Source organism: Tetrahymena thermophila, assembly GCF_000189635.1.
Source record: "Tetrahymena thermophila SB210 genomic scaffold scf_8254630, whole genome shotgun sequence".
Classification (NCBI taxonomy): Eukaryota; Ciliophora; class Oligohymenophorea; order Hymenostomatida; family Tetrahymenidae; genus Tetrahymena; species Tetrahymena thermophila.
This window is the reverse complement of record NW_002476399.1, coordinates 220,654-348,414: the sequence shown is the minus strand read 5'-3', so window position 1 is coordinate 348,414 and position 127,761 is coordinate 220,654. Positions and strand designations below refer to the sequence as shown.

The 127,761-nt window shown below is 21.5% G+C and overlaps 34 protein-coding genes across 34 annotated transcripts; 15 read left to right on the top strand and 19 right to left on the bottom strand. All coding sequences in view use genetic code 6, as the record gives it.

Moving 5' to 3' along the window:
• Positions 1-982: 982 nt before the first annotated feature.
• TTHERM_001141652 (kinase domain protein) lies at positions 983-3,372 on the top strand (the record flags this gene model as incomplete). Its single annotated transcript, XM_012797854.1, has 9 exons — positions 983-1,230; positions 1,477-1,566; positions 1,847-1,936; positions 2,096-2,185; positions 2,414-2,503; positions 2,662-2,751; positions 2,914-3,003; positions 3,106-3,195; positions 3,282-3,372. The coding sequence occupies 9 exons, from the start codon at positions 983-985 to the stop codon at positions 3,370-3,372; spliced, it is 969 nt and encodes a 322-aa protein (XP_012653308.1).
• A 605-nt stretch (positions 3,373-3,977) lies between these two features.
• Positions 3,978-5,612, bottom strand: TTHERM_001141651 (hypothetical protein; the record flags this gene model as incomplete). The annotated part of the gene is made up of 4 exons (XM_012797853.1): positions 3,978-4,390; positions 4,469-4,547; positions 4,620-5,213; positions 5,283-5,612. 4 exons carry the CDS (start codon positions 5,610-5,612, stop codon positions 3,978-3,980), a joined length of 1,416 nt encoding a protein of 471 aa, XP_012653307.1.
• Positions 5,613-7,535: 1,923 nt separating this feature from the next.
• On the bottom strand, positions 7,536-8,383 carry TTHERM_01141650 (hypothetical protein; the record flags this gene model as incomplete). The annotated part of the gene is made up of 2 exons (XM_001030137.3): positions 7,536-7,618; positions 7,903-8,383. The coding sequence occupies 2 exons, from the start codon at positions 8,381-8,383 to the stop codon at positions 7,536-7,538; spliced, it is 564 nt and encodes a 187-aa protein (XP_001030137.2).
• Positions 8,384-10,913: 2,530 nt separating this feature from the next.
• Positions 10,914-11,541, bottom strand: TTHERM_01141630 (ADP-ribosylation factor family protein, putative; the record flags this gene model as incomplete). Its single annotated transcript, XM_001030135.2, has 2 exons — positions 10,914-10,938; positions 11,066-11,541. 2 exons carry the CDS (start codon positions 11,539-11,541, stop codon positions 10,914-10,916), a joined length of 501 nt encoding a protein of 166 aa, XP_001030135.2.
• Positions 11,542-14,289: 2,748 nt separating this feature from the next.
• On the bottom strand, positions 14,290-15,648 carry TTHERM_01141620 (transmembrane protein, putative; the record flags this gene model as incomplete). The annotated part of the gene is made up of 1 exon (XM_001030134.1): positions 14,290-15,648. One exon carries the CDS (start codon positions 15,646-15,648, stop codon positions 14,290-14,292), a length of 1,359 nt encoding a protein of 452 aa, XP_001030134.1.
• A 2,379-nt stretch (positions 15,649-18,027) lies between these two features.
• On the top strand, positions 18,028-20,020 carry TTHERM_01141610 (serine carboxypeptidase family protein). The gene is made up of 3 exons (XM_001030133.2): positions 18,028-18,725; positions 19,041-19,504; positions 19,560-20,020. Exons 1-3 carry the CDS (start codon positions 18,048-18,050, stop codon positions 19,801-19,803), a joined length of 1,386 nt encoding a protein of 461 aa, XP_001030133.2. The 5' UTR covers positions 18,028-18,047; the 3' UTR covers positions 19,804-20,020.
• A 1,132-nt stretch (positions 20,021-21,152) lies between these two features.
• Positions 21,153-21,674, bottom strand: TTHERM_01141600 (hypothetical protein; the record flags this gene model as incomplete). Its single annotated transcript, XM_001030132.2, has 1 exon — positions 21,153-21,674. The coding sequence occupies one exon, from the start codon at positions 21,672-21,674 to the stop codon at positions 21,153-21,155; it is 522 nt and encodes a 173-aa protein (XP_001030132.2).
• Positions 21,675-22,881: 1,207 nt separating this feature from the next.
• On the top strand, positions 22,882-27,024 carry TTHERM_01141590 (transforming growth factor-beta receptor-associated protein, putative). The gene is made up of 6 exons (XM_001030131.2): positions 22,882-23,518; positions 23,577-23,734; positions 24,282-24,854; positions 25,017-25,507; positions 25,566-26,007; positions 26,196-27,024. Exons 1-6 carry the CDS (start codon positions 22,996-22,998, stop codon positions 26,862-26,864), a joined length of 2,856 nt encoding a protein of 951 aa, XP_001030131.1. The 5' UTR covers positions 22,882-22,995; the 3' UTR covers positions 26,865-27,024.
• Positions 27,025-30,643: 3,619 nt separating this feature from the next.
• On the top strand, positions 30,644-31,141 carry TTHERM_01141580 (hypothetical protein; the record flags this gene model as incomplete). Its single annotated transcript, XM_001030130.2, has 2 exons — positions 30,644-30,815; positions 31,068-31,141. 2 exons carry the CDS (start codon positions 30,644-30,646, stop codon positions 31,139-31,141), a joined length of 246 nt encoding a protein of 81 aa, XP_001030130.2.
• Positions 31,142-31,692: 551 nt separating this feature from the next.
• Positions 31,693-33,479, top strand: TTHERM_01141570 (isocitrate lyase; the record flags this gene model as incomplete). Its single annotated transcript, XM_001030129.2, has 2 exons — positions 31,693-33,098; positions 33,374-33,479. The coding sequence occupies 2 exons, from the start codon at positions 31,693-31,695 to the stop codon at positions 33,477-33,479; spliced, it is 1,512 nt and encodes a 503-aa protein (XP_001030129.2).
• Positions 33,480-35,350: 1,871 nt separating this feature from the next.
• Positions 35,351-37,590, bottom strand: TTHERM_01141560 (AMP-binding enzyme family protein; the record flags this gene model as incomplete). Its single annotated transcript, XM_001030128.2, has 4 exons — positions 35,351-35,757; positions 35,818-36,062; positions 36,115-36,745; positions 36,816-37,590. 4 exons carry the CDS (start codon positions 37,588-37,590, stop codon positions 35,351-35,353), a joined length of 2,058 nt encoding a protein of 685 aa, XP_001030128.2.
• A 1,061-nt stretch (positions 37,591-38,651) lies between these two features.
• TTHERM_01141530 (transmembrane protein, putative) lies at positions 38,652-47,071 on the bottom strand (the record flags this gene model as incomplete). The annotated part of the gene is made up of 5 exons (XM_001030125.3): positions 38,652-38,815; positions 38,867-39,111; positions 39,165-40,700; positions 41,443-41,551; positions 41,611-47,071. 5 exons carry the CDS (start codon positions 47,069-47,071, stop codon positions 38,652-38,654), a joined length of 7,515 nt encoding a protein of 2,504 aa, XP_001030125.3.
• Positions 47,072-51,341: 4,270 nt separating this feature from the next.
• On the bottom strand, positions 51,342-53,084 carry TTHERM_01141520 (hypothetical protein; the record flags this gene model as incomplete). The annotated part of the gene is made up of 3 exons (XM_001030124.3): positions 51,342-51,706; positions 51,764-52,068; positions 52,213-53,084. The coding sequence occupies 3 exons, from the start codon at positions 53,082-53,084 to the stop codon at positions 51,342-51,344; spliced, it is 1,542 nt and encodes a 513-aa protein (XP_001030124.3).
• Positions 53,085-54,923: 1,839 nt separating this feature from the next.
• On the top strand, positions 54,924-55,740 carry TTHERM_01141510 (hypothetical protein; the record flags this gene model as incomplete). Its single annotated transcript, XM_001030123.2, has 2 exons — positions 54,924-55,399; positions 55,521-55,740. 2 exons carry the CDS (start codon positions 54,924-54,926, stop codon positions 55,738-55,740), a joined length of 696 nt encoding a protein of 231 aa, XP_001030123.2.
• Positions 55,741-56,127: 387 nt separating this feature from the next.
• On the bottom strand, positions 56,128-57,901 carry TTHERM_01141500 (hypothetical protein; the record flags this gene model as incomplete). Its single annotated transcript, XM_001030122.2, has 2 exons — positions 56,128-56,492; positions 56,845-57,901. 2 exons carry the CDS (start codon positions 57,899-57,901, stop codon positions 56,128-56,130), a joined length of 1,422 nt encoding a protein of 473 aa, XP_001030122.2.
• Positions 57,902-58,906: 1,005 nt separating this feature from the next.
• Positions 58,907-61,135, bottom strand: TTHERM_01141490 (hypothetical protein; the record flags this gene model as incomplete). The annotated part of the gene is made up of 1 exon (XM_001030121.2): positions 58,907-61,135. One exon carries the CDS (start codon positions 61,133-61,135, stop codon positions 58,907-58,909), a length of 2,229 nt encoding a protein of 742 aa, XP_001030121.2.
• Positions 61,136-61,631: 496 nt separating this feature from the next.
• Positions 61,632-63,937, bottom strand: TTHERM_01141480 (AMP-binding enzyme family protein). Its single transcript, XM_001030120.2, has 3 exons — positions 62,234-63,937; positions 61,918-62,162; positions 61,632-61,863 (listed from the first exon to the last, which is right to left on the bottom strand). The coding sequence occupies exons 1-3, from the start codon at positions 63,907-63,909 to the stop codon at positions 61,700-61,702; spliced, it is 2,085 nt and encodes a 694-aa protein (XP_001030120.2). The 5' UTR covers positions 63,910-63,937; the 3' UTR covers positions 61,632-61,699.
• Positions 63,938-65,087: 1,150 nt separating this feature from the next.
• On the bottom strand, positions 65,088-67,049 carry TTHERM_01141470 (AMP-binding enzyme family protein; the record flags this gene model as incomplete). Its single annotated transcript, XM_001030119.2, has 3 exons — positions 65,088-65,113; positions 65,325-65,569; positions 65,641-67,049. 3 exons carry the CDS (start codon positions 67,047-67,049, stop codon positions 65,088-65,090), a joined length of 1,680 nt encoding a protein of 559 aa, XP_001030119.2.
• A 3,236-nt stretch (positions 67,050-70,285) lies between these two features.
• TTHERM_01141460 (MAC/perforin domain protein) lies at positions 70,286-71,971 on the top strand (the record flags this gene model as incomplete). Its single annotated transcript, XM_001030118.1, has 1 exon — positions 70,286-71,971. One exon carries the CDS (start codon positions 70,286-70,288, stop codon positions 71,969-71,971), a length of 1,686 nt encoding a protein of 561 aa, XP_001030118.1.
• Positions 71,972-73,343: 1,372 nt separating this feature from the next.
• TTHERM_01141450 (MAC/perforin domain protein) lies at positions 73,344-75,047 on the top strand (the record flags this gene model as incomplete). Its single annotated transcript, XM_001030117.2, has 1 exon — positions 73,344-75,047. One exon carries the CDS (start codon positions 73,344-73,346, stop codon positions 75,045-75,047), a length of 1,704 nt encoding a protein of 567 aa, XP_001030117.2.
• Positions 75,048-76,477: 1,430 nt separating this feature from the next.
• Positions 76,478-78,473, bottom strand: TTHERM_01141440 (AMP-binding enzyme family protein; the record flags this gene model as incomplete). Its single annotated transcript, XM_001030116.2, has 3 exons — positions 76,478-76,757; positions 76,825-77,341; positions 77,531-78,473. The coding sequence occupies 3 exons, from the start codon at positions 78,471-78,473 to the stop codon at positions 76,478-76,480; spliced, it is 1,740 nt and encodes a 579-aa protein (XP_001030116.2).
• A 1,274-nt stretch (positions 78,474-79,747) lies between these two features.
• Positions 79,748-81,451, top strand: TTHERM_01141430 (MAC/perforin domain protein; the record flags this gene model as incomplete). The annotated part of the gene is made up of 1 exon (XM_001030115.2): positions 79,748-81,451. One exon carries the CDS (start codon positions 79,748-79,750, stop codon positions 81,449-81,451), a length of 1,704 nt encoding a protein of 567 aa, XP_001030115.2.
• Positions 81,452-83,211: 1,760 nt separating this feature from the next.
• Positions 83,212-84,912, top strand: TTHERM_01141420 (MAC/perforin domain protein; the record flags this gene model as incomplete). Its single annotated transcript, XM_001030114.1, has 1 exon — positions 83,212-84,912. One exon carries the CDS (start codon positions 83,212-83,214, stop codon positions 84,910-84,912), a length of 1,701 nt encoding a protein of 566 aa, XP_001030114.1.
• Positions 84,913-86,674: 1,762 nt separating this feature from the next.
• TTHERM_000759201 (AMP-binding enzyme family protein) lies at positions 86,675-88,841 on the bottom strand (the record flags this gene model as incomplete). Its single annotated transcript, XM_012797852.1, has 3 exons — positions 86,675-86,838; positions 86,890-87,134; positions 87,202-88,841. The coding sequence occupies 3 exons, from the start codon at positions 88,839-88,841 to the stop codon at positions 86,675-86,677; spliced, it is 2,049 nt and encodes a 682-aa protein (XP_012653306.1).
• Positions 88,842-91,016: 2,175 nt separating this feature from the next.
• Positions 91,017-91,311, bottom strand: TTHERM_000759190 (hypothetical protein; the record flags this gene model as incomplete). The annotated part of the gene is made up of 2 exons (XM_012797851.1): positions 91,017-91,195; positions 91,245-91,311. The coding sequence occupies 2 exons, from the start codon at positions 91,309-91,311 to the stop codon at positions 91,017-91,019; spliced, it is 246 nt and encodes an 81-aa protein (XP_012653305.1).
• A 368-nt stretch (positions 91,312-91,679) lies between these two features.
• On the bottom strand, positions 91,680-92,163 carry TTHERM_00759180 (hypothetical protein; the record flags this gene model as incomplete). Its single annotated transcript, XM_001017001.2, has 2 exons — positions 91,680-91,887; positions 91,958-92,163. The coding sequence occupies 2 exons, from the start codon at positions 92,161-92,163 to the stop codon at positions 91,680-91,682; spliced, it is 414 nt and encodes a 137-aa protein (XP_001017001.2).
• Positions 92,164-92,798: 635 nt separating this feature from the next.
• Positions 92,799-95,073, top strand: TTHERM_00759170 (MAC/perforin domain protein). Its single transcript, XM_001017000.4, has one exon. The coding sequence runs from the start codon at positions 92,927-92,929 to the stop codon at positions 94,757-94,759; it is 1,833 nt and encodes a 610-aa protein (XP_001017000.4). The 5' UTR covers positions 92,799-92,926; the 3' UTR covers positions 94,760-95,073.
• Positions 95,074-96,168: 1,095 nt separating this feature from the next.
• TTHERM_00759160 (AMP-binding enzyme family protein) lies at positions 96,169-98,359 on the bottom strand (the record flags this gene model as incomplete). The annotated part of the gene is made up of 3 exons (XM_001016999.2): positions 96,169-96,332; positions 96,388-96,632; positions 96,681-98,359. 3 exons carry the CDS (start codon positions 98,357-98,359, stop codon positions 96,169-96,171), a joined length of 2,088 nt encoding a protein of 695 aa, XP_001016999.2.
• Positions 98,360-100,866: 2,507 nt separating this feature from the next.
• TTHERM_00759140 (MAC/perforin domain protein) lies at positions 100,867-102,528 on the top strand (the record flags this gene model as incomplete). The annotated part of the gene is made up of 1 exon (XM_001016997.1): positions 100,867-102,528. One exon carries the CDS (start codon positions 100,867-100,869, stop codon positions 102,526-102,528), a length of 1,662 nt encoding a protein of 553 aa, XP_001016997.1.
• A 3,356-nt stretch (positions 102,529-105,884) lies between these two features.
• TTHERM_000759139 (transmembrane protein, putative) lies at positions 105,885-106,478 on the top strand (the record flags this gene model as incomplete). Its single annotated transcript, XM_012797850.1, has 2 exons — positions 105,885-106,180; positions 106,241-106,478. The coding sequence occupies 2 exons, from the start codon at positions 105,885-105,887 to the stop codon at positions 106,476-106,478; spliced, it is 534 nt and encodes a 177-aa protein (XP_012653304.1).
• A 2,049-nt stretch (positions 106,479-108,527) lies between these two features.
• On the top strand, positions 108,528-110,237 carry TTHERM_00759120 (MAC/perforin domain protein; the record flags this gene model as incomplete). Its single annotated transcript, XM_001016995.1, has 1 exon — positions 108,528-110,237. One exon carries the CDS (start codon positions 108,528-108,530, stop codon positions 110,235-110,237), a length of 1,710 nt encoding a protein of 569 aa, XP_001016995.1.
• Positions 110,238-113,638: 3,401 nt separating this feature from the next.
• Positions 113,639-114,130, bottom strand: TTHERM_000759119 (hypothetical protein; the record flags this gene model as incomplete). Its single annotated transcript, XM_012797849.1, has 1 exon — positions 113,639-114,130. The coding sequence occupies one exon, from the start codon at positions 114,128-114,130 to the stop codon at positions 113,639-113,641; it is 492 nt and encodes a 163-aa protein (XP_012653303.1).
• A 1,218-nt stretch (positions 114,131-115,348) lies between these two features.
• On the top strand, positions 115,349-117,061 carry TTHERM_00759100 (MAC/perforin domain protein; the record flags this gene model as incomplete). The annotated part of the gene is made up of 1 exon (XM_001016993.3): positions 115,349-117,061. The coding sequence occupies one exon, from the start codon at positions 115,349-115,351 to the stop codon at positions 117,059-117,061; it is 1,713 nt and encodes a 570-aa protein (XP_001016993.2).
• Positions 117,062-118,689: 1,628 nt separating this feature from the next.
• TTHERM_00759090 (transmembrane protein, putative) lies at positions 118,690-127,515 on the bottom strand (the record flags this gene model as incomplete). The annotated part of the gene is made up of 17 exons (XM_001016992.2): positions 118,690-118,727; positions 118,815-118,997; positions 119,050-120,123; positions 120,179-120,614; positions 120,671-121,639; positions 121,690-121,821; positions 121,925-122,570; positions 122,680-124,061; positions 124,116-124,577; positions 124,682-125,202; positions 125,411-125,750; positions 125,818-126,104; positions 126,151-126,438; positions 126,491-126,637; positions 126,689-127,105; positions 127,182-127,343; positions 127,419-127,515. The coding sequence occupies 17 exons, from the start codon at positions 127,513-127,515 to the stop codon at positions 118,690-118,692; spliced, it is 7,581 nt and encodes a 2,526-aa protein (XP_001016992.2).
• Positions 127,516-127,761: the final 246 nt, after the last annotated feature.

Below are 127,761 nucleotides of genomic sequence, written 5' to 3'. Positions count from 1 at the left end.
CCCCAACCCCAACCCCAACCCCAACCCCGAAATTTAAATTCTTCTTTTATATTTAATTAGGTTATTGAATTATAAATATTATTTTAATAGCATAATTAATATCATACTCTTTTATATGTAAATAAAGTAATTAAAATCATTATTTATTTAAATAATCCAAATAAAATTTATTATCATAATCAAGTAAATCTTAATTTTTTATATTATTGTCTAGAAAAAGTAATGGCTTGTTTAATGGAATTAGTTTTAATTTGCTAAATTTAATTTGATTTTTTATAAATAAATGAATTCTGATAACTAAAATCATTTCTAATAATCAAAGTTAATTTATATTATGTTTTTATTTTTTTATATTTTTTTATATTTATGAATGCTTTATTTTTATTTAATTATTAACTTAAAATATAAAAATTCCTAAAATTAAAAAAAGACACTTTTATATTAATCAATAAACATAATTTTTTATATAAATAATATAAAAATTAAATTAAACTTAAAAATTTTTTCAATGATTTTATTTAGCTTTCCTTAAAAAAAAACTTAATTTAAATAAATTTAAAAATACAAAGAACTAAAAAAAGTAAAAATAAAAACTTTAAATTAATTATTATAAAATTTATTTATTTTATTTAAAAAGTTTTTAAACTCAAACTTAGAAGATCATTATAAATTATATATCAAACTTAGGTAAAAAACAAATTATCTTCATTTATTTTTTTAATTATTTTAAAGTTTATTTGATCTTTTAAATAGCTTTTATATTTCAAAAGCAAAAATTTAATATTTTCAATTTTACTATTATGCTTTTTCCAAATAATGAGATAATCTTTTTTTTGAAAGTTTGAAAAAAATTTTTTATCTTTTTAATAAAAGAGCTTAAAATATTGATGATTTAGAGTTGAAAAATTTAAGTTGTACATTTCAAAAATGCTTAAATCTGGAAAATTTAAGGATTTGCTTAAGGTAATTTGCTAATTGATTAATGAAATAATTTTATATTATTTTATTGAAAAGAGTTAAACATCAATCATTCAAACATAAATATTTTTTGACTTAGATAACTTGTTAAATTATACATGACTTTTTAATTTAAATATTTACTTAAATTAATTATCTTATTTTCATAATTTATTTTGAAAGCTAAAATTAAATAACTGACACAGGAGTTCAGTATTTAAGTAGCCATTTATCAAAATTAAGCAATCTCTCAACTTTAGCAGTAGAAATACAGTAAATTAATTTAATATATTTTGATATTTAAATTAGCTAAGAAAATATGTTTAAGAAAATTTAAATTAGCACAAAAAATATACTAAACAGCATTTAAATTACTTAAATAAATTACAGTTTAAATAATTAATTAATTAATTAATTATTTCTCCTGTATAAAGTTGTTATTATTTTTTATTTTACATTTCCTCATAATTTTGTTATTTTGTATTTTCAATTAAATGTTAAATATTTAAATTTTAATAGAGAAAATTAAATAAGCTCTAGAGGTTTATTTGTATTGGATTATGGATTAACTTAGAGCTATAGTTTAACAAGTTTAACTCTTTAATTAAGGTAAATCTGTTTTAAATTTATTTATTTTTTTAACTTTATTATTTTACTAATGTATATACTGTAAATCATCATATACACACACGCCACGACCATTAATTTTTAACCTGTTTTTGGTAGGTTCCAAAATTTATTTAAAAATGTAGTTATTTTGTATCTTTTAGGTGCTAATATATGAGGATTTACAGTTTTTGCCATTTCTCTAATTCGATAATTATATAATTTTAGGAGATAATTAATTATTATTGAGAGAATTATATTCTTAATATCTTTATCAATAAAGTTTAGATGAAAAAACAGTATAAAATAATTTAGAGTAAGATTTTGGATTTAAAAATAACTCTAGACTTGAAAGCTTAACTTTAGACATTAAGTAAATTGAATTAATTTTTATAATTGAATATTTTTTAAGTGAAGAAAATATAAAATGAATAATTTAATTTAAAATTTATATTATTTTATTAAAAAACTAATATTATTTAATATATTTTTTTTTCTATATTGATTATATTTTAATTTTATAAATTTAAAGAAACTTTTAATTAATTGATCAAAGCTCATATAACTTAGGTTCTCGATTGGCATAACATACTTAACTTATATCTTTAATCATAAATCTCAAGTATTTATCAATTTATTATTTACTCATTATTTTTTTAAAACTAGGTTAATCTAGTAACGTTTTTTTCATATTTGAAGTTCATTAACTTTTTATTATTTAAAAATTCAATTTATTTATTTAAATTTTGCTTGTTTGGACAAAATTTTTTCACAAACAAAATTATTCATTTATTTATAAAAAAATAAAATTTTACTTTTTTAATAATATTAATATAAATTAAATAATTAGTTATGCAGATTTATAGAATGATGGAGTCTCAAATTTAGGAAAAGGAATAGCTAAATGCTTAAATCTTTAAACTATCAAGTTATATTTAAGGTAAATTTTGTTTCTTCACAATACATTCTTAATATTATTTTACTAAATTTTATGTAATATTTTCATAGGATAACTATCTAACTAGTTATTTCAATTTTTTTGAACTTATTTCGTTTTTTAGCTTAAATTATATAATAACATAAATCTATTATTTAAAGAGTTAATAATATTACTCATAAAGGGATAACAGATTTAGCATAAGGATTTTCAAAGTGTCAATATCTTTCAAGTTTTTTACTAGATCTCAGGTTTTTTTCTATTTAAATATTTTAATTGATTTAATAAATAAAAAATTATATAAAAAAAGAATTAAAATTATTTGTTTTATTGCAATAAATTTAAATAAAATTTATTGATTTTATTTTAATTATTAACTTAATTTTCTTTTAAATATATTTTTATTCAAAAAGATACAATTTTATTTAAGATTAAGCAATTTCTGATTTATGCATAGGATTAGATAAATGTCAGAATATGAAAAATTTAAAAATCTATTTAAGGTGAAATTTATTTTTATTTAAAATTTATAAATTTAATTTAAAATGTATTTTTAAATAAATCTTTACTTTATATTATCTAATTAATTTCTTTCAAATTTAAAGCAATAATAAAATTTAAGAAGAAGGAGCTTTGTAACTGTGTTCACACTTATAAAAGTGTTTCAAACTAAAAACTTTATCGCTCTCTTTAAAGTAAGATTATTTTACTTGTTTCAAATTATTTGAAATACCAACTTCTAAAATTATTTTTTAATTAAAAACTTTTTCTGTTTTAAAAGCAACAATATTATTGGAAAAAATTGCATGAAAAAATTATAATACAAAACCTTAAAAGTAGTCAGATTAGTTAAGCTTAAACTAAAACTATGATTTGAGACTATTTTTTCTATGCAGAAATATATATAAAAATATATATCATTTATTAATAAGATCTAAAAATATATTCGAGTATGATAGAGAAGTTAAAATATTTATGTAATTAAAAGTGTTTATTCTAAATGACTTTTGTTTTTAATTAAAATTAAATACTTTTTTAATTTGATATTTTCATTATAATCATCTAATTTTTCAAAATTTAAAGTTTTTATTATTTATATATACCTTATATTTAAAATTAAATTAGTTTTTAATCTAAATTTTTAATATTATTGAAAACTCTGAATTAAAAAAAATACTTTTAAAGAAAAAAACTAACTTCATATTTTTTTTCAAAAATAAATTTTCGAACTTATATATATTTTTTATATTAGATTATATTCCAAAATATACTTTTAAATGTTAGATTTTTTTTAAAATTTTTTTAATATATTTTGAGAAAAAATATTTTAAACTGAATAAATAAATATTGTTTCTATTTCAGTTTATTCATATTTATATTTATATTTGAAATATTGATATAGGAATAATTAAAACAATTTTTATACTTCTACGAAAATATTTACAAAAAACAATATTCTAATTAGTTAATATTTCACTCAAATTTATTTAATTTATGGACACTGTTAAAATTATATCATATTGATTTCTTATATTCCTTGCATTTTCATGAAAAAGTAATACCTTTAATTTAAATCTATTTTTTCTAATCTTTGGTCTTCTGCAATAATAATATTCTCTCTTTTTGGTAAGTCAAGTAAAGTAAATTACTTATATTTCAAGCAGAATATGACTTCTAATTTTCTCATCTATGCACTATCAGAGATCTTTTAATCAAAGATGTGTACACCTTACTTGACTCTTGTGTTAAGTCTACCTTCAACTGCAGTATTTGAAAAAAAGTAAGATTATGCTTGTTGGAGAGAATTGTGTTATTGTTGTTATGTATTGAGTTATTTTAGTCCAATACAAAATGTATATTGAGATTCTTGATTCTAAAATGGCTTAAATTCTAATTAAATTTTATATAATTAATTAGCCTTTATGCTTTTATAGTGATAGATTTCTGAATAATTCTATTAGTTTATACATTTGATTAGTATAGTATTATTTGGAGCAACATTTATTATTTAGAAGGAATTTGGAGTAAGAGGGGTAAATTAGTATACCTTATTATAATCAAAAACTAAGTTGTTTGAAATGTGAAATTTATTCGATATATCAAAACTGTATTAATTTACTATATGATAAAGATTTTTGTTAAATACTTGAATATTTTCTTAAATTTATTTTATTTTTTATTCATTCACATGTTCTTTTTGGCTTTCATTTAGTTTTATTTCTTAAATATAAATAGTTTTGGTTAACTTTAGCAATTCATAAGAGATATCTTTTTTATTTTAGTGTATGAATTAATGAATTGTTTCCTTTTTTAAATCATCTTCACCTTTAATTTAGTTGGAAGGTAAAAAAAGTTATTTGAATGTTTCAAGTTGGTTGTTAATGGTTTACAGATTATTTTCTACTTGCTAATAAAAACAATCTTTCTTATTATCAAAAGTTAATATTTTTCCAATGATGTCAATAATACTCGATGTGATATCTTAAAATCTTAGCTAAAATGATTATTATTACTTTATAAACCCTTGAGTTTTTTGGAAGCTTTCTAATTTAGATTATAAGAATTGAGTATTTTCTTGTTTCTTTTGATATAACTCTAACAAAAATTATGATAACTCTAAACCTTAATTCGTAGAGTCAGACATATAATCTTTAAAGAGAGATAAAAATTTACCCTTTTAAGAAATTTGATTATAGGATTTTAGAAGGTCGATCTTGTCAAAAAAATGTTATTAGGAATTTTATTGAATATATTTTTCAATACTTTGAATAGAATTTATAACCTTATTCTTTAATTCTTCCAAAAATGTTTTTGCTTGTTATAATGGATTATTATATTACTATGAAATGTACTCATTATATAAATTACTGAGAAGCTTTTTATCTTTTAAAATAGGATACTTCTTTGAAATAGGGTTATCTATAGATTACATATTTAAAATATCGCTAATCAGTATCAAATTTTCACCTGACAAATCATTAGATACGATACATTTTTAGCAAGCTCCAATTTAACGCTGCTTTTGTGAGCCTATTTGCAAATATTCAATATCTTTATCATTATGATAAGAGCACTTCTTTTAATACATTTAAGGTTGTATGAGGTTTTACATTTTAAGATTTTCTTTTAAGTATTTAATTATTTTTTAATTAATAATTTATACTTTATTCACTCTTCCTTTTATACCTCACAGAATTAAATCAAATATTTTCTCATGATTTATTTGATTAATGACTTTTTTATTAATAAAAAATAAAAGTCTTTTATCTCAATTAAATATTTTCTTCTAATTAATTAATTATTAAATAAATAAATAGGGCAAAGAGAAAATTAATTAAAATTGTCTATTATAATCATAGGTTTCTATTGTTAAAAAATATGAAAAAAGATTTTACTCTGATTTTTCTTTAAAATAAATTATATTAAATAATATTTAATATTACTATTTGATAATATTTCAATAATTATAAAATATCATGTTTTGTCAGTTCTTCAATGCACTATTATTTGCTTAATTCAATTAAAAAAAAATTATATTAAAACATTTATAAATTTACTTTTAAAGATGAATTATAGGAAAAATATTCATCTATATGTTTAATTAACAGAATTTAAAACAAATATAAACAAATATACAATATTTTATTACTAAAACAAATTCTATTTTGATAAAACTTAAATGCTCTAAACAAAATAAAATAAAAAAATCAATTAATTTAATTACAATATTTTTCTAAATTTACTGTTATTATACCGTAAAACCTATTTATTATGGCGAGGGGAATGGGCGAGGAATATCTTTTTTAGAAAATAATAAAAAATTAATTTTTCTTAAAAAATTAAAAGGCATTTTTTTTAAAAATAAAATCTCAGGTATATCTGATAAATTCTGACAAAAAAAAATAAAAATAAAAAACAAGAAGGCTACTTAGTATTCAATTTTTAAATAAAAACTTATTGAAATTCAGCTGACTTTGTGTATCCAGTCAGCGGAATTTCAATACCTGGATTGGCAATATTATTGAGAAGTCTTAACTATTATTGTTAATTTTAACTGTAAAATAAACAAGTTAGAAAGAAAGATTATTTTAAAAAATATAAATTTAATGAAAAAAGATTAATAAATATTAGATATTCAAAGAACTTATTTGTAAAATGAAATATTATTATTAAATTTAATAAAATTTAAATAAAAGAATATTTACCTTTAAAATTAAAATAATTAAAAAAGTTTTCATAAAAAAACAAAAAACCAATATAAAATATTCATCATCTACTATTTTAACTACATCAACGAATTTGTTTTAATTATTTAAATTCTATGATATTTATTTCATCAACTTGTTGGGTATTTATAAAGAAATAAAACTCTTTGGTTAAATCAATGCTTTCTAGTTTATTATCTATGACATATTATCTGTTTGGAAGATCACTTAGAGTGAATTGTTTATTTTTAAGGCAGAATTGAATTTCTAATTTTCGCATTTATTGGCGGCAAGGTATTCCTTAATTTTATATTGTAATGCCTTAATCAAGTTATATGCTTTAAGCGTTTAAATAATGTTTGCTTGATAAAACAAACCTCTAATTTCTTTGATAATTATTAGGAAAATTTTAAATTGCAACTTCAAAAGTATATTAATTTTCAGATTGTAAAAAGGGTTTGATCTCTAACTAAACTCGATAGTGTTACTAATTATCGATTTTTAAAGTGTTAAATATTTCTATAAAGTTATTTTGATTTTAATACTTTATAATATAATTATTATTAGGATGAATTTTATTAATTAATGCTGTATTATATCTAAATTAAACAAATTTACCCAGTTAATTATAATCAATATCAAGATTATTTGAAATATAAATGTTTTTTGATAAGTCCAAAAAATAATTGTCAACAGCTCTCGTATTTTCTATATTAAATTATTCAATTAAAGTTTAGATTTGAGAGATTTTATTTTAGTTTGAATTTTATTTTAGGTTAAAATCTAGTTAATTTTTTAAACTTAGCATCTTTTGGAATAATTATATTGATTCAAACTGTTATAATTAACAGTCTTAATACATGAATTGTTAAAATGATATTTTTATTGAAGCTTGATAATTCATGACTGAATTCTGAGGTTAAAATAATGAATTATTATACTCAAATTATTAATTTATTCCTATCAAATTATTTTCAATCTACTTGTAAAATGAATCATTATTCTCATCAAATGTTATTATTTTTTTAATAAAATCTACAATATTATGACTGATTTTTTGAAGCTGTTCTTTAATTGGTTATAATTTTGATAAAAGTGTTTGAGTCTTTTCAAATTATCTTAATTTTTCTGTCAAAAATTACACATTACTTTCTGATTTCTGATTTAATTCATTTAAAAATACTTTGAATTTTTAACCTTTGTCATTTGTATCACTCATATAATCATTAAAGTTAGTTAGAAATTCACCTTTTTAAGCAACTTTGTTATATGAATTAATAAGACCAATTTTGTCAACAAAATGCGTATCTTGCTTTTACTTCAAAGCATTTTTGATAAATTATAAAGAATTAGCAAATATTTCATTATATTCTTCGATTTATTTTGATGGATCCAAGTATCCTAATGAATTGTAAGATGCTGAATATTTCTTAAGAATATCATTACCTTTAAAATGAGGGTAACTTTAAGATATTGAGTTTTCATTTTTCATATCATTAAGAATTGAATTTAATGTCATCAAATTCTATCCTTATAGTCCATTAGCTGTTATACACTCTACGCATACTCCTATTTATTTTTATTTCTAGTCACCCGTTTGTATATAGATAATATCTTAGCCTTCATGAATTTCGCATTTTTTTTCAAATTATTTGTTTTATTATACTTTTTCACTCATTTTTTTTTGTTATTTTTTATTTTTTTTAATTGTTTATAATTTTTATCTAGGTTTTTATCTGTATTTAATAAGCCATTTTTTTTATTAATCAGAATTTATCCAAAAAATTTTGTCAGAATTTATTTTATTAAATCAGAATTTATTTTATTAAATAAAAATTTTCCGATAAATTTTGTCATTTAATTAAATAACAAAATTTATCAGATTTAAAAAAAAACAACAACATAATTTATCAGTTTATTTTTATTAAAAAAAGGAGAAAGAAAACAAATTTTTTAATTAATTAATAAAAAAAAGGTTAGCTTATCAAATATTTTTTTGTGTATCATCTATCTAAATATTTGGATTAAAAACAATAACTTTGAAGAAAAAAAATGAACAAAGCTATTTATTTTGAAGTAAACTTACTTGAATAAAAATTGCTTGCTTAAACATTTTCTGTTAATTAAAGAATAATATTATGTTTGAACAAGTACATATATGTATGTATTTGAACCCTTGGGTTCAGTCATCTTGTGGCCACTTATTGGTTAATTTATTTTCAGAAATTTATCTTAGTTTAATTATATAAATTGCACCCTTCCTCCTCCTGAATTAAAAACCATGTGTATATGAGTTAAAAGCATAATAATCTGATATGTTCTTTTAATTTATTTCATTAATAACCAGAGATAATAATGTTTCAAACAAAAAATAAGCTATAAAGCTTCTCAATACAATTTTTCACAAGAAGTATCAAAACAGCCGCCTCTTCACCAACAATAATTCAGCTTTTCCATAAATCAAGGAACTAAGATTTTGGTTAGTTAGATCAAATAGTGTCTTCTAATTAAGTATATATTTTAATAAATCAAAAGTAACTTTTAAATATAAAATTCTAAAAATAATTTCATAAGGAAAAAGTTGTTTATAAAAATAATTTGATAATAACTCACAAATCAATTAATATCTTATATAAATTTTATTTTTTAATAACAGTAAATTAGATAAACATTTTCTTTGATGAGATATAATTTTAAATAGACTTTTTGATAGACTGCAAAATAAAAAATTATTATGAGATCTTTTAGGTTTAGATAAAATAAATAAATCAAAGAGAGGCATTTTCATAAACAGAATACAATTTTAATTTTTTACAGATATCTTTACTATTTGTTGAAAAAATTAAATTGATAAAAATTAATTTTGACTTATTTGTTTTAAATATTTATAGTTTTTTCATAAATCCGCCAAAAATACTTAAATTTAAAAAAAATCTTTCTTATTTATTTGGAATAAAAGTTAAAAAAAAAATTATAAAGGATAATAATTGACTTGATATTTATATTCAAAGCCAAATTCTAAAATTTATTTGTAAAATATTTTTTAACATTGAAATGTTTTTAATTTTTTATTCATAATAAATTGGTTTCTATTTCATATTATTCTATTTCTAATTTGTATATGAAAGATTGATTTAAGAATAACTAAAGCAATTTAATACTTCTATGAAAACATTTACAAATATACAATACTCTAATTAATTAATGTTTCATTCAAATTTATTAATTTTATGGACACTGTAAAAACTACATTATATTGATTTCTTATATTCCTTTAATTGCCATGAAAAAGTAATATTTTTAATTTAAATCTATTTTTTCTAATCTTTGGTCTTCTGCAATAATAATATTCTCTCTTCTTGGGAAGTCAAGTAAAGTAAATGACTTGTTTTACAAGCAGAATATGACTTCTAATTTTCTCATCTATACACTATCAGAGATATTTTAATTAAAGATGTGTACACCTTACTTGACTCTTGTGTTAAGTCTACCTTGAACTGCAGTATTAGAAAAAAAGTAAGATTGCGCTTATTGGAGAGAATTGTATTATTTTTGTTGTAAATTGTACTATTTTAGTCCAATACAGAATGTATATTGAGATTCTTAATTCTAAAATGGCTTAAATTCTAATTAAATTTTATATAATTAATTAGCCTTTATACTGTGTTAGTGAGATATTTCTGAAAAATTATATTAGTTTATACATCTGATTAGTATATCATTATTTTGAGCAAGATGTGTTATTTAGAAGGAATTTGGAGTAATACGAGTAAATTATTGATGTTTGTTATAATTATAAATTAAGTTGTTTGAAATGTGAAATTTATTCGATATTTAAAATATGTACCAACTGGTTATCTAGTAAAGATTCCTTTCAAATTTTGTAAGATTTTCTTAAATTTATTTTATTTTTTATTCATAATATACCACATGTTCTTTTTGGCTTTCATTTAGTTTTATTTCTTAATTATAAATAATTTTAGTTAACTTTAGCAATTCATAAGAGATATCTTTTTTATTTTAGTTTATGAATTAATGAATTGTTTCCTTTTTTTAGTTATCAACTATAATTTAATTGGAAGGTAAAAAAAGTTATTTGAATGTTTCAAGTTGGTTGTTAATGGTTTACAAATTATTCTCTACTTACTAGTAAAAACAATCTTTCTTATTATCAAAAGATAATATTTTTCCAATGATGTCGATAATACTCAATGTGATATCTTAAAATCTTAGCTAAAATGATTATTATTACTTTATAAACACTTGAGTTTTTTGGAAATTTTCTAATTTAGATTATAAGATTTGAGTATTTTCTTGTTAATTTTTATTTAACTCAAACAAAAATTATGATAATTATTACCCTTAATCGCCAGATTCAAGTATATAATCTTTAAAGAAATCTAAAAATTTACCCTTTTAAGAGATTTCTTAATAGGAATTGAGAAGGTCTTCTTTGTTAACAAAATATTATTAGGGATTTTATTGAATAGATTTTTCGATATTTACAATTGAATTTATAACCTTATCCTTTAATTATCCCAAAAAAGTTAGTGTCTCTTTTAACGGGTCTTTATATTCCTATGAAATGTACTCACTTAATATATTACTTACAAGTTTTTTATCCTATAAAAAAGGATATTTCTTTGAAATAGGGTTATCTTGGGATATATTTAAAATATCTTTTATTAGTATCAAATTTTCACCTGACAAATCATTAGATGTGATACATTCATAGCAAGCTCCAATTTAATTTTGCTTTTTTTAACCTATTTGCAAATATGTTAAATAATTATTCGCATGATAAGAGCACTTCTTTTAATATATTTGTGGTAGCATGAGTTTTTATATTTTAGGAATTTCTTTTAAGTATTTAATTATTTTTAATGAATAATTTACAAAAATTAAACTGTTTAGACTATTTATTTTATATCTCAAAAAATTTAATCAAATATTTTCCCATTATTTATTTGACTAATGATTATTTTATTAATAAAAAATAAAAGTATTTTTATCTCACTTTTTAATATTCTAATTAGTTATTAGATAAACTGGGTTAATTATTTATGGTCTTAATTAATTAAAAATTAGTTAAAAGTGTAAATTATAATCATAGGTTTCTATTGATTAGCAATATGATAATTATTCGCATGATAAGAGCACTTCTTTTAATATATTTGTGGTAGCATGAGTTTTTATATTTTAGGAATTTCTTTTAAGTATTTAATTATTTTTAATGAATAATTTACAAAAATTAAACTGTTTAGACTATTTATTTTATATCTCAAAAAATTTAATCAAATATTTTCCCATTATTTATTTGTCTAATGATTATTTTATTTATAAAAAATAAAAGTGTTTTTATCTCACTTTTTAATATTCTAATTAGTTATTAGATAAACTGGGTTAATTAGTTAAGGTCTTAATTAATTATAAATTAGTTAAAAGTGTCTATTATAATCATAGGTTTATATTGCTTAGTAATATGATAATTATTCGCATGATAAGAGCACATCTTTTAATACATTTGTGGTAGCTAGAGTTTATTATATTTTAGGAATTTCTTTTAAGTATTTAATTATTTTTTAATGATAAATTTACTCAAATTTATACTGTATTGACTAATATTTAATCAAATATTTTCCCATTATTTATTTGATTAATGATTATTTTATTAATAAAAAATAAAAGTGTTTTTATCTCAATTTTTAATATTCTAATTAGTTATTAGATTAACTGGGCTAATTAATTAAGGTCTTAATTAATTAAAAATTAGTTAAAAGTGTCAATTATAATCATAGGTTTCTATTGCTAAGTAATATGATAATTATTCGCATGATAAGAGCACTTCTTTTAATATATTTGTGGTAGCATGAATTTTTATATTTTAGGAATTTTTTTTAAGTATTTAATTATTTTTTAATGAATAACTTACTAAAATTTTTTCTGTATTGATTAATTATTTTATATCTTAAAAAATTTAATCAAATATTTTCCCATTATTTATTTGATTAATGATTGTTTTATTAATAAAAAATAAAAGTGTTTTATATATTCTAATTAGTTATTAGATAAACTGGGCTAATTAGTTAATGTCTTAATTAATTAAAAATTAGTTAAGAGTGTCTATTATTAATCATAGGTTTCTATTGCTAAGTAATATGAAAATAACATTTACACTCTAATTTTTCTTTAAAACAAATAACATTTAATAAGGTATTTTTATCTTATAATACATTTTAAACAAATAAATAATAAGCTATTATTACTATTTTATAATAATTTCAATAATTATAATTATTAATTATAAAATATCTAGTTTAAATTGTTTTTCAATTCACTATTTTTTGCTTAATACAATTAAAAAAAATAATGTTAAAAAATTTATAAATTTATTTTTTAATATAAATTATTTACAGAAAGCATATTCATTCATATTTTTAATTAACAGAATTTTAACAAACATATATAAATTTACAATTTTTTATTTGTAAAAAAATTCTATTTTTGGTAAATTTTTTATTAATTTTTTAAATATATTTTGAGAAAGAAAAAAAATTTTATTCACCATAAATAAATAGTTTTTCTATTTCAACTTATTTATATTTATATTAGTATGTATTTGAAAGATTGATATAAAAATAATAAAGCAATTTTTATACTTCTACAAAACATTTACAAATATAATAAATATTTCATTCAAATTTATATAATTTATGGATACTGTAAAAACTAAATTAAATTGATTTCTTATATTCCTTTTATTTTCATGAAAAAATAATATCTTTAATTTAAATATATTTTCTCTAATCTTTGATCTTATGCAATAATAATATTCTCTCTTTTTGGGAAGTGAAGTAAAGCAAATTACTTATTTTACAAACAGAATATCACTTCTAATTTTCTCATCTACACACTATTAGAAATTGTTTAATCAAAGATGTGTACACCTTACTTGACTCTCATATTAAGTCTCCTTCAACTTCAGTATTTGAAAAAAAGTAAGATTGCGCTTGTTGGAGAGAATTGTATTATGTTATTGTAAATTGAGCTATTTTAGTCCAATACAAAATGTATATTGAGATTCTTAATTCTAAAATGGCTTAAATTCTATTTAAATTTTATATAATTAATTAGCCTTTATGCTTTTTTAGTGATAGATTTCTGAAAAATTCAATTAATTTATACAATTGATTAGTATACCATTATTTGCAAAATTAATTTTAAAATATCAAATCTGTATTAACTATCTAAGTAATCAAAATTTTTATCAAATTGTTTAAATTTTTCTTAAATTTAATTACTTATATAGAAAAGTTGAATTTATTTAATAAAAGAGAGATAAAAATCTATCAATAATGTTATTTTAATATATTTAACTTTATAACAATTAATACAAAAATTAGAGGAGAACCTATTTATATTAATGATAAATTTTTTATGTAATAAGAAGATTTAATTTAAAAAACTTTTAATTTCAAACCTCTGGAAAATTGAGATTTCTTTTTAAAACATAAAAATTAATTAATAGTTAAATATATACAATTTATACGTAATTATGCTATATTGTTTAATTTTTTATTGTTTTCAATTTCCACCAGAAAAATGCTTGCTTGTAGAGTAGAAATCAATTTTTCTAAATTTAACTAAGGTTTCAAACCAGCTTCCTCTATATTTTTTCATCACTTCTATTGATTTTTTATCAAAGAAAGCAATGATAATTTGTGCAGTAAAACAAAGTAGTACAAATACTTAGGATTCAAATCCTGTCATTTTAAAAATAATACTAGTAGTTAAGGCTGTCAATATCAAAGAAAAAAAGTAAAACAAGAAACCAATAAAAATAGAACTACACCTTCCATTAGGTTCTTTATTCAAACAGCAGCAACAAGAAAAAATTTTAATTATGACTGGTGGAATTAAAGTGAAAGCCCAATATAACGCAACAACAATTATTAAACCAAGAAACATAAACTCTTTACCTTAGAATCCATCGTTATCATCTCCTCTAACATTAATTCTACTAAATAAGCTTGTAAAAAGTCTTTGCAAAATTATGAAATTAATCATAACGTGTTTAATTCTATGATACATTTTAAATTCCCTAAATGAATAATCTCCTGCCTGAGTTAGGTAATATCCATTTAAATATTCTTAGTTTCCTCCATAGCTTTCAACAACCTATTTTTACTTAACTTGCTTAATTTACTATGGGACAAATGGTTGTTATTAAAATTATGGGACAAAAATGTTGTTGTCCTGTTAGTTTGAATTCTAGTTTTAAATATATAAATTTGTTAAATCTGGTGATGGACCATTTTATTTATCCATATCATATGCGGGAACTTAAATAGGAGATTGATTGTTATTTTGGTGTTTATTTTTTGCATTTAAGTGCTAGTTGAATTTGCTGTTTTAACTTTATGTTTCAAAGTCATTGGATGCACCATTTCTTAAATGAATTTGTTAATTACCATTCTGCTAAACAAAACCTATCTATTGATTTGTAATCTATTAGTCATATTTTATTGTATTCTAGATATCATCAATAAAATTTTCTACATTTTTTCTAGAAAAGAAGTACCACCCAAAGTGGACTGAAACTATAAATATTATATTTAAAATCCCAATCACTTTTGAGTATGTATCCCCTCTATTTTCAAAGTTTTTTGAACTTTCACAAGTACCGTTACTTTGTAAGCTGTATCCACCATAGCACTCAATGCATATATTATTAAGATTATCACAGTTATTACAAATACTAAGATCACAGGGGTTTGGTGGTGGATTTTATTTTGACGGTTATCCTAAGTTTTGCGATTACCCTGCATTTTGTGGAGGATTAGCAGGTTAATTTGAGTTTTAACTTTGATCTTACTAACCCAAACATGTATTATTGGTTGAAAATATGATCAATATACAATAAACTAGTAAATTTACTTTCATACTCACAGATTTTGAAGACTTTAGATTTAATATCTACTAAAAAAATAATAAAAAAATAAATTAAAAACCTTCAGATTTTAAAAATTAACTTATGGATTATTATTATCCGGTATTTTGTTATATAATTATTTAACTAATTGAATAATTTTTATATTTTTGTATATAATTATATTATATTTCATCAGAATTATTAATATATAAGTATCCTTTTCTTTTTTGGGTTTAATTATCTCATATTTTTATATTGTGGACTGCATTACTTGGAATCATAAAAATTAACATAGTAAATGAATTAATTTTTGATTTATTATCTAGATTAATCATTCATGTTTTTTAGATAAGAATCATTCTTTTTATATTTTAATTATCTCATATCTTTAAAAATTTAAAGAGATTGTGTAATTTTTTAGAATTATTGTAATTTTATTATAATTACTTACAAAATAAACAAATATCTTATTTTATACATACTATAAATTATGGATAATAAATAATATGCTAAAAAATTTTCAAGCAAATTTAAAGAAAAATGTTAAATTATTTAAATATTAATACATATTTACATTTATTTCAAAATTATTTTATTTTATTTTATTTTGGTTTTTTATTTTAATCAAATTATGTTTGACCATATCCTATATTTACTTCTTTAATTATGTAATTATCTATTATAATATTTGGGTGAAATGGAATAGTTTTTGAGATAGAATTATTAAATTTGATTAATTTATTATAATTTTTTAATTGTATTAAATTATTAAAATTATTTAATCGTTATATTTTTAAATTTAAATATTTTGGAATTTCATTGATTGGTCAATTAAAAATAAAAAAAATTCTAAAAATATTAAATGTTTTCAAATATTTTTTAAATGGTAAATTTTATGAATAAATTTTTGGTGTGGAAGTTATAAAAAAGATGTATTCGATTAATAGTAATAAAAGTATTACTTATTGCATATACATCATATAATATGTTTGTTTATTTTTATATAAGTATACTAATAATCAAATTTTAATGATGTAGTGGTTTCAGGAACTCTTATTATTTTAGAAATTATAGGGAATTTACAAGAGTTTTAGCTAGTCTCGTGACCTGCCTATAAACCAAATTTCATTTTTTGGAAGGAAAAAAATATTTGATAAGCTAAAATTAAATAATTAATTTCTTAAATTAAGGTTCATAAGATTATATGCCATTTTTTATTACAAGTATTTATATTCATAAATTTCTAGACAATCTAATCCATTAAACTCGAGTCAAGATAAAAAATTTTCAAATATATTTTATATTGAGTAAAATTGAAAAAATATATTTTCACATAATTAAAAATCCTAAGATTGACTCTTTCTTGAAACAAAAAATAAAATTATTTAGAAAACTTTTATCTATACTACATTATTAATTGTTATTTAGCCAAAAATTAAAAAAAGTTAAACTGAGAAGAATTAATTTAATTCTTATTTAAAATAAATGTGTTAGCTACTTAAACATACAAAATCTATTAATATAATTTAAAAAAATTAATTTCTTTAATTGTTATCTAATTAACTTTTAATTTGATGTTAATTCATAAAAATCAGATTCATATACAAAGAATAATTAATTTTTATTAAAATTATTATAAAATTTATAGTAGAACTTTTTTTAAAACAGAAATATAAATACAAAATTAAAGAAATTTTTAAATAATTAAAAAATATAGTAAGATAAAATAAAATTCAATTTTTGAATTTTATTCATACTAAAATTTCAATTTCAAGAATGAACTTACTTTTTAAAAGGTTTTAAATGAATAGTACATTATTTTTTAAATCTAAAACACAGGATATAAAATTTATTTATACTATTTTAGTTAATTTAGATAAATATATGTAATTCTTTAATATTTTTCATACAATTTCCCTTAAACGAAAAGGAGAAAAATGTAAATATTTTTAAAAACAAAATAAAAAAAATATAAAATAAATGCAAAAACACAGACCATAATGATTAAAAATAATTGCATTTTCATTTAACAAAAATTTTTTATTAAACTGGCTTTTGTAAAAAAGAATATATTTTGGTTTATAAAAATAGAAATATTTAATTCAAATTACATTTCCAATTTGATATTAATATTAAATAATGAATATAATTGAAAGATGCTAATTGGTTTGGCTATTTTCTTATTAGATAAGTCAAATTTGTATTTAATATTCTTTCATTAATTAGATAAATTAATTTTTCTATTTCATAAGATTTGATAAGATCTTTATTAATATTTATAACTTTACTGCTTTGATCTAGCTTTTGATGATAAAAAAGATTTAACAGATTTCTTTTCGAAGATAATTATTAAATTTGAGAAAAAAATCCTTTATTAGTAATAAATCTTTTATAGATTTAGTAAAAGAAAATGTACATACATTAAATACTTAATTTATTAATAAATAATATTAAAATACGAAAGGGCATAAATTAATTCATTAGGAAATAATATATTAAAGATTTGATTTAATAATTACTTAAAATGAAATAAACAATACTGATTTTACTCGCTTTAAGTTGTGTTTTAGGTACATAAAATCCTTTATTTTTAAATGAAACCTATACCACTGGTCTCATTACTATCAAAAAATCAAGTGATATCTTTTACTGGCATTTTGAATCAAGAAGTAATCCCTCTGAGGATCCTATAGCTTTCTGGTTAGCTGGAGGTCCTGGTGCCTCATCTATGATCTCAGTTCTTGCTGGTAATGGTCCTTACAGATTGAATTAGTAAGATTAAACTTTAGAAACAAACATATATGCTTGGAATAATTAAGCTAATATGGTCTTTGTGGACTAGCCTGTTGGAACTGGTTTTTCAAATGCTGGAAATGGTGAATTAACTAAAAGCGAGAGTGAAGTTGAAGAAGATTTTTACTAATTCCTTTTAGGCTTTTTTGAATAAAATCCCTAGTATATTGGAAGACCACTTTACCTTACTGGTGTATCATATGCAGGCCATTTTGTTCCTGCTATAGGTGCAAGTTTAATTAAGAAGAAAGACCCAAAAATTAACTTATAAGGTCTTGCTATTGGTAATGGTTGGGTAAATATTTTTTTTATTTTAATGGTTTATCAAATTTACACTTTAATTATTTAAGCTAAAATTTACCTAAATTAGCAAAATTTAATATTTAATACAATAAAGTTTACTTTATTACCTATAATTTGGTATGATTAAAAATTTTTTTAAGTTTGATAATAATTTAATAAATTATAAAAAAATTAATAAAATTGTAAATATTAAAATAAACATTAGTATTGAGATACTACAGTAGTAAAATTAAAGAGTATTTTTTAGTTTTTATTATGATACAATTAAATTTTAAAAGGTTTTTTTAATAATATTTTTTATTAATAGGTAGATCCTTAAATTTAGTACCCTTCTTATGGTGAATTTGCTTTCAAAAATAACTTGATTAGTTCTTATGAATACAATTTAGTTGCAAAGCCTACCTTATCTAATTGTTCTAAATTAATTGCTAAAAAAGCACCTTATAAAATTTTTAAGCCTATTTGCATGAGAGGTATGTATGATATAGTAGGTAACGAAGAGAATCCTAAGTTTGATGTTTACAACGTCAAATGTACTGGACCTGATTGCGAAAGTGCTTTCAATGGCTTATCTGATTATTTTAATAGAGCAGATGTTTAGGCTGCTTTAGGAGTCTCAGGAAGAAACTGGTAAATAGAATCTGATCCAGTATATGATGCTCTTGAATATGACTATGACTTAAGCTATGCTTAAGATGTTGCTTTTGTTTTAGAAAGTGGAATTAAGGTACTAGTTTACTATGGTGACTTAGATTTTATATGCAACTATATGTAAAAAAAATTTATTTTCTAAATATTTTTTAATCTTTTTATTTAATATTTACAGCGGAGGGCTTTAATGGGCTGAAAACATGAATTGGAGTATGTAAAAAGATTTTTAAAACGCAGAATTCTAAGACTATCTTGTAGATGGAAAAGTTGGAGGTTAATTTAAAAGTGCTGGTAAGTTTTCATTCCTTACAGTAAATCAATCAGGGCACATGGTTACAGTAGATCAACCTGCTCTAGCTTTGCAAATGTTTAATTAATTTATTTCTAATTAAAACATCAGAAATAAAGATTAATATTGAGTATATATATAAATCAATAAATAAATTTGTCTTATCTTAAAAAATTATTATAAACTAATCAATAATTATTATATTTAAATCTTAAATTACCCTTTAGATTTAAATCAATTACTTATTAATAAATTACAAAAATGTTAAAATTAAATATAACCTTTCATCAAAATATTTATGAAAATAAATCTTGTTTTATTAATAACAATCAAGCATTACTTACTTGCAAATAATTAATTAATAATCTTTTTTTTCTTCATAAACATGTATTCGAGAAATATTTATTGCAATTTGATTTAAAATTTGTTTAATCGAACATTTAACTTTACTGCTTTTTACGTATATTTTGTTAAAATAAAAAATTTAAATATACATTAATTAAACTTATAATAAAGTGAATAATTTCTTTAAATATTTTACTTATTTCTATATAGATATCTTTAATTTTGCTTTTTATTTAATATGTGATAAATATTCATTAGTTAATATAATTTTTCCCTCACGATGTCCCTGCCATGCTTAAATGCAGAAAGAAATATTTTCTGCTTGTAGTTCAAAAATATTAAAAGAAAATTAGTTGAGAATGCAATAAGTATCAAATAGATATTTATATGTTCTCATATAACAATATTTATTTTTTATTTAATATAAGAAGATTTATGATCACCCCAATAGCTTAAACATATAAAAAATAATTTATGGTTGCTATAGATTGATTAAATTGGCAATTTTATCATATAAAAGTTTTTATCTGGCATAAACTATACCTCCAAATTAATTGAAAATAGCAGCAAATATCATTTTTGTTTAAATAGTTAAATATGATTGTGCTAAATTAATTGAGCTGATATTAAGTGTGTTGCTGCAGAAGATGAACATATTTTTTCAAAAAACTAAAGTAGAACATTCAAATTTCTCACTTTTTTGAAAATGAAGCTTTTTTAGAAAGTTATTTTATATCTTATCAATATTTTTTTAAATAATAATGATAATTTAAAAATATTGGATTATTAATTAGTAGGATATTCATAAATCTGCTATTTGAAAACTTTTAAAATGTTCTAAATTTATGAAATCAAGAAAAATCTGAAGAGATCATCAAAGAATTGATTAATATTTGAAAGAAAACAAATTATGTAATTAAATAAAATATTTTGATGATTGTAAAATAATTTTAAAGTTTTATCAAAAATTTTTAAAAAATAAAATAAATGGAATATTAAATCCCATTAAAAACAAAAATATATTATATTTGAAGAAAAGCTAAATATTAAAGTCTTTATTATAGCATTAAATTTAATATATTAAAGATAATTGAAATACTTTTATTTTTATAAGCTTAAATTTTAATATTTGATTCATTTACTAGGTTTTATAAATTTTGGATTTAAAGGTTCATCAGGAGTGTTTTAATTTTTATAGATATGTCTTGTTAATTGTATTTTGTTGCTTGATTTGACCATACTCTAGGGAACTAAAGTAGGAAATTATGGTATAGGCATCAGTTAAGTCTATTGCTAAAGAGAAGCTTATTAATTTTCACTAGCTTCAATTAATTAGGTTAACGCTTTTATCATTTCTGGAGGAGGTGGAGGAGGGGCAGGCATATTTTTATAATTAAAGCTCTATTTAATTGTTTATTACATTTATTGGCTCAAACCTGAATTTTGAGTTTAGTTGTTTCTATTTTCTTGGTTAATGAATACTTATTCTTTTTCTTCTTGAATTTAGTTTAATGGAATATTTATTTGAGGTTGAAATCCCATTTCGTTAGTATATTCAAATTATGTTTATTAATATGGATCAAACATGGGCATTTAAGGAGGATAAGGCATTTAAGGCTACTAATAATACATCTAATTTTGAGGAGGATAACCCATTATGTGATTGGTTTAATAAGGGTTATAATTTTGCCCTTAATTAACCCTAAAAAGCTTCGGTTTATTCGAAAAAGCTCTATCTAACTTCCCTTAATTAGAATCCATTAAATTAAATTTTCAAGTATTATTTAATTTAAATCAATCTTTCTTAGTAAAGAAAAGCAAATTGTATCTTAAAATACTGTTTTTACTAATAAATTTTGAATTTAATCAAATAATAAAGGTAAAATTTATATTTATAATGAAATCAGTTTATGCCAAACTATAAAAATAAAAAAATGAATGTAAAAATATATAATTTAAAAACCTAATTTTAATAGTAATTATTTTAAATAATAAAATGATATTTAAAATATAGATAGATAGACTAATAAATAAAGTTAAAAAATTTAATATTTAAAATAAATAGTTAATACTTTATAATATTTCAGTGAAAATATATTTAAAACGAAATTATTATTTAATGTTATCTTTCTAAGTTTGGCACTTAAAGGATCAAAAAATTTACCCAAAATATACATGGGTCAAGTATATAGATAATTTATTGATGGATTTACAATAAAAAATTTCAATTTGGGATAAAACCTTTTGTCATTTTTTAACGAATACTCAGTTTATTAAGGTGTACGTACAGTTATACAGATTTTAATAGTATAATATATAAAATATTTCTTTTATTCAAATATTAAATGAATGAATAAAGATAGAATTATATTATATCTAAGGCCTTTAAGCAAAACAATTTAATATTCTAAATATTATTAAATAAATTTATATCTGTAGTACAATCTATATGATATGATTTTAAGCAGTAATCAACTAAATATTTTTGAATAAAATATTATATGATAAAATATTATATCTGATAAATAAAATATACTATAAAGCTTTAAAGTTAAAATAGAAATCAGAAAATACTTGATTTTTTATTCATATAGAAATTAATATAATAATTGAGAAATACTTTTTAATTTGAAATAGTAAACAAACAAATACTTATTTTAGTAGGGATTGAAGGTATTCAATTATGTTAATATCAGTTTTTAACATTCTCAAGATTCTATTTTGCTTTTCAATCAAAAAATATATAATTTGCCTGATAGATTTTAGATAATTTCTTTAGTTTTGTTTGTTTCTTTGCTGAGATATTGAAAGAAAATAAATAAATAGATTGATTAACTAATCAATAATTTAATTAATTTGTGTAAAAATTATCAGCAAGCAATCTTTAATTGAATAAATAAATATAAACAAAGATTTATTTTTTAATAGCTCTAAAAACAATAATTATTATCATAAATTAGTAAATTAGTTAGGGAAAATGGCATAGATGTTAAATAAGGGGATAGAGGATGTTTATAAGTTTAAGAAAGAAATTAAAATCACAAACTTTAAAATCAATGCTATGGATGAAAGCAATAACAATCTTTATTTAGGTGATTAGAATGGAAAGCTTTACAAATACACAATTTACAGAAAATCTACAGAATTCTTATCAGAAAATCCAACTATTTCTAAATAACTTTGCAATCAAAAAATTGATTTGATAAAAGCACTTCCATTTGGTAAAGATCTGCTAGTAATTGCGAATTCATAATTATTTCACGTTGATGGAGATTCTTTGCAAACTAAGTAGTAGATTAATGTTGGAAGTATAGTGAATTTATATTTAAATGAAGCAAGCACTCACAAAAATGAGGTTCTGGTTTAATTGAAAAACAACAAATTAATCATATTAGAGTTTAATATTAACACAGGAGAATTCGTTTCAGAAAAGTAACCAATTTTATCTTTATCAGACACTCCATTAACAGTAGCTTTTCTAGCCAATATGATTTACTATGGTAGCCAAATTAATATTTTATATTTACATTCAATATATTTTAATTTAAATAAATTTAGGTACTAAAAAAGAATATTTTCGTATTGACTTAAACAAAAAAACTGCCCCTGATTCACTACCCTCGATGAATATTGCTTTTTCACCCTAAATAAAAGTCACAGATAATGATGAACTTTTGATCTTAGTCACTAACAATAACACAGGCTTATTGATTGGAGTAAAAAAAACTTAGTATTATTAAAGTGTTAAAGCTTATATATCTAAAAATATTCAAAAAGCAAAAAAAAAATCTTTGTTAAATAATTCAAAAATTATAAAAATAAAGGCAGAAACATAAAATATAAAACAATTTGATAATTCTAAATAAATATTTAAAATTTAATAGATAATATAATATTTTTTATATATCAGGATTTTAGAAAAGAAAAAAGCATTTCAGAATAAAATAGCATATTATTAAAATAGATGAATTATGTTTATTAATTATTTTGATTCAATGAAAAATTTGTTTTTTTAGCATTCATGAAATCTAAAGTACAAAGAAAATTATTATTAAAAATTAATAGAAAAAAATGAAATCGTTTATTAAGCACATTCCTATCACAAAAAATATCTCCTTACCCAAATTAAACATGAATTAGCTTATTAATTGAAATAATCTGCTTGCCAATCAACTGTTTTATTTTAAAATTTGTTAATTTATAGAAATTATTAAAGACAAATATATTGAAATACAAAATGGACTTTTTTATTAATATTAATAGAGAGATTGCAATTTAAAACCTAGAGCAACATTTGAACCTTTGGTAAGGCCTATTGTGTAGATCTAAGTATAGAAGCCATACTTGATTATATTGTATGAGAATTGCTTTTAAATATTTAATATGCAAGATTCCAAAAAAATGTAAGAAACAGAAATTTAATTAGGACCTGCTAAAAGAATCATAGCTTCTTAGGGAAATATTATTTATGCCACTCAACAAAAGTTAGTTATGTTAGAAGAAATTCCTTTTGAGACTAGAATTAATGAATGCTTTAAATCTTGTAAAATTGAAGAAGCGATGGCTATTTTCTCCCAGTCAGTAACAAAGGACAATCCTTCTTACAAAGATAAAGAGGAAGCTTTCAATATTGATGCTGCTTGGAATCTTTTGTAAGTTGGAAAGTTTAGAGAAGCCTCAGCTAGATTTGAAAATAGAGATTCTATGACCTATATCAGAGATTTTGATATTAGAGAGCTTTTAGCTTTGTTTAGAGATTTGATTCCAACTGATATGTTGGGCAAAATTACTTTTGACAACCTTAAAAACATATAAGTTATCATAGGAAGATAATAAGTAATACTTTATTCATTCACTTTTGAATTAAAAAAATAACTATGAATTAAATCATAAAGTTTTTAATTAGCTTCTGAAAACTCTGAAAAAAAATTATATTAATTAATTAATAAAAGAGTTTTTGTTTCAAAGATTGTAAACTATATTTTTATTTACATTAAGGATCAATAAGTGAAGGAATTTATGGAGAGAGAAGCTTATGAAATGCTGGTCAATATATTAGAAAGAATGAGAATAAAATATAGTAAGCCTCAATACAAATAATTTGCAAACCAGAAAATGACTTATAATATTTCATAGTATACTTTGGTTAGACAAGAAAAGGACTTAGAGCTTTCAGAGTTATAAAAATTGATAGATTTTGCTTTGATTAAAGTTTGTTTAAAGAGAAAAGAGTATTCCAAAAAGCTTTGTGATCTATTTAGAGGAAAAGAACCTATTAACTGCAAGTATTATTATGATGAAATTCATAAGGCTTTATTAGCTGATTAAATAGATTAGAAAGACCCTTAAATTATAGCCTTTTTCTATGAAAAGTTTGATAGAATCAAAGATGCTTTAGAAAGATGGAAAATTATAGGTTCTTAAATGTAATCAAAATATGAAACTCCATGTAAAGAAACAATAAGAATTCTTCTTGAATAAGAAGACAGGTAAAAAAAAACTAAAAAAATTATTTATTTACTATAATATTTGAATATATAAAAATAGCAAGAGAATTATAGAATACTTACCTTGGGTTATTAAAAAAAATTATGATTTTGCTAGATAATTCTTTAAAGATGTTAAGGAAAGTGTGATGCCTCCAGAATAAATGCTTAATTTAATCAGCGACGGAATATATTAACCTAATGAATATAGTCTAGCAGATAAACTAGCAGAAATTTATTTGGAAATTATTATCACTTAAAAAAAAGTTGCAGAAAGTCGTTTCCACAACAAATTGGCTATAATTTATATTAACAATTTGTTTAATATAATTCCTAAAGATACAAAATTCGAAGCTGCAAGGTTAACAGAAAGTGGAAAAAAAATATACGAAAAATTTAAAGCTTTTTACACTGACCCTAATTCAAACTATGAACCTTCTTTCCTTCTTGAAAAAGTACAAAACAGTTGGTTGATTTAAGAAGAAATTTACTTTTGTGGAAAGGTAATTCATTTTTTAATTAATAAAGATAAATAAATAAATAATTTTTCAGCTTTAATTTTTTCTTAAATTTAATTTCTTAAGTAATAAATATGTGTTGAATCAAAAAAAGAAAGAAAAAACAAATTAAAAAAACTATTTTCTGTAATAAAAATATTTTTTGAATTAAAATATATATTTTTATTGAATAGAGCAAGAAACATATAGAAGCTTTGAGGAAGTTGATTGTTGATTTGAATAGCCACTCAGAAGCTGAAAACTATTGCTTATAAAATAATGATATGACTTTAACAACTATGTTCCATATTTATATGGATATCTATTTATCAGCTAAAGATTTGCTATTAAACAAAGATAAGGTTGATATCACTAAGAGAGAAGAATTTACTAATTTCCATTAGACATGGCTGAACAGAATTAATATATTTTTGAAAAAGTATAGCACTCACCCATAATTAGATACTCTAGAAGTATTAAAGAGGATTCCTGATGACTGGGTGCTTTAAGAATTTACCAGCCAAAGTTCTGGTGAAAGTTTCACAGCAAATGATGGATTATACAGTTTCTTAACTTAAACTATTTCTTCTTCTCTTCACAATAGAAGATAAGTAAGCTGTGCTAAAAATTTAAGTGAAATGGATTTGTAAAATGTAAAGTATAATTTAACCAATGCAAAAAAGGCATATGTAAGAATATCAGAAGAAAAGAAATGTGCTATTTGTCATAAATCAATAGGTGATAAAACAGTATGTGTTTATCCAAATGCTGTTGTTGCAGACTAAAAATGTGTTAGCAACGGTTAATCATTAACAATTTGTCCTTTAACTAATCAAGACTTTGAAAAAACATTTAGAGGATGAAATAAACACTCTTTATCAAGCAATAAATTCTGTTTAATCTTTTATAAATTATAACAAATAATAACCAAATTAATTAATTCTATGTATTTTTATTAATTATTTGATTAAAATATGATAATATTTATTGCAAAAATCAAAATTATTTCATTCTGAGTCAAAAATTTATGATTTTATTCTTAAAAAATCTTTATCTTTTTGGCTTTCTTTTAGTTTTTAATCAAAAAATATCTTAAAAGATTTAATAAAAAATACTACTTTTATTTATTCCTTAAAAAAAATTGAAGAATACATTTTCACCATTTTTAACAAATTTATTCTTAAAATGTCAATTTTAAATAATTTATGAAATTTTTGTTTAACTTCTTAAATAAAAATCTTTGCACAAATGAATTCATTTTAAACTCTTTTGTGATAAAATTTAACATTTTGACTCTGATAAAAATTATATTATTTATTTTTTATATTGAAGAAAGCTACAATTTTTAAAGCTATTTTTTTAAAATGTGCATTTAGTTTTACTCATAATGTTCTTAGCTAATTTAATTTATTATATTGATATTATACAATTTGAGTATTCGTTAGATATTGAAATAGCTTTGGTATTTATGATTAACAGATTTACTTTTATAAAATATTTTATAAAAAATTTACATATTTTAATATTTGATTAGGTTAAAATATTTTGTAGCTATTGGTATGGTTTTCTTTTTTGCTTAGAGCCTCCCTTTTCTATAAAAACAGTAGCTTGTTTCTTTGTTTAATGCGTAAATATTAATGTATTAGATATAATAGTGATGGAATAATAAAAATAGCTACATTTAACAAAATTAGTAAGTACTTTAAAGCTAAAAAAATGTTATTTTCTTGAAAACTCATCTGATTTGAAGTATATGATATTGCTCATGAATAATTTTTATGAACTAAAAAAAGTAGCTTTTTAAGATATTTTAAAAATATTTCTTATAATACATGTCATTTAAAATTATATAGATAAAAAAGGTTATTTTTGATAAATGTTTTTAATATTTGACGCAATTTTGATAAATTAAACTATACAAGTGATATAAGAGTAAAGTAAATTTAAGAATTAAAAAAATAAGATAAAGTAGTGATACGATGATGATGATTATTTGAGTTGGTATTCAAAATTAAATGAAGATAAATAAAAGAATCTAAATTTGATGGAATACAAAAATGGCTAAATTAAATGGCGAAACTAAAATATTGACGAAAAACAGGAAACAAAATAAAAAAAATATATGTTAGAATTCAAAAGATTTAGGTGTGAGTTGAAGGTAAATTAATTTGAAATCTAAAAATAGTTTGATTTTTCCTAATAGTAATAATTTAAATTAAGTGTACAGATAACTCTCAATGATTTTAATTTAGTCATATTGCATACTAAAATCGATTAATCAAGTATCATGCTGCGTACTAAATTTGATAGTTAATTATTTGAAGATATTTTAGGGGTTTCATCAAAAATGATGTTCTCACAGATCCAAAAATCAAGCTTAGAGGTTCAGATCAATCAACAATTTATATTTTATTTTTTGCTTTGTAATAATATCCTTTGGTTTAGATATGCGTTATTTCTTTTAATATCAAAAAATGTTGAAAAAAATAGTTAACGTTTTATTTGATTGGGGATATTGTGATATTCTAAGACTATTTAATTTATTTTAAGGATTTTTGAGTGCATTCAAATTTGTTAAAAGGATGTTAAGCTTATAAATTATATTTTATATTCAATTATTAGTTTGGGTATTAATTGAGATGACGACACCTATGACTAACTAGCTTTTGTCGTAATAGATTTTAAGATATGATATAATTGTGTCATATTTTAAATTTTACTTGATATTGTTAGACTTTTTTAAAATCAATTCAGTGTTTTAAAACGAACATGAAAGTGAAAATTTCCACCATTTTAACAATGTTGGGTTTCAAAAAATAGTTTAGGATAAAGAAAATGTTGCATATTTTTTTCGAGTAAAAAAAATCTCAAGAATGTAAGAAAGCTTTTGCCAAGATGAAAAATTACATTAAAGTAGATTTTGATAAAAGCTGAATGAAAATATTAAATCGTTTTTCACTCTTAATCAAATCAAATAAGCGAAAGATTATCATGTATCTGATTCTATTTTTGGTATTAAAATAGATGATAATTATCCAAAATTCGTGATTTTGGTGCGTATTTCTTTTTATAATTCCTCTTGTAAATTACTTTTAAATTTGATCAATAGTATTAAAAATAGATTTAAAAATGAAAGTTGATCCTCATAAATATTCATATTCCATTTTTTTGCTAGCTTGTCTGCATACTTATTTATATTTAATATAGTAAGGATGTTTACTCAAGTATTGTTTTGGTTAAAAGATTCAAGATCTTACTTATAATCCCTCATTTTATTTTTGATTGTTTTAACAATTTATACTTTGTTAATAATGCTTAATATATAATTTACACAATCATTTGTAAACTCTAAATATCTAGCTGTTGCTATCAAGTAGTCAAAGGGAAACACTATTATTTTATTAGAATGAGTTTTTACAAACTAAAATGCAAGCTATAAAAGCAAATGGAGTTGAAAAGACCGAATAAATTTTCTTATTTTATATTTTTGACTTGTGTAATTATTTTGTAAATTTAGTAGAATTACAGATTTCGTATTTATAAAATGGTATTTTCTCAAATAATCTTTAAAATATTTCGAAAATACAAATTTTATTGAAAATAATAGATGAAACACAACTGTATTTTGTCATCAATTTAGGTGTTCTAGGTCTTTAAATGATCCAAGCAGTTATTTTGCATAATTTTGTATTTATTGCTAAGGAATAGAAGAAAATATATAAAATTTAACATTTTTAAACATCTTAAGATATTTTATAAACATGGAATAATAAAGTGTACTTGATCATCTTCTCTAAAATTGATATTTTTATTTTTTAATTAGAAATTTAACTTAAATTTTAAATATAAAATGTATTTATAGTGATTGCAGTATGAATTTAGTTGTTTAAACTGTTGCTGTTAGACTATTATCTAATTTCAAATATTTATTAAGTTACACATTAAGAAATAATTTTATTGCAGACATAATCTTCTTTGAAAATATTTAGTAGTTCTTTTTGCTTTATGATTTTTATAAAAATATGAATAATTTTTAAAAAGTACATGCCTGTTTCTTTCATAATTTGTTATTTTAAAACTCTTTCATCGCTATTTGGAAATTATACATGGATAGCAGCTATGCTTAATATATTTATTCATTTAGATGTATTTAGAGCAAAATGTGTTTTATCAAATTTAAGGAAACAAAAATAAATTAGATATTTCTAACCTTTTATAAAAAATTTAAAAAAGATATTGTTTATTAGCACTTTATATTATTATTGTTAACTATTAAATTTCTATCTTAGTTGACTATCAAATAATTTGCAGAGTGTTTTTTATTTATATTATTGCAGTTATTTTAAAATGAATCATAAATTAGCTTTGACTTCAATTGATGCTTTGATGATATTTAAGAAATATTTTAGTAATAAAACATATATCAAATGACAGGCAAGTTGAGGACAATATATCATCTGATTTTTTATATCTGAAATAGCATTTGAAATTTCATGCATTTCCTAATAGAATTATTCTCAATTCAAAAGATGTAATTGAAGTCCTAAATGGTTAAAGGGAAACAAAATACACTCTCAGATTTCATAAATCATCTGCATACATTTATATACTTCTTAGATAGCATAGCTAGTTGCTAATTTTAATGACAGATAAAATAAGTTGTAGCAGCATAGATATGCCAAATGAAGTAAGAAAGCTAAGAGAAGAAGAGGGGTACCCACATTTACTTAGAGCCTTTGTTTAATAGTAATTAGTTACTTACGTAAATAAGATTAAATATAAAGACGCAATCAATGGAAAGATGATTGAAAGACGTAAGATATTTACTTAATATAGGGCTTTGGTTGCTTGATCAATTTCAAATTAAATTAGATTGCTCAATTGATTGCTGATAATTTTGGTTAGCACTCAAATAAAAAAGCAGAATATTGATTCGTTTGTTAGGTTTTGAATCCCTTTTTAGGTTCATTTAATTTTAATTGCCTATCTTGCGTAATAAGCGTTGGCTTGATAAATTTTTTGTGACGCAGTATAATAATAGATATTATTAATTAATCAAACTAAAGTGAAAACTTCAAAGCCTGAAAAGCGTTTTCTAGTGATTTTTGATGATGATGACAATCAGTCATTGCAAATTTGATTTTATAATTTTATTGGAAGATAACTACCTTGTTTTATCAATTATGTATATCATACACAATTATATTTACTGAATTAAATGCCTTTCTTGTATTTTACTAATTTAATCAAGTAGAAAGAAAGCAGTGTCTAATTAATGAATGAATATTAAGCTCCTTTATCCTACTCCTTCTTAACATGAGATATTCGTCCTAGCCACTTCTAACAGATGTGAAAAGGTGCATTCTTCAACAATTAGTATCTCATATGATGAGTTGGTTAAGTATTGATGTTACAAATTTGGTAAATCATGAATTTAAAGTCATCAAAAATCTAAGAGCAAAGCTTTTTGTATTAATTTTAAATAATTGCGTATTTTATTTATTAAGTAGAATGAAGGAAAGATACGTTGATTTATATGTTTTTGGGAGCGCCCATCCTATAAACGTAATATTTAATTAAAAAACAAATAATTTAAAAAAATTAAAAAGCAAGAAAGAAAGAAGATTTTCAATCTTTTTAAAAAGAATAAGTAAACAAATTAATAACTCATAGCAAATCAAACAAACTAAAATGGACGTTGAAGGAAAGAGACTCTAAGAAATCACTGCTGAAATCCAAAAATGGTGGACTAACTCTCGTTGGGAAAATGTTGAAAGACCCTACTAAGCTTAAGATGTTGCCCGTTTAAGACCCACCATCCCCATGGACTACCCCTCCAACTACTAATCCAAGAAGATGTGGAAACTCTTGAAGGAAGCCCAAGCCAACAAGGGATTCCACCACACTTTCGGTGCCTTAGACCCCGTTCAAGTTATCAACTTATCCAAGTACTTGAGAACTGTCTACGTCTCTGGATGGTAATGCTCTGCCACTGCCTCCACTACTAATGAACCTGGTCCAGATTTTGCTGATTACCCTGCCAACACTGTCCCCAACAAAGTTGACCAACTCTTCAAGGCTTAACTTTTACAAGACAGAATCCAAAATGAACAAAGAGCTCATTTGACCCCTGAATAAAGAGCTAAGACTCCCAGAGTTGACTACCTTGCTCCTATGATTGCTGATGCTGATGCTGGTTTCGGTGGTATTACTTCAACCATGAAGTTAATTAAGTTATTCATTGAAGCTGGTGCTGCTGGTATCCATCTTGAAGATTAAAGACCTGGTACCAAGAAATGTGGTCACATGAGTGGTAAGGTCGTTGTCTCCACTCGCGAACACGTCAACAGATTAATTGCTTGCAGACTCCAAGCTGATATTATGGGAACTGATTTAATTATCCTCGCCAGAACTGATGCTTTATCTGCTAGACTTATTGACTCCAACTGTGACCCCGTTGACCACCCCTTCATCCTTGGTCTTTGCCCTGATGGTAAGGAAAGAACTTTCCCTAATGCAGGTCTTGAAGCTATCAAGGCTAAGTTCACTGGTGCTAAGGTCCAAGAAGTCACCAAGCTCTGGCTCTCTAAGTGTTACGATCTTTCCCTCACTCAAGCCCACGAATACGCTAGAACTCTCGGTTTTGACTTCCAATTCGACTGGGAAGCTCTCCGTTCATCTGAAGGTTTCTACTCCATTGACGGTTGTGTTGAATTATGTGCTGCTCGTGCTAAGTAATATTTAAGATATGCTGATATGGTTTGGATGGAAACTCCTACTCCCTCTTTGGAAGTTGCTACTAAGTTCTCTACCTTGGTAAAGAATAACCATCCCACCAAATTATTGGCTTACAACCTTTCCCCCTCTTTCAACTGGTCTGCTTTCAACATGTCCAATGCTCAAATCCAATCTTTCTGTGCTGACCTTGGTAGACTCGGATACACCTGGTAATTCATTACTTTAGCTGGTTTCCACTTGAATGCTCTCAAGTCTGAAAAGCTCTCTAAGGATCTTGCTGCCCGTGGTATGCTCGCCTACGTCGAAACTGTCCAAAGAAAGGAAGAAAAGCACAAAGTCGACCAACTCACCCACCAAAAGTAATTATAAAAACATTTTTATCTATATAAAATAAAAAAAAATGGCTCTGATAAGTAGGTATAAATAAAATATTCAAATAATAGAGATAGACAATCATATGATCTTTTAATAGCAATTTATCAATGTTTAATATATCAAAAAAAGCAATAGAACAAACAAAAGCATTCATTCGATCTATTAAAAAATAAAAAGAATATTTTATTTATACACCTCTATAATAAATTGCTAATTTTATTTACTCATTCATTTATTAAAATTAATTTGTATTAAATAGATGGTCTGGTGCTAACTACGTTGATGCTTGCCAAGCCCTTGTTCAACCCGAATCTCAAACCTTAGCCTCCTCCAAAGACTCTACTGAAAACTAATTCAAGCATTGAACTGCTAATTAAAAATTAATAACAAATACATTGAGTAGTTAACATGAAAAATCTTCTTTCTTATAAAAACTGCGCTAATGACGAAATAAATAATAAATAAATCATTTTGTTTTTAGTGATATAAATAAACTAATACTAATTTTAAACATTGTTAAATTGCTATTTGTATAACTCTTTTTATATATCCAGTATTTCCTTATTATTAACTTTTGCATTCTTGCAAAAAAACCTTCTTTATATATACCTTTCTCTCCTAAATCATCAAAAGTTGGATAAATATTAATAACTAGCCAAAAATGTTAGTTAATTCATGAAACTAAATTTTTTCTTAAACAAAATCAAAATAAAAAATTCAACAAAAAATATTGTAAAATAAAAAACGGTATTGAAAATAGCAAGCAGTTCCTTTGAAAAACAAAGATAGATTTTGTGAAATAAATATAAATTTCAGTCTATTCAATAAGTGTTAGTATAATTACTTTAGTATTAATTAAAATACATACTTTCTAATAATTCTAAATTATTAAGTCATTATTTTTGATATTTTTAAAATCTTTTTGTCACCTAAAATTTTTTAAATTACACAATTTATTTTTCTAAATGAATTAAAATTTATTTGATTTTTATTTTTTAAATTCTGGTAGAAGTCTTAAATTTAATTATTTTTTTTTTATAACAAACCCATTCTCTAACTATCAGTTGATAAATCATACAAAACAATTTTTAGTATTTATATTTTATAAAAGCTTCTACATGGTTTCTTGAAAAACTAAATACAATTCTAAAAAATAATTGAATTTTATCATAATAAAACTAATAGAGTAAGTTAAAAAACAAACATTTTATTAATAATTTATTAAATTCTTTAAAATTTTTTTATTTTTAAAATTTTATTTGTAAATACTAAAAATAGAAATTAAATAGTTATTTTCTTTCTCTTTATTCCTGTTATCTGTTTTAAAACTCTATAAATATTCTAGAATTTTATTGTTAAAACTTAAAAATTTAACACTTGTTTCCTTATTTCATAAGATCATACTATCTTTAAATATCTTTAAAACCATGAATATTTAACTCATCATTTAATTAAATTATAATACGCAATCTAGCAGGATAATTAATACTGTTATAATTCTCAAAATAAAACTAAATTTAAATACGTATCATTTAAAAACATTTATTTATAGGTAAAAATAGAATAAATAACTAAAATTATGTTATATATTAAAACAACTAAATAGAACCTTGATATTTTCTACTTTTTTTCAAGTAATATATATTAAACGAGAATATTAGTTATGCTTCAAAATTAATATATTTTAAAAACAAAATATAATAAGCAATTAATAAAAGCTTAATAAGTTTTTTGTTTTTAATTTTCAATGACGTACTGATTATAATTAATTATTCCACAATTGTTTTTGACGTGCAAAATATATTGACTCTTCCTTCCAATTGTTTATTCATCAAAAATACTAATTAAGTAATATTTAATTCTTTCATTAAAAAAATACCAAAAATAAAATCAAAAAATATTTAGTTTTTATGATAATAATGATGTATCATTTTATTGCTTTTTTATATCATATCTTTTATTAGCTAATCTTTACTACATTGACAAATAAATTCATTGTACTCTTTTAGTAGCTAAAATAGATACAAAATTTTAAAGAAAATAATTCGAAGTGGTAAAATGCAAATATCTAATCTTACTACATACATCTATTTTAAAGATTGATTGATTCAAGTAAAGCTAAAAATATTAAATATGATATTATCAATATTAATTAAGAGTTTTTAAATACTATATTAAGTAGTATTTTTTTTTATATTCAATCATTAATTTTGGATTATTTTTACTTTTATAAATTTCAACCTAAAATAATAAAAAACTAATCACTTAGAAAAATTAAAATTTTAGAGTTTATAATTTTTTACACTTTAATCTTGAATAAATATTTAAAATTATTTAAAAAAACCAGATAGTGTTTTAATGATTTAAATGACTTGGATTTTAATATTTATTTTTAATATATCATTTAATTCTAAGAATTTATATGTTTTTTGTATAATAATTACTAATAATAAAATAATACATAATATTTTGAATATATTCTCTATTTATTTAGAATTGACTAAATTATTCTTTTATCAACCTCGATCAGCTACTTCTACTCATGGACTTTTTTGAAAAATTTCTCAATGTATTGTGCTTGTAACTACTCTGATTATAATATAAGAAACTACTTTTCAAAATAGTTTAGTTAACTTTTTGCACCTACATTTATTTATATTTGTAATTAATATAAAATTGAAATTATGTAAAACAAACAATTACTCTAGTAATCAGTCTTTAATGTTTCATTGTTTAAATTAAAATTTAAAAATTTATCAGTTAGATTTACTAGCTGAATAGCTGCCAACTAATCTTTATTAAGCAACATTGAAACAGCTTTCTTCAAAAAAATAATATCCTTATAAAATTCATAAATATCCAAACTTTTTTTGACTTCTTTACTAATCTATGCTAAAGTATTTGTATCTATACTTTTATATGCATCGGAATCTTTGGTTTTGAACAATCTTTGTATAAAAAGAGATTAATATTTTTTATTTTATTAATAATTTTAGATACCTTGATTTAAAAATTAATTTCTAAGTGATATTTTTCATAGAATTACTGTAAATTGCTTGTAATTTTTATGAAATGGCTTCTCTTAAACTTCCTTAATTTTAGCTTTAGGTAAGATTATTTTTTATTTATGTTTCTACAAATAGACTATTTTTTTTGACGTTTTTTTCTGAGATTTCAACTTAATCAGTTTTTTCAAGATGATTTTAACTTTATTTTTATAGTTTAAAAGGGATCTGATTTTTTGTTTTCAGGAAAATTGGTCGTTTTATTTCCAAATATTTTTTTACTGAATTATCATTTTGCTAAAGCTTATCTATTATGCTAATTTTTGATTCGTTTTAAAAAGTTTTAGATCTATGCTAATTAGTATTTTTACAGCTTAGAGTTGATTCACTAATTACAGATATATCATCTCCTTTTTATAGGAATATTTCATGTTTCTTATGAGTGATCTAGTTTTTTTCTACATAGTCTCTAAATTTAGAATTAAAACAAGGAATATTTAAATCTAACTTATTCTATTTTTCAGAAATTTCATCTAAAAAAACTTCATTTGTTTACTAACTTGAAAGTTAAATTTCATTATTTTAGTCAATTAAAAAATTTTGCTTCAAAATCTATAAATTTTTATCTTAAAATAATAATTCTTAAGAGAAGCATAAAAAAATCCTGTTCAATTTATTTTTATGAATAGTATCTACCTATAAATTTTGAAGCCAAAATAACTAAAGCAACACTATTAACAAGAGCTAAAATTTCAGTGAAAGTTGGATATTAAATTTAAAACTGTTGTACTATTTCATCTAGATAAATAGAAACTTAGTTGTATGGTCCAAGACCTTGCTCCAGTGAGAACTACCTGTCAAAGTTTTAGCTCATTTATTCATATTAAATGGGAGAATTATAAGTCTACTTTGACTAAAATAACAAGCCTTCATTTACTTAGGTCTCTTGTTTTTATGTTTTTAAAGTAGTAATAATAAATTAACTTGACTATAAAAAGCTGAATATATTTCTGTAATTAGTCTAAATTTATTTAGAAGTTGTGTTATATTACTACACTTTCATTTTTAGTAAAAGCCCAGATGTGTTTCCATTAATAATATCATCAATTTCTTTTTGTGATGCACAATTATTTGGGATTGTTGTTTTAAAACTATCTACATCTAAGCAACCATATACATTGATAAGTATTTGAGAAAATAGTGCTACTGAGTTATCTAAGACAAGAGAATAGTTGCTTATTTTAGAAAAATCTACACAGTTGTATCCTTATAGTTAAGGATCAGTGCATTTAATTACATCAAGATTAATGTATTGAGAGAAATTACCATTTTAATAGTATAGCTAAGCATAATAAACTAAATATGTTTTATTTGACTCTTATTGGTATTAATCTATATTTGTAGATGAGTTAATATTAAACATGAATCCTAAAAGGTCTTAGCTTAGAGATACATCAATTCTATCACTCATAATGAAACTTTGGGATCTAAATTTTGGATCGATTTAATTACTTACATATAAGCTAAGTAAATATGAAAAGTATGAAATAATAATGATAACAGATAGTAAAGATAAAGTCAAGCCTTAAAATGTTCCATTTTTCTATTTTTATGCTCCTATGTTAAAATAAAACTCTGAAGAAAATAAATCAAATGAAGTTAGTTTCATAACAATTAATGAAAAATTTGTGATGCTTGCTTTTGTTCTACTTTAGATCGATTTTTAACTTATTTTTTGAAAATTTTCAAGTTATTATTTATTTAGTTTGTAAATATAAACAAAATTAATAAATTGTTTATTTTGATGAGATAAACTGTGGTATACTACTTTACAAAAATACAAAAATTAAACTACTCAAAATTACTCATTTTTCTTAAAAATGAAATGAAGCCAGTAGTTTTTTATTAAAACTTAAAAATAAATCTAAAATCAAAAAAAAAAAAAAAAATCATAAATTAAAGAAATGTAAATGACTTTATATTATGAGTTAGCATAATTCTATAAAGTTATGTGTTTATTACCAGTTAAATCTTTATCAGTTAATGGATTAAGTAAATAATATTTCAAAGATTTTATTTTTAATAGCATTATATAGCACTTTGCAATTCTAAAAAATAATAAAGATTATGTATTATTATAAAATTTATTTTTTGATATATTTTAATGAATTAAATGAAAAATAGTTAGTATATCATCAAAATATTTATAAATTTTGAGCAAAAATAAAATAATATTGATCTAAATTTTCAAAAGAAGAAGATAAAAACGAATAATTGTTCATCCCTTCATACAAAGATGCTTAATAAATGATATATCATTTAAAAATATTTGCTTTATAAAATGAATAAGGTTTATTAAATTCAATTAAATAAATGGAAAAAGAATTTATACATATTGAATTATAATAAATAAATTAAAGAAAGTAAATGTCTATTGAAAACTACTAAATTTCAAATAATGTGTATTGAATATATAAAAAAAAGCAATAAATAAAAATATTTAATTTTTAATTAATAAATTAGGTTTTTTAATCACTATTTATTAAAGATGGAAGAAATGATTCTTTAATCTACTTCATTTATTTATTCTAGTTTCTATCTTCTTTTGAAAAATTTTTCAATATATTCAGCTTGTAATTAATCTGATTGCAAAATTATAAATTACTTTTCAAAGTAATTTAGTTTTCTTTTTGAATCTAATAATAAATATTAAAAATAGTAAATAAATTGTTTAATTTAATATTTACTTTTGTATTCAGTTTTAAAATCTTTACTATTTAAGTCTAAATTCAAAAAATTATCTGTCAGATTAACAAGCTAAATTGCTGCCAATTAATCTTTGCTGAGAAGTATTGTAATAGCTTTTTTTAAGAAAATGATGTCTTTGTAAAATTCATAAATATCTAAACTCTTTTTAACTTCTTTTCCAATTTTTGCTAAGGAATTCACATATATACCCTTAGAATTAAGGTACTATTTTGTATTCAATAATCTATTTTTAAAAAATTATTTGATTTTGTTTATCCAAAATAAAATTATACTTACCTTGGCTTAAAAATAAAATTTTGAATAGTTTGCTTCACTTAATTACTATAAATTGCTTTTAATTTTTAAGAAATGTTAATTTTTATACTTCCTTAATTTTAAAAATAAGAAAGTTTCTTTTTAGCTTCTATTTCAGAAACAAAGTTATTCATTTTATCTTTTTTTTCTACACTACTTGTAAAGTTTATACTATCAAGCTCATTTATATTGAAATTTGTTTATTTTCTCAAACTTTAACTTCTTTAATCAAGAAAAACTTATCTCTAAAAATCAAAAAATTTACTTGTTTGAATTTAATTATGAATTTATTTATCAAAAATGCTAATTTTAGAATCATTTTGATAGTTTTTAAATTCGTATTAATTTTAGGGGCTTTTTGAAAAATGTGATGATTGACTAATTTAAATTGTATCATCCCCTTTTTACTCTTAAATAGTATCTTCTTAGTTTTTGAATTTTAACTCATTTATTAAATTATCTTATTAAAAATTATTGACTTGACTTTTTTCTACATAATCTCTAAACTTTGTTTCAAAGTTAGGGATTTTCAAATCAATTTTATTTTGCTGTTCTAAAAAATCATCAGTCGCTTCCTCATTAACATTTTAATTTTAAAGCTTTTATTTGTTTTACAGAGTATCCTATTGATTATGTTCAAATATTTATTGGTTTTTTTCTTAAAATAATCTTCTTAAAAAAAGCATGAAGAAGTTTTGTTAGATTTATCTTTAGGAATAATACCGTCCTAAAAATTTAGAAGCTAAGACAATAGAAGCAACACTATTAACAAGAGCAAATATTTCAGTTATTGATGGATACTAAATTTAGAATTGCTATACAATTTCATCCAAGTAGATAGAAACTTAGTTATACGGTCCTAATCCTTATTGCAATGAGAACTATCTATCATAGCTTAAATTAACTGGGTCGTACTAAATGGGAGATTAGAAATTTTATTTAGTCTAAAATATTAATCCTTCATTTACTTATGTTTCTTATTTTTAAGTTTTTAAAGTAGTAATTGTAAATTAATTGGAAAGTAAAAAATTATAAATATTTCTATAATTTGTCTAAATTTATTTTGAAGTTGTATTATATTATTATACTTTCATTTTTAGATAAAATAAGGATTAACTTCCATTTATTATATCATCTATATCTTACTGCGAAGCACAATTTTAAGGGACAGTTTTTTTGACTTGATCTATGTCCAAACAGCTATATAGGTTAATAAATAATTATGAAATTACATTAGCACTGTTATCTAAAACAAGCGTATAGTTACTTATTTTGGAGAAATCTACACAATTATACCCTTGAAGCTTAGGATCAGTACATTTTATAACATCAAGGTCAAATTTTTATGAAAAAGTACCATTTTGATAATAAAAATAGGCGTAATAAACTAAGTATGTTTTATTTTTTTCTTCTTGATATTTGTCTATACTCATTGAGGCATTGTAGTTAAACACAAACCCTACTAGATCTTAACTCAGAGGTACTTCAATTTTTTCATCAACTACAAAGCTTTGAAATCTAAATTTTGGATCAATTTAGTTGTTTAGATACAGACTAAGTAAGTAGATAAAATAAGAAAGAACTAAGATTACAGATGAAAATGACAATATCAACCCTTAGAATGTACCGCTTTTCTAATATTACTTTCCTACATTAAACTAAAATTGCGAAGAAAACAAATCTAATTATGTTATTTTCATATTTAGAATAGAAAAGATTGTATTATAAGGTTTGGTTCTACTTTGCTTTAAATTTATTAAATTAAGGTGGTTTTTTAATTAAAATAATTATCATCAAAATTAAATCAATAAATAAATAAATTAATTAAAAAAAGCAATATTAACTAATTTTTATTTTTTATATTTATAAAATTTATTGATAGTAATAGAATAATTGTTTAAAAATTTTTATTAGATGGTTTTTTAATTAAAATAGTTATCTTCAAAATAAATAAATAAATTTATTAAAAAAAGCAATATTAACTAATTTTTATTTTTTATATATTATAAATTCTATGTCAATAGCTTTTAACTATTTGAATTCTTTTTTTTTATTGCTCTTTATAAATCAAATGTTTAAAAATATAGATTTGCAATTTTTTAGCACATAAATATTAATAAAAAACTTTATTTTTAACTAAAAATATTAATAAAAAAAATAAAGTTATTTCAAGAATGTTAAGTTAAAAAATTATCAATCTATTTAGGAAAATTAATTTGAAAGCTAAAGCTATTTTTTGAAATAAACCCCACTAGAAAACCTAGATAGCTTAATATCCTAGGCTTTTGATTAGGACTCCTACAAATCGGAGGAAAAATTCAAGTAATCTTCATTTTCAAATAAAGACTTCCTTTCATTTTGAGATAAAACTATTTTTAATATAAATATTTAATTATTTAAATTTATGAAACTAAATAAAAAAAATTACTTTTTGACTTTTTTAATGATATATTTTCAGTTAATCTTGTCCTATCAAGCTACGGAATATTAATAATAATTTATTCATTCTTTTTTTTCTTAATTGAGTTTCTTAACAGCTTCCACCTCATAAATGTTTTTAGCTAATTATTTTTTGATAATTATAATTTATCTTTATATTTTTATGTAAGTAATTTGTTTATAGTAAATAATATTAATTTTCTTAAAGTGCTCTATTAATCTTTCACAATTATAATCAAAATAAAGTATGATAGTAAAAAGTAATTCATTGCAACCATTATAAAGTCAATGCTTACTTGAAATATATTCAACTCAATTAGCATTTGTATTATTATTTTAGATATTAGCATTAATAGAGAGTATATTTCACATTTGTTAATATCTTTAAATAAGAAAGGTTTTATTACACTGATTTTTTTTATATATAAAAGTATGATGACATTAATTAAATTGTATGAGAGATGTTTATATTTCTATTACAGCAAAACAAAAATTAAAACAATAGCTATTTTGATGTATATCCTGACAAACTCCCAGTAATAATACGATGGTCTAAGTTCATTATAGTAATAACCTAAAGAATATTTTATTGAACAAAAATTCAGTATTTGTGAATTTTAAAACAGTTTATAGATAATATATAAAGGGAATAAATTCCAAATTATAATAAAAGCTATTGATATTGGTTTTATGACTTCTAAAACTATTTAAGATGAGCATTGTTGAGTTAAGTCTAAACTAGAATAGTTTTATTAACCTATCTCTACGCAAGAAAGAGATTAAGCAAAAAAAAAAGTTTATTAGGTTTAAAAGTACATCAGTAAGATATTTAAAAATGACAAATAGTCATATTTCTTTACATTATATTTGAAAACTTTAGAGAAAATAAACAAGCAAATAAGTTGAAAACCTCCAAGTAAAAAAGGAATCAGAGTATAGATAAAAATTTATATTCCAATTTTACTATACTTTTTCAGAAATTATTCATCAATCAGACAGATATATTAGATCATAACTTTGTTGCAAAAAGATCCAATAAAATCTTAAACTATATTTAAATTAGGTATTGATCTAGTATCGTTAATTATGATTGAAGATAGTTAGCAATAATTGACATATATTTTTATAAAAGAACCTTATATACTCCTAAATGAGCTTTTATTGATTGGAAGAATATGTAATATTCTTAAGTAATAGCAAGTTTGTTAATAAATGAAGCTTTTCTTAAATATGTAGAAATTAAAAAAAAAATAAGCAGTTAGTACTAATATCATAAATACTTCATAAAAAACCAAACTTATAGAACTTGGACAAGTATTGCATGTTCCTTTTAATACACCCTCTGTATATCTCACATTATTTTTTTATTCCACTCCTAAAATATCACATTCTTAGCATAATGGTCCAATATGCCCATCTGTACAACCTTCATTGTAACCTCCTTAACAATATTCACTGGCTAAACTGCATTATAAAATTACATCAGATAGTTTATTAATCCTCCAGTAACCGTTTTACAGAATAATATTTTCACCTTAGCAGGTTGCAGAACCTTAGGGACAAGATTTGCAATAGTTATCCACAGATAAATAAGTATAATTTAATACATTTGGATCTATAATAGAGTAGGTTCCATTTGAGCAGTATTAGCATATAATTATATTTGAGTTGATATTTTAAATAATTTCTCCTATTTTACAATTTCTGTAATTTATATTTATTTTAATTGGAGGAATTAATCCATTTGCTATAGCTGTGTTGGCTTAAACTTAAAGTAAATCTTAAGTTTTAGGTTTAGATTAAATTTATATTTAAATATCAAATGTGTTTGAGGTTGAGTTATAATCATAATAATTAACTAAATTGTTACCTAAAATTATTATTTCTTTTGTTTTTTACTAATTTGTTATTTAAATTTAAATATTCTCTAATTCTTACTAAATATCAGGAGGATATTATTAATCTATCAAATTTTCTTTAGAAAAAGTTAGTTTTCTTCCTTCTTGATCAAGCAAAATTACTCTCAATAATAATTGTCCTCCGCTTTAAAAATCATTTATTTCATATTATTTAATTGAACTAGAATTTTCATTTTCTGATACTTTATTTCCAACATTAATATCATTTTAGATAATAATCTAACTAATTTATATATTTTTTAAGTATGATGCTACATTATCTCCATATATTTCAGCTGTATTTTTGATAATAATATAACTGTAAGGAAAGCCTTAAGGGATATATTCTTAAGGAGAAGGAGTATCTGGATAAATATAACGTAATCCACCTCCTATAAGTGCATTGTTTTTAGAAATTAAACTTTTATGATCTATCTCAAAAGTAATTTATTTAGTTACATAAATATAAAAAGCACCACCACTCTGTATTGCTTTGTTATATTAAAATAGTGAATTTTAGATCAAAATTGAATTCTAAATTTAATCTAAATACATAGCACCTCCATTTAATGATGAATTTTCTATAAATTAACTATTTTTAATTAATAATGATTTTGATTTTTAAATTATCATATTGTTATTATTTTTAATACAATTCAGCTAATTAATATTTACCAAAGTATTATCTAAACTTATCAAAAAAGAAAAAGGATTAGCACTATTTTATGTAACATTTAAGTTATTTAAATTTATTTCATTTAAAAGAAGCTAAATCAGATTGCTTTATTAGTAATAAAATGAATATGTTTATATTAAATTATAATCTTCATTATTTGTTAATTTTGAGTTTTTAATAGTTATGTTTTAGCATCCAACAAAGCAAAGAATAGTATTGTAACACAAATTATTCTCTTATATTATAAATTTATTATAGTCATTACTATTTTAAAAATTAAAACCATTTTTGTTAATGATATTACTTTGAACTTATAAATTTTCAATAATCAAAGTCTCTACATTTTAAAATTTAATCAAAGAAAAAATATTATCATTATCATTTATTTTTAATTAACTAATTATAAGAGTTTTAATATCATTAAATATAATAAAATTTTCATTTGCTGTGTTTCCTTTATTTTCAAAAATATTTAAATTTATTAATGATATTGTTTTAATAGAATCAAAAATAATAAGAGATTAATCTGATGAAGCATTGTTTTTTAATGAATTAAAAGTAATTCCTGAAATTGTTAAATTCTGAATAACAACTAAATTCTAGTTATTAAGTATGATTTACTATTCTTATATTAATTAATTAACTAAACTAATTTCCAACATTCTAATTTCAGTAAATGAAGAATTTAAGGCAAAAGTATAATTTTGAGATCCAGCTTAGTCAAACAAAAAGTTAAAGTTTGATAAGTAATATTAATCTTGATTAAAAAATTCGAAAAGTTGATTACTCAAGGTGACATTAGAATTTGTACTAAAATTTAAAAATGTTTAGATATTTATTTAATTTGATTATTAAAATAATGATTAAAGCATTTTCAAATTACTATTTTAGATATCCAAAAATATTAAAAAACTCCAATTTTATTATTAAATTAGTGTTCTACCATAAGCTCCTTAAATTGATTGCATTAATGGCTATATTGATTATAAATTCTTTTAACTATCAAATAAATTAGAATTTTCTATTTGACTCGAGCAGATAGTAATATTAGAATTATATTGATAAATATTTAAGTTGTGTTTATCTTCAAATACATTTCTTTAAGATACTCCATATACTTTCAAATAGCCTTAATCTAAATTTAAATTATAACCAAGAAGCTAAGGATATGGCAATTCTTTTTGATTTTCAAGTTAAAAATTTATAATTTATTAATTTGATGAATCTTCAAATAAAACAAAGAATTAAAACTTATCAGTAAAGAAGCAGAGCAAATATTTTTCCTCAATTATTTCAAATTCTTGCAAAATATCATACTATAAGCGAAATTAAATAGTTGAAACTAACCTATAGATATCTTATTTCTTAAAAAAGCTTAGATTAAATGTATTTTATATTATTATATAATTCTTTGTCATGATAATATAGTTTCTGAAAGTAGTAATTAAAGGTAAGTATCCTATAAGCTAATCTTTATTATAATCCCAAATATAAGCTTTCTTATCACCGCTGAAAAAAAATATGAATCTATTATATAACTCATCATATGAAAAACCTGTCAATAATGTACCTTATTCTTGATCGATATTACTTAATAAAAGTAAATTTATTTAATCTAATATCATCTATTTTTATAAATCAATAATTAATACTATTCCTAAATTTGTAGCAGCGTAAGCAATCATAGTTCTATTAACATTTTCTATTTATAAAAATAGAAATGATTGATTTATATTATTAGATAAAGAAATGCTATAATATGCTTATTGTTAGGTAGAAATGTCATACTAAATAAGAGTGCCATTACTTATTCCGAAAAGTAATAAATTTTAAATTTTTAAAAATTTTATAAGAAACAATTATGGATTAAGTACTATTTAGTTTATTAATTAGACAGTAGACAAATCATAATGATAGATTATTTTTGAGGAGGATAAAAAGATATTATCTAAAATAAATTACTGAAAAGGCATATCAATTTCAGTGCAATTTTGATTGAAATAACTAATTCTATTTTACTCGTATTAAATACATATACTTATCTTGTTTTCAAAAGCTATAACCAAAGAATCAGTTTCTTGATTATATCTAACTTCTTTTAAATTTTAATTATCGAAAAATCTTTCGAATTTTAATGATTAGTTGGAGTATCTATATAATTAGTTTTAGCTATCAACTAAAATATAAGTAGATTCATTTATTTGAGTGAATAAACTTCTTTGGTCAGAGAGAGAAGGCATAAATTATTAATTAACTTAAGTATAGTCAATTATGTATATACTTTAATCTGTATATATTATTGCATTATTTGTCCTGTAATCATAATCTAATCCTTAAACTTTTTCTTATCTATCTATTACTTCAGTTATTCTAAATAAATTTTCTAAACTAAATGAATCAAACATATCAAAAATATAATAGTTTCCTAATGTATCAATAAACTAAACATACTAAGATTAGATCTCATAAGTCAATCCTGCTACTTAACCATCTTAATTTAGATTTCCTGTAATTTAAGCTATCTATAATTTCTATTTAATGTCATATACATACAGTTAAGCAAATATTGAAGTATTTATGTAAAATATTATCAAATTTAATTCTTTACAATAAATATATCCATCAATTAAAAAACCACTAACAGTTTATATATTTGTCTCCACTAAAATATCTATTCTGTCATAAATTATTATACCTTTTTAACAAAATTAAAAAATTTATTAATACTATTATAATATTTCTGGGAATCCCAGTATTTAGCTTATATATTAAAATTAGATAACACTCATTTTTAAATTTAATATATAAATTTATTGAGAGCTAATTAAAAAGTATTTAATAGTTTATTAAATTTACTTTTAAAATATATTTTACATTTTCTAAAAAAATCAAATATCAATATAATAAAAAATAAAAATATTTAATAAATATACTAGTACTTAAATTCACAAAAATAAAATTTGTAGGTGTATTGCTTTTAAATATTTACCACTAGTCACAGTGCGCATTTATCATATATTAACTTAATTACAATGAAATTTATAAAAAAATTTTTTGTATTCTTAGTTAGAATTGTATAAAGTTTATTTATTAGGTTTATATTCAAAAATTATAAACTTGTCTAGTCAAATAATTTTATTTAAAAAAATAAATAAATTAATTTTACATATCGGAGACACAAGTATCAAAAATTAGTCTTCGAACTAAAGCTAAAGTATATACCCAACTTAAGGTTAATACATATTTAAGAATTAACCTTAAAAATTAAAGACTACAAATGATTAATCATAGACATAGATACGATTGTAGGTTTCATCTAAGGCCATTTTATAATTTTATATTTACGTTATTACTAGTTTTTAAATAATACTTTTAGATTTTTTATCAATGAAATAGATTAAATTTATTTAAAGATTACATACAAGTAAATCTCTACTATCTAAGCATTACATTACTGTATTATTTACTTCTTAACTTAATATTTAATATATTTAGTTAAGATTTTTATCAAGACAGTTGATTCCATTTCCGAAAACATAAAAATATGTTGTGAATTAATCATATATAATTCCTTTTATAGAAGTCATTTAATCGTATTTGTAAGTTTATATAGAAGTGCTAAAATGTAATAATTAAACTTCTCTTTAACTTATAAAAAGAGCAGAATTTATATCTTCTAATATAGTCATATCTTTAAAAACAAATTACTTTAAAGTTGGTGTAATTATTTGTAATAATTTATTTGTAAAGAAAGAAATTAAAATTACTTCATAATTCGTCCTTACAAATATGACACCTAGTATAACACTTTGCTTTAACTACTATATTTACCTATTGCTTTAGATTTATTATGGAAGAATCTTTTATAAATTTATTACTTCATAAATTTTTTTTTTTAGATATGTCATTGATAATGAACTTCTATTAGTTCCTACATAATCTAGGTGGTTTTCAGAAGGGATTGTTATTTTTTATTCAGTTTTTGTGATTGATTATAATATTACTTAATATAAACCATTAGTTACTTATAAATTTCTTATAGGATCAAATGTTATTTATCTTATTGTTGTAAATAAATCATTAGGTATAATTTATCTAAATTGGTAGTAAATAACTCCACAATCATTTATTATCTTCTCAGGATCTCCATAGAATATTGAATTAAAAAATATGTTTCCATCAATTTAAACTGTATTACTTTATTTATCTTTTTAAATCATTCCTAAATATATGCTCGAATTGTCTTATACAGGTACCCCAATAATAAAATAAACATTAATGTCATTAATTACTCTTCTTGCATCGTTAATATTGCTTAAAAATAAATTTGCTTCAGAGTAAATTATTCTAAGTTAAGAATTAAGAATTATAAAATTTCTTTGAGTGTCAAAAACAATCATTTCATTTACACTATAAGAATACGACTCTATATCTTTTTATGTTTAGAAGTTTATAAATCTAAAAAATTAAATTGCATTTGTAAATGATTGTTGATATATTAAAGAATAATTTCTATTTAAAAAATCTATCTGATAAAGATTTAAACTCGTTTCCTTTTAAGTATAAATATAAACATTTTAAGAAATTGCAATTTATACATTATTTAAACTCATCAAAGAATTGCATTCTTCGAATACTGTTTAGAAGGTTTCATTTAAAATATTTAAGCACTTTACTGTTTACACTGCTAACTTGTCATAATTGACACTTATCATAATAATTTATTCATTGTATGTTATTACTTTTTACACTAAATTAAGATATGGATTAATAATTAAAAGTTTTTGATTCATTTAAGCAATCAATATATTTCCTATAATTATCTAAAGCTAAAAGCATGTATCATTTTAATTTTAAAAATACCCAATAATAATTTAGTTTTAATTATTAGATATATCAAATATTACAATATCACCATTACTTAAGCATTAAGCAACTTATTGAATAGGGTAAAACTATACTATTGAATTTACATTAGCTGAGTTATACAAAAGAGGATAAGGTAAATCAAAATTTTTTATTATTTTCCTCTAAATTGGATAGATATCATAAAAAATTTAAATCTAATTTGTCACTATAACAACTTGAGAATTTGTTGAAGATTAAATTGTAGACGTAAAATTAAAATTTTCACTTGTTGGGAATAATTTTATTTAGTTATTTGGTATTAAAACTTGAATTTAATTTACTTATGTGAATGTCATTAAGTCTCTTTGATATTGAAAAATGATTAATTATTGTTGATTAGTCACTATAAATAAAATCAGTTCATCTATTTAACCTATTTAGAATATTTCAAAATCTATTATTTAGTAATTATTATCCCCAGATAAAATTAAATATCTTGATTCATCAAATACCTAATTGTTTGATAGAAATAGAATCTTATCTAATTATTTTTACTGATAATTTACTTGATAAACTCTTACTTTTTCAACATTTAGAGTTTTTAAAACTATATCTGTTTCATTTTTATCATTAATTTGTATAAACTGATCTTAGAATATTAAATTTATATATTCTTATGATTTATAAGCAAATATTAGTTTTTATGAGAGTAAAAATGAGGCAGATTGTTAAGTTGAATCAAATAATAAATTTGCAAATAATTATTAATTTATTTAATTCATTTGAATTATAAAAATTTAAAAAGATTGCTGGTTGTATGTAATTATTAGATCATTGCCGCTAATGAAAATTAATTTGTTTTCTTATTAAATTTGAAAAGAATATTACTATTACTAATTTAATTAAGAAAAAGAAAAAACAAATGTGAACTCAAATTAATTAGATTGTATATTTGCATTCAAAAGTAGTATTTATTAGAAATTTGTTAATATTAGTTAACTTTTATTATCTAATTTAATGTTCTACTACAAAGGAATTTTAAATCTACTGTTATTAACAAGGTCCCATATTTAAATAGAATTATCATTCCTCAGCATAAATATTTTTCCATTAAAAAAGTAAAGTAAAATATCTTCTGCTTCAAATTGATAATGTTAAACAAATGTACCTTCTTCAAAAGTATACATAATTAAGTAGCTTTAGTAAACAGCAACATAATAATTATCTTGATAGATTATAAATTTTTACAATTAATTCAAATCATATATGCTATTTGGTGTGGTTATTGAGGTTGTGCATTCAAATATTTACTCACAAAGATTGTTATAGGGATTCCCTTTGTAAAATTAGTTACATATTGATAAACACTCCCCATCTTCTACCTCAGATTCACTAATTTAATTTGATGTCTAATAAAATAGGTAAGGTGGACAATTTTAATAAATGCAGCCTTGATTATTTAAAGAGTACCCTTCTTTGCATTATGTACATATTTCTTTGTTTTGGTTTTAGTCAAAATAGCATAATGAGCATCCAATTATTGAGCAGTTTTAATTTTGAGAAAAAGCTTATTTAATACATAAAAAGCTTATAAATAAGTAAAGTAGAACAAATAGAGTCTTCATGTATTAACACTTTTTTAATGCTTATCTATTGTGTTTCTTTAATGTTGTATTAATTAATTAATTCAAAATAAATAAATAATTATTATTATTTTTTAAATTGTTATAGAATTTATAATCTATTTATTTATACAAAGGTTTGATAGAGAAAAAAAGTAAAAAATTAATTTTAATTTTATTGATCATTCAATCTACTATATTTTTATAACTATTTAGAAAGAAAAATAAAAGAAGTAAAAAAAATATAAAAAATAATTTTTTGAAAGGTAATAAATCTATGATTTTTTCCTTTCTACACTTTAAAATCGATAAAAATAAAGTAAATATTTTAAAAAAATTATTTAAATGGTAACAGATTTAGTTAATTTTTCATTTTTCTAAACATCTTTCTAACTGAAAACCTCTATGTTATAAATTTTGATGTATTCATATCAAAAAAAACTTGTAAAATATTTTTTTTTAAAATTAATTGCTTACTCTTTTAAATTTGGGGAATTACTTTTTTAAAAATATTTAAATAAATGAAATATTAATTAATGTCCAACTTATCAGCCTTTTTTAAAATTAAATTTTAATATCTAATTATTTTTGGGAAAATTCATATAAAATAAAATATATTTTAAAATTTTGAATTTAAGAATAAAAATAGGTTCTATTTTTTAAATAATTATTAACATCACAAAATTAGATTAATATATTTAATAACATTATTATCTTCAATTTCTTCTTAAATGGATTTAATCCTAAAAACAGTTCCACAATTCATTAGATATTCTTTTTCATCATATTCTGACAGTTCACTTAAGCATTTTGGTCTCAAAGGATACTGTTAATTACCACATTCATAGTCTACTTTAAAAATAACTCTTATTCCTTAGCCTTTCTAAGAAAATTTTAAAGCTATATTAAGATCAGTACTAAAAGAAGAAAATCCACACATACAGATATATTAATCAACCTTATAAAGCTACTCAAAACTCTCCTTTGGTATAGCTACTCCTCTATAAAGAGTAGCTGCTTTTCTTTCTTCATATTAATTATCTGAATATTTTTAAAATAATAAATCAGTTAAAATGTTATAAAAATGTAATTTTTTACTAATCATTTTAGGGGGTTAAATTTGAGAAAATTTAGAATCATCATAAACATTTAGAGCTGCTCTAAAGCATAAAATAAGATCCCAAAAAATTATTATTAAGTCTTGATTCAATACACTTAACAAAGAATTTATGAACTTGTAGAAGTTAGTTTCTTAAGTATAAAGCTTTAATATACTTTCTGCTATTTGACTATTATCTTAACTTCTAAAGCATTCAAATAGAGATTAATATATATTATTATTTAAGATATTTTAGTCAATACCAATCTTTTAATCTTCTATAATTTTAAAAGCGATTTCTAATCTTTATTTTAAACTTTTGTTTTAAAATTTGTTAATTTATAATTCAGAAAGCTTAAATTTTTATTAGATTTGATAGGGTTTATCTGGATGATAGTCAATAAGTTATATTTTAGAGTAATCCTGTTTTGCTAATAAAAGAAATTACTCCATAAGCTCTTTATCAAGAAATTCACATAGCTTGACTACTGGTAATACCCTTATGCATTTCTTTGGAAAAATTAAATTTCTTAGATTTTCAGATATGATTTTTGGATTACTAGTGACATCCAAAACCAATCCTTTTTCTGATTTTATTAAAGGCTTAAAGTACTTTTCTCCTTCATAAGAAGTAAATATATATATTCCATAAATAAACTCACTTGAAGACTTCTACTAAATTAGCTATTTGATCCATTTTAAGTTTTTTCCATCCCATTCGAAAGACTCACCAGCTGCCGACCCGCTCATAATAATATAAAGCATTTAATCTGAGTGTTCTACAACAAAATTTCTAAAATCCTCATTATTATCGAAAATATGAATTTCAATAGCACCATTGCAAATATTGATAAATTCAATTAAATATAACAAACTTTCATCATTTTCAATATTATAGTCTATCCAAACTAAATACTTTTTGTAAGGGACAAATATTTTATTTTTTAAATTTTCTAGTTCTTATTTCATATTTTTAATTCGTTCTATGACTTATTTCATTTTCTCTTTGTTTATCTTATTATCTTTATCAAATGTGTTATCGTTTATCATTTTTGAAGTTTCTGATACATCCTCTTTGAATGACTTAAATAGATTTCTAAAAGTTTTATACAGCTATTGTAATTTATCTTGGTTTACATCTTTTATAGAATCGTCTACAGTTTTTAAAAGAGGCTGAATTTCATAAAGTTAATCTAGGATTTACTTGCATTCTCTAGATCCTTTAGTTTTTTCATCATAGGTCTTTTTCAAAATTGAATCTATTGCTTCTTCAATTTTAGCCTTATTTTACAAGAAATCTTATTTCTAACTATCCTGCATTTAATCAATAGTCCTGATTTCTATTTTTATAAAAATAAACTTGTCCTTGCTAAAACCATATTTTTATCTTTCGAATAATTAAATGAATTGAAATATTCTTCATACTTTGCGGATAAATATATAGACTGATCTGATTTATAATTAAATAACTTTGTTTTAGATTTTAAGAAATTAATTAAAGATTATTAAAAATCTTCCTTTAATAAATAGGGTTTTAGCAATTAGAATATTTGGTAGATATAAAAATTTCATTATTTTCTTTAGCTTAAAACGAATTTATATTTTTTATTATTCAATTTCATTATTGAATGGTTTTTTCTTCTTTTTATTATGGTAATAAAAAAACTGTCAAAGTCAAGCAGAATGATTATTCTTAGTGTCTTTGATAAAATGGCAAAAACAAAAAATAGCTTTTTTAAATTTTTAAAAAAGATAATTTTTTTCTTATTTTAAAAATCTACTTTAGATAGGATTATTAATTAATTTTTAAAAAATAAATATTCAATAAATTTGAAAATTGCAATTAATAAAAAGAAATAAATAATTTATTGAGTTTTTATATTTTTTAAAAAAGAAATTAATAATGTTAATATTTAGTTTTTAAAAATTTTTATTTTAAATACATACATTATTTAATAAAAGAATTAAAAAATTTTCATTTTTGATTTTCTTGTTTAGTTTATCATTTTACTTTTGTTTAAAAATTTAAAAGTCTTGAATTAATTTATTTAATTTAAAATTCAATAATTTTATTAAATTTAAAAAATATTCAAATACTTTTATATTTAATATAATTATCAAATTTCATTTATTTAAAATAAACAAATACTTTTTTAATATAATTTTTTGAATTAATAATAAAGTTATTAAAAATTGCTTATTGACTTTAGAAAAAAAATGTTTTCGAAAGGTATAAATATCACAAATATAGAAGTTAAATATTTTATTTAAAATAAAAGATAAATGTATGGTTTAAATATTTGAGTGTCAACCTCATCGTTAAAAATGCTTAAAGTAATTCTTAGGCATAAAAAGATATCCCAAAGTACAATCAAAAGATCTTGATTCATAATACTAAGCAAACTATTGACAAATTAATAGAAGCAAGACTCTCTAGTATAAAGTTTTAATCTTTTTATAGCTATTACTTAATTTCTTTTCTTAGAAAAAATAGAGTCTTCATTTATTAATATTTTATTTATGCTTATATTTTATGTTTCTTTGAAGTAATTTTAATTATTCAAAATAAATAATAAAAAAAGTTTTTTTAAATTTGTTAAGAATTTATAATCTATTTATTTAAAATTTAGGTTAAATACTATATAAATAAACAGTAAAAATTTAATTTTTAATTTCAATTTATTTGATCATTCAATCTATGTTTTATAACTAGAAAGAAATAATATCATAAAATAGATAGAAATTCATTTAAAGCATGATTTTAATTTGTAGAATAAAAACATAATTTTTATGTCAAATTAAAATTATAAATACTGTGAGACCCAAAAAAAATTTCTATTTTTACAATTAGTATTTCTTTTTTTGATTAATAACTAAATTCAATATTTATAATATGATACATAGCAAGACTGATATTTAAATAATATATTTCATATATGTACAAGAAATAGAATTCGCTTGCTAATTAGAAAGAAAAATAGAAATTAGTTTTATAGCTTTATTCAAAAAAAATGCAAGATAATTTAAATTTTTTTATTTAAACGATGGTGTTAAACAATGAAAAACCATCAATAATTTATTAGTAGCTTCAAAATGCTTTGGGAGACAACTTAGAAATTGGAGAGAGAAGAGTCTATTAGCTGACTAAAGAGTATCAAGATGGGTCGTAAATTAGAAGTTAGAGCATAAGAAAACATATATATTGTGAGGTAATGTATTGAAGAAGACCTTCATTTATTTCTGAAAGCCTTAATCAAAATCACAGAAATATAACAATCAAGGATATAAACGATGTTAAATGAGGATTTAGATAAAAAGAGCATTATGACTAAATGGGTGACTTATCACTTTAATGAGAATAATATCTAAAATAAGATATAATAAACTCAAATAATTCTGAATACAATATAAGAAAATATCTTTGCAATAGACGGAAAATGGATTTATATGGATCCATTATCACCAAAATAAAATTAACAACAATCGGTTGATAAAAATAATAAGAATTTTGTCTAATAAACAATTTTTAAAAGAATTATTACAGCAAAAAAACACCTATTAATTTTGGCTATGACTTACTATGGAGAATATTTCTATTTTATTCTCGATTAGTATTTGACTATTGACTCAGAAAGGTACATTCAATTTTTAAGAGAATTTAGAGATTATTTTAAAAATTAAAACCTGATAATCATTCAGGACAATGCCCATCCACAAAAATTCTAGATAACAATCAATTTTTTTATAAAATTAAAGAATTTAATATATTCCTTAACATCCTTATTCTCCTGATATAGATAGGTTCATCTTCAGGAATCTAGAATTTGAAAGGAGAAATATTACCTTTATTGATAAAGCTCATATTTTTTAATATGTATCTGAGGTTTTAGAAGAACATAATAATGACAAATTATAAAAGGAATTGAAATTTTTTTTGGGCCGCCCTGTATAAACTAAAATGATTAAAAATCTTTGAACAGTCTATAGTAGATAAATAAAATTAATTATTTAATTGAATAGTACTTATTATTTATAAAATTGTTAAAAACTATTTGGTAAATTTTGTTATCAACGATCATTAGTTTAATGTTAGTATTACTAATTGCCATTTTTATTTATTTGATTAAGCTATCAAATCTTGATAATAAAAAATATTTTTCATGCTTGCTATTTCAAATTTGGGAATTACTTTTTATAAATTTTTTTTGATAAAATATTTTATGTCCAACCTCAGTTTATAATTAAATTTTAATATATAATTATATTTGGGAAATAATTCATATCAATTTAAATAAAATAAATTTTTAAATTTTGAATTTAAGAATAAAAATACATTTGTTTTATTTATAAATAATAATTAACATCATAAAATTAGCTCTACATATTTAATAACATCATTGTTTTCAATTTTATCATAAATGGATTTAATCTTAAAAACAGTTCCACAATTCATTAGATATTCTTCTTCATCATAATTTGAAAGTTTAATTAAGCATTTTGGTCTCAAAGGATACTGTTAATTACCACATTAGTAGTCTACTTTAAAAATAACTCTTAATCCTTTGCCATTCAAAGAAAAATTTAAAGCTATATTAATGTCAGTACTAAAGGAAGAAAATCCACACATGCAAATATATTAATCAACCTTATAAAGCTACTCAAAACTCTCCTTTGGTATAGCTACTCCTCTATAAAGAGTAGCTGCTTTTCTTTCTTCATATTAATTATCTGAATATTTTTAAAAAAATAAATAAATAAATAAGTTAGTTAGTTTGTTAGTAAGTTAAAATGTTATAAAAATGTAATTTATTTTTACTAATAATTTTAGGGGGTTAAATTTGAGAAAATTAAGAATCATCATAAACATTTAGAGCTGCTCTAAAGCATAAAATAAGATCCCAAAAAATTATTATTAAGTTTTGATTCAATACACTTAACAAAGAATTTATGAACTTGTAGAAGTTAGTTTCTTTAGTATAAAGCTTTAATATACTTGCTGCTATTTGGTTATTATCTTTACTTTTAAAGCACTCAAATATAGATTAATATATATTATTATCTAAGATATTTTAGTCAATACCTATCTTTTAATCTTTAATAATTTCAAAAGCGATTTCTAATCTTTGTTTTAAATTTTTGTTTTAAAATTTATTAATTAATAATTCAGAAAGCTTAAATTTTTATTAGATTTGATAGGGTTTATCTGGATGATAGTCAATAAGTTATATTTTAGAGTAATCCTGTTTTGCTAATAAAAGAAATTAGTCCATAAGCTCTTTATCAAGAAATTCACATAGCTTGACTACTGGTAATACCCTTATGCATTTCTTTGGAAAAATTAAATTTCTTATATTTTCAAATATGGTTCCTGGGTCACAAGTAACATTTAAGACCAATCCTTTTTCTGATTTTATTAAAGGCTTAAAGTACTTTTCTCCTTCATAAGAAGTAAATATATATATTCCATAAATAAACTCACTTGAAGACTTCTACTAAATTAGCTATTTGATCCATTTTAAGTTTTTTCCATCCCCTTCGAAAGACTCACCAGCTGCCTTCCCGCTCATAATAATATAGAGCATTTAATCTGAGTGTTCTACAACAAAATTTCTAAAATCCTGATTATTAGTGAAAGAATGAATTTCAATAGCACCATTGCAAATTTTGTTAAATTCAATTAAATAAAATTAATTTTCATCATTTTTAACACATTAATCTATCCAAACTAAATACTTTTTGTAAGGGACAAATATTTTATTTTTTAAATTTTCTAGTTCTTATTTCATATTTTTAATTCGTTCTATGACTTATTTCATTTTCTCTTTGTTTATCTTATTATCTTTATCAAATGTGTTATCGTTTATCATTTTTGAAGTTTCTGATACATCCTCTTTGAATGACTTAAATAGATTTCTAAAAGTTTTATACAGCTATTGTAATTTATCTTGGTTTACATCTTTTATAGAATCGTCTACAGTTTCTAAAAGAGGCTGAATTTCATAAAGTTAATCTAGGATTTACATGCATTCTCTAGATCCTTTAGATTTTTCATCATGGGTCTTTTTCAAAATTGAATCTATTGCTTCTTCAATTTTAGCCTTATTTTACAAGAAATCTTATTTCTAACTATCCTGCATTTAATCAATAGTCCTTATTTCTATTTTTATGAAAAAAAACTTATCCTTGCTTAAAGCATATTTTTGTTTTTCGAATAATTAAATGAATTGAAATATTCTTCATACTTTGCGGATAAATATATAGACTGATCTGATTTATAATTAAATAACTTTGTTTTAGATTTTAAGAAATTAATTAAAGATTATTAATAATCTTCCTTTAATAAATAGGGTTTTAGCTATTAGAATATTTAATAGATATGAAAATTTCATTATTTTCTTTAGCTTAAAACGAATTTATATTTTTTATCATTCAATATCTTTATTGAATGGTTTTTTCTTCTTTTTATTATGCTAATAAAAAAACTAATAAAATCAAGCAGAATGAAATTTGCTAGAGAATTAGATAAAATGGCAAAAACAAAAAATTGTTTTTTTTAATTTTCAAAAAAATAATATTTTTCTTATTTTAAAAATCACAAAAATTAATCTTAAAAAAATAAATATTCAATCATTTTTTATTTTTTGAAGATAACATTTAATAAAAAAATTTAAATAATTTTATTTAGTTTTAATATTTCTTAAAAATGAAATAAATTTATTTAAATTAATAATATTAATATTTAGTTTTTAAAATTTTTTTATTTATTTAAAATACAGAAATTATTGAAAAAAAAATTGAAAAAAATTCATTTTTAATTTTCTTGTTTAGTTTATCATTTTGCTTTAGTTTAAAAATTTAAAAGTCTTGATTGAATTGATTTATTTAATTTATAATTCTATCATTTTATTAAATTTAAAAAATATTCAAATCCTTGTATATTTAATATAATTAGTTGATTTTTAAAATTTCATTTATTTAAAACAAAAAAATAATTTTATTAATATGTTTTTTTGAATTCATTATAAATTTATTACAAATTACTTATTGAATTTAGAAAAAAATGTGGTCAAAAGGTATAAATATCATATTTATTGAAGTTAAATATTATTTAAAATAAAGGATAAATAAATAAATAATTATCTTCATATTTTTAGTTATACAAATGTGTATTTTACTTATTTATCTATTTTTTCATATATGTTTATTATCCTAAATACTGATCCACAATTTAACAAATACTCTTTTTCACCAGGACATTCAGATATTTTATCTAAATATCTTGGTCTTAGGCTAAATTAATCAGTTCCACACTCATATAAAAATTCAAAAATAACTTTTATTCCTTAGCCTTTTTTACTAAAAAAATAAGCAACGCTGATTTCTGAGCTAAAAGAAGAAAATCCACACATACAAATAATTTAACCTATTTTATATATTGAATTAAATACTTCTTATGGGATAGCAGTCCCTCTATAAAGATTGAGTTTTGATCTTACTTTATCTACTTAGCCTTCTTATTTGTATGGTTTAAATATTTGAGAGTCAACTTCATCGTTAAAAATGCTTAAAGAAATTCTTAGGCATAAAACGATATCCCAAAGTACTATCAAAAGATCTTAATTCAAAATACTAAGCAAACTATTGACAAATTAATAGAAACAAGATTCTCTAGTATAAAGTTTTAATATTTTTATAGCTACCTCTTAATTTCTTTTCTTGGAATCAACTTATACATAATTTTAATATTAATTAACAGAGAAGCACTGCTTTAAATCGTCATATATTTCTTAAGGTTCAATAATATACTTTGGGATACTAATTTGACATTCTTAAATTATTTATTAAGCTTCATTTAATCTTTGATACAAATTCTTTTTTTCAAATCTTTCTCTTATTTCTTTTGAAATAGATTTGTAAACTGAGGAGATTATGAATGGTTTATCAGGATGAAAATCATCCAAATTGTAATTTGAATAATCTTTTGTAGCCAGATCAAGAAATTCTTCTTTTTTGTCATTCAAAAAGGAAGAAAGCTATTTTATATCTATAACTCTTAGGCTTTTTTTTGGAAAAACTATATCTTTGATATTATTTTGGATGGTTTATTAAGATTAAGTTACACTTAAGATTAGTCCTTTATCTGACTCAAGAAGAGGAGTGAAGTATTGTTATTCATTATTATTAGAAGCGAATATAAAAATTCCATATACAAACTAATATCCTTATTTTTCTTAAATAAGTTACTTAATCCATTTTAAATTTTAACCATCACCAGGGCGTTCTCCAGCTGCTTTACCACTCATAATTAAATACAAGATATGTTCTTATTCATTTTTAACAAATTATCTAAAATCTAAATCTTTATCAAATGCTACAACATTCATCACTCGATCGCAAATCAAATTTATTTCTTTTAAACATTTCTAATTTTCAAAATCTTTTAAGTTGTAATCTATCCATATTAAATATTTTTAAGAAATTGTAAAGATTCCTTTTTAGATACTTAATAGATCATTCTTTGTACTTAAAACACACTATTTAATTTACTAGATTTTCTCATTTGAGATTTTGCCATTTGAAAAAGTATCTTCCATAATTTGACTTGCATTCTTAGTGTTTGTTTCAAATCTTTTGAATATTTTCTAAAAGCTTTTGTAGAATTAAATTAATTTTTCTTCATTTATGTCTTTAATAGAGTCATCAAAATTTTAAAAAAGAGGTTTTAGCAAATTTAGCTATTCTAAAATTTACATGCATTATCTTGAATGAATTGATTTATCGTCTTAAAACTTTTTTAAAATCTAGTCTACGATTTTCTCCATTTGTTGCTTTTTCTGAAATAAATCACCATATTCAGACTCCAAAATATTTTAATCACTCTTATTTAGTTGATAATTGTTTTAATTCTTAGATTATTATGAGCAGAATATCTCACTTTTAATAGTTATTAGCTCATTATAAGTTTTTATGAGATTAGATTTAACTTCTAAGACATTTTCATAAGGAATAATCTGGTCAGTTCTAAAAGTATCTTCTAAATTTTTAGAAATATTTTTGATTGCAGCCTTGAACTTATCAAATAAAAGCATAAATTTATTGAATAACAATTTAAACTTTTATTCATTTATGGGTTTAATCAAGACTATAAGATTTTCAAAGAGAAGAATAAGTAAATTTTATGATTCTAATATTCGAAAGAATTTCATCGGATTCATATTTTTATCATTATTATAAATCATTTTTATAATCTGATCAATATTTACTTCTAGTTCTCTATATCTATTAAATATATCAGAATGATTTTTCATATAAACTTCATCAATCTCTATATATTTGTCAATTTATTAGATCTTGCTATTAAAAGAGCTCATATTTATTAGCTTTTATAAAATACTTTTATATTACTTATGAGTTTATATCAAATACCTTATTTATTATTAAATATTATTTAATTTACTAAATTAACAAGGGATTTATTAATTATTATCATTTAAAAAGTATTTTGTTTTTAGCTAGTTAATTAAGAAAAAATAAGTATTTATTAAAGTAAATTAATTAATTATATTAGAATATTAATGAATATCAAAATTTTAATGTAAATAGAATTTATACATAATTTAATAAATTTATCTATTGTAAAATCATATTTTTTATATAATAAAACATATAAAAAAATATTAATTTTATTAAATTATATCATTCATAATATTGGATTTTTAAATATTATAAATAAGATGTTATGTATAAAATATGGTACACACTAATAATACCATCTAAATATGGTAAATATATGACCATATAAAAATTTGTTAACAAAAAAAAAAGTTTTCTTGTTAAATCTGAAAAAAATAAAAAATAAAAAAAGATCTAAAATTTGATATACGATTGATTCTTAATATAAATTATTATAATACATTCAAATCTTTAGGGATACTTCACTTATTTTTTATTATACTTGATATTATTCTTTGTTCTATTTCATTTTTCGTTCTTTAAGTTTAATGGTTCATAAAAAATTAAACGATGTATTCTGCTTGTAATTTTTCAGATTAAAATAGCACATATTATTTCTCAAAATGATTTAGCTTATTTTACATACCTTTTTTTGTTTAAAATTCATTAAAAGATAGATGATCAAAATTAAAAAAATTACTTTTATATTGATTAGTAATCTATTCACTTTTTAAATCTAGATTAAAATAATTATCTGTCAGACTTACAAGTTTGATTGCAGCTAATTATTCTTAGCTTAGAAGCATTGAAATAGCTTTTTTTAAGAAGATTATATCTTCATAAAGATGATAGATATTTTAGCTCCTTTTAGCTTCTTAATCAATATGCATTATTTATTTATGATCAATACCTTTATACAAAAGGAACGCTTTAGACTTAAATGCCCTAAAAATTAAGTTAATGTAAATAAAAAAATTATTCATAAAAGTAACAAAGATAATAAACTTATAAATTACTTGAATTTAAATATTAAATTATGAATGGCATGCTTCATTTTATTACTGTGTAAGGCTTTCAATTTTGATGAAATTATGTCTTTAAGTATTTATTTATTTTAAGGAGGTTTTTCTTTTTACAATTCATAAGATAAGTTAAGCGTATTTTGAATATTACAAGGAGTTCTAACAGAAATTTATTCAGATTATGAAGAACATCTATTCTAAAAAATAGATATTCTTTTTTAAGTTGTTTATTTAAAAAGTAAAGAATTTTAGGTTTTTAATTATGCTCTTTTATTAAAACTTTAACCATTCTAAATGCTTATTAATTTTCTTGACATTGTATTTAGGATACCTAAATTTGTTCTATTTAAATTTCTTGCTTCATCGCTTTATTATTCTTTAATGTCTTCTTCTTAAGTAAAGAAAGTTTAATAGTTAATAGCTTCTTTATCTGAATAACTCATCTAAACCTATTATTTTTCTACATAATCTCTAAACTTAGTTTCAAAAGCTGGAATCTTTTTATTTGTTGGAATTTCTTACTCTATTTAATCATTATCTATTTCATTTCTATCATTCGAAGATTAAATATTTAAATCTATCTGTTATTCAATCAGTTTATTGTGCTTTAAGATTTAATAGTTATTTTCCTAAAATAAATTTCGGAAAATAAGCATAAAAATGTCTTCTTAAATTAGTCTTTTTGAGAAAAACCTACCAGCCATTCTTGAAAACATTACGATAAATGCAATACTGTTAACTAAGGCTAGAATTTCTGTGATTGTAGGATATTAAATTTAGAATTATTGTAATAGTTCATCCATCAAAATATTTTCTTAGATATAAGGTCCTAGCCCTGCTAATAAAGATTGCTACCTATCAAAACTTTAAATAAGTTAACTATATTAATAAGGCGAAGAATAGATTTAACTTTATTAAAAAATCAACCCTTAGCTTACTGAAGTCTCCTATGTCTATGTCTTCAAAGTATTGATAATCATTTAAGATGATAACACATAGCTATAGATATTTCTATAATTAGTTTAAATCTACTTCGAAGTTGTGTTATATTACTATGTCTTCATTTTTAGATAAAATTATGCATCTATACCATTAATAATATTATCTATGTCAGTCTATTAAGCGCAATTAGAAGGAATAGTAGTCTTTACGGTATCTAAATCTAAACAACCATAAACATTAATTTGTAAAGAGGAGTAGATTTTATTACCGATATCTAGCACTAAAGTTTAATTGCTTATTTTTGAAAAATCTATACAATTTAATCCTGAGAGCGAAGAGTCTGTGCATGGAATTACATCAAGATCAATAAGCAAAGTAATATTATTAATATTGTCAGCATAATAATATTATGGATAATACACTAGATATGTTAAATTTTACTTTGCTTGATACTCATCGATAGTCATTGAAGAGTTATATTAAAATGCAAATCCAACAAGATCATTAGAGAATTCAATTTGCTATTTATGATTGACTATGAAGGTTTAGGATCTAAATTTTGGATCAATTTAATTATTTACATATTGACTAAGTAAATAAAGAAAATAGAAGAGCAACGTGAAAACTACAAATAGAGTAAGTATCATTCCTGAAAATGTTTTCTTCTAGTATATTTAATCGCTAAGAGTAAAGAAAAACTCTGAAGGGAATAAATCTAATTTTAGCATAACTATATTTATAAAGAAGACAGCTTTTACTTTTTAGTCAGATTATTAATGAATAATTTGTTATAAAAGTTATTATTTTAATTTTAAAAACTATTTGGCTATTTATTTATCACTAAATTTAAATTTTTAAAGGATGTATAATAAATAATTAACCATTCATATCATTCATGAATACAAATTGTAATTGTTTGAAGAATAAATTCTTTAAAACAAAAAAAGAGTGATTATTTATCCAAAAAAAATTAGTTCCAATTATCACATAAATTATAACCAGTAAATAGATAAATAGTATATGAACTAATTTTTTAAGATTAATTATATTATTTATAGCAATTTTTTTTAGTGCTGCAATTAAGAATATATTTAAAATAATTAAATTTTTTAGAATTTTTTCCTAAAATAATTTTAAATTCATTGTTTTTCATTTTCATTCAGTTTCTTTATTAAAATTTTTTTATGTTTTTTAGATTTATACATTATAGTATTGTCAAAATTTAGGTTTTTATAGTTTATTAATGAATAATTTATTATAAAAGTCACTGTTTTAATTTTAAAAACTTATTGACTATTTATTGATCACTAAATTAAAATTTTTAAAGGAAGTATAATAAAAATTAACCATTCATTTCATTCATGAATACAAATTGATATTGTTTGAAGAATTAATTCTTTAAAACAAAAAAAGAGTGATTATTTATCCAAAAAAAAATTAGTTCCAGTTATCATATTAATTATAACCAGTAAATAGATAAATAGTATATTGAATTAATATTTAAGATTAATTATATCATTAATAGCAATAGTTTTTTTAGTGCTGTAGTAAGTAAGTATATATTTTAACAATTTAATTTTTTAGAACTTTTTCTAAAATAATTTTAAATTATTTAATCAAATTTAATAATTGATAACAAAATTACATTGACGGGGGCTCTAATTTACATATATTTTATAGAAATAGGCTATATAAGCTTATATTTTTAAATATTATAAATAAGATTTTCTGTATAAAATAAGGTATACCCTAACAACACCATCTAAATACATTATATATACTACCATATAAAAATTTCTTAACAAAAAAAAAAAAGTTTTCTTGTTAAATATGAAAAAAATAAATATAAAATAAGATCTAAAATTTGATATATGATTGATTCTTAATATAAATTATTATAATACATTCAAATCTTTAGGGATAATTCACTTACTTTTTATTATACTTGATATTATTCTTAGATCTATTTCATTTTTCATTCTTTAAGTTTAATAGTTTATAAAAAATGATTGGATGTAGTCTGCTTATAATTTTTCAGATTAAAATAGCACAAATTATTTCTCAAAATGATTTAGCTTATTTTACATACCTTTTTTTGTTTAAAATTCATTAAAAGATGGATGATCAAAATTAAAAAAATTACTTTTATATTGATTAGTAATCTATTCACTTTTTAAATCTAGATTAAAATAATTATCTGTCAGACTTACAAGTTTGATTGCAGCTAATTATTCTTAGCTTAGAAGCATTGAAATAGCTTTTTTCAAGAAGATTATATCTTCATAAAGATGATAGATATTTTAGCTCCTTTTAGCTTCTTAATCAATATGCATTATTTATTTATGATCAATACCTTTATACAAAAGGAACGCTTTAGACTTAAATGCCCTAAAAATTAAGTTAATGTAAATAAAAAAATTATTCATAAAAGTAATAAAGATAATAAACTTATAAATTACTTGAATTTAAATATTAAATTATGAATGGCATGCTTCATTTTATTACTATGTAAGGCTTTCAATTTTGAAGAAATTATGTCTTTAAGTATTTATTTATTTTAAGGAGGTTTTTCTTTTTACAATTCATAAGATAAGTTAAGTGCATTTTGAATACTAGTAGGAGTTTATATTTATTCAGATTATGAAGAATATCTATTCTAAAAAATAGATATTCTTTTTTAAGTTGTTTATTTAAAAGGTAGAGAATTTTTGGTTTCTATATATGCTCTTTTATTAAAACTTTAATCATTCTAAATGCTTATTAATTTTCTTGACATTGTATTTAGGATACCTAAATTTGTTCTATTTAAATTTCTTGCTTCATCGCTTTATTATTCTTTAATGTCTTCTTCTTAAGTAAAGAAAGTTTAATAGTTAATAGCTTCTTTATCTGAATAACTCATCTAAACCTATTATTTTTCTACATGATCTCTAAACTTAGTTTCAAAAGCTGGAATCTTTTTATTTGTTGGAATTTCTTACTCTATTAAATCATTATCTATTACATTTCTATCATTCGAAGATTAAATATATAAATCTATCTGTTATTCAATCAGTTTATTGTGCTTTAAGATTTAATAATTTTTTTCCTAAAATAAATTTCTGAAAATAAGCATAAAAATGTCTTCTTAAATTAGTCTTTTTGAGAAAAACCTACCAATCATTCTTGAAAACATTACGATAAATGCAATACTGTTCGCTAAGGCTAGAATTTCTGTGATTGTAGGATATTAAATTTAGAATTATTGTAATAGTTCATCCATCAAAATATTTTCTTAGATATAAGGTCCTAGCCCTGCTTATAAAGATAGTTGCCTATCAAAACTTTAAATAAGTTAATTATATTAATAAGGCGAAGAATAGATTTAACTTTATTAAAAAATCAACCCTTAGCTTACTGAAGTCTCCTATGTCTATGTCTTCAAAGTATTGATAACCATTTAAGATGATAACACATAGCTATAGATATTTCTATAATTAGTTTAAATCTACTTCGAAGTTGTGTTATATTACTATGTCTTCATTTTTAGATACAATTATGAATCTATACCATTAATAATATTATCTATGTCAGTCTATTAAGCGCAATTAGAAGGAATAGTAGTCTTTACGGTATCTAAATCTAAACAACCATAAACATTAATTTGTAAAGAGGAGTAGATTTTATTACTGATATCAAGCGCTAAAGTTTAATTGCTTATTTTTGAAAAATCTATACAATTTAATCCTGAAAGCGAAGAGTCTGTGCATGGAATTACATCAAGATCAATAAGCAAAGTAATATTATTAATATTGTCAGCATAATAATATTATGGATAATACACTAGATATGTTAAATTTTATTTTGCTTGATACTCATCGATAGTCATTGAAGAATTATATTAAAATGCAAATCCAACAAGATCATTAGAGAATTCAATTTGCTATTTATGATTGACTATGAAGGTTTAGGATCTAAATTTTGGATCAATTTAATTATTTACATATTAACTAAGTAAATAAATAAAATAGAAGAGCAATGTGAAAACTACAAACAGAGTAAGTATCATTCCTTAAAATGTTTTCTTCATGTATATTTAATCGCTAAGAGTAAAGAAAAACTCTGAAGGGAATAAATCTAATTTTAGCATAACTATATTTTGTATAGAAGGCAGCTTTTACTATTTAGTTAGATTATTAATGAATTATTTGTTATAAAAGTTATTATTTTAATTTATTTAAATTTTTAAAGGAAATATCATAAATAATTAACCATTCATTTCATTCATGAATACAAATCGTAATTGTTTGAAGAATTAATTCTTTAAAACAATAAAAGAGTGATTATTTATCCAAAAAAAAAATTAGATCTAGTTATAAAATAAATTATAACCAGTAAAGTAAATAGATAAATTGCATATGAATTGATTTTTTAAGATTAATTATATCATTTATAGCAATAGTTTTTTTAGTACTGTAAGTATTTATTTAAAACAATTAAATTTTTTAGAAGTTTTTCTTAAAATAATTTTAAATTCATTGTTTTTTATTTTCATTCAGTTTCATTATTAAAATTTTTTTATGTTTTTTAGATTTGTACATAATAATATTGTCAAAATTTAGGTTTTTTTAGTTTATTAATGAATGATTTACTATAAAAGTTGCTGTTTTAATTTTAAAAACTTATTGGCTATTACTGATCACTAAATTAAAATTTTTAAAGGAAATATAATAAATAATTAACCAACCATTTATTTCATTCATGAATAAAAATTGTAATTGTTTGAAGAGTTTTATTCTTTAAAACAAAAAACAGTGATTATAATTGGTTTTACCCAAAAAAGATTAGTTTTAGTTATCAAATAAATTATAAACAGTAAATAGATAAATAGTATATTGAATTAATTTTTTAAGATTAATTTATATCATTTATATCAATATTTTTTTTACTGCTATAGTAAGTAAGTATATATTTTAACAATTAAATTTTTTAGAACTTTTTCTTAAAATAACTTAAATTCATTGTTTTTTATTTTTATTCCGTTTCTTTATTATAATTTTTTTATGTTTTTTAGATTTATAAATAACGATATTGTCAAAATTAAGATTTTTGTATTTTTTAATAAAACAAATTTAATAATTGATAGCCTTTAAAATATTTTTATATTTTTTAAATTAGAAAATACTTTAATAAGAAATTAAAAACTGTAGAAAATTTTAAACATTGGGAATTGAAGGTAATATTATTTTATAATTATAAAATTTTTAGAACTCTTTTTATTTTTAAGATTAACAAATTATTATGAATATTTATTAATTTAACATAGATATTAATTAATTATCACCTTGAATTGACTATCAAAATTAATTTATCAAAGAGTATATTATTTTGATAATAAATTGGTTTTAATTAAGTAAATTACTTGAATTAGCTTTTATTTAAAAATTAACTATAGAAAGATAAATCTATTTTCATAAATAAATAAATTGTTTATTAAACTTTAGAAAAATGTTTTTAAATTTTTAACATAATGGTTTAACTTTTATTGATATTACTTTTTTTTAAATTTAATTATTTTATGGCTATTTATAATTATTTATAATGCATCCATGTAATCTCTAAATATATTCAATCTAATACACTATAAAGGTTCATATCTTGAGTCACCAATATATATATGTCCTTACTTAAAATTTTGAATTAAATTAAATTAAGATCAGTAAGCTAAATAATGCTTAATGTAAAAATTATAAGGATAATACATGGTGTATGTAAAATTTTATTTTGCTTAAAATTCCTAGATAGTCATTATTACTGAACAATTATTATACTAAAATGCAAATCCAACAAACTCATTAGCAAATTAAAATTATTTTTTTTCATAGTATGATCTAAATTTTTAATAGATTTATTTAGTTATTTGTATAAAAGTATTTAAAAAATATGATGAAAACAAATAATAGTATATGTATCATAATATTTATGGTATTCTTATCTTACATTTTAATTATTAAAGCAATTATTAAGATTTTCTAGATTTAAATCAAAAGTAATTTAATTTTTCTTGCTTAATTATTTGTTAAACATTTAGTTTTATTTGATTTTTAGTCAAGTTATCTTTTTTGAAAAAATTAGGTTTCTAATTCGCAACTAAATTTATGGAAGGAGAATTATATATACATTATTTTCTAGCATATATAGAAGCAAGCATGGGCTGTATGGAGTTGTTATAAATTAGAGAAAATATTAGCTTAGAGAATACCCATTATATTAATTTAATAAAACATTAAATCATATAATAAAAATTATTATATTACTTTTATAAAGTATTATTAATTTTCCTTTATTTTTTGTTAAACTTGAAATAACTATTTTATCTATTTAATATTCATTCCTAGATTTGAATAGTTAGTTTAACATTTTAAATAGCATTTAATTTATCTGATATTTATATTTCGACCTTATCATATTTTTAACCTGATCATCACATCAACAAAAATTAGATTAGAGGAATAAGAAATATATTTTTTATTTTTAGTTTAATAAATAAATAAAAATAATTAAAGCTAGCTACAATAATTGGTATAATAATTTAAATTAAACATGGATTTATATTTATAATCTTATTTACGGTGTCTTAAAATGGCATATTTATTTTACAATTAAAGTAATATATCATATCAAATATAAATAGCTTTGATTGATTGATGTACTCGTCAAAATAAAATTTAATTTGTATTTTACGTAATTTGTATAAAATTAATCTGTCTTAGCTAATAAAATCAATTGCTTTATTTTTAGTCTATTACCAGCTAGATAATAAAAGAATATTAATAATTATTTGAGATAAACATTTCACGACATTCAAACGCAAATCTAAATTAAATTTGGATAAATTATATTTAATTGAGAAATAACTAATTAATTACCATACAAGTTTTGTAATATTAACTATATTAGAAAGAACTTCTTTTCTTTGAAATTTAGTTTTATCTTATTTGAATCTAATATAATTTTTTTCTTTTAAAATCAATTAAAGTTGTATTTTACCACCTTAAAAAAGATTTAGATAAAAAATTGTGTTTGTATTAGTTATTTGTTTTAATTAAAAATAAAAATACTAAAATGCTTCCACAAAAGGTACTTGCTTTTCTTTTAATATAATTGATAGTAACATTGAGCTATCCATAATAAGCTTTTTTAAAAAATTCGAATCATTCTGAAAGCTTCAAATCATAGATTTACGAGCCTAACTAGGTAAGTAAGTCTGTTTTAAACTAAAGATAGTTATTTTAACTAATTACCTCAAGTATAAATAAGGAAGCTAAGTAAGATCTATGTCCTTATCCAGGATTTTATGGAGATTATTGTGTTGGAATACAAGAATAATAAGAATCGTTACATTTTCATAAGAAAACCAGCATGAAAATGTATTAGGCTTCTTAAAACTCTGAAACCGAATAAGCAGTTTAAGGTATTCAAAATATGCCTTCTGGAGTTGGAGTTTCTTTTGATATTACTACTGGTGAACTAAAACTTCCTGCAATCTAACTCACTTATCAAAAAGATCCCACTCAAGAATAAATTTGGAAAGATCCACTTTCAGATAACTAATTTATTGTAGCTGATGAAACAAAAGTAGAATAAATAGAATTGTAACCAGATATTAAAATATTTTAAAATGAATAAGAGTTATCCAATGTATGGGTTGAAGCTATTTAAAATGGCTACTGGTTGGGAGGATAATATAGTCACTCATAAGATTTAAATTAGATATTTGAAAAATTCTTTAAAGGAGATTAAGAAATGTCTGTTTCACAAATGGCTAAGAATGTCCTTAGGATGACTTTTAAGAATGATAATTTGAACCTTAATAAATATGCGTAAAGAGCTGTAAATGCTTTACCTTAAGAATATTCAGCAGAAGTATATAACGATTTCTTAGAATCATGGGGAACTCATATTTCTGTTGATACCTACATTGGAGGAATGATTGAAAAAGTAAACGCATTTAAAAGTTGTGTTTATGCTTCTCCTTCATTTAATGGAGGGTTATCTCCTTAATAAGTGGAATAAGCACTTAATAATGAATTAATTGGAAACCCAGCTGAAGGCTTTTTTACTGCTAGAAGAAAAATTGCAGTTGATCATAGATTTGGAGGAAACCCAGAAAATGAATCTAATTGGGAAAACACAATTAGCCAAAATCCTGCTTTATTAAAAATAAATAAGTTTATATCATGGGATAACCTGGTTGCAGATGTCTAAGTAAAGCAAAACTTATAACAAGCAATTAAGAATAGAATTGAATCAATGAAAGAAATATACATTAAAAATTAGCAATCAATTCAAGAATAGAGAAAAATAGAAAGCAATGGACCTAAGACTGCATACGCAATTTAAGGAAATGGAAATGTAAGTACTTTTCCTCATATAATACTAGATTTAAAGTTGTCAGCACCACTAAAATATGAAATTTCAAGTCCATTTTAAATGCAAGAAGCTTCTATATGCAAAAGTACATGTAGCTCAGGTGAATTTGCAGATTTATCAATTTTAGGTATTCCAAAAGATGTTAGATTCGAAAGAGATAGCTAAGGTAACTTCAGAAGTATTTTAAATGGAAGCTATGGTAATTGGGTAGATAAAGGATGTAGTGTAGCATCTCTTAGTGGATTTCCTTAATTTGTTGATTTTAATCAGATTCCTCCAAATGAGAGTCGATTCTAAATGATATGTACTGACTGCATCCCAAGTACTTATAATAGTCCTAACGGAGATTTATTTTAGTGTAGTTGTCCAGCTTTTTGATAACACTTTTGGTAAATAAGTTTTCAAACTTGGTTTAGCTAATCCAACTTATCATTAAAATAAAATTAATTTACAATATCAAATATTGGATGAATTAAAAAATTAATATAAAATGTTTTTTGAATTTTTAAAATAAATTTTATTTTTTGTTATGTTGTTGTTCTTTTCTGTTTAAAAAATATATTTTAATAAGAAATTTACTCAAAAAATCAAGCTTTCCAAATTTAAAGCTAAAAAATATCATAAATTAACACTATAAATTAAAGTCTTCATAATTTTTTCAAGACTAACAAAGTATAAGTCAAAATTATATTTTAGTCCTCTCTCTTTGCAAAAATATTAGAATTATTCTCTCCTTTATTAGTTGACTGCATTTTTAAGCACTTAAGATAATTATTTAATATATAGTTAATTAAATTAAGATATAATAGATATCAAGAGCTTGATCTCACTCTACCCTATAATTGAGGGGTTATGGTATATATTCAAATATAAATTTTCATTATCATCTTCTTTAACGTTTTGCTATCTTCAAAATTTCTTTATATTATTATTGCTAATCCTGTTATTAAAATATTAATTTTTATGATTTTAAGTTAATTTTTCAATTGAGTTTATTAATAATGTTATCTAAATTAGTTTATTCAAATTTAAAAGGCATATCATTTTTATTGTATCTAAATCTAAACAACCATACACATTAGTTTGTAAATAGAGTTATTTTATTATATATCTAGTTCTAAAAATTAATTGTTTATTTTTGAAAAATTAATATAATTTAATCCTTGATGAAGAATTATTACATTTAATTTAAATTAAGATCAATAAGCTAAGTAGTGTTTTTAATACCGTTATGGGCTCTAATAAAATTGAGGATAGTAAATGTATTCATCAAAATGAAATTTAGATAATTAATTGTCTCTATATAATTATTATAAAATTTTAAATTATTTAATTGAGTGCTGTTATTTGTACAAAATTAATTTGATTATACTAATAAAATTAATTATTTTCTTTTTAGACTATTTTCAGCTTTTTAACTTGATAATAAAAGAATATATGTTATTATTTCATCTCTAAGAGAAGATTAACTTTTCTTATTCCTCAAGCATAAATCAAAATTAATTCAGGATAAATTATATTTAATTAAGAAAGAATTAATTACCATACAAAATTATTTATTTTTGAAAATTTATTATTCATAAAATTTTAATAATTCAATCAAAAAGAATATCATATCTTTGATGTTTAACTTAATGTGTTTAAATGTAAAGTAAATGAAAGTTGATTTTTATTACAGTAAAAAATATTTAGATCAAAATTTATATTTGCATTAATAATTTATTTTTATTAAAAATAAATAAACATAAAAATGCTTCAGCAAAAAGTACTTGCTTTTCTATTAATATAATTTATACTAGCCTCGAGCCATCCATAGCAAGGCTTTTTAAAAAATAGAAGTCATTTTGAAAGCTTTTATGATCTAAATTTGGTAAATGAGTCAGTTTTAAACTAAAGATAGCTATTCTAATTGATTACCTCTAGTATAAATGAGGAAGCAAAGTAAGATCTATGCCCTTATCCTGGATTTTATGGAGATTACTGTGTTGGATTACAAGCATAATAAGAATAGTTTCATTTACATAAGAAAACTAACATGAAAATGTTATAGATGTCTTAAAATTCTGATACAGAATAAGAAGTTTAAGGTATTCAAAACATGCCTTCTGGAGTTGGAGTTTCTTTTGATATTACTACTGGGGAACTAAAACTTCCTGCAATCTAACTCACTTATTAAAAAGAGCCCACTCAAGAATAAATTTGGAAAGATCCACTTTCAGATAACCAATTTATTGTAGCTGATGAGACACAAGTAGAATAAATAGAGTTGTAACCAGACATCAAAATATTTTAAAACGTATAAGAACTATCAAATGTGTGGATTGAAGCTGCTTAAAATGGCTACTGGTTGGGAGGACAATATAGTCACTCATAAGATTTAATTTAGATATATGAAAAATTCTTTAAAGGAGATTAAGAAATGTCTGTTTCACAGATGGCTAAGAATGTTCTGAGGATGACTTTTAAGAATGATAATCTGAGCCTAAACAAATATGCCTAAAGAGCTGTAAATGCTTTACCTTAAGAATATTCACCTGAAGTATATAGTGATTTCTTAGAATCATGGGGAACTCATATTTCTGTTGATACCTACATTGGAGGTATGATTGAAAAAGTAAATTCTTTCAAAAGTTGTGTCTATGATTCTCATTCATTTAATGGAGGTATATCTCGTGAATAAGTGGAATAAGCACTTAACAATGAATTAAATGGGAAACCAGGTGATAACTATTTTGTATTGAGAAGAAAAATTGATGTTGATCATAAATTTGGAGGAAATCCAGAAAATGAATCTAATTGGGAAAACACTATTAGCCAAAATCCTGCTTTATTAAAAATAAATAAGTTTGTATCTTGGGATAGTCTTGTTACAGATACCTAAGTAAAACAAAATTTACAGCAAGCAATTATGAATAGAATTGAATCAATGAAATAAAAATACATTAATAATTAGTAATAAATTCAAGAACAGAGAAGAATAGAAAGTAATGGACCTTAGATTGCATTCGCAGTTTAAGGATATGGAAATACAAATATTTAAATTCATTTAATGTTTGGTATTGGAAATATATCATTACCTGTTAATTATTTAATCTCAAATCCATTTTAAATGAATGAAGCTTCTTTATGCCCTCCTGAATTACCTTTTGATATTTCAAAAAGTAGATGTAGCTCAGGTGAATTTACTGAATTAATACTATTTGGTATTCCTAAAGACGTTAGATACGAAAGAGATAGCTTAGGTAACTTCAGAACTATTTTAAATGATAGCTATGGTAATTGGGTAAATAAAGGATGCAGTGTAGCATCTCTTAGTGGATTTCCTTAATTTGTTGATCTTAATTAGATCCCTCCAAACGATAGTAGATTCTAAATGATATGTACTGAATGTATCCCAAATATTAATGTTAGTCCTAATGGATTACAACTTTAGTGTGATTGTCCAGCTTTTTGATAAAATATTTGGTAAACAAGTTTTCAAACATGACTTAGCTAATAAAACTTATTTAAATAAAATTAGCAATATTAAATATTGTATTAATAAATTATAATAAAATATTTTTTGAAAGTTAAAAATGAATATTTTCATAAATTAATTCATAAAAAAACATCTAACAATACAATATATTAATTAACATTATATTCATATAGTTACATCTAATTTTCTAAAATTCGTTTCCTTTTTTAAGAATATTTTGTTTTTGTGCTTACATAGGTTTACATAGGTAGGTGGAATAAAAAAAAATAAAAGAAATGTTTGTAAAATCTAAATTTATTATAAAATCTAAGTCTAATTATTAATATGGGTTGGATCAAATGGTATAGCTCATGTATGTTTTATAATTTAAATATATTTATGTACTAAAATGTTATATTTTAAAAATAAATGCAAATCTTTTATAAGAAATACTTATAAATATCATATTTATAAAGCTATATGTTAATATAGACGATAAAAATAAGAATCACAAAAATATTTTTTAACTTTTTATATTAATATTTATTTGTTGATGTATAATTTTTAGGCTTATTCTATAACATTTTCTTTCTACAATTGTGTGTCTTATCTTAATTTTTCCTTTATGGCTCTGAATACTTATTCAATAGAATTCATAGGAGAGCTATAAGGAGCAGTAAAAACATATCTGCAAGGAGACTTATTATAAATTGATTTGTACCTAAATCCTTAATTAAGCAGGAATTATCTATATATTTTCTACCTTAAACTCTATCCTAAAAGTTAATTGTATCTCTAAATTTTTTAATAAGGCTTAAAGAGATAAATTCAGGACTAGCAGCTACTTAAATAATTTACCTTCTTTCAAATTCAAGTAAAATCTCTATTCTACCTTTCTTGATTCTAATTTTTCTTAAAGGCTAGTAATTTTAAATTTAAACTGTTAATTTTTTGATCATATAAATTATTACTCCAGTTTAGCTAGCTATTTTATCATAGTTTTTAAACTAACTTTCTATTATTAGTCTTTCTGTTCCAAAATTTACTTTTCTGTGTAATTAATTTTTTTAGAATATTAATGAAATATCAAAATTTTAATTTATTTTATCCATATCTAATTTACTAAATATTGTTGTTTTAAATGATATTTTTTATTTTATGCATTTAGAATAGGTTATTTAATTAAGTAAGACATATAATACAATTTATTATAATATTTTTAAATCTGAAAATCTAAAGGAGATATTCATTTAATATTTGTAATACTTGAAATTATTCTTTTATCAACTTCATTTTTTGTTCTGAGATTTTAATAGTTCATAAAAAATTATTGAATGTATTCTGATTATAGTTATTCAGACTGAAACATTATAAATTGTTTTTCGAAATAATTTAACTTATTTTCCATACCTATTTTTGTTTTAATTTCATTAAAATATGATTAAAATTTAAAAAAATTTACTTTTATATTAATCAATTAAATTATCTTTTTTTAAATCAAGATTAAAATAATTATCAGTGAGGCTTATAAGTTTGATTGCAGCTAATTATTCTTGGCTTAGAAGCATTGAAACAGCTTTTTTCAAGAAGATTATATCTTCATAAAGCTAATAGATATTTTAGCTCCTTTTAGCTTCTTTGTCTATTTACATTAGTTACTTATGATCAATACCTTTATGCAAAAGGAAAGCTTTAGACTTAAAGACTCTTTTAATTAAGCAAATTTAAGTTTTAAAATAATTGAAAAAAAATAATAGAAATGAAAATTTTTTACTTGAATTTAAATATTAAATTGTGAATAGCATTCCTCAATTTATTACTATGTACTGCTTTCAACTTTGAAGAAATTATATCTTACATGATTTTTTTATTTAAAGAAATGTTTTCTATTTATTTTTTTGCATTTTCAGTGGATATTTTAAGATAATTTTGATTTGAATTATTAAATTTTTACTAAGATTGAAATGAATATTTATTATTAAAAATACATATACTATTTTAAATTGATTATTTAGTAGGAGAAAAGTCTTCGATTGAAAAAAAAAATCTCTCATTAAAATCTAAACCACTCTAAATATTTTTTTATCTATTTAGTCTTGTTTTTTGAATATTTGATGCTTCTTAGCTTTATTATTCTTTAATTTCTTCTTCTTTCTAAAACATTAAATTTAATTTATCTGAATTATTCATCAAAACCTATTATTTCTCCACATAGTCTCTAAACTTAGTTTCAAAAGCTGGAATATTTTTATTTATTGGAGATGCTTATTCTGTAAAATCATCAATTAATTCTTTTTTTTCATTCGAAAATTAAAAAAATAAATCATTTTTTTACTCAATAAATTTGTTATGCCTTAAAATTTAATAACTTTTATCTAAAAATAAATTTCTGAAAATAAGCATAAAAATGTCTTCTTAAATTAATCTTTTTGAAAAAAATCTTCCAAACATTCTTGAAAAAATTATAATAAGAGTGATACTATTTGCTAAAGCTAGAATATCTGCAATTGAAGCATATTAAATTTAAAATTATTGCAATAGTTCATCCATAATGATATTTTCTTAGATATATGGTCCAAGCCCCATCTGCAAAGATTATTTTCTATCAAAGCTTTAAATTAGTTAATTATATTAATAAGGAGAAGAATAGATTTATTTTTATTAAAAAATCAACCCTTAGCTTACTTAAGTCTCCTATCTCTATGTCTTCAAAGTATTAACAATAAACTAAGATGAAAATACATAACTATAGATATTTCTATAATTAGTTTAAATTTACTTGGAAGTTGTGTTATATTATTGTGTCTTCATCTTTAAATAAAATTAAGAATAGACCCCATTAATAATTTTATCTATTTCAGCTTATGAAGCACAGTTAGAAGGAATAGTAGTTTTTACGCTATCCAAATCTAAACAGCCGTAAACACTAATGAATAATTAAGTGTAAATTTGATTACTTGTATCTAATTCTAAAGTGAAGTTGCTTATTTTTGAGAAATCAATACAATTTAATCCTTTGAGTGAAGGATCAGTGCATGGTATTACATCAAGATTTAAATCATAAGTAATATTATTAAGACCATCGCTATAGTAAAATTATGGGATATACACTAGATATGTTAAATTTGATTTTGCTTGTAATTCATCAATAGCCATAGTAGAGTTATACTAAAATACAAACCCAACAAGATCACTAGAAAATTCAATTTATTATTTTTCATTGATTATAAAGGTTTAAGATCTAAATTTTGGGCTAATTTAATTATTTACATACAGATTAAGTAAGTAAATAAAGTAGTAAAGTGAGATGAAAACAACAAATAGCGTAAGTATCACTCCTTATGGTGTACTCTTCATATACCTTTAATTACTAAGAGTAAAGAAAAACTCAGAGGAGAATTAATCTAATTTCATTAGAAACATAACTGATTTAGATGATAGTTTTTAATTATCAATTTTTGTCTTTTACCTTTTTTTAATTAAATTTATATGTTTTTAATTATTTTTTATAAAGTCTATTGATTATTTATTTACCAATAAATTAACTACTTTGTTAGCCAATAATATGTTAAAAATAAAGAAATTTTTAATTAACTTTATTTTTCAAATAACATTTTAGTTATTTATTACTGATTTTTAGTTTGCTTTACACTTCTAAGAAATAAAAAAAAATATTTATTTATTTATTAAATTTTTATTAATTTATTTTTATTCAATTTTAATATGATTAAATGGTGTTAAATTAATTTTAAGCAATTTAAATTCATAATTTTTTTTTCATATTTTTTTCTATTAATAAAAGATAATATTAGTTTTGAAAAACATTTAATATATTTGATCAATATTATTATTAAAAATGGTTTATTTTTATTTATCAAATACAAGATTAATAACTCATTTTATATAATAAGAGTTATTTTTATTTTATTTTTCAATTAATATACAAAAAACTTTTTATTATTTTTTAATATCATTTTTATTGTATCTTAATCTAAACAACCATACACATTAGTTTGTAAATAGAGCTATTTTATTATATATCTAGTTCTAAAAATTAATTGATTATTTTTGAAAAATTATAATAATTTAATCCTTGATGAAGAATAATTACATTTAAATTAAATTAAGATCAATAAGCTAAGTAGTGTTATTAATACCATCATAGGCTCTAATAAAATTGAAGATAGTAAATGTATTCATCAAAATGAAATTTAGGTAATTAATTGCCTCAATATAATTATTATAAAATTTTATATTATTTAATTGAGTACTGTTATTTGTACTATATTAATCTGATTATACTAATAAAATTAATTATTTTGTTTTTAGTCTATTTTCAGCTCTTTAACTTAGTAATAAAAGAATATATGTTATTATTTCATCTCTAAGAGAAACTTAACTTTTCTTATTCCTTAAGCATAAATCAAAATTAATTCAGGATAAATTATATTTATTTAAGAAAGAATTAATTACCATACAAAATTTGGTATTTTTGAAAATTTATTATTCATAAAAATTTAATAATTCAATCAAAAAGAATATCATATCTTTGATGTTTAGTTTTATTTTATTTCAAACTTAATGTGTTTATTTGTAAAGTTAAAGAGAGTTGATTTTTATTACAGTAAAAAATATTTAGATCAAAATTTATATTTGCATTAAAAATTTATTTTTATTAAAAATAAATAAACATAAAAATGCTTCAGCAAAAGGTACTTGCTTTTCTATTAATATAATTTATAATAGCCTTGGGCCATCCATAGTAAGGCTTTTTAAAAAATCGAAGTCATTTTGAAAGCTTTTATGATCTAAATTTGGTAAATGAGTCAGTTTTAAACTAAAGATAGCTATTCTAATTGATAACCTCTAGTATAAATGAGGAAGCAAAGTAAGATCTATGCCCTTATCCAGGATTTTATGGAGATTACTGTGTTGGATTACAAGAATAATAAGAATAGTTTCATTTACATGAGAAAACTAGCATGAAAATGTTATTGATGTCTTAAAATTCTGATACTGAATAAGCAGTTTAAGGTATTAAAAATATGCCTTCTGGAGTTGGAGTTTCTTTTGATATTACTACTGGTGAACTAAAACTTCCTGCAATCTAACTCACTTATCAAAATGAGCCTACTCAAGAATAAATTTGGAAAGATCCACTTTCACAAAACCAATTTATTATAGCTGATGAGACACAAGTAGAATAAATAGAATTGTAACCAGACATCAAAATATTTTAAAACGAATAAGATTTATCAAATTTGTGGATTGAAGCTGCTTAAAATGGCTACTGGTTGGGAGGACAATATAGTCACTCATAAGATTTAATTTAGATATATGAAAAATTCTTTAAAGGAGATTAAGAAATGTCTGTTTCACAGATGGCTAAGAATGTTCTGAGGATGACTTTTAAGAATGATAATCTGAGCCTAAACAAATATGCCTAAAGAGCTGTAAATGCTTTACCTTAAGAATATTCACCTGAAGTATATAGTGATTTCTTAGAATCATGGGGAACTCATATTTCTGTTGATACCTACATTGGAGGTATGATTGAAAAAGTAAATTCTTTCAAAAGTTGTGTCTATGATTCTCATTCATTTAATGGAGGTATATCTCGTGAATAAGTGGAATAAGCACTTAACAATGAATTAAATGGGAAACCAGGTGATAACTATTTTGTATTGAGAAGAAAAATTGATGTTGATCATAAATTTGGAGGAAATCCAGAAAATGAATCTAATTGGGAAAACACTATTAGCCAAAATCCTGCTTTATTAAAAATAAATAAGTTTGTATCTTGGGATAGTCTTGTTACAGATACCTAAGTAAAACAAAATTTATAGCAAGCAATTATGAATAGAATTGAATCAATGAAATAAAGATACATTAATTATTAGTAATCAATTCAAGAGAAGAGAAGAATAGAAAGTAATGGACCCTAGATTGCATTCGCAGTTTAAGGATATGGAAATACAAATATTATACTTAATTTATTATATGGAAATACTAATATATCATTACCTGTTAATTATTCAATATCAAATCCATTTTAAATGAATGAAGCTTCTTTATGCCCTCCTGAATTACCTTTTGATATTTCAAAAAGTAGATGTAGCTCAGGTGAATTTGCTGAATTCTTACTATTAGGAATTCCTAAAGACGTTAGATACGAAAGAGATAGCTTAGGTAACTTCAGAACTATTTTAAATGATAGCTATGGTAATTGGGTAAATAAAGGATGCAGTGTAGCATCTCTTAGTAGATTTCCTTAATTTGTTGATCTTAATTAGATCCCTCCAAACGAAAGTAGATTCTAAATGGTATGTACTGAATGTATCCCAAATATTAATGTTAGTCCTAATGGATTACAACTTTAGTGTAATTGTCCAGCTTTTTGATAAAATATTTGGTAAACAAGTTTTCAAACATGACTTAGCTAATCAAACTTATTATTTAAATAAAATTAGCAATATTAAATATTTTGTATTAATAAAAAAATTTTAATAAAATATTTTTTGAAAGTTAAAAATTAATATTTTCATAAATTAATTCATAAAAAAACATCTAACAATACAATATATTAACTATTTTAACATTATATTCATATTGTTACATCTAATTTTCTAAAATTCGTTTCCTTTTTTAAGAATAATTTGTTTTTGTGCTTACATAGGTTTACATAGGTAGGTGGAATAAAAAAAAATAAAAGAAATGTTTGTAAAATCCAAATTTATTATAAAATCTAAGTCTAATTATTAATATGGGTTGGATATACAGTCTTTGTTATTTCTGATTAATACTAATAATTTAATATTTCAAAGTAAGAAAATAATTGGCTTACATAGAAAATATGACCTATTGTTATAATCATTATTAATAATTAATTTTTCGGAATACCAAATGATTATTATTATTATTACATTTATTACTTCCATTCAATAATAAAACTTTCCATTAATTAAGGCTAAAAATCACATTATTAATATTTCAATTTAAAGTTTTTTAATTTTTTCAAGACTCACAAAGTAAAAATCGTTAAATTGAATATAATTTTATCAAAATTAAATTTTAGTCCTATAAATTTATAAAATATTAGAATTAATTTCTTAATTAGTTAATTGTACTTTTGAACACTTATGATGACTATTTATTATTGTTTTTTATAACATATAAGTTTATATGTGATAAATTAAAATTATAAATAGTTACTTTTACATTCAATTTATATATTCATAAAATAGAATTTATCTTTTATAATTTAAATTTAATTTGTAAAATTTTAACAAATTAATAAAAATTTCTTCAAAATTTCTTTATTACTATTGCTAATCCTGTAATTAAAATATTAATTTTTATGTTTTTAAGTTATTTTTTCAATAGAGTTTATTAATAGTGTTATCTAAATTAGTTTATTCAAATTTAAAAGGCATAGCATTTTTTTATTGTATCTAAATCTAAACAACCATACACATTAGTTTGTGAATAAAATAAATTTTATTATATATCTATTTCTAAAAATAAATTGCTTATTTTTGAAAAATTAATATAATTTAATCCTTGATGAAGAATAATTACATTTAAATTAAATTAAGATCAATAAACTAATTAGTGTTATTAATACCATCAAGGCTGTAATAAAATTAATAATAGTAAATGTATTCATCAAAATGAAATTTAGGGAATTAATTGCCTCAACATAATTATTATAAAATTTAAAATTATTTAATTGAGTTTATTTGTACTTTATTAATCTGTTTATACTAATTAAATTAATAATTTTGTTTTTAGTCTATTTTCAGCTATTTAACTTGATAATAAAAGAATATATCTAATTATTTCATGTCTAAGAGAAGCTTAAATTTTCTTATTACTCAAGCATAAATCAAAACTAATTCAGGATAAATTATATTTAATTAAGAAAGGATTAATTACCATACAAAATTATTTATTTTTGAAAATTTATCTGCATACGATTTAAATAATTCAATTAAAAGGAAAATCATACCTTTGATGTTTAGTTTTATTTTATTTCAAATTTAATGTGCTTATTTGTAAAGTTAATGAGAGTTGCTTTTTATTACAGTAAAAAATATTTAGACCAAAATTTGTATTTGTATGAATAATTTATTATTATTATTAAAAATAAATAAACATAAAAATGCTTCAGCAAAAAGTACTTGCTTTTCTATTAATATAATTTATACTAGCCTTGAGCCATCCATAGCAAGGCTTTTTAAAAAATCGAAGTCATTTTGAAAGCTTTTATGATCTAAATTTGGTTAATGAGTCAGTTTTAAACTAAAGATAGTTATTCTAATTGATAACCTCAAGTATAAATGAGGAAGCAAAGTAAGATTTATGCCCTTATCCTGGATTTTATGGAGATTACTGTGTTGGATTACAAGCATAATAAGAATAGTTTCATTTACATGAGAAAACTAGCATGAAAATGTTATAGATGTCTTAAAATTCTGATACTGAATAAGCAGTTTAAGGTATTAAAAATATGCCTTCTGGAGTTGGAGTTTCTTTTGATATTACTACTGGTGAACTAAAACTTCCTGCAATCTAACTCACTTATTAAAAAGAGCCCACTCAAGAATAAATTTGGAAAGATCCACTTTCAGATAACCAATTTATTGTAGCTGATGAGACACAAGTAGAATAAATAGAGTTGTAACCAGACATCAAAATATTTTAAAGCGATTAAGAATTATCAAATGTGTGGATTGAAGCTGCTTAAAATGGCTACTGGTTGGGAGGACAATATAGTCACTCATAAGATTTAAATTAGATATATGAAAAATTCTTTAAAGGAGATTAAGAAATGTCCGTTTCACAAATGGCTAAGAATGTTCTGAGGATGACTTTTAAGAATGATAATCTGAGCTTAAACAAATATGCGTAAAGAGCTGTAAATGCTTTACCTTAAGAATATTCACCTGAAGTATATAGTGATTTCTTAGAATCATGGGGAACTCATATTTCTGTTGATACCTACATTGGAGGTATGATTGAAAAAGTAAATTCTTTCAAAAGTTGTGTCTATGATTCTCATTCATTTAATGGAGGCATATCTCGTGAATAAGTGGAATAAGCGCTTAACAATGAATTAAATGGGAAACCAGGCGATAGCTATTTTGTTATGAGAAGAAAAATTGATGTTGATCATAAATTTGGAGGAAATCCAGAAAATGAATCTAATTGGGAAAACACTATTAGCCAAAATCCTGCTTTATTAAAAATAAATAAGTTTGTATCTTGGGATAGTCTAGTTACAGATGCCTAAGTAAAGCAAAACTTATAACAAGCAATTATGAGTAGAATTGAATCAATGAAAGAAAGATATATTAAAAACTAGTAATAAATTCAAGAACAGAGAAGAATAGAAAGTAATGGACCCTAGATTGCATTCGCTGTTTAAGGATATGGAAATACAAATATTTTAATTCATATATTAGTAGATACAAATATACCACTACCTCTTGATTATGCAATTTCAAATCCATTTTAAATGAATGAAGCATCTTTATGCCCTCCTGAATTACCTTATGATATTTCAAAAAGTAGATGTAGCTCAGGCGAATTTACTGAATTCTTCCTATTAGGAATTCCTAAAGACGTTAGATACGAAAGAGATAGCTTAGGTAACTTCAGAACTATTTTAAATGATAGCTATGGTAATTGGGTAAATAAAGGATGCAGTGTAGCATCTCTTAGTGGATTTCCTTAATTTGCTGATCTTAATTAGATTCCTCCAAATGATAGTAGATTCTAAATGATATGTACTGAGTGTATACCAAATATTAATGTTAGTCCTAATGGATTACAACTTTAGTGTAATTGTCCAGCTTTTTGATAAAATATTTGGTAAACAAGTTTTCGAACATCACTCAGCTAATCAAACTTACTATTTAAATAAAATTAGCAATATTAAATATTGTATTAATAAATTATAATAAAATATTTTTTGAAAGTTAAAAATTAAATATTTTCATAAATTAATTCATAAAAAAACATCTAACAATAAAATATATTAACTATTTTAACATTATATTCATATTGTTACATCTAATTTTCTAAAATTCCTTTCCTTTTTTAATAATATTTTGTTTTTGTGCTTAAATAGGTAGTTGGAATAAAAAAAATAAAAGAAATTTTTGTAAAATCCAAATTCATCAATTGCCATAGTAGAGTTATACTAAAATACAAACCCAACAAGATCATTAGAAAATTCAATTTATTATTTTTCATTGATTATGAAGGTTTAAGATCTAAATTTTGGGCTAATTTAATTATTTATATACAGATTAAGTAAGTAAATAAAGTAGTAAAGTGAGATGAAAACAACAAATAGAGTAAGTATCACTCCTTATGGTGTACTCTTCATATTCCTTTAATTACTAAGAGTAGAGAAAAATTCGGAGGAGAATTAATCTAATTTCATCAGAAACATAACTGATTTAGATGATAGTTTTTATTTATTAATTTTTGTCTTTTACCTTTTTTTAATTTAATTTATATGTTTTTAATTATTTTTTATAAAGTCTATTGATTATTTATTTACCAATAAATTAACTACTTTGTTAGCCAAAAATATGTTAATAATAAAGAAATGTTTAACTAATTTTATTTTTTCAAATAACATTTTAGTTATTTATTACTGATTTTTAGTTTGCTTTATACTTCTAAACTATTAAAAAAAATTTTTATTTATTTTTTTTTTTATCAATTCTAATATGATTAAACCGTTTTAAATTAATATTAAGCAATTTAAATTCATAATTTTTTTTCATGTTTTTTTCTATTAATAAAAGATAATATTAGTTTTGAAATATATTTAATATATTTGATCAAAATTATTATTAAAAATGGTTTATTTTTATTTATCAAATACAAGATTAATGACTCATTTTTTATAATAAGAGTTATTTTTATTTTATTTTTCAATTAATATACAAAAAACTTTTTTTTAATTTTTAAAATTTTAGAATTTATTTGTGGCCAAAAGAGTATTACTTAACTATTCCACCCAACTGCTAGGAAATGGAATATGTACTTTAATAAACTACTCAAGCTATTGTAAGAGTAATTAATAAATTAAATAGTAATAAAATTTAAATAATGAGGATAAATATTGGATTACAATATGTCACAAATGAAGCTTGGCACAGATCCATAACCCAGTACAGGTGAAAGAGGAAACTAACAAAATAAACTTAAAAGTTAAAGAGCTTGAAACAAAATAATATTTTGATAAAAAAAAATTTTTCTTTTTTTATAATATATCATTTTGACAAAAAAGACAAAAATTTGTCCATCTTTTTCAATCACTGATTTTAACTATGAATTTATTCAAAACAAAAACTTAAGATGTATTTTATATAAAATAAAATTTTTTAAATAATAAATATTAATTATGAAAGTAAATAAATTAATTTTTTAAGAATATTAATGAAATATTAAAATTTTAATTTATCTTATCCAAATCTAATTTACTAAATTTTAGTGTTTTAAAAGATATTTTTATTTTATGTATTTAAAATAGGTATATGAATTAAGTAAGAAGAATAATATTAATTATTATAATATTTTTAAATCTCAAAATCTAAAGGAGATATTCATTTAATATTTGTAATACTTGAAATTATTCTTTTATCAACTTCATTTTTTATTCTGAGATTTTAATAGTTCATAAAAAATTATTGAATGTATTCTGATTATAGTTGTTCAGACTGAAACATTATAAATTGTTTTTCGAAATAATTTAACTTATTTTCCATACCTTTTTTGTTTTAATTTCATTAAAATATGATTAAAATTATTAAAAATTTACTTTTATATTATTCTATTAAATTTTCTCTTTTTAAATCTAGATTAAAATAATTATCAGTGAGGCTTATAAGTTTGATTGCAGCTAATTATTCTTAGCTTAGAAGCATTGAAACAGCTTTTTTCAAGAAGATTACATCTTCATAAAGTTAATAGATATTTTAGCTCCTTTTAGCTTCTTAGTCTATTTATATTAGTTACTTATGATCAATGCCTTTATGCAAAAGGAAAGCTTTAGACTTAAAGAATCTTTTAATTAAGCAAATTTAAGTTTTAAAATAATTGAAAAAAAATAATAAAAATGTAAATTTTTTACTTGAATTTAAATATTAAATTGTAAATAGCATGCCTTAATTTATTACTATGTACTACTTTCAACTTTGAAGAAATTATATCTTCCATGATTTTTTTATTTAAAAAAATATTTTCTGTTTATTTTTTTTCATTTTCAGTCGATAATTTAAGAGAATTTTGATTTGAATTATTAAATTTTGACTAAGATTAAAATGAATATTTATTATTAAAAATGCATATGCTTGTTTATTTTGTTGGAGAAAAGTCTTGGCTTTAAAAAAATAATTTGTCATTAAAATCTAAACCACTCTAAATGTTTTTTCGCCTATTTAGTTTTATTATTTGAGTATTTGATGCTTCTTCGCTTTATTATTTTTTAATTTCTTCTTCTTCCAAAAAGGTTAAATTTTCTTTTTCTGAATTAATCGTTAAAACCTATTGTTTCTCCACATAATCTCTAAACTTAGTTTCAAAAGCTGGAATATTTTTATTTATTGGAGATGCTTATTCTGTAAAATCATCAATTAATTCTTATTTTTCATTCAAAAATTAAAATGATAAATCATTTTTTTCCTCAATAAATTTGTTATGCCTTAAAATTTAAAAGGTTTTATTCAAAAATAAATTTCTGAAAATAAGCATAAAAATGTCTTCTTAAATTAATCTTTTTGAGCAGAATCTTCCAATCATTCTTGAAAAAATTATAATAAAAGTGATGCTATTTGTTAAAGCTAGAATATCTGCAATTGAAGCATATTAAATTTAAAATTATTGCAATAGTTCATCCATCATGATATTTTCTTAGATATACGGTCCTAGCCCCATTTGCAAAGATTATTTTCTATCAAAGCTTTAAATTAGTTAATTATATTAATAAGGAGAAGAATAGATTTATTTTTATTAAAAAATCAACCCTTAGCTTACTTAAGTCTCCTATCTCTATGTCTTCAAAGTATTAACAATAAACTAAGATGAAAATACATAACTATAGATATTTCTATAATTAGTTTAAATTTATTCTGAAGTTGTGTTATATTATTGTGTCTTCATCTTTAGATAAAATTAAGAATATATACCATTAATAACTTTATCTATTTCAGCTTATGAAGCGCAGTTAGAAGGAATGGTAGTTTTTACAGTATCCACATCTAAACACCCGTAAACATTAATTTATAAAGATGAGTAAATTTGATTACTAATATCTAATTCTAAAGTGAAGTTGTTTATTTTTGAGAAATCTATGCAATTTAATCCTTTGAGTGAAGGATCAGTGCATGGTATTACATCAAGATTTAAATCATAAGTAATATTATTAAGACCATCGCTATAGTAAAATTATGGAATATATACTAGGTATGTTAAATTTTATTTTGCTTGTAACTCATCGATAGTTATAGTTTAGTTATACTAAAATACAAATCCAACAAGATCACTAGAAAACTCAATTTGTTATTTTTCATTGATTATGAAGGTTTAAGATCTAAATTTTGGGCTAATTTAATTATTTACATACAAATTAAGTAAGTAAATAAAGTAATAAAGAGAGATGAAAACAACAAATAACGTAAGTATCGCTCCTTATAAGGTATTTTTCATATATTTTTAATTACTAAGAGTAAAGAAAAACTCAGAAGAGAATTAATCTAAATTCAGTAGAAACATTACTGATTAAGAGGATAGTTTTTATTTATCAATTTTTGTATTTTACTTTTTTTAATTCAGTTTATATGTTTTTAAAATAATTACTTTAATTTTAAAAGTCTATTTATTATTTATTTACCACTAAATCAATTATCTTAGTGAGAGAACAATATATTAAAAATAAATAAATTTTAAACAAGATTTATTTTAAAATGAATAATTTACTTATTTATTATTATTTTTTTTAAATTGCCTAATACTTCCAAGTGATTAAAAAATATATATTTATTTGTTAAATTATTATTAATATCATCATCATATTTTTTATCTATTTTACTCTTATCTAATATAAAAAACATTAATGTTAAACAATTTAAATTCATAAATGTTATTCTTATTATTTTCTTTTAATAAAAGATAAAATTAGTTTTGAAAAACAAATAATATTTTTATTCAAAACTTCTATCAAAAATGGTTAATATTTATAGAATGCGAGATTATACTTATTTTTAATAATAAAAAATCATTAATAATTTTTAGTTTCTTAATATTAATTAAGTAAAAATTAATTTTAATCCTCCTTGCTTAAATTTATAAATATATTTTTATTTACTATTAAATTTTAACTATACAATTAGTCCCATACTTTTTATAAATATTCTCCAATAACTAAATTGTGATTAGGAAATATATTTTCTAGGTTAATAAATATCTATTTTATAAAATTACTGATCCAAAATTTTATTAAGATTACTTTTTTCAAATAATAATTTTATGGATATTACTAATTATTTGTAATACATCAATCCAATCTCAAAATATATTCAATCTAATGTGTATATAAGCTTAATCCTTGCAGTGAAGAATAAATAAATTCAAATAAAATCAAAATCAATAAGTAAATAATTATTTAATACCATCACTGTAATAAAATTAAGGATAATACACTAGGTATGTTAAATTTTATTTTGCTTGAAACTCATTGATAGTCATTGAAGATTTATTATACTTAAAAACAAACCCAACAAATTCATTAGAAACTTTAATTGGTTATGAATGTTCATTATTTAAATTTTAAATCAATTTCATTATCTGCATATAAATTAATTAAAAAAGGAACTAAAAAGTATAGTGAAGCAATGAATTGTGTAATTATCATAAATTTATGGTATTATTCTCCTAAATTTTATATTATTGAAAGCAAAAATTAAGATTTTCTAATTTTCAATAAAAGCAATTTATTTTTGCTTACTTAGTATTTGTTAGATTTTTAGTTTTATTTGATTTCTTAACAAATTTTCTTTTTTTTGTTTAAAAATTAGATTGATTATTAACATAAATTCTTTAGATAAAAAATTATAATTTAATTAGCAATTAATACTAATTAAAAAATAAAGATACATAATTATTCTTTAACAAAACTAATATTTTTTCTTAATTATTAAAAAAATAAAAAGATCTTTTAAAAGTCTTATTTATGAATTAGAGACTTTTAAATACAATAAGAATTAATTAGGAAAAGTAAATAAATTAACTTTGTTTACTTATTAATGAATTATAAAATGATTAAATATAGTTAATACATATTTAATTTACTAATATATACAGGATTTTCGAGTATATTTTGAAGCAAGTGTGCGAGTTTTATAGAATTGTCTTAAATTAGAAAAATCTTAACTTAGAGAAATCCCTTTATATTAATTTAATAGGACATAAAATAAATTATATTCCAAATTATTATATAATCCTTCAAATTAATTCACTTGATTATTTATAATCATATTATTATATATCATGTCTCATAGTTTAATATATTATGAAATAGAGAATAGGACAATCTATCGAATGCATTTGATTAAATAAAATTTCTTTCTTATTGCTAAAGATAGAATAATAAATAAAGTTGAAAATTTTTCTAAAATTTTTTCATTAAAATGAAATTGAATTTGATTAAATTTCTCATTATTTAAAATCATAGGAATATAAAAAGGGCAATTATCATCATTTATACTTTTTGAGATAAGCTATAAAAAGAATTAGTTTAATTTAAAGAAGATGAGGATATATTGATCACTGAAAAAACAATTGAGGTCATAATAAGACTCTCGATGATACATACAGTTTTAGAGTTTTTTTTAATTTTTCAATCTTTTATTGAATTATTAAAATAAATTACATAAAAACTATCAAAAATAATCAATCACCTTATTTATCTATTAGAGATTATTTATGTACTATAAATCTATCTAATTACTTATTCGTTGTTTTATCAGTAAGAGTTTCTAAAAAATCTGCTATATTTTCTATCAATTAATCTGAATTACTCAGCACTTTATTCCTACGATATGTCTCAAAATTTCTAAAGAGGAGTCGATCTAATAAATTTAGGTTTTTTGAATAAGCATATTGATTTAAAAACTTTACTTTATTATTTATAATATGTTCGCTGATTTATCTTTTTTTAAATATGTGATTTTGCATTATCATGCATCAACAAAAATATCTTAAATGTTTTCTTTTTTTAAAAATTCAAAAGGATTGTTAGAAAACTTAATATAAATTTCAGAATTAATAGATAAATTCCAAGTTTTCATCGTTTTAGCTAATCCAATTTCTTAAATTTTTAGATGGTTTTATCTCTTGAATTATTTTTTAACAATTTTCTACACTTTCTTTCATTTAGTTTGCATTAGGTTGTGAGGGATTCATTTCAACATTATTGATTTTAACTCAAGATCAATTAATAAAATACCTTAAATCAGAGTATTTTCAATACCTGTTATCATAGACATTTAATCTATACTGTATCTATTATCTTTGATAATTAAATCCTTTATTTTTTGATATTTAAGTTATTACTCACTTCAGACTACCTACCTGATCCTACTTTTCTTTGTATTTCTGTCCTTTCATTACTTTTAAATCTAGTTACTGTATTCTTCTAACAGATATCCCATTAGCCAAAGCATTAATGTGCAACAAATGCATTTCAGTACCTTTAACATTATTTAAAGATATAGTAACCACAAAGAAATTTAATTGGTCTTCTTTTAGTGGAGCCATTTATCTAAATAAATTATTTATTTTTTTAATTTTATGAAAATGAAAAATTGTTTGTTTTGAATTAAATAGAATACCCCCTTAATTAATTTTGCTTTATAAAAGCACAGCTTAACAAGAGTTTAATTGTTAAAGGTATTGCAAAAACAAACCTATTTAAATTTTATCCCTAAGTTTACTAATCTCTATAAAGAATTTTCAAAATATTTGCATATTTTTAATAGTAATCATTTTTAATTTATTATTAAATTTTTTTTTTTTTTTGAAATAAATTGTATAACATATATAAACTATATATACATCAAGTGAATTACTTGTAAGCTCTATATTATTTTGAAAAATCCAAGGATACTTTTCATTATTTATTGTTATACTTAAAATTATTATTTTATCTATTCCTAGATTTTTACAGTTCATTTTAACATTTTTAATAGCTTTTATTTAAATATTGTAATAACCAATCGTATATTTTTATATCGACCGAATTGTGCTTTTATCTTGATTATCACATCAACTAAAAATTAGTTTAGAGGAAGTAAGAAAGATATTTTATATTTAATAAATAAAAACAATTAATGCTAACAAAAATAATTAGCATAATAGTTTAAATTTAACTTTAATTTATATTTATAATTTTATTTATATTGTTTTAAAAAAGGTGTATTTATTTTGTAATTTAAGTAATATAATTGTAAATAAAGAACTAAAATATAAACAATATCTATGTTCTCATCAAAATAAATTTAAGATAGAGTCTAAATAATTTGAATAAAATTAATGAGGTTTTAGTTAATAAAATAAATTGCTTATTTTTAGTCTATTTTCAGCTAGATAATAAAAGAATATTTATAATTAATTTAGCTTAATCTTTCACATAATTCAAGTACAAATCCAAATTAAATTAGTATAAATTACATTAAATTAAGAAATAACTAATTACCATACAAATTTTTGTATTATTGAAAATATATCTACATAAGATTTGAATAATTCATTCAGAAAGAATTTTTTTTCTTTCATAATTAGTTTTACCTTACTTTAATCTAATGTAATTTTTTGCTTTAAGATAAATTAAAGTTGTCTTTTATCACGGTAAAAAGTATTTAGATAAAAAATTGCGCTTGTATTAACAATTTTCTTTAATTAAAAATAAACATACTAAAATGTTTCCTCAAAAGGTACTTGCTTTTCTTTTAATATAATTGATAGTAACATAGAGCTATCCATAATAAGCCTTTTTAAAAAATCGAAATCATTCTGAAAGCTTCTAATCATAGATTTATGATCTAAATTTGGTTAATGAGTCAGTTTTAAACTAAAGATAGCTATTCTAATTGATTACCTCTAGTATAAATGAGGAAGCAAAGTAAGATCTATGCCCTTATCCAGGATTTTATGGAGATTACTGTGTTGGATTACAAGAATAATAAGAATAGTTTCATTTACATGAGAAAACTAGCATGAAAATGTAATAGATGTCTTAAAATTCTGAAACTGAATAGGCAGTTTAAAGTATTAAAAATATGCCTTCTGGAGTTGGAGTTTCTTTTGATATTACTACTGGAGAACTAAAACTTCCTGCAATCTAACTCACTTATTAAAAAGAGCCCACTCAAGAATAAATTTGGAAAGATCCACTTTCAGATAACTAATTTATTATAGCTGATGAGACACAAGTAGAATAAATAGAATTGTAACCAGACATCAAAATATTTTAAAACGAATAAGAATTATCAAATTTGTGGATTGAAGCTGCTTAAAATGGCTACTGGTTGGGAGGACAATATAGTCACTCATAAGATTTAAATTAGATATTTGAAAAATTCTTTAAAGGAGATTAAGAAATGTCTGTTTCACAAATGACTAAGAATGTTCTGAGAATGACTTTTAAGAATGATAATCTGAGCCTAAATAAATATGCCTAAAGAGCTGTAAATGCTTTACCTTAAGAATATTCACCTGAAGTATATAACGATTTTTTAGAATCATGGGGAACTCATATTTCTGTTGATACCTACATTGGAGGTATGATTGAAAAAGTAAATTCATTCAAAAGTTGTGTTTATGCTTCTCCTTCATTTAATGGAGGCTTATCTCCTTAATAAGTGGAATAAGCGCTTAATAATGAACTAAATGGGAATCCAGCAGATGGCTATTTTGCTGCAAGAAGAAAAATTGCTGTTGATCATAGATTTGGAGGAAATCCAGAAAATGAATCTAATTGGGAAAACACTATTAGCCAAAATCCTGCTTTATTAAAAATAAATAAGTTTGTATCTTGGGATAGTCTAGTTACAGATGCCTAAGTAAAGCAAAACTTATAACAAGCAATTATGAGTAGAATTGAATCAATGAAAGAAAGATATATTAACAACTAGTAATCAATCCAAGAACAGAGAAGAATAGAAAGTAATGGTCCCAAGACTGCATACGCAATTTAAGGAAATGGAAATACAAACGTTTTTGCTCATATGATGGTAGATATAAATGTGCCAATACCTCTTTTTTATACCATTTCAAGTCCATTTTAAATGAATGAAGCTTCTTTATGCACTCCTGGATTACCTTATGAAATTTCAAAAAGTAGATGTAGCTCATGTGAATTTACTGAGTTCTAATTATTTTTAGAAGTTGAAAAAGATGCTAGATACGAAAGAGATAGCTTAGGTAACTTCAGAACTATTTTAAATGAAAACTATGGTAATTGGGTAAATAAAGGATGCAGTATAGCATCTGTTAGTGGATTTCCTTAGTTTGTTGATCTTAATTAGATTCCTCCAAATGATAGTAGATTCTAAGTGATATGTACAGACTGTATACCAACTTTTTATAATAGTCCTAATGGAAATATATTATAGTGTAATTGTCCTGCTTTTTGATGACATATTTGAAAAATAAGTTTTCAAACTTGACATAACTAATACAACTTATCATTTAAATAAAACAAAAATTCAAATAAAATCAATAATATCAAATTTTATTGAGAGAATTAAAAAATTAGAATAAAATATTTTTTGAAAGTTAAAAATTAAATATTTTCATATTAGTGAGTAAGACATGATAAAACATATTAAGTATAAATTATATTAAAAAATATATTCTTATGTTAAATTTAATTTCTCATTTTAATAAAATGTTGTTTAAAGGTTCCTCAGTTGGAATAAAAAATATTTACCAAATATTTATAGAAACCAAATTTATAAAAAAATCTAAGTCTAATTATTTATTTAAATTGGATATTTTATCTTAGATTTATATTTTATGTTATAATATAATCTTTGTTATTTCTGATTAATACTAATAATTAAATATTAAATTTATTATTCATAATTAATTTTTTCTGAAGACCAAATTATTTTTTATTTCTTTTTATTATATTTGTTGCTTACATTCAAAATTAAATAGATTAATATTATAGTCCATAAGTTTATATGCAATAGATTAAAATAATAAATAGTTTATTTAATTTAGATATAATAGATATTAAGAGCGTGATCTTACTTACTCTACTCTACTCTAAATAAACAATAAAATTAAAAAATTTTTAAATTTATTCATAATAAAAATTTAATTTGATTTAATTCATATCATATCAATACAAATTAAATTATATAATTTATTGAATTTCGCATATATTGTAATTATTCTAATTTAAGCAGAATGCTCTAACTAGGCTTCTTAAATTTGATTTTTATAAGGATTTAATTTTTAAGTATTTTCGTGTTGCATATAATTAGATATTTTTTCTTCTCACTCTGAAGTTTTAAAATTAATTTATCATCATAATGATTATAATAATATTAAATTCTCAATTATACTTTAGTTTTATCCTCTTTAAACATTTTTAAAATATTTTTTTTTCCATTAAGTTAGTTAGTTAGTGAAATTAATTTACCTTTTATTAGTTGCTTATTTTGAAAGCATTTTAATATAATTATAAAATTAAAAGTATGAAGTCCTTTATTAAAAGTTTTTCCTTTTTGTAGAAAGAGATTATAAGTTTCTTATCTGTTTTAATTTCACTTTAATAAAGAAAAAGTTTTATTAGTTTCTTATAGTTGCATTTATTTAAATAATTTTTTTCTTAATAAATATAGTGGGATTTTCTTAAATAGTGGTATTTTTTTCTCCTTCTCCTTTATTAGATTTATTTTTTTATTAATTTCTCGTTGCATTTTTAATAATTTTCATCTTCACTTTTTTTTTAATTGTGGGGAGGATATTTTATTTTATTTTTCCATTTAAGGTCAAAATTTCTTACTTAATTTTAACATTTTTTAGTGAATTTTCATACATTTTTTATTATACTAGAGATTATTCTTTGATCTATTTCATTATGTATTCTGAGATTTTAATAATTCATAAAAAATTATTTAATATGTTATGCTTGTAGCTATTCAGACTAAAATATGGCGAATTACTTTTCAAAATAGTTTAACTTATTTTCTATTTCTTTTTTATTTTAAATTCATTAAATAATAATAGATTAAAATAAATAAAAAATTACTTTTATAATGATTAATTAAATTTTAATCTTTTAAATCTATATTAAAATAATTATCTGTGAGACTTACAAGCTTAATTGCAGCTAACTATTCCTAGCTTAGAAGCATAGAAATAGCTTTTTTCAAGAAGATTATATCTTCATAAATCTTATAAATATTTTAGCTCCTTTTAGCCTCTTTATCAATATGCATGATTTATTTATGATCAATGCCTTTATACAAAAGGAAGGCTTTAGACTTAAAGATCCTATTAAATAAGTAAAATTAAGTAAAAATAAAAGCGAAAACTAATTACTTGAATTAAAATATTAAATTATGAATGGATTGCCTCATTTTTTTACTGTGTAGTACATTCAACTTTGAGGAAATTACATCTTACAAAATTTCTTTATTTTAAGAAATTTTTTCTTTTGATGATTTTTCACTTTAATTATTTTAATTTAGTGTATTTTGGATTTTAGGAGGCTTAAAATTAGTTAATGTTTGCTAAGATTAATAAGAATATTTATTCGAAAGGACAGATATGCTTTTTTAAGTTGTTTATTTATGAGGAGTAATATTTTCGTTTTAAAAAAAATTATTTTTATTAGAGTTTGTTTCATTTTAAATGTTTATTTATCTACTTAATTTTAATTTTTGAATACCATAAGTAGATCTATTTAAATTTGATATTTCTTCACTTTATTATTCTCTAATATCTTCTTCTTAAGTAATAATATTTTCTTAATCTTAATTTGTCACTAAAATCTATTGTTTTTCTACATAATCTTTAAACTTAGTTTCAAAAGTTGGAATAATTTTATTTGTTGAAATTTCTTATCCTGTAACATCATCAGTCAATTCTTTTTTGTCAGGCAATGATTACAATAATATGTCATATTTTTAATCAAAAAATTTATTGTGCTTTAAAATTTGATAATTTTTATCCTAAAATAAATTTCTGAAAATAATCATAAAAATGTCTTCTTATATTAATCTTTTTGAGCAGAATCTTCCAATTGTTCTTGAAAACATTATAATAAAAGCGATACTGTTGGCTAAAGCTAAAACATCAGTGATTGTAGGATATTAAATTTAGAATTATTGCAAAAGTTCATCCATCATAATATTTTCTTAAATAAAAGGTCCTAGCCCTGTTTATAAAGATTGCTATCTATCAAAACTTTAAATTAGTTAATTATACTAATAAGGTGAGGTGTAAATTTATTTTTCTTAAAAAACTAACCCTTAGCTTACTTAAGTCTCCTATCTCTAAGTCTTCAAAGTATTAACTATAAACTAAGATGAAAATGCATAACTATAGATATTTCTATAATTAGTTTAAAGTGACTCCGAAGTTGTGTTATATTGTTATGTCTTCATCTTAAGATAAAATTAAGCATATATACCATTAATAACGCTATTTATTTCATCTTATGAAGCACAATTAGAAGGAATAGTAGTTTTTACAGTATCCAAATCTAAACAGCCATAGACATTAATTTATAAAGAGGAAAAGACCTAATTACTTACATCTAGTTCTAAAGTGAAATTATTTATTTTAGAAAAATCAATACAATTTAATCCTTTAAGTGAAGAATCAGTGCATGGAATTATATCAAGATTAATATCATAAGTAATATTTTTAATACCATCATTATAAAAAAATTAAGGAATATACACTAGATATGTTTAATTTTAAATTGATTAAAACTCATCGATAGTCATTGTAGAGTTATACTAAAACGCAAATCCAACAAGATCATTAGAAAATTCAATTTGTTACTTTTCATTAACTATGAAGGTTTAGGATCTAAATTTTGGATTAATTTAATTATTTACATACAAATTAAGTAAGTAAATAAAGTAATAAAGCGATGCAAAAACTACAAATAGAGTAAGTATGACTCCTTATGGTGTATTCTTCATATACTATTAATTACCAAGGGTAAAGAAAAACTCAGAAGAGAACATATCAAATTTGAGCATAAACATAGTTGATAACGAAGTTAGTTTTTACTTATTAATTATTGATTTTAATTATTTTGTTAATTGAATTTATAATTTATGTTTTATTATAATTACTTTCAATTTTAAGAATCTATTGATTATTTTTTTACCACTAATTCAATGTCATTTATAATAATTGTTTTTAATCATTTATTTTCTTGATATGCATAAATTAAAGTTATTATAGAAAATTAAAAGTTAAAGGTAAAAAATAAAAAAAGGAGTGAACATAATTTATTCTAAATTTGTATTACAGTTTTTTTCTAGTTATTTTATATATTTTTATTTGATAAATAGTTTGAAAAAATATATTTATAAGATTTATCATCCTATTTTGATAATTTATTAATAAATTTAAAAAAAATAGTTTTAAATTCATCATTTTAATTTTCTGTTATTTATTTAATAATTTAATCAATTCATAAAATTATTTTTAATTTTTTTACCATTTTACAAAGGAGTATTATTTTCTTGCATCTCATTTGTTAAATTTCTAATACTTTTTTATTTTGTATTATTTAATCCATTTATTCATATATAATATATTTAATAAAAATTCCAAATATATTACATTATAATTAAGTAATTGAACTTTTAAAATAAAATATTAGATATGGAATATACGGACAAGTCATCTTTATTAGACACTGTGTCCTTAATATTTTTATTGGATACTAGTTTTTAAAAATCTTTATTATTAAATCTTTCAATTCTAAAATCTAAATAAAAATAATTTTTTGAGAGTTTGGATATAGCTAATTATTTTTTATTAAAAAAATAGATTTTTTCTAGATGATTAATTTTTATTAAGCTGATAGATATTTTAGGATTATTATGATTTTTATTCTGTAACATGTTCAACTTTTAAGAAATTAGTGTCTTTCAACATTTTATTAATATTTTTATCTATTTTCAATTTAAATAGATAATCTTAGTGTATTCTTAATTTTTTATTAGAATTAAATATTTATTAAGATTTTATTTTAAGTTATTTACTTAAAAAATAAAGTGCCTTTCATTTAAATAAATTCTTTTTTATTAAAATTTTTATCATTATAAAACCTTGTTGTATTTTTATATCTTGCTTTTAGAAAAATTAAAATTGCCTTATTAATATTTTTTGCTTCTTCATTTTAATAATAATATTTTGATAATCAAAAATACTCATATAAACCTATTATAGTTTTAATCTTTAAACTTAGTTTCAAAAGTAAGAATAGTTTTAATTGTTGAAACCTCTCATTTTTAAAATTATTAACCAATTCCTTTTCTCTTTTAAAGATTAAACTAATAAGTCATTTTTTATCAAATAAGTTTATTGTCCCATAAATTTAATAACTTTTTTATTAATGTATATTAAAATAAGTATTCTTATATTAATTATTTTGAGCAGAATCTCCCTTCTAACTATGAAAATAAAGTTATAGTATTAGCCAAAGCTAAAATTCCTGTAATTTTTGGATATTAAATAAAATTATTGTAATAATTCATTCATCAAAATGTTTTCCTAAAAATAATCATATAAAGATTGTTGTCTATTGAAACTTTTAAACAAGCTAATTAATCTATAAATTAAGGTGAAGTATGTATTTATTTTACAAAAAATAAATTCTCAGCTTACTTAAGCCTCCTATATGTGTATCTTTAGATAATTAATAATTAACTAAGATGATAATACATAACTTTAGATCTTTGTATAATTTATTTAAGTTTTCTTCTGAACCTTGTTATCTTATCATGTCTTCATCTTTAGATAAAATTTTGAATTGACACTATTTATAATGCTATCTATATCAGTTTATGTAAAGCATTTTTACAGTATCTAAATCTTTATAACCATACATATAAGCTTGTAAAAAAGAGTAAATTTTATTAATTATATCTAGTTCTAATTTATAGTTACTTTTTTTGATAAATTAATCTAACTCAATCCTTTCAGTGAATAATAAGTACATTTAAATTAAGACAAGTCAATAAAGTAAGTAATGTTATTAATACTATCGCTGTAATAAAGTTAAGGGTAATAAATGTACTCATTAAAATAAATATCAGGTAACTAATTAATCTGGTTAAACTAATTAAACTAATTGTAATATTTTTAGTCTATTTACGGCTATTAAACTTTATAATAAAAGAATATTTATATTTAATTCATCTCTTAGAAAAGCTTAACCTTTTTTATTCTTTAAGGATTACATTTAATTAAGAAATGATTAATTACCATACAAATTTTGTATTTTTAAAAATATATCTGCATATGATTTAAATAATTAAACAAAAACAAATTATTATTTTTGATGTCTAGTCTTATTTTATTTCAAATTTAATGTTATTTTATCTTTAAAATTAATGTAAGTTGTTTGTTTTTCATCACCATAATAATTATTAAGATCATAAATTGTATTTGTATTAATAATTTAAACAAACATACACAAAAATAAATGCTTCAACAAAAGATACTTGCATTTCTCTTAATATAATTTATATTAACGATGAGCCATCCATAGTAAGCCTTTTTAAAAAATCGAAATCACTCTGAAAGCTTCAATTCATAGATTTAATATCTAAATTTGGTTAATGAATCAGTTTTAAACTAAAGATAGTTATTCTAATTGATAACCTCTAGTATAAATGAGGAAGCAAAATAAGATCTATGCCCTTATCCAGGATTTTATGGAGATTACTGTGTTGGATTAAAAGAATAATAAGAATAGTTACATTTACATGAGAAAACTAGCATGAAAATGTAATAGATGTATTAAAATTCTGAAACTGAATAAGCAGTTTAAGGTATTCAAAATATGCCTTCTGGAGTTGGTGTTTCTTTTGATATTACTACTGGGGAACTAAAACTTCCTGCAATCTAACTCACTTATCAAAAAGATCCCACTCAAGAATAAATTTGGAAAGATCCATTTTCAGATAACCAATTTATAGTAGCTGATGAGACACAAGTAGAATAAATAGAGTTGTAACCAGACATCAAAATATTTTAAAATGAATAAGAATTATCAAATGTGTGGATTGAAGCTGCTTAAAATGGCTACTGGTTGGGAGGACAATATAGTCACTCATAAGATTTAAATTAGATATTTGAAAAATTCTTTAAAGGAGATTAAGAAATGTCTGTTTCACAAATGACTAAGAATGTTCTGAGATTGACTTTTAAGAATGATAATCTGAACCTAAACAAATATGCCTAAAGAGCTGTAAATGCTTTACCTTAAGAATATTCACCTGAAGTATATAACGATTTCTTAGAATCATGGGGAACTCATATTTCTGTTGATACATACATTGGAGGTATGATTGAAAAAGTAAATGCATTCAAAAGTTGTGTTAATGCTTCTCCCTCATTTAATGGAGGATTATCTCCTTAATAAGTGGAATAAGCTCTTAACAATGAATTAAATGGGAATCAAGCAGATGGATATTTTGCTGCAAGAAGAAAAATTGTTGTTGATCATAGATTTGGAGGAAATCCAGAAAATGTATCAAATTGGGAAAATACAATTAGTTAAAATCCTGCTTTATTAAAAATAAATAAGTTTGTATCTTGGGATAGTCTAGTTGCAGATACCCAAGTAAAGCAAAACCTATAACAAGCAATTATGAATAGAATTGAGTCAATGAAATAAAGATACATTAATAATTAGTAATCAATCCTTTAGCAGAGAAGTATAGAAAATAATAGTCCTAAGACTGCATACGCAATTTAAGGAAACGGAAAAACAGACGCTTTTCTTCATGTAGCAGCAAATATACATTTTCTAGCACCTCTTAAGTATGTTGTTTCAAATCCCTTTTAAATGAAAGAAGCTTCTATATGCCCTCCTTAATAGCAATTAAAATTTTCAATGATTAATTGTAGCTCTGGCTAATTTGCTGACTTATAAATTTTAGGTCTTCCATAAGATGTTAGATACGAAAGAGATAACTTAGGTAACTTTAGAACTATTTTAAAAGAAAACTATGGTAATTGGGTAAATAAAGGATGCAGTATAGCATCTGTTAGTGGATTTCCTGAGTTTGTTGATCTTAATTAGATTCCTCCAAATGATAGTAGATTCTAAATGATTTGTACAGACTGCATACCAACTTTTTATAATGGTCCTAATGGAAATTAATTATAGTGTAATTGTCCAGCTTTTTGATAATATTTATAATAAATAAGTTTCAAACAGAACTTAGCTAATCAAACTTACTATTTAAGCAGGTAAAAAATTAAATAAAATATATTATCTAATATCAAATAAATGAATTAAAAAATTAGAATAATTTATTTTTTGTAAGTTAAAAATTATATAATTTCATAAATTAGTGAGTAAAAAGATATTAAAAAACATATTAGGTATAAATTATGTTAAAAATTATATCAGTACTCTTTAATCTCATGTTGATTAGTTAAATTTAATTTTCTTAAAACTAATTTATCTTTTTAAAAATATTTGGTTTTTAAGCTTAAAAAGCTGGAATAAATGTGGCTTGAACTCTTTATAATGACTACTGGTAAGGAGGAGTTATAGATAGCCATTCGTTAGATTTAAACGACCTTTTCTAAAGCTTTTTTAAAGGATATTAAGAAATATCTGTTTCAAAACAGGTAAATAATGTTTTTAGAATAACTTTTAAGAATGATAATTTGAACATCTACAAAAATGCTTAAATAGTTGTAAATGCTTTACCATAAGAATTTTCAGCAGTAGTTTACAACAATTTTTTAGAATTATTGTGAACTAGATTACATATTATTTCTTAATTTTATTTTTAAGGTTATTGTCTACTTGATTATTTCTGATTAATATCTATAAATTTTATATCTTGAAGTAAGAAAATAAATAATTAATTTACATAGAAAATAAATAATACAATTAAACAATAATATTAATTTATTTATACTTTAAATAATATATCCTATATTTACATATTTTCAAATATCAAATTCTCAAAACAATTTTTCTATATCGGCTTATTTATGCCTTTTTTAAATTATAAAAGATCTTTTAATGCTTCTCTATATCAAAAGCACTTCCACAAATTTCTTTAAAAGTTTTTTGTATTAAATTAGTTTTCTATAATGATAAGCTTTAATTCAATTTTATATTAATAAGATTATGCCAAAAATGACCAGAATTTAAATATAAACTGTAATTTATTTCTTAAGAAATTTTATTTTGTGAGTACAAAAATAAATTTGTACCACATGATATTTTGAAATTTTCCTCTATTTAGTTAACTTTTTTATTTTAAAGTTATTGACTTTTAAAATTCCATTAATTTTATTTACTTTAGAAATTATTGATTTTAAAATAAGAGTAGGATTGAAATACATTTTAATCATAAATATCCTAAAATAAATTTTAGCTCTTACTAAATTTTAAAAATTTTATTTTAAACTACAAAAATGTTAGCGATAATTTTTTAATAATAATATGAAATGAAAATATATTTCTGCTTATATATATTATATATCATATACTTAATACTTACAAATATCAATAGTAATCTTCAAATCAAGAGAAAATAATAAATTTATATTTATATCAATTTTATTGTTTTTATTATTAAAGGCCTTTAATACCTTTAAAATAAAAAAATAATTTAAAGAATAAATAAGTTTTTTTTTATTTTAAAATAAATTTATAAATTAATTATATATTATATTTACCTTATAAATTCTAGTAATTATTTGTTTGATTGTATTAAAAGTTAAATCTAAATTAGTTTCTCTTACAAAAAATAATGAATTTCTCTCTTGTTTAATATTCTGGCTTTTCATGCTTAATTTAATAGAGCTTTATATAGTATTTGGGTATTGAAGTTTTAACTCAGAACTCTTACTTTTAAAATCTATAAAAGAAACAAATAAATAACAATTAAATGGAAAAAAATATTTTACATATCTACTTTTCAAAGAAATTTAAGAAAATCTATTTCCTTTAAGTTTGGTTCATATTCAAATAATTTTAAAAGGCTCTTTAAACTTTTTGTTTTAAATCAGGATTTATTTTTTTTGTCCCTTACTAATTGTTTTAGAACCTTTTTATTTTTAATAAATGAAACTTGTCAGAATATTATGAAGCTAAATTTTAAATTTAAGATTTTATAAAATCTAAGTAGTTCGTCATGATCAATTTGAGTAAAAATATAATAAATATAGAATTAATCAACACTAATATTCAAAAAAAAGAATAATATAAATATGAAAAAAGATTTCTATTCATAAAAATAGCAAGCAATATTGTTATAGAGCAAATATTTGTTGATTATTTATCAATTTAGTTGATATTTACTTATTTAAAGGGTTTTACTTTTGATGTTAAAATTCAGTAAAATGAAATTATCATAAAAATTAATATTCTTTTAACTATAATTGTTTAAGAATAAAAATTTAAAACCAGAATTATTGAAAGTTTTCCAACCATTTTTATGAATTCCTAACAATAAGCACTGTTTTTATACTCTTTGTTAAGAAAACCCAAGTTTAGTTTCGAATTTGAGTGATCTAACTTACTTTTTTTCGTACAAGTAGCATAAATAAAACTAAAGGAATTATTATCACCCACGTAATAAGTAAAGGTAAAACTAAAGTAATCATGTATCTGATATATTATTAAGTATAACACTCATAAGAAACATTTGATAAAATATATATTCTATCTCCAATAGTTCTAGATGACTTCAAAGCTATAAACTAGGCTATTAAGTCAGGTTAAATAAAAATTATCAAGAAAAGACAAGCTGTAGAAAGAGCATAATATGGAAATTTTTATAAATTATTCTTTCTTTTTTACCTTAAATGCTTAATTAGTAATCCTAGAAATATTTTTAAAACACAAATTATTGGAATAATTTGTTACTAAAACAGATAATTGGCATGTCACTTTAAATTTCTATTAATAGATAATCTAAAGAATATATAATTAATTTTAAAGGATTGCCTACTGATTAGGGCAGTTGAATAACACCTTTATTTGAATAAAATTTATGTAAAATATTTTTATTTGTAAAAAAAAATAATGCCTTATGGGATTGTTAGATTGAAGGTAGAAACTCAACTTACAATCTAAAAATAGTCTGTAAGTATTTTTAAATAAATGACTTGTGATTCAATTTGATTTTTATTTATTTAAGTTTCAATTTTTATTTTTTTTAATTTTTAAAGAATATTTACAAGATTACTAAATATAGTATCACTTATTTTTAAATGTGTTTGATATTCTTAAGCAAATATTCTATTTAGTTTTATTTTTACTTAAAATACTATGGGGAATCTAAAAGTTGGTAGCATATTTAAATATTGTTTCCCAATAAATTTTATTTTTATTTTTAAAGTATTGACCTATCGCAGTAAAGAGAATTAACTCATTTGAATTAATTAAAAATTTATAAAAATAAATTCAGTTTCAAAATTAAGGTTAGTATCACTTAGATTAAAGGCAAAGAATCTTGAAGTAGATTTGAAAATCCAGAGCAAGAGAGTATCAAGAGATGTTGAACCAGAAGAATTATGAGACTAAAAGCTTAATTTGTGCAGAATTAGGAACAGTCATAAATGAATGTTGTGAGATCACTAACATCTAATAATAGAATAAGAAATCAATCAATTATTTAGTGTCTCAACTTCCTAGTATTGTAGATGATTATCATAAATTTGATAATTTACTCAATACAGATACTACTTGGTTTGAACTAGAAATAAAAAAAATTGTCTAAGACAGTAGAAAAGTAAACAAAGAAACGACTGCCAAAGAAATTCTAAATACAGAAAATGCCTATCAAGCAAACAAGAAGTATTGAAAAAGGGTTTCAAAATTTATTTTGATGATTTTTTCTAAAACTGACAATAATTAAACAAAAATATAGATAAGTTTACCTCAAGAATATTGGGTGGAAAATGGTGAAGGATATGCAAATTTACTCTTTTGATTGGGTGAAAAATTTATTTTAAGATTACTAATAATATAATTTTTAGCACCCTTTTTAGCTTTAACAAAAAAAAATGATAATGAATTTTTTTTAATTAAAATAAAAAAACTAAAATCTTTAATTAGCTATTAACTTTTTATTATAATAAAGCAATTTGATTGTATATTGGTTTTGAGTCAGTAAATTAATTGAATTAACTTTTATTTAAAAAATTAACTTTAGAAAGATTCAGTTATATTTATAAATAAATTGTTTATCATACCTTATATAGCCGTTATTGGTTTAAAAATTTTAAGATATAAATGACTAAATAAATGGCATTTTTTCAGAATTTATCAGATAGTTCTACCTTTTAGAGTATTTTAATTTTGCAAGTATTCGAATTGAAAAAATAGAAACAAAAAGAATGTTTAAGTTCATATTTCATTCAAATATAAAGAAATCTACTTTTATATTCATTACTAAATCTTTCGATTCTAAAATCTAAATAAAAATAATTGAATGAGAATTTGGATATAGCTAATTATTTTTTATTAAAAGAATAGATTTTTTATAGAAGATTAATTTTCATTTAATTGATAGAAATTTTAGAATTATTAAGATTTTTATTCTGTAATATGTTCAACTTTTAAGAAATTAGTGTCTTTTAACATTTGCTTATTTAATATTTTTATCCATTTTCAATTTAAATAGATAATCTTAGTGTATTCTTAATTTTATAAGAATTAAATATTTATTAAGATTTTATTTTATGTTATTTACTTAAAAAATAAAGTGCCTTTTGTTTAAATAAATTCTTTTTTATTAAAATTTTTATCATTATAAAACCTTGTTGTATTTTTATATCTTGCTTTTAGAAAAATTAAACTTGCCTTATTAATATTTATTGCTTCTTCATTTTAATAATAATATTTTGATAATCAAAAATACTCATATAAACCTTTTATGGTTTTAATCTTTAAACTTAGTTTCAAAATTAAGAATAGTTTTATTTGTTGAAACATCTTACTTTTAAAAATACTAACCAATTCCTTTCTCTATTAAAGATTAAAATTATAAGTCATTTTTTATCAAATAAGTTTATTGCGCCCATAAATTTAATAACTTTTTTATTAATGTTTATTAAAATAAGTATTCTTATATTAATTATTTTGAGCAGGATCTCCCTTCTAACTATGAAAATAAAGTTATAGTATTAGCCAAAGCTAAAATTCCTGTAATTTTTGGATATTAAATTTAGAATTATTGTAATAATTCATTCATCAAAATGTTTTCCTAAAAATAATCATATAAAGATTGTTGTCTATTAATACTTTAAACAAGCTAATTAATCTATATATTAAGGTGAAGAATGTATTTATTTTTACAAAATTCAATCCTCAGATTACGTAAGCCTCCTATATGTATATTTTTAGATAATTGATAATTAACTAAGATGGAAATACATAATTTTAGATCTTTGTATAATTTATTTAAGTTTTCTTCTGAACTTTATTATATTATTATGTCTTCATCTTTAGATAAAATTTTGAATAGACACCATTTATAATGCTATCTATATCAGTATATGTAAATTTAGATGGTAAACCATTTTTACAGTATCTAAATCTTTATAACCATTTCAATAAGTTTGTAAAGAAGAGTAAATTTTACTACTTTTATCTAGTTCTAATTATTGCTTTTTTTGATAAATTAAACTAACCCAATCCTTGCAGTGAAGGATAAGTACATTTAAATTGAGCCAAAGTCAATAAAGTAAGTAATGTTATTAATGCCATCACTGTAATAAAGTTAAGGATTATAAGTGTACTAATCAAAAAAAATATCAGGTAACTAATTAATCTGGTTAAACTAATTAAATTAATTGTAATATATTTAGTCTATTTACAGCTATTAAACTTTATAATAAAAGAATATTTATATTTAATTCATCTCTTAGAAAAGCTTAACCTTTTTTATTCTTTAAGGATTACATTTAATTAAGAAATGATTAATTACCATACAAATTTTGTATTTTTGAAAATATATCTGCATATGATTTAAATAATTAAACAAAAACAAAATGTTAATTTTGATATCTAGTCTTATTTTATTTCAATTTTAATGTAATTTTATCATTAAAATTAATGAAAGTTGTTTGTTTTTCATCACCATAATAATTATTAAGATCAAAAATTTTATTTGTATTAATAATTTAATTCAAAACAAACATACATAAAAATAAATGCTTCAACAAAAGATACTTGCTTTTCTCTTAATATAATTTATATTAACGTTGAGCCATCCATAGTAAGCCTTTTTAAAAAATCGAAATCACTCTGAAAGCTTTTCATAGATTTAAGATCTAAATTTGGTTAATGAGTCTGTTTTAAACTAAAGATAGCTATTCTAATTGATTACCTCTAGTATAAATGAGGAAGCAAAGTAAGATCTATGCCCTTATCCAGGATTTTATGGAGATTACTGTGTTGGACTGCAAGGATAATAAGAATAATTAAATGTATATAAGGAAATCCGCATGAAAAGGTAATAGATGTCTTAAAATTCTGAAACTGAATAAGCAGTTTAAGGTATTCAAAATATGCCTTCTGGAGTTGGAGTTTCTTTTGATATTACTACTGGGGAACTAAAACTTCCTGCAATCTAACTCACCTATCAAAAAGAGCCCACTCAAGAATAAATTTGGAAAGATCCACTTTCAGATAACCAATTTATTGTAGCTGATGAGATACAAATAGAATAAATAGAGTTGTAACCAGACATCAAAATATTTTAAAACGAATAAGAATTATCAAATGTTTGGATTTAAGCTGCTTAAAATGGTTACTGGTTGGGAGGACAATATAGTCACTCATAAGATTTAAATTAGATATTTGAAAAATTCTTTAAAGGAGATTAAGAAATGTCTGTTTCACAAATGACTAAGAATGTTCTGAGATTGACTTTTAAGAATGATAATCTGAGCCTAAACAAATATGCCTAAAGAGCTGTAAATGCTTTACCTTAAGAATATTCACCTGAAGTATATAACGATTTCTTAGAATCATGGGGAACTCATATTTCTGTTGATACCTACATTGGAGGTATGATTGAAAAAGTAAGCGCATTCAAAAGTTGTGTTAATGCTTCTCCCTCATTTAATGGAGGATTATCTCCTTAATAAGTGGAATAAGCTCTTAACAATGAATTAAATGGGAATCAAGCAGATGGATATTTTGCTGCAAGAAGAAAAATTGCTGTTGATCATAGATTTGGAGGAAATCCAGAAAATTAATCTAATTGGGAAAATACAATTAGTTAAAATCCTGCTTTATTAAAAATAAATAAGTTTGTATCTTGGGATAGTCTAGTTGCAGATGCCCAAGTAAAGCAAAACCTATAACAAGCAATTATGAATAGAATTGAGTCAATGAAATAAAGATACATTAACAATTAGTAATCAATCCTTTAGCAGAGAACTATAGAAAAAAATAGTCCAAAGACTGCATATGCAATTTAAGGAAACGGAAATACAGACGTTTTTCTTCATATAACGGACAAAATACATTTGCCAGCACCTCTTAAGTATGTTGTTTCAAATCCCTTTTAAATGAAAGAAGCTTCTATATGCCCTCCTTAATTGCAATTAATATTTTCAATGATTAATTGTAGCTCTGGCTAATTTGCTGACTTAAAAATTTTAGGTCTTCCATAAGATGTTAGATACGAAAGAGATAGCTTAGGTAACTTTAGAACTATTTTAAAAGAAACCTATGGTAATTGGGTAAATAAAGGATGCAGTATAGCATCTGTTAGTGGATTTCCTGAGTTTGTTGATCTTAATTAGATTCCTCCAAATGATAGTAGATTCTAAATGATTTGTACAGACTGCATACCAACTTTTTATGATGGTCCTAATGGAAATTAATTATAGTGTAGTTGTCCAGCTTTTTGATAATATTTATAATAAATAAGTTTCAAACAGAACTTAGCTAATCAAACTTACTATTTAAGCAGGTAAAAAATTAAATAAAATATATTATCTAATATCAAATAAATGAATTAAAAAATTAGAATAATTTATTTTTTGTAAGTTAAAAATTATATAATTTCATAAATTAGTGAGTAAAAAGATATTAAAAAACATATTAGGTATAAATTATATTAAAAATTATATCAATACTCTTTAATCACATGTTCATTTATTAATTTATCTTTTAAGAATATTTGGTTTTTAAGCTTACAAAGTGGAATAAAAAATATATACAACATATTTATATAAATCACACAAAATTTCTCTCTTTTTTTGTCTAATTACGATTTCTAGCGGGAACATAGTAATTAATTTAATGTATTAAAAAAATTTTGGAATTGGTGTTTCTTTTGATTTTACTACTGGATGACTAATTTTCCTGCAATCTAGCTCACTTATCAAAAAAAGCCCACTCAAAAATAAATATAAAAATGTTAGTTTTCAGATAAATAATTTATTATTGCTAGCAGCACAAAAGTATATAGAATAAATAGAATTGAAACCAGATACAAAAATATTTAAAAATGAATAAAAAACTATCAGGTCTGTTGCTTGAAGCTCTTTATTATGATTAATTGTAAGGAGGTGTAAATAGATAGCCATTCGTTAGATTTAAACGACCTCTTCTAAAGCTTTTTTAAAGGATATTAAGAAATATCTGTTTCAAAACTGGTAAAGAATGTTGTTAGAATGACTTTTAAGAATGATAATTTGTTGCTCTACAAATATGCTTAAAGAATTATAAATGATTTACCATAAGAATTTCCAGCAGTAGTATACAACAATTTTTTAGATTAATGGTGAACTAGATTACATATTATTTCTTAATTTTATTATTAAGGTTATAGTCTACTTGATTATTTCTGATTAATATCTATAATTTTATATCTTGAAGTAAGAAAATAAATAATTGATTTACATAGAAAATAAATAATATAATTAAACAATAATTATTATTAATTTATGCTTTAAATAAAATTATCCTTTAATTACATATTTTCAAATATCAAATTCTCAAAACAATTATTCTATGTTGGCTTATTTATGTCTTTTTTAAATTATAAAAAATCTTTTAATGTTTCTCTATATCAAAAGCACTTCCACAAATTTCTATAAATGTTTTTTGCATTAAATTAGTATTATATTATGATAAGCTTTAATTCAATTTAATATTAATAAAATTATTCCAGAAATGACCAGAATTTAAATATAAACTGTAATTTATTTCTTTGAAATCAAATGAAAGAAATTTAATTTTTTGAATCCAAAAATAAATTTGTACCACATATATATTGAAATTCTCCTCTATTTAGTTAAGTAATTTAGTCGACTTTTTTATTTTAAAGTTAGTGACTTTTAATTTTTCATTAATTTTATTTACTGTAGTAATTATTGATTTTAAAATAAGAGTAGGATTGAAATACATCTTACTCATGAAATATCTTAAAATAAATTTTAGCTCTTACTAAATTAAAAAAATTTATTTTAAACTACAAAAATCTCAGCGATAATTCTGTTTAAACAATAATATGAAATAAAAAATATATTTCTGCTTATATATATGATATACTTAATACTTTTAAAATATCAATAGTAATCTTCAAATCAAGAGAAAATAATAAATTCATATTTATATCAATTTTATTGTTTATATTATTAAATATCTTTAATACCTTTAAAATAAAAAAATAATTTAAAGAATGAATAAGAAATTTATATTTTAAAATTAATTTTTAAATTAATTATATATTATATTTACCTTATAAATTCTAGTAATTATTTGTTTGATTGTATTAAAAGTTAAATCTAAACTAGTTTCTCTTACCAAAAATAATGAATTTCTATCTTGTTTTATATTCTGGCTTTTCATGATTAATTTAATAGAGCTTTATATAATATTTGGGAATAGAAGTGTTAACTCAGAACTGTTAATTTTAAAATCTATAAAAGAAACAAATAAATAGCAATTAAATGGAAAAAAAATATTTTACATATCTACTTTTCAAAGAAATTTATGAAATAATATTTACAAGATTAATAATTTTAGCATTAGAAAAAGCCTCAGTTATAAGAGCTAAAATCCATATATTATATTTAACTTTACTACATTTTTAACAAGAATTTTAGAATTTTAAGAATAACTTTTTCTCCAATAATAACCATTTATCTTAAATAAACAAAATAAAATAACTTAAAATCTACTATTATATGCTTATTAATTACATTAAATTTTTCACATAAATCTCCTAAATAACCTTCTTAGCAAATTAGATTTCCATAAGAAACACCAGTGCAATTAGAATTTTTTTTTCACATGATAAAATCAAATCAACTTCTTAAGATCTCCTCCAAAAACCTTCCTTTATTTCTATTTTATTTCCACCTAAACACTTAACACCTACTGGATAGTCTAACTATTATTGAATATTGAAGGAATTAACATTTTTTACAAATATCACACTATGTAAAATAGCGATATGATATTAATTAGTTTAATAGTCGAGATTATATATTTGATTAGAATAAAACTAAATAATAACTGAGCAATTTGGAGTTCCAACTAAATATAATTTTTAAAAAGTGTATAATTGTGATTGTTTTAGTATTTATTAAATTAAAGAAAAAGTTGGAAATTAATTTAAAATTAAAAAGTTGGTAATATATGATTCCTCTTATGCTTTATTCATATTAAAGTAAAAATGATTAACCTCGTTACTAAAAACCAATTTCATTGAGATATTAAAATGAAAATGCAGATATTTTTTAAAGTAATTAAGTAGTATAAACGGCAACAAGCAACAATAACAATTTATTTGAAGAAATTTTAAAAAATATTTCAAATTTAACAAAAGATGTAGTGGATAAAGCAATTGATAAAGTAAAAAAAGTATCAGATTTTTAAGATAATATTGTAAAGGTAAAGAATTTGTTAAAATACTACAGATTCAGTCAATAAAAAGAATTTTTTTACACTCAAAATTTGAAAAATTTTTTCTTTATTTTGTTTAATTTTCGTAAGCATTTTAAAATTAAATATTAAGAAAATAATTAAGATTTAGAACAAAAAAATGTTCATAATTAATATAATATTCATTTCTAATATCACAAAAATGTCTAAATTATTTTATGGCTATTTTTAATTTATTAAGAGTGTATCCACACAATCTCAAAGAATATATTTTATAATCTAAAATACTAAAAAGTTTTATATTTTAAGTCTCCAATATATATTAAGGTCCTTACTTGAAATTTTAAAATATCATCTAACAAAACAACCCCTTATACCTCCTATCTCACTAACCGACGAACCCTCTCTCTTAAATTCAGTAAAAGATTATTAAAATTTAAAGAAACATACTTTTATATTCATTACTAAATCTTTCAATTCTAAAACCTAAATAAAAATAATTATCTGAGAGTTTGGATATAGCCAATTATTTATTATTAAAAGAAGATTCAATTTTCATTAAACTGATTGATATTTTAGGATTATTATCATTTTTATTCTGTAATATGTTCAGTTTTTTAAGAAATTAGTGTCTTTCAACGCTTCCTTATTTAATATTTTTACCTTTTTCAACTTAAATAGATAATCTTAGTTCATTTTTAATTTAGAAGAATTAAATATTTATTAAGATTCTATTTTAAGTTGTTTACTAAAATAATAAAGTGACATTCTTTTAAATAATTTATTTTTTATTAAAATTTTTATCAATATAAAACCTTTTTTGAATTTTTAATCTTGCTTTTGGAAAATCTAAACTTGCCTTATTAATATTTCTTGCTTCTTTATTTTAATAATCAAAAATACCCATAAAAACCTATTATGGCTTTTCCACTAAATCTTTAAACTTGGTTTCAAAAGTTCGAATAATTTTATTTATTGAAACCTTTCATTTTTAAAATTATTTATAAATTCCTTTTCTGTTTAAAAGATTAAAATAATAAGTCATTTTTTTATCAAATAAATTTATTGTGCCCATAAATTTAATAATTTTTTTTCCTAATTTATATTAAAATAAGTATTATTATATTAATTATTTTGAGCAGAATCACCCTTCCAACCATTCTTGAAAATAAAGTTATATTATTAGCCAAAGCTAAAATACCTGTAATTATTGGATATAAAATTTAGAATTATTGTAATAATTCATTCATCAAAATGTTTTCCTAAAAAATAATCATATAAAGGTTACTGTCTTTTGAAATTTTAAACAAGTTAATTAATCTATATATTATGGTGAAGAATATCGATAATTAACTAAGATGAAAATACATAACTTTAGATCTATCTATAATTTGTTTTAGTTTTCTAAAGAACTTTTTTATTTATGTCCTTCAAATTTAGACAAAATTTGAATTGACACTATTTATAATGCTATCTATATCAGCTTAAGTAGATTTAGATGGTAAAGCATTTTTACAGTATCTAAATCTTTATTATCACACATATAAATTTGTAAAGAAGAGTAAATTTTATAATTTATATCAAGTTCTAATCTGTAATCTACCCTTGAAATGAAGAATAAATACATTTAAATTAAACTAAAGTCAATAAAATAAGTAATTTTATTAATACCATACTGTAATAAAGTTAAGGATAATAAGTGTACTCATCAAAATAAATATCAGGTAACTAATTAATCTGGTTAAACTAATTAAATTAATTGTAATAATTTTAGTCTATTTTCAGCTATTAAACTAGATAATAAAAGAATATTTATATTTATTTCCTCTCTTAGAGAAGCTTAACCTTTTGTATTCTTTAAGCATTACATTTAATTAAGAAATGATTAATTACCATACAAATTTTGTATTTTTGAAAATTTATTTACATATGATTTAAATAAAAAATCAAAAACTAATTATTGTTTTTGATATTTAGTTTTATTTTATTTCAAATTTAATGTAATTTTTTGCTTTAAAATTAATGAAAGTTGTTAGTTTTTCATCATCATAAAAAATATAAAGATCAAAGATTGTATTTGTATTAATAATTTATTTTAATTAAAAATAAACATACATAAAAATAAATGCTTCAACAAAAGATACTTGCTTTTCTCTTAATATAATTTATATTAACGTTGAGCCATCCATAGTAAGCCTTTTTAAAAAATCGAAATCACTCTGAAAGCTTTAATTCATAGATTTAAGATCTAAATTTGGTTAATGAGTCTGTTTTAAACTAAAGATAGCTATTCTAATTGATAACCTCTAGTATAAATGAGGAAGCAAAGTAAGATCTATGCCCTTATCCAGGATTTTATGGAGATTACTGTGTTGGATTGCAAGGATAATAAGAATAGTTAAATGTATATAAAGAAATCCGCATGAAAAGGTAATAGATGTCTTAAAATTCTGAAACTGAATAAGCAGTTTAAGGTATTCAAAATATGCCTTCTGGAGTTGGAGTTTCTTTTGATATTACTACTGGGGAACTAAAACTTCCTGCAATCTAACTCACCTATCAAAAAGAGCCCACTCAAGAATAAATTTGGAAAGATCCACTTTCAGATAACCAATTTATTGTAGCTGATGAGATACAAATAGAATAAATAGAGTTGTAACCAGACATCAAAATATTTTAAAACGAATAAGAATTATCAAATGTTTGGATTTAAGCTGCTTAAAATGGCTACTGGTTGGGAGGATAATATAGTCACTCATAAGATTTAAATTAGATATTTGAAAAATTCTTTTAAGGAGATTAAGAAATGTCTGTTTCACAAATGGCTAAGAATGTTCTGAGATTGACTTTTAAGAGTGATAATCTGAGCCTAAATAAATATGCCTAAAGAGCTGTAAATGCTTTACCTTAAGAATATTCACCTGAAGTATATAACGATTTCTTAGAATCATGGGGAACTCATATTTCTGTTGATACCTACATTGGAGGTATGATTGAAAAAGTAAGCGCATTCAAAAGTTGTGTTAATGCTTCTCCCTCATTTAATGGAGGATTATCTCCTTAATAAGTTGAATAAGCTCTTAATAATGAATTAAATGGGAATCCAGCAGATGGATATTTTGCTGCAAGAAGAAAAATTGCTGTTGATCATAGATTTGGAGGAAATCCAGAAAATTAATCTAATTGGGAAAATACAATTAGCCAAAATCCTGCTTTATTAAAAATAAATAAGTTTGTATCTTGGGATAGTCTAGTTGCAGATGTCTAAGTAAAGCAAAACTTATAACAAGCAATTATGAATAGAATTGAATCAATGAAATAAAATTATATTAATAATTAGTAATCAATCCTTTAGTAGAGAAGTATACAAAATAATAGTCCTAAGACCGCATACGCAATTTAAGGAAACGGAAATACAAACATTTTAATTCATGTCATGGTAGATTTACATATTCCAGCACCTCTTAATTATGTTGTTTCAAATCCCTTTTAAATGAATGAAGCTTCTATATGTCCTCCTTAATAGCCTTTTTATCTTTCAAAAATTAATTGTAGCTCTGGCGAATTTGCTGACTTATAGCTTTTAGGTATTCCAAAAGATGTTAGATACGAAAGAGATAGCTTAGGTAATTTCAGAACTATTTTAAATGAAAACTATGGTAATTGGGTAAATAAAGGATGCAGTATAGCATCTGTTAGTGGATTTCCTTAGTTTATTGATCTTAATTAGATTCCTCCAAATGATAGTAGATTCTAAATAATTTGTACAGACTGTATACCTAATTTTTATAACAGTCCTAATGGAAATATATTATAGTGTAATTGTCCAGCTTTTTGATAATATTTTTAGTAAATAAGTTTCAAACATGGCTTAGCTAATCCAACTTACCGTTAAACAGGTTATAAATAAAATAATATATTATTTAAAATAGAACGAATTGAAAAATTAGAATAATTTATTATTTGTAATTTAAAAATTATACGTTTTCATAAATTGGTAAGTAAAAAGACATTATTTTACATATTAAGTATAAATTATATTAAAATTAATATCAATACTCTTTAATCTGATGTGCATTTGTTAAATATAATTTTCATAAACTTCTTTACTTTTTAAGAATATTGTCTTTTTAGGTTTACAAAGCTGGTTTTAAATATAAGACATGTTTAAATAAACCAAGTAAAATTTCTATTTTTTTTTTTGTATAATTGCTTCAGGTTTCTAAAAATGCGGAAAAATAGCAATTAATTTAAGGTATTCAAAAAATACCTTTGGAATACGAGTTTCTTTTGATTTTAATACTGGAGGACTAAATTTCCTCCAATCTAGCTCACTTATCAAAAAGAGCTCACTCAACAATAAATTTAAAAAGATCAGTTTTCAGATAATATATTTATTATAGCTGGAAAAGTATAGAGAATAATTAGAGTTGAAACCTGATACTAAATATTTTAAAATCATTAAAAAACTATCAGATGTGTAGCTTTAAGCTCCTTATAATGACTACTGGTTAAGAGGAGTATATAGCCTTTCGCTAGATTTAAACGACCTTTTCTAAGCATTTTTAAAAGGATATTAAGAAATATATGTTTTAAAACTGATAAAGAATGTTTTTAGAATGAATTTTAAGAATGATGAATTGAGCCTCAACAAATATTCTTAAAGAGGTGTAAATGCTTTTCCTTAAGAATTTTCAAAGGAAGTATACAACAATTTTTTGGAATAATTGGGAACTAGATTACATATTATTTGTTAATTTTATTTTTAAGGTTATAGTCTACTTGATTATTTCTGATTAATATCAATAATTTTATATTTTGAAGTAAGAAAATAATTGGTTTACATAGAAAATATCTAATTAAACAATAATAATTATTACTTTATTTATGCTTTTTTATTTATTTAAATTTTTTCAAATATTAAAATTAGACTTATTTATTTCCTTTTTTAACTTATAAAAGATCTTTTAATGCTTTTCTCTATCAAAATCACTTCTGCAAATTTCTATATAAGTTTTCTATTAAGATAAGCTTTAATTCAATTTTATATTAAGAAGATTATGCCAGAAATTACCAGTATTTAAATATAAACTGTAATTTTTTTCTTTGAAATTGAATGAAAGAAATTTAATTTTTTGAGGTCCAAAAATAAATTTGTACCACATGATATTTTGAAATTTTCCTCTATTTAGTTAAGTAATTTAGTCAACTTTTTTATTTTAAAGTTAGTGACTTTTAAAAATCCATTAATTTTATTTACTGTTAAAATTATTGATTTTAAAATAAGAGTAGGATTGATTGTTTAAAAATTGCATTTTAAACCATAAAAAATGTCAGCTATAATTCTGTTTAAACAATAATATGAAATAAAAAATATATTTCTGCTTATATATATTATATACTTAATACTTTTAAATATCAATAGTAATCTTCAAATTAAGAGAAAATAATAAATTTATATTAATATCAATTTTATTGTGTTTATTATTAAAGACCTTTAATACCTTTAAAATAATAAAAATAATTTAAAGAATGAATAAGAAATTTATATTTTAAAATAAATTTTTAAATTAATTTTATATTATATTTACCTTATAAATTCTAGTAATTATTTGTTTTGATTGTATTAAAAGCTAAATCTAAATTAGTGTCTCTTACCAAAAATAATGAATTTCTCTCTTGTTAAATATCCTGGCTTTTCATACTTAATATTATAGAACTTTATATAGTATTTGGGTATTAAAGTCTAAGCTCAGTACTCTTACTTTTAAAATCTTTAAAAGAAACAAATAAAAAACAATTAAGTGGAAAAAAAAAAAATTTTACTTAGCTACTTTTCAAAGATATTTATGAAAATCTATTTCCTTTAAGTTTGATTCATATTCAAATAATTTTAAAAGGCTCTTTACACTTTTAGTTTTAAATTAGGGTTAAGTTTTTTTGTAACTTAAGAATCTCTTTAGAATTTTTTTAAGAAATTAAACTTATCAGAGTATTATGAAGCTAAATTTTAAATTTAAGATTTCATAAAATCTAGGTAGGTGGTCATGATCAATTTCAGTAAAAATATAATAAATATAAAATTAATCAAAACCAATATTCCAAAAGAAGGATAATAAAAATATGAAAAAGGATTTCTATTCATAAAAATAGCAAGCAATATTGTAATAGAGCAAACATTTGTTGATTATATATCAATTTGGTTGATGTTTACTTATTTAAAGGGTTCTACTATTGACGTTAAAATTCCGTAAAGTGAAATTATTATAAAAATTAATATTCCTTTAACCGTAATTGTTTAAGAATAAAAATTTAAAACCAGAATTATTGAAAGTTTTTCAGCCATTTTTATGAATTCCCAAAAATAAGCACTGTTTTTATATTCTTTGTAAAGAAAACCCAAGTTCAGTTTGGAATTTGAGTCATCTAGCTTACTTTTTTTGCGTACTAGCAACGTAAATAAAACTAAAGGAATTATTAATACCCAAAAAATAAGTAACGGTACAACTAAAATAATCATATATTTGATATGTTATTCTGTAAAGCACTCATATGAAACATTTGACAAAATGTAAACTCTATCTCCTATAGTTCTACACGATATTAAAGCTATAAACTAGGTTACTAAGTCGGGCTAAATAAAAATTATCAAGAAGAGACAAGCTGTAGAAAGAGCATAATATGGAAATTGTTATAAGTTATTTTTTCTTTTTTAACATAAATGCTTAATTAGTAATCCAAGAAAGATAATTAAAATGTAAATTATTGGAATAATTTGTGAAAAAACTAGCCTAAAATAGATAATCGGTATATCACTTTAAATTTCTATCAATAAACAATCTAAAGAATTCATAGTTAATTTTATAGGATTGCCTACAGATTAGGGCAGTTGAATAATACCTTTATTTAGATAAAAGTTATGTAAAATATATTTACTTTTAAAAGAAAATAATACCTGAAGGTATTGTTAGATTGAAGGTAGAAACACAACTAACAATCTAAAAATAATTTGTCAGTATTTTTAAATAAATGCTTTGTGATTCAATTTAATTTTTATTTCTTTATGTTTCCATTTTAATTTTTTTTTATTTTTAAACAATATTTACAGGATTACTAATTTTAGTATTAGAAAAAGTCTTCATCATACTTAATTTAGTTTCAAACATTTTAGCTGATTTTAATTTGTTTCTTTATTTGTTTATTGCTTTTTATATCTAAGCATTTTCAACTTCTAAATTTTTTATATTCTCTTTAATTGCTATAGCCATAGAAAGCTATGTCCAAATAGTTATAAGAGTTAAAATCCATATGTTATTTTTAACTCTACTGCATTTTTAGCAAGAATATTTAGAATTTTAAGAATAACTTTCTCCCCAATAATCACCATTTATCTTAAATAAATTAAAAAAAATAACTTAAAATCTAATATTTTATGTTTATTAATTACATCACATTCTTCACATAAAGCTCCTATATGTCCTTCCTAGCAAATTTGATTTCCATAAGAGCCACCAATACAATTAGATTTTTGATTTTCGCATGATAAAATCAAGTCTATTTCCTAAGATCTTCTCCAAAAGCCTTCCTTTATTTCTATTTTATTTCCACCTAAACACTCAGCACCTATTGGACAGTCTTAACATTATTGAATATTCAAGGAATATTGACCTTTTTTGCAAATATCACACTAAGTAAGAGAGTTATATTGTTTTATTTATTCTCCTGAAATACATTCTCTAAAATTCACTATTATATCATATGAATATGTTTATATATATTAATTAGTTTAATCTTCTAGATTATATATTTGATTGGAATAAAACTAAATAATAACTGAGGAGTTAGGAGTTCCAACTAAATATAATTTTGAAAAAGTGTATAATTGTGATTATCTATTAAAAGAAGTGTCTAATTCTCCTGTTATTTAGTAATTTTCAGAATTTTTAGTTTTTTAGTTTATCCTAACCTAAACTCTATAAGATTGTTTTTCTTCATAACTAACTGGAATGATTACTTCACCAAAGTCATTTATCATTTAGAATTAAATATCTTCAAAAAAATGTCCACTTCTAAAATTTTATATAATTATTTAGTTATTTGTAATAGTTCCATTGTATTTGCTCAAAAATTATTCAATATTAACTAAGAGAAGTTTTGTTGGGTAAGAAATGCTATTTGAACCAAATATTTTGGCATAATTTTACATAAATTATGAATTATAAACTTAAATAGAGATATTTTAATTGTAAATAGCTCCTCCAATTTATGCTAGATTATTAATAAAATCAGTAAAATAAACACTAATGCTCATATTTAAAGGATTTAAACTATTAGAAGAAATATATAGAGATCCTCCCTTACCATCTATCGATGTATTATTCAAATATTAGCATTCACTAATATCTAGACTAAATGGCTAATTAATTATAATGATTTTAATATTAAAAAGAATTAAAGTTAAATTACATTTTATTATTGCTATTATTGAAAATATAATGAACCCCCATTATACTAAGATTAACCTTCAACAAAAATAGTTTTTCTTATGTAATTATTCCCTACCAATCCTGTTATAAATATTGCACCTCCTAATTAAGCCTTTAAATAAAATTGTTTTTGTTTTAAATTTAAGTTTTTCATTTTAAAAATAATTGAAAAGATGAATTAAATATTTTTTAAATAATATCTAACAATAATTTACAGTGGTTTGATTAAAGATTGAATCTTAAATGTTAATATTGCCATTAATAACTTAAAGAGCAGCCCCATTGCAAGAGTCACATTTTAGTTACTCAAACTTGGAATTGTTTAATATTTAAATAGATGTATTATTTGTTATAATTAACGAATTAGACTAGGTAATTAGCTTGTTCTCATTAAGATCAAATAAAATTCTCTTAGAATAAAATTAATAAATATTTTAAAATATAGTATTATCTATAAATAATTATCCTCCAACTAAATTAATAACACTTCTAACAAATTAACATCTCTAAATTGATGAATTAATTAGATTAATAACTGAATCGTAAGATTGTATAAGAAGAGGAATCTAAGATTATTTGTTTTTAATTTATAAATTAGAAATACTACATTTTATAAGTGATGCTTATGAATTAATTATGTTAATCAAGGTAGATTGCTATTAATCTTTTAAACTTAAAAATTATCTCAAAGCTCTTGACTTCAAAGCTACATCATAATAACTTTAATTTATATTAATAAATTAGATATAAGCATAAGAAAGTGTTAAGAAATAATTTTCTTGTATTCCTATGGTATTATTAATATATCCTCTATCAAAAATTACAAAGTTTTTATCACTTTCTTAATTTTATGAGTTTTACCTTTTGTTATAAATATTAATTTCAACATTTTTTAAATTTAAAAGTAACTATTGTTTATATACTTGATAATAAAATAATTTAAACAATTTAATTTTAAATAATGTTTTACTGAATTCCAATTATTGAAGCTTAAGGTTAATAAATGTATAAATTACTAAATTAGCAGTTTTCACATTTAAAATTTATATAATAGCCATTAGTATCTATGAAAAAAGCACCTCCATCCAATAATGCAAATCCATAACTGAAAGAAATATTTGTGAATAAAATGTTAAATGTTTCGTTAGAAGAAACCATGTAAAGAAAAGAACCTTTTTAGGCTGTAGAATTACTAAAATTGCAATTAAGTAAATTTACTCTATCTGCTCTAATATTAAGCATTCCACCATACTAATTGTACAAAGATAGTGAGTCATCTTCTACAAATGAAGAGTTATTAAATACAACCGTATCAAGTGAAAGTTAGCTGACTTGAATATAACCAAATCCATATTATGAATTACTGTATGAATCTTTAAATTATGAATTTGAAATTTATACAGAACCAGCATAATCTAAAATCCATAATCCTGTTACTGAATAAGTTTAAGTAAATTGTATGCTTTGCAAGTTTATCTTTTAAAAAAGGCATTTATCAATAGAAACTTATAAATTTTAGTTGCTCACTAAATATACAGGCATAGTTTAAGTGTTCTCATTTGTTTAAAACAGAACCAAATCAGAAAATGAACTAGTTAAAATACTTATGGTTGCAAATTAAAGTGATTTATTTTCAAGTGATAATAAACTGCTATCTTTTAGCCTTTTCTTATAAAATTTAGCATTATTAATAATTGTAGATGCAATTTCTTTAAGAGATAAGCAACCATTAACAGCAATATTTTAAGAGTTGTTGTAAAAATTATCATCACTGTAACATTCAAATAAAGTAAAATTTACAACATTTGATATTTGAATCAATCCAAACTAAATATCTAATTAGTTCTTTATAGTCACATTATATGAATTAATAGAAGCTATTTTGCTAGTTTCAAAGTATTAAGCTCGATCAATAGTATCATTACTACTGAACTTAATTATTTTATTATTATCAAAGTATAAATTGCTTACATTTAGTTAATGAGATGGAAAGGCTCTCATCTAATAAAGTGCATTAAAAAGTATATAGGTAGTGGAAGTCTAAAATTGATTATTTATCAAAGTTATGTTATTAAGGAAAAATGTTGAATCATTTTACTGAGCAGTAGCAATAGTATCAAATATAGTTTTCTAACAGAAAGAGTTGTTTATTATTTAAAATCCATCAACACTAAATAAGCCAGCTGAAAACAATGCAGATGAAGAATTATTTACTTAATTTGTCTGATTAAAGCATTTGTTTTATGATAATACAATATTGGTTAAAGAGGCTTTTATATCAGTTTACTGTTAAAATATACTGAATTATGGACCTAATGTGCAATTTATCAAATAAAAGTTTGAGATAAAAATCTTTTTTTAATTCAAAAAAGTTTTAGATTAATGTTTAAAAATATTTAAAATTACTTGACTTGAATTAAACTGAGTAATTACTTATAAATGATTTGAAAAATCTTCATTTTAAATGATATACTTTCCTATATTCAATTATGTTGAGATAGCTTAAATAGACTAGCAACTTTTAGGAAATAAATTTTGATTTATATTATAGAGTTAAATATTATTTATGAATGCTCCTAATAATATATTTTAAAAGAGAATACCACAACTATTATTTGCTTTTGTAAAATTAAAATTAATTATAATATCTTAAAAGCTAATCCTGTTAAAATTATCAAATTATAAAGTATTTTAATATCCAATACTTGCATATGTACCCTTTTCAGTACTATTAAAGCCTAAAGAAATAATACTATTAAAGCCAAAGTTCATAATACTTGGGTTTAGATTTAGTTAATTATCAGGAGTTATAAATATAGATACACTCATATCAAAAACTCCACTCACAATTTATTTGTAAAATTATGCCTATTATATTATAATATTTAGTATTAAAAAGTAAAAAATTTTTATTTAAATAGTTTAATAATAAATGTATGTGTAGAAAAGATTTAAAACTAAATTTAAATTACTTTAATTATAGTAGAAATAAAATTATAAGAACTCGTAAAAGGCTATTCAAAAGTACCTACTCCATATACAGAATTTCTATCATATGAGTTAGTAGTATTGAAGTAATATTATTGTGTACATTGTTTGCAAAGAGAAGAATCAGTGAGACAATCCTTAATAGAGTAAAAAATATTTAAATTCGAATACTATATCCATAAAGTATAATCATTGGACATGTCGAAGTAAATCAAAGCATCTTATATAATGTCCAATTTAAAAGACAGGAAGAGATCAAATTTTGATGTGGCTTGATTAAATTTCCATAATTAAATTGCTCCTGAGTCATATTCACCAATTGCTATCAATTATGGACTTGAAAATGCTCTTAAAGCTAATGTTGTGTAGCTTAATTAAGCTAGATATTGATAATCTCCTGTGACAAAATCAAGAGAGTAAACTTTATTTGAGCTACAAGCAATAATGAGTCGTTTTAAGCTTAGGTAGTGAAAAACATCTCCAATAAATGAATTTTAACAAAAATCTTTACAAAATTTTTAAAAAATAGATAAATTAATTATAAATAATGAAACAAACAAAAATGTATAAATTTAATTTTAAATTTGTAAACTCTAATTTTTGAGAGTAGAAAATATTATTTTACAATTAATTTAAATTTTAGGGATCACTCAAAACTATAAATTGTATATTTTGATCAAGAGTAAATTTATATACAAATTGTAATTGATTACCATATTTTTGATAATATTTGAAGGTTAAATTAAGCGAGCTTAAGTCCCATACATATACAGTACCTTAACTATCTACCCCTATTAGTTCTAGATTTTTCTTATCTTCTAAGGAGGCTAGAGCATAAACAGTCTAAATATTTCTAACATCACTTGAATTAGAAGTCAAATAGTATCTTTCAGTTGTTGATTGGCAATTAATTAGTTGAAAAAGATAATTTTCAGTATTTTTTTTATTTGGGAAAGCTAAAGCTACAAAGATTTTATCAAATAAATAGAAAGGATCTAAATTAAAATTAATATCTATCCAATATAACCCATATGAAGAAGTTATATCAATTTACTTTTTATTTTAAAATAAATTATTAATAAATTATTTGAACAATAATTTTAATGTAATTAATTTTTACAGTGTTAGATTAGCTTATCGGGAAAATGGGTACAGTAAAGATTAAACTATTGCTTCCATCCTCACCGCTTTTAATCAAATACCAATCAAAAATGTTTTTTACTTAAAAGAAACTACAATATGTTTGCCTTATATTTCCTGAGAGATAAGGTTTTACATATTTAGAGTATTATCCAAAGTTACCTCTCTCATTTATCCTTATCTAATTTTGATACATAAGTATAAATAAATCTGGATCTACTCCATTTTGTCTTATAAACCTTCTGCTTATAGAATCACCACCAAAATCTACACATATTAAATTTAATACATTTTTTTTATTAAATAATTTTACAAATATAGTAATGGGAATCAAAGTTTTCATAATTGTATATGGTTATATAAGTCTAAGAAGACATAAATAAAATTGGACTTTCTTCTATTTTATACCATTTATAATAAATTGTAAACCATGTAAAAGAAGTCTTTACAACCTCCATTTTAGTAAAATCCTCATTAAAATGCACCTAAGCTTTAGCTAAATATTGATTTGTGCTAACCAATATTATAGGTTCTCTACTATCATTAATAATGATTTCATCATACAAAATGTTAAATATTGAGTCCCAAAAATAATAAATATCTTTTTTTAGAGAATTTTATTTTTAAAAAATAAATATATTTTAAATACTTACAATCTTTATAAATAGTTAAATATTGGCCATTTTTAATATCTTAAATTTTGACAACCTGAACTTGAAAATACTAACCAACAATAAATAATATATCTAGTGTTAGATGTTTAGCAAAATACTTAGTGTTATCACCTTTTTATACTTGAGCTATTCATAATTTAAATACATAAATATATTTAGTTAAAAAATAAAAAATACAATCTGGAATATAGCCATTAAATTTGTATGTTAAATTTATCAAGTCTATTGACCAAGTAATAACTCCCATGTCATTAACTGTAACTATTATAAAATCTCCAGAAGATAGCTTATAAATATCAGAATAATATTAATAAAGAGGAGAATTATCAGGAAATGTTTGAAGAGATTGAGTATTATCCATAACTAGCGCTATTTGGTATTTCTAAAAGTCAAAAATTTGCAAGATATTATAGTTATTAGTCAAAATAATAAGGTTAGTATCTTTAATGATCTTTAATGATGAGATAGAATTAATTGAAATATAATATATTGTTTTAAGTGTATATAATTCAGCAAAAATAAGATTATATTTATTTGATATCACAAATTAATCTGTAAGTTAATTGTATTCCATATTCAAGATAAAGAAATCAGCTGTAATTATATTTTAAAAAGCATTAAGCCATTAAAAAGGTTAAAAATAATATTTATTTTAAATCAGAATTATTACGAATTACAATATTGATAACTTCTCCTTAGCCTGATGACATATCATAATAATAAACTATATTAGTATTAGGATTGTAATATTAACTTGTGTTAATGATTAGAATGTTAGTCTTTGGAATCCTAAGGAAACTGTAAACAATATACCCTTCAGTTATTTTTGGATCTAAGATAATCATAAGTAAAAGTATGTTTTATTTTTTTAATTTTAATCTAATTTATTTAGAAAATTGTTTAATACTGTTGATCATCTGTAGCGCAGGGCATTTATTGCAAAAAAATTAATTATTCAGTGAAAATATGCTGATTAAAGTGATAAATATTCTTGAAAAACTCATTTTGTAATTCTTTTTATGCAGTCCTTATTTCTTAATTTAATCATTATATTAATTAAATTAATACCTAAATATTTTTTAGCAAAGCAAATACTAAATATTGAGTAATCTTATTTCGATGTATTTCTTTTTCCTTTTAATCAATAATATACTAAACTAATACAACGAAAGTAATACAATCAAATAGACGTAAATAATATGTATACTAACAGCTTTTTTACATTACAGATAATTAAAAAAATATAATAA